We start from the raw sequence: 121,896 nt of genomic DNA on the forward strand, positions 1-121,896 counted from the left end.
CTCTGCAAACTTTAACAATGAAATAGGCATGTACATTTTTGAACAGTAAAATCAAATCATATAGAAGGAGAGTGATGTAACAAGAAAGCAACATTTATAGACGCAAAGGTAATGACTAGAAAATTAGAAAAAGTCGTACAGAAATATTCATTAAAAATAGCAATAACCAAAGCTTGAATACAATTACATCCACAGATGTAACAACTTTTTATCGAACAAAGATTTTTCATTAAAAAATTCACTAATAAATGAATGGTTAATTTAATGTTTGTGTTACTTTGATAATTTAAACTACGGAGAGAATTATTAAAAATCTTCCACATGAGGAAGTTAAGCTAGTTCGTAAGTAACGTAAGTTCTGGAGCGCTAATTAAAAAGCAAAGCTCAATGTCTGTTCGATAAAGCTAACACGTAGAAAGTAAAAGCTGAAGAGAAAGATGAAGAAAGAGGGATAAAGTGAAGGTAAAGGTCCTTTTTAATCTGATCAAGGATATCAATTGAGGTTCACCTTTAGAATTTTCAATTTCAAAATGTATATGAAAACTCTATTTTCCAAATAAAAAATGTTGAACGATTCCAACTAGCATTGGATTCTTCAACTTGACGATAACAGATTAAAAAACAGTGGAGTATTTGTTGTCACCTCTATTTTAGCAAAATCTTTGGTTAAATTTTACAAGTATACGTATTAATATTATCAAAAAATTGTAAGCTATTTTGATTTTGTAAGTTTATTTTTTACGTACATTTTACAGTACATTGTACCCATTTCATTTATTTAATAATGTCATGTTCAATGTTATGATTGTTACACCAGTTGGTCTATTTATTTTGGAGCTGATGAGAAATAACGTATTTTTTATGTTGAAGTCTATTTTTTTTTACTGACTATTATAATATATCACAGAGATTGTTACATACTATGAGGTCCTTCGAGTTTAGTACTACTTACAATATTAAAATTAAATTCCAAGTGATTTTTATTTCCACCATTAGACGAACACTATCATCATTATCCAAAGCATGCTTTGGTTAAGCGCACATTTGAACGATTATACAGCTGCTTGGAACAATTGCACGCAGTACAAAAGATAAAGTACAAAGCATATCAGTTCTTCTACAAGCTGGTTGGAAATAGACTGGAACTACGCACTAACCCAATGATAATACAATGTGCATTTTGCTTAGAGACTAAATTATACACACATGGTATAATATCTCATTTTAAAATGCTCGAATGGTGATGATTCTATTGTAGTGGGTAGTTAAAAAGAATACACTTGTAGCATTGTTGAATTATTCAAACAATAGTATATTAGAAAATAATAAAACAATGATTTTAATGTGGAATCGAAAAATGATAGGTTTCATAGATTTCATACTGAAAGTTTGTTTTGTAATTGAGCTGGTATCTTAATGTCATAACACGTCATAGTAGATTACATCTATTTTTGAATTTTAATTAGTTATTGAATTAACTTCCATAATTGAAAAGCATGTATATTATTAATGCAATTATTTAAAAAATGGGAAAAATTAGGACATAAAAGTGATTTTGAAAAAAAGCATAATGTTTTCCCCGGGTGACAACTTTACAAACTTAATATTATAACCTATAAGGACAAATGACTTTTAGGTTATACATTTATTGTTTTATTGCCCATACAATTTTGCTCACTGCTATAACTGAACGGTGCAAATGTTTCACATGTATATTATCGTACATTATTTTTACTCTTTGTGAAAATTAGTGCTAATTAAGCAGCAAAATTTGTTGTATCAATTTGTCATCTTAGCGTTTATTCCAGGTTTTGAAACCGTACAAAGAATGTATCCTTTGGAATTTTTTTACCACTTTACGGAATTTAATGAAAAAAAAGTCTCTGTTAATTTGTCACAGTACTCCATCTTCGTAAAAAGTTTCGCAGACATTTTGTCTTATTTACAAACTGCACGACTGCCGTCTTAAAACTGGTGTTACGGAGTATTTCATTTGTACTTTACCGCGTGCTAAACTAGTACAAATTGAGGTTGGAAGAAAATTCAGTTTACACACTCTGTAAACCTTATTGAATTAAATCATCTTCGCAATGGGCTCTTTCTACCAGTCAAATAAAAACAACTTTAAGTGTTTACCGTACATTTTTTTTTTTTTTTTTTAGTAAAAGATGCACCGACCATTCAATGTAACTCCATACATCGATCACAAGGCCAATCGACAAAGTGGCTCTGAAGAGAGAACAATCATTTTGTTATGGGCGTGACATGCTCGCAAGAATTGGTATTCACTCTTCAAACGAGTACGGCCAACTTTGAATTGCCCTCTTGGATCAACACTCCCCAATGTAGGCACGAAACAATGCACACTCGTACACAAAAATGAAAAGACGAAACCCCTGGATCAAATGGAGCTTTTGAAAAGCTCATAAAAGCTCGAAGCTTCTTCGTTGATCCATACACCCATACGCGTGGAGAAAACGGCACTGTAAACCTTATTTGATTTTTTTTTATCTCCACACGCATTTGATTGTATTGTCGCGTCATCGATTCAAGCTTATTGGTTGGTACTCCAAAAATATTGAAATCAGATACCAAAACAACGACTGCTACAATCACGGGTCAGTCTATTCTTGTTCCACTTCTACAAGTGTAGAAAAGACAGGGGGATTTGGGGGGAGAGGTGGGTGACCCCAAAGAGATGAGACGCCTTTCGTCTTCTTAGCGGGTCTTACGACTCGACTCGGAGCTCGCAGATCTCGAAACTTTCGAGTGCTCGTGCGAACGTAAGTATACACGTGCTGGGAGGAAAAGTTGATGGCTTTTTTTTTTTTTTTTCACCACTCTGGCCGACGAAGCGTTTTTGTTGACTTACACCTGATGGCTTTTTAACGAAGTGCGTATTTTCTCTTTTTTTTTCTTTTTCATTAGGTTGCTGTGACATTTGATGTATTAATATTACTCCAACCGAGGCGTGACAGGGGATGAGTTTAAAAAAAAAGTTTTCGAAAGGTAAGTCATTCCGTCTCGTCTCGTGTGGTTCTATCTCTCTGTTTGAATCGCACCAGAGTTTACGAGAAAAACTTTTGTTGGCAAAAAAAAAAAAAAATCAACTCGAACAAATACGTGCTACTCGTACGCTCATTATCCTGTAAGCATAACGGTATTTACAGTTAGGCAAGTTTTTTACGGCTCGATTCGAGCTAATGGCTGGCACGCGTGCTCTAGTTGGTTTTTTGATAAGTCGACGGGAGGTCGACGAGAAAAAGAAAAAAGGCAAGCCGAGCTGGCCAGTTCAGTTGTGCATGTAACTGCGGACGATCGGTTTTGAAATTTTTTGATTTTTTTTTTTTTTTTTTTAGTACAGGTTGCCTTGTGGTTGACACGTATGGTTGTAGAGTACCGTGGTTCGTGTAATTTCATAAGTTAAGGTCAGAATGACTTAACTCGTCACGCGTATCCGACTGATATCGTGTCGTAGTAACTTTTGTCCCAAGGAAAAAAAAGTTCCCCCATCGCCAAAGAAAAAAAAAAAAAAAAAAAAAAAAAAAAAAAAAAAAAAAAAAGCAAGATAACAACGTGGTAGTGAACACATCTCTTGAACCCTCCTTGCCTATATCTTTTTTTTCCCCCGTACGAATTACATATCACGAAACTTTCGGTCCTTATTGTCGTTCCGGTCGCAATTTCGCAATTTGACACTCGTACGACATACGTACGATGTAACGAGCCGAGATAAATGAACCGTGACCGATGCCCTTATGAATATTTACGAGAAACATCGAGGAACTGAAAAAGGAAATTTTTGGCTCGTTATTCGTGTCGTGGGGCACCTGCACCGAGAAACTACGAGTCGAAGCTCGATGTTGTTGTTTGTTCTTTTCTAAAGTTAAATAAAAGTGCCGACAGGCGAGTTTTCCGTGGCAAAGTTACCACTCACTTTGGGTGACGCCGAGTAGGTCAAGCAGCCCTCCACCTCCGCTCCACACACAATTTGGAAGCAAAGCATTGATAAAGAATTACAGTGAGTAGAAATAGATTTTTTTTTTTTACGTAACTACAAAAAATCAGTTTCATCAAAGTTGTCGATTTTGTATTTTGTAACCTCAAAGTTGAACGCAAATAATCAACAAAATGATAACCAAACTAGCGCACGATTCACGTAATTTGTACTTTTTCGATTTGCAAGTGTAGCCGTGCGCGGAGAGTAAGCCAGAGGAAACAGGGAGGGAGAAAAAACATGTGCCGAGCACTCGATCGCTGGTGTGCAGACGTCCACGCTTTTCCGTGCGAGAGAAACTTCCTCTCATCTTAGTGCAGGGGGTGGAAGAGGACAAAAAAAAAGAAAAAAAAGAAAAAAAAAAAAAAAAAAAAAAAAAAGACAAAGAAAAAGAAAGAATACACAAGTGCACGGAGAGCAAGAGGTGGAGAGGATCTAAAGAAACCTGAGACAGAGAGGAGGCTACGAGCTGCTCTCGAGGATGGCCTCGATTGCCAGGTTAAATCAGCACGTTGCCGCCTTGCTCGGTAAGAGACTCCCCTTTCTTCGTATGTGTAAGTGTTAACAGCGGTTTTCTTCGGTCCTCTTTAATCTTGGAAAATAACATGTTTACAAAACGTGATTCTAACTAATTTAAAGACACATCGATTGATTTGACTAGTGCCCTCTTTCGACGAAATGTTTTTTTTTTTTTTTTTTTTTTTTGTTACGTCAGTTGTGTGTACGAGTGGTTCTAGGTTATTATTTCATAGGCAAATGCTTAGTGAAATCAACAATCGCTTACAGATCAGCAGGTGGACTTATTGTTACCCAAGCCAAATATATTTATACCTACTTTGGTATATCTAGATAACTCAGTGTATTTCAGCATTCATACAATTTTTTCATTACGAGTTATGCATACAATTAACTTTGATTTCAATGAGTGATACTTATCGGCGAGATTTCATACGTATCAAAACTTGACTTTAAAATCATTGTTTTAGGTTACAATAAAGCAGTTTCGAAGGTTAAAGTTGTTATGTAATTCCTAAAATTTAAAACATAGCCTAGATTTCATATGATTTGGATGTGGTCGAAGAAAAATAAATCAAAGGCTGTTTAGTTTGTTTTCGTTTTTGATGTTTTAAAGATCCCTCTTTGACAGGGTATTTTTTGTTTTTTTTTGTTTTATAGTATTTTTATTGTACGAGGATTTGTACTTTGTGATTAAGATGTACGACTTCTTTGTTATTAGCCTCTTCTGTTTGAAATCATTTATTAGTACGTAACACGAGTAATTTCACGATAAAGTATATTTTTTTATTGAAATTGTAAAGTACTTGCTAACGAAGATACATTCAACTTGAAAATGTTATTCTACTTTTTCAAGAATAGAATAGCGCAGGGATCAAAGAATGTTGTTATTCAGGCATTATTTTCGGTACCTATCATCACAAAATTCCCATTGTTATTTACAGCTTATCCCAGTTTATCACTAGTGATTTATGAACCACAACGTATTGTAAGTTTTGATTTTCAACATAAGATAGCCTCCAGAGTTTTCGGCTCTTTTAATATCCAGACTGACTCCCATGAGTGGTATTGGTGGATCCGAAGTCACCGGCTGAATGTCGATTAAAGGCAATAACGTTTGTCCGGCATCTTTCGATGTAAAGGCAGATGGAGTGAAAAATGTATGTTGATGTAATTCATCGTCCGGTTTGTTGGTGACGTTCAACAAAGTTGGTGAATCGTACGACTCCAAGTACAATTTAGATCTGAAAATTCATTCGCACTAATTAACTTTTTTTTCCATTAAAACTGGACACGATATATATTTAAATATAAGGAGTTATAAGGTACCAAATGTGTACGCAAGTATATTATAATTTAAGTGGTGAGATGTAGTGGTTACGTGTCTTATTATCGCAAAAAAAATTATTGAAAATTTTAATGACAAAATTGATAAAAGCCAATCAAAAAATATTTGATACACATACAATAGAGGTAGAAAAAGTTTTATGGAACTAGATGTTCTTTCCACAGAGACATCTACTGAGATATAATAAAATTCTTGAGATAAAAACCCTTAACTGGATTATTTTAATTGTCCTCTAGATGTTAGAAATGGCGAGGACAATTTTATTTTGACATCTTTTTGTTGGAGGATTAAAAAGTCACATGAAATTGTAATGAAACTTTTTTCTTTTTGGTATCTCATAATTCGATATTTTGAACGGACGCGATGATTGATTCCTTTAGGTACCTTTTTGGTGCTGCAGTAAAACTCGATATCCAAGTGGAATTTTCTGTCATTAATTTACCATTTACAAGGTCAAACGGAGTTGCCTGCAAGTCTAACATAATATTCACATCACCATTCTCCAACGCATCCAAAGCAAATCTGATTCCCGTAACAACGCTGCCTTCTTTCAATTCCAAGTCGTCTAGGTACAAACCACGTCTTCGGTGCCACTCGAGCTTAAATTTTTCCTTTCCCTCAAACGTGTAAAAACTAGAAGATGTAGTATTATGGCTTGGTTGCGATGGACTTTTCTCTTTATTTTTAATAACCCTTTCACCAACTTTATCGGATGCAACGGAAATGTCCTTCCAGCTGACAGAGTTTCTAGATATGAATCCACTTTTCAATAATTTTCCTTGTTGTATCTTAATATAAAGCGTGTGATGAACGAGTTCAAATTTTACCCCAGTGACGATACTGTTGCAACATGCATTGTTAAGTATTCTTGTTCTAAAAATCAAAAGTTCAAAATTTTGTGTCAATGAAAACCAACTCACTAGTTATTCATGCTGTCAGATGTAACTGGTTTCAGACTAATGTAGTGATCCGAGTCTCGTGACTCGTCGCATATACAGTCGCACATGTTACATTCTGCTTCCGAGAAACTCCCGGGATATGATTGTACGAGCTTAAACACTGCTCGGAATTGACCATCGCACGTTTGGTCTCTGTTAAATAACTCCTTACTTGCGTCGTGAACATATTTGTATCTGGAACCGTGTTTTTGATCTTTCTGAGAAAAAAAAAAAAAAAATGTTTTACCTCGTATAATTTGGGTTACAGTGCACTGAGAGAAGGAATTATTAGTAATTAATTTCATATGTTAACTATTAACTTACGTATAATATGTATCCCACGTGTTGCCATCTAACACGGTGTAGGTTAAACTATTAACATGCCGTTGTGTGCAGTTAAAATTTAAAAAGTTATAAAGAACATATTGTAAACTAATTTTCTGTTAACATATTTGTACGTTGATAGTAAACAAATTCTTCTCTCAGTATATGGTATACAGATACAGCCGTGGTTTAGACTAATATTTAAAACTTTGCTCACCGAAACACAAACATTATATTGCTCGTTTTGTATTTGTTTGCACATCACCACGCTGTTGCAGTGGCGTTGGTGCAAAAAACAAATACCTTGGTCACATTTCGGCTCGATAGGTTTACCTTCGCGAATTTCCGGGCACTTGGTCGAAGTGCAAGAAATACTGTTGAAGTCCCACGAAAAGTCTCTTGCGTCGTAAAATATCCGCCGGAAAACATTCTTCAACTCAACATAGGTGTGATCTAGAGGTACAATAAAACAATTACTGTCAAGTGTAGTTTTTTTTTTTTTTTTGTGAACTGCAATGTATACATTAATTCTTACTTTCAACATGTTTTTTTGGATCGCACTTCCAAACACTCTGTTCCGCGCGAGACATGACTTCGTAAAAGGCCGACACGGTGGAATTTATTCTTGTTTGACGAAGACTGAATAAATCTTTGAGTTCTTGGCTTAGAGTTTCTGGAAAATTGCAGTATGACATTATATACAGTGCAACAAAAAAGATTTCTCAGACACGGTGATATGAATCTAAAGAAACTCACTGTTTTCCAGTTGTCTTTTTAAATTGTAGGCATACTCTAGGGTGAAAAAACCTTTTAGTTCGTGGGATACGATGGAGATGAATAGGTTGTAAAAATATTGCTGTCGAGATAATCGTTTTTGACAGTAGGGATCGATGTACTAAACACAAAAAAGAATCCTCGTATATTAAGCAACACTATATATATACTGTGAACACATAGATACAATATTCTCACCTCTATGTACTTGTCTATGACATTAAGAAGACTGTCAGCACGCAAACCAACGATCTGCTCGTGGATGTTGAAAAGCAACTTGGGTACTCCCTCGTTTTCGTTTATCACTTCTTTATAAAAAGCTTCCAAAGTCAAGGTATCATACAGCGATTGATTCTCACTGTACTTGATATACTCTTCGTAACGCTCAGTTATCGCACCCGAGCATATTTGCAAATCATACATCCGTGCCTTCATATTCGTAACATCTGGTTCGTCCAACTGTAATCTTTCTATTTTCAGTTTTAATTCCTCGATACTGTTCATCATGTTCAGATAATGGATTTGTTCAGTTAATTTTTGATTGATTATCGTTGTCCTTATATTGTTATTTTCGTATTGGTATATTTGATACAAAAATTGAACACCTTTGACTGACATCTCCATCACTTGTGGATTGCACGCAGAACACATCATAAACAAGTATACAAAACAATTGCACAAGGTTATGCACCGCATTTCTGTAGTTAAACCTTGAAGCAAAAAATTTTCGTCAATAATGGTACATTATGATTATATTCAAAATATGTACTTTTAAAAAACGTAAAATTGGAAATAGTAGTTTTCGTACCTGGTGGCGCATGACGCCAGAGCAAGCAGGAAGCCCGAGGGACTCCTTGTGCTTGCCCTGGTTGGATGCGTACCAGATGTGAACCCTATTTTTCCTGCCGAGGACACACCCAACCCTTAAAGTAGCCCAAGGTAGGAAAAATTTTTCATTTTATTTTTAGTTAGCACGATATGAATCCCTGTTTTTACTATTTGGAAAAAAAAACTGTCTCTTTATTTTTTAAAAGATTTTAATAGATATACATACGTTAATTAATTACTAAAGTTAAAATTGGTACCGTTTGTAACTGTTATCGTTATCATTAAGTAGGCAAAAAATATACATTATATAAAAAAATCAAGAATAATTCTAGTCCATGTTCGGTACGCAATTAGAATATTATATTTTGCAATTACTCGCCAGTAAGTAAAATTCAACTTGCATTATTGAAATTTATTTAACATTAACCAAATGTAACAAAATAACTGCTGTGACGTGATATTCTTAATTAAAATAAAACAAATAACGACTTACCGTACTTGATTAAAAATGTATATTTTTGTCGATCAAGTCTCGTGCAGTGCCACTTACAAGTTAATAAATTTATTCAAAACAGCTAAGTACATGACAACGAGGAATATCTTGCGACTCCAATTACGCTTCGTGATTTGTTTCCTAAAACCTGATTCTATACATATATTTTTTTATTTTTCGTGGTATTTCACTGACCAGTGGATGTTTAGTTAACATTGATTGGTTTAATTTAATAAAAAGACATTTCGGTTTAAACAAAACTTTTCATTGGTCGATTTAATCGATTTAAGCACATACTGAGTAGAAATTGGGTCTTTTATACTTTGTACAATTACTTTTTGTCTTATCAACAGCAAATTTATTTTAAGCTAGATTTACTTCAGCATTGAAATTAGAAATGCACACGATAAGCTTTTATATTCTCGTCAGCGCTCCAAGTGCTTCGAGCTGCCTTCTAAAATAATCCAAAAGATTAATAATAAATTATAAATTATTCCAGCTAAATGACACTGTCTGATAAAAAAGCACATAGTTTTTGGCGGTGATCCAAAATTTTTGCTATCAAGTTTTTCAGTCAAATAAAAATTAGGTAGGTATCAGAAATCAACATACAGCCCACCCACGTCTTTCTTTAACTTTCTACTGTGTACGTATGGTAAAGGAGTTTTTCTCGTCACGTGGTCACTTAAAAATTAACAGAAACTACGTGACTCGATCAATATGCCTTACTATATTGGTGATGATTCTACTAAAAATGTTGGTGAGTTTACCTTGCAGCCGAACGTACCTCGTTTGAATCGTCACCGAATGACGAGGCCACCTCAGTTCGTTAACATTATCACTTAAATAAAAATCATGCGTTGCTAATTTTGGTATCTCGAGTGATTGTTAAACGCATAAGTTTCTCCTTTAATAAAGTCTAAATTTAATATGGTAGTACTGAAGGTGATCGTAATTACTCCGATCGTCAACCCCTACTCGTCACGATTAGACGCTTGTTTTCAGATAACGTTATACTTGTATTTATAGACTTTGCGTCATAAGTAAACCAAGTCTTGTGTTCTGTGTTATTATATATTCAATCATGTTTATTTAATACGTATTTGCAACATTCCCCATGAGTGTCTCATCTTATTTTTAATACAATTTAAAAAGTCATAATAATCAAATCGCTCCAAAAATGATGTATGTTAATATTACGTTGATTTATGCGTGACAGATGGTAGTAAAAATATAATCTGAGATAAATGAAGTACCCCAAACTTCAAAGTTTTTCATCTTTGACTATGCTTTTTCTGTGACAACTCTGTCTTTGTTGGTATTTTTTTTTCTTTTTTTTTTTTAACGTGTGTGAATTTGTTTTCGTTGGTGACTGTGCCTCAGACTATCTAGCTACATTCTGCTCTTATCCTTCGTTTTTATACTTTCTTTTATCTTACATTCTCTTTAATTTATATATTTTTTTTTGCTACGCCTCTTCCAACTAATTTCTACATTTTATCGGTTTTGATGAATTTCTCGATGATGTTTCTGATTTTCCATCGGTGCACCTTTCTCTTGACACCGTTTTTTCCATTCATCTTTTTTTTTTTTTTTTTTTTTTTAACTTTTAGCAGCTTCAATAGTAAGTATTCCTCCCTTTATTGACAAATCATTTGTGTCGAGAGCTTTGCTTTGTCTTTCTTTGTACGACTTGTGTTACGCTTGTTATTACATGATTGAACGTTTTGTTATAGAGTGTTAAAATCAGCTATTGCAGTACTGTGCGCAACTAAAAAATGTTTTTTAAAATTGAAAGTGCAACCGATCAACCTGATAGAAAAAACTATTATCCTTTATAATACGTAAAAAAAAAATTTGTTCAAACAAACCAAAGTTGTTGGCTATAGACACAGTTGTCAAACACAGTTGAAATCAGTGGGCACGTTGTAATTCACTCGAGCACCATACAATTGTTTTCTTATCCGGTCGCCAAGAAATCAGGGCAGAGCTAATGCATCTTCACCCCCATCTCCAATAGGTAAACTGACAAAGTACTTTGGAGGAAGGAGGTTGGCAGTAATTGACCGAGTAGCGGCAAAATCAAGCCCGAGAAATTATAGTTGCCAACTTCGTACCAGCATTCGGTGTACACGCACGCGTACGTATACAGCCTGAGAAATTGTAGTTGGCTTTTTCTGACCATCTGTGTATAGGCATACGCTACGTGTGTGTAGTTGTACGCATGCGAGTGAGACACGAAGAGGAGGAAAACAAGTCCTTGCAGCTTCGTGGTAAAGGAATAATCTCTTTGCAGGAAGTAAAGTACTAGGGAATGAAAAAAAGGATCAAAGAAGATCTCCATTTCTAAGTTTTTATCGACCGATGTCTCTTTTTATTTTTTGACAATGAGATGAAGGGATGCATTTTTTTTTTTTTACAGTGGTGACGGTAGTCGTTGCTCGGTACGTTTTCAAGGTAGTTGTATAACTTTGTGGGCCAGGGATGGAGATAGTACTTGTACGTATCGAGAGCCATAGAGCTTTGCTTTTGAGTTACACCGTGAAATTGTTAACTGTTACAAAGTTCGGTACACAGTGTACATGTCGTGCAGAGGGCCATTGAAAGGACACTATAGGGTCGAGGATTTAATGTTACGATAGTGGCCAAAGTTTCACGTACACGTACTACGGCAAAAATGGCCCCTACAACTTGTGGTAAAACATAAATATTGAAAAATATTAAACGTACAATATGTTTCTCGAGTTCTGTTTAATGTAAAAAATAGCATGATGTTGCATCAGTCGTGTCAAAATGCACGCATTTCCAACGAAAAACCTTTGTATAACCAGATGACCAGAAGTTAATAAAAACGAATAATCCATCGAAATGTACGGAAAAGACAATGAGAGTTTGTAAAAAAAAAAAAAAAAAAAAAAAAAAAAAAATTGCAGCTTCCACGGCAGGCTTTGCCGCAGGAGTGACGCTCGGCTGGAACTCGCTGGCCGGTCTTGCGCTTCGCACGGCTCTTGGGTGGGATCAGGAGGACGCGGACCTCGTGGTCAGCGTGGTAGCCGTGGGAGCCACCCTCGGAGCTCTATTTCTCGTTCTACTGCCCCAGAAGTGCCGAGCTGGCTCGAGCGGAGCTTTTGTCTGCGCCGCCGTACCACCTCTTGTTCTGGGATGGACGGTCATCTGCTACGGAGACTATTCGGTAGGTGAGGCGTTAATTATTTATGGTTATCTTGCTCCTTTGTTTTATAAGCGTTTCAATGTCCGCACGTGTCCATCACCGAGGGCAATAGATATACCCGAGGGATCTTCTTGATTGCCTGGGTCAAATGGATATGGGCCTTGGGGTGCGTTTAGATGGAGTCTGCCAGACTATGGAATTGGACCCCATGAGAGTGAGAGAGAGGTTCATCACGTGACCACATCCAACCTCTCTCTCACTCTAATGGGCTTTAATTCCATAGTCTAGCAGACTCCAGAGCGCAGGTTTTCCCACTTAGGATGCAGGAAACATTAAAAAACGCTCGAGGTAGGAAAATGTATTAAAATTAATCGCCAGGATAGCCATCTTTATACAGCATTTTTTTAATGGATAATTGATCGTTGTAATTATTGACTTACAGTACAGGGTGAACTGAATAACTGATTTTTAGCATATTGTAGTCCAGCCAAAAGGATAACATTGAGTGCAGCTTATGCAGAAAATACTTGTAAAAGTGTTACTTTTGATTACTCGTGTTATACGACGTAACATAATAATTTGAAACTACATCTTATCTTCCGAATGCTATAAGTAGCTTTAATTTTTCACATTCATTTGTTGACATTTTTTTCATGACTCAAACAACAACATAACAAAACATAAAAAAAAAAAAAAATATGCAGGTCTGTAGTGAAAGAGAGTGGCTCTTCACAAAGCTGGGAAAGTAATTTTTCAGAGTGAGATGAAATTCCATTGGTCGCGTAAAGAGACTCGCTGGAGTCGTCAGAAAGGCACGTTCGGGGTTTTATTTATTTATTTTTATCATTCTTGGCACAAAATTGTCACGACTGCCACAAAGAGAGTACAAGAGTCGAAGAGAAATTCCTCCTCCTCTTTTAGTGTCAAAGGCACCGTAGAGGCTTCTTTTGGTTTATTAAAAAAAATTTTTTTTTGCTCAAGCGAAAGTTTCTGCTCTCCAGTGGCCAAAGTAACACACATCACGGGGACTTTGTGCGTGAGCACACGTTTTTTTCCTCGCAGCTGTTGTAAGCTTGGGTCGAGCTTCCGCGACAACGGGCGTGAGAGAAAGTGCATTCCTCGTGCGGGAGAGACACAATTTTAATGCACGCTTTGATAATTATTTCTTTTGAGGTAGCAGCGGTAGCATGGCACGGGTAAACGAATTAAGAGTTATGTAATACTTTTTTTTTTTTTTTTTCACTTTGATTTTCAATCTGTTTTGCTTTTGAGTTGGGTTAATTGAATGTTTTTTTTCTTTTCCTCGCATTATTACGTGCCATTCATTGTTGTGATTTTGATGAATATCCATTTACGTGATTATCATGAATTGTCTCGATGCATTCAAAAATCAAACAGTTCAATAATTCGCATTAATAGCAAATAATGTTGAATTCACAATTACAGGAATTTGAATATATGCATCAATACGGTAACACGATACCCATATGAAGAGGAAAAGTATGATGGTATTTTAATGCGTATTTTACTAATGCTTTTACCATTAAAATTGCATGTTAAAAATAAAAGTAAAAATTTATGTTTCTTCAACAGTCCATATTTTATTAAAAAAATTATGGTTATGTACACATTATCGTAAATGTTATTGATGAAACATTGTTTTTGTTAAAATCCATAGATTTCCATCAACATTTCACGTACTCGAGTGACATTAAAAAATATTCAAAAGGGCCATAAACATGCCAACATGTATATCTTTTTAGCTTACAAGCAAAAAAAAAAAAAAAAAAAAAAAAAAAAAAAAAAAAAAAAAAAAAAAAAAAAAACAAAGATAAAAGCTCAAAGCTGCGTGACACATGAAACACTATCACGCACCCACGAATTTCAGTACTGGTACCTGCTCTGGGGCCGAATTTTCTGCGGCTTGGGTCTGGGCTCTCTGTGTACTCTCGTGCCCCTGTACATCGGGGAAATCGCGGCTGACGGCAAGCAAAGGGATGCCCTACTCTTCTACTTCCACATGATGGTCAGCGGCGGGTTGGCGTGCTCCTTTGCCCTGGCCTCGGCCATCTTGCTCGAGGACGAGGACGAGCTCCCTCTCAAAAGGTAAACACGAAAATGGGCACAAATAAATGAACGGATGGGGATAAATAGAGAAATGCTCGTATACTCCGACGCCATGGGAAGTTTGTGCACTATTTGCTCTGTGATGCTTACAGAGGACGTTGGTTTCGATTTTATATGATGGTTGCAGTGAAAGCCGCTAATGGCTGATTGAAATTTGAGCTTTCTATATAACTCGAGAGGGCGCAAGGGACAATTTGACTGGCTACAAATGCTGGGGAGTAGGGGAGTCGAGATTTAGGTCAATGTTGTGGATTGCTCTTGAAAAATACCGGAAACGTCTCGGGAAATATAAATATATTGTCTTAAATTTTTCATAATCAATTCTCACGTCGGTAAAATGGCAAAGGGCATTTTAAAACTTACTTGTGTCAACAGTTCCTGTGCAGTTAAATGGGAGCATTAGTCTGTTTCAATTTGTGGTTGTGCTTACCGAGTTTAAAATCATTTAAAAGATGAAGGTATGGTTTTAATTTTTATAAACGAAATGCAATAAACGCAGTTTTAATAATTGTTTTTAATGATGATCAATACCAATGTATTGTGAGAATCATATTCCATTATCTCGAGAATTCGACTCTTCTTATTGTATCGAAAGAAAAGACAACAAAAATTAAGTTAAAAAAAAGTTTTGAATCTCGTACAGCTCCTATATACGTATAGGAAGATGTTGAATGGATGCACATGATACTGTATCGCATTAAAGATTACACTTACAGGTACAGTATGGGCTGTGCAGCTGCTTGCGTTCCTGCGTTGTTGTGCTGTGCTGTACCGGAAAGTCCCCTGCAACGAGTTCACCATCAGGAGAGTCAAGACACCATCAATGCAATGCAAAGTATTGATAGTTCAAGCACCGAAGATGAGCTGATGTACTCACTCGCGCGAGCCTTCGATGAGGTAAGACAAGAACGAAAATAATCAATGCCTCCGTTTCTTTGTACCATCAATACAAGACATATACTTGATAGCATCTTGTTAACTTATTCAACGCTTTTGGAAACCTATACAATAACCCAAACGTGTATGTACGATCGATTTCCCCATCATGTATATCACATGACTGTCGCATTTTAGATGAAATCATACGAAATGCCACTCAATGTTTACCTTGTCACTGTCCTTGCTGTCCATAATTTGATTGTTCTTTTTTCGATTCACTAGTTTTAATGAGAAAATGCGTCAATTGAGGTTCTTAGCGATAAGGATTGTTTATTAGTTTGAAATGTTACATTAAACTTAGCATGTTATAATCTCTATAAAATTTTTTGAGTATCAGCACTATTTTATAGTTGTACTGGAAAGTATTATTGGTAGTAACTATATTAAGATAAAGTGGCTAACAAAAATTTTTTACTGAGAGGTATGTCGTTCTCACATAACATTCTTCACAACTGTTCTGTTTCAAATTTTCCCAGTGCCATGATACCGTTTCAAATCGTTTAGTAGAGTGAAACTATTAAATCTTAAGTGAAGCCGATTAAGTCATACATTATATTCGCTTGAATTTTAGAACTTTATGATGTATGCCATCGTAAATGTCTGTGGTCCCTTCAATCAGTTACTACTAGAAAGTATTATTTGTTCAAACTTTTTTTTTGGCACTCTATTTCATGAATTTTATCTTCTCGTTATCCGTCACCTTTATTTCTACGTTTCATCCTCGTTAGCATACATTCTTACGAGATAACAATGCGATCAACAAGTTAGTCAGCGTGTAAAAAAAAAAAAAAAATCATCATCTTCATTAATTGTAATTATATTTCATCGAGTGATCAAAGAAAATGAAGTATTTACTTGGTACATCGTTTACATACTTCAAGTTCTATTGCCTTTTGCTACTCGAATAAATAACCGAGTCATTATACGACAAACGATTAATGTTTATGGATGCAAATAAAAAAAAGTTAATCCCACGAATCAATATACATGGAGGTAATTGAGAATAGCAAGTGTAAGTTCCTTATCAGTTACCCTAAACGTGATATTCTCCGCAATCCATTTTTCATGACTCTGCTTTGACAAAAGCTCAAGTCAAGTGAGCTTCATTTCCGCCGTCCTTCTTCGTGCTTGGAAAATATATCGTTAAATAACAAAGTTATTCAGATTTCAATCAGCAAGCCGATATTACTTGTAGCTCATTGATGTGTACTGGAATTTTAATTACCCCATCAGACTATGTAATGAAGTCCGAAGATGAAGCGGCTGGAAGGATAAATAAAGCTGCAAAATTGTCCTCTAATCCTCGCCCTTGACGCGCCATTCTCTAAAGGTATCCACTACGCCGTTGTAAATATTGAATTTTTACAGTAGCCGGTATCAGAGCTTACAATCATAGCAGCGAGCCAATTACAACTGTTGTATTAGATTTCAGTATCATGTTTTGGCATCACGAGTGCAATATCATCCTCGCTGTGACAAAATTTTTACCTGTGTTTTGTTGGATGACGACCGTACAAACAAGAAATCTTCCAAACCATCAGATTGCGGCTAATTTGTGTACATAATATACTCGTGTTGTGGACCGAAATACTTTTGGTACTTGAATGAAAGTGTAGACAATGCCATGGAACATAAAATCCCCCGAAATTTTTTTTTTTTTTTTTTTTTTTTTTCATTGATTATAAACAATGTGTAAAGTTTCGAAAGAGCTTGATCGACCATTCGGTTGAACCGTAGAGTTAAACAATCCTCGCTATATATCCTATAGAAAAATGCACGATTGTTTCACTGTATTCCAGAAAAAAGTGAGCGCGCTGAGGAGTTGGAAGTTCTGGCATCGGTTCGGCGCCACCATGATAGTAACGGCTCTGCAGCAGCTAAGCGGCGCCAGCCCTATAATGTTCAACGCCCTCGCCCTGTTCGACCACGCGGGCTCCGGTAAACTAACTTCCGGCCAACTGAACCTGGTCTGCGGTGCGCTCCAGGTCACAGCCTCGATGCTGGCCGTCGTTCTCGTTACCTACCTCGGACGCCGGAGACTACTGATCGGCTCCTCCTTTCTCATGGGCTTGTCGCTCATTCTCTTGGGTGCGTACCTCCACTTTACATTTTATTTCGTTTGCTCGTCCATCTTCCCTTTTTTTGTTCTCCGAGCGGTTTGCCAACTTTTGCGTGACAAACAGCCTGGATTGAAAATTCATCGGTTCGCCGGTTAATCATCGATGACGATCGGGAATCGCGGTTATTCGTTTCGTTGGTGCCAACTGATTTATAATTTATTGAATTCTGATTTTCGCCGTAGTCGAGATATATCCGTATCGATGAGGCATCGGCTAATTGGAAATTAATTTCGCCATCACTTTCACCGATACGCGGACGACAAAAGCTTTTACAACGCGCCTATCTACATCGTGCATAAATGAATATTGGTGGCGCGGGGGGCGTATGGATATACACCACGTTCGATTACTATACGCTCTATTGACTTTTGTGTGGTTTTGAATGGGCGTTGAATTTGATGAAAACTAAAATTCAAAGTGACAGGGAAATTATTTGGATGAGTAGCGAAAATCAAATCATACGGGTATTTTGTTTTTGTATGGAAGAGTTGGAGTTTGATTTCTTGGCTGAAATGTTTTCACCGGCCACGCAAGTTCACTACACACGACTCTCACGCGGCTCACAAAGCAATGAAACTTTGTAAATCGATGGCAAACTCGTGATACTTTTTCCATTAAAAGTATATAACTCGCCAGGATGCTTATGAATCTCACGGGGCTGTTTTTTTTTTTGTTGATTGATGGTTCTGGAATTTACACGGAACAACGTTGAGTAAAACGTAAATTAATTTAGTCCCTGTTTCGGTACTATTTCTTGTAAATTGTACAAGAGCAAATTGAAGAAAACTCGATACTTCAATCTTTTCGTAATTTATTTTTCAATTACTAAAATAAAGTTTTTGTTGAACAGATTCATCGCGAAACGTGAGAGCAAATGCTTAAAGCTTTGATGCTTTGATGAATGCTAGAGACTTGTGCTCTCAAATATATCATAAACATGAAACTCGAGATTTTATAATAAATTCATCCACCCGTCGAACCTTACTACAAAACTCTATTTGACTATCTGGAAGAGAAAGATTTATTACTGATAAAAAATAACATTTTAAGACAACATGCTACGACGCATAAATTTTCTGAACTTCAGAGCTGGAGTCAATTACTCGGGCAAAAATGTCCGTACGTATACGTGTGTGTACATGTAGGTATGTGAGTTAGTTATATCTCAGGATTCCCTCAATTGATTTAGTTTCAGCATAGCTTATTATTATTGTTTTTTTTTTCTTTGTTTTTTTTCCATCATTACCGCTAAATAAGAAAATTTAGTTTTGTCAACTTGCTTTTATTTTACTTTATTGATTTATTTTTTTTCTTTTTAAGTTTATAAGGAAGCTATGTACCAATGAGTTGGCAGTGTTTATTCTATTTTTTTACTTTTTTTGAGACATCCTTCTTTTGATTGACAATCCCCGTGTCATTTTCAAATAATCCATCATAACTTTTTTTACCATCCACAAGACGTGAGAATTTACTTTGAGAGAGGACAAAAAATCAAAATCTACTTTAAACAAATGAAACAAAGTGTGGTCATTGTCTCATTTTTGACTTCGTTGCCACGTAGGCTCGTACATCAGATCGAGAGATTCCAACACCCAGCCAAGCAGTACGTACAACTGGATGCCACCCACGTGGATCGCCCTGTACTTTGGAGCCTACAGTCTCGGAGTCGGTCCCGTATCCTGGGCTTTACTTGCAGATTCCTTTCCCATGCAATTACGCGCACATTCGGCTTCCATCGTATGCAAGTATCTTACGCTTTATGATTCATTATGTGCAAACTAAAAGGATTGGCCACTCCCAAGGACAGTAGAGTATGACCATTAAAGTCTTCCAAAGACATCGAAAGTCATTCAAAGTCTCAATTTAAGAGTAACTCTGGCTCTCTTTGGTTCAAAGCAAACGATTTACATGAAAAAATTTTAATAAAGTACCACACACACTGCACTGAATCTTAAACCATATTTACCTCGTATCCGAGGTCCACGTGGATTTTCCCATGTGGATATTGGCAACGGGGTGAGAAGTACGCTCAGGACCGAAAACTCAATCCAACCCGTTTCTTCCAACAGCTGCTGCGAGTTGGCTGCTCTGCCTGACGCTGAACCATCAGCTGAGGGCGCTGCTGATGAAACTGGGCCTGGCCGAGACTCTGTGGCTGTTTGCCGGATTCTGCTGGCTCGGCGCACTGCTGGGCCACTTTCTCGTCCGAGAAACCAACGCCAAGACCCTGGCCGAATTGCACGCGAACTTCCGCACCAGTTGATACTCCACGAAAGACGAGGAGGCCAGTGCAATGGATCATCCCCAACTCCAAAGCGCTCCGACCGACACAACCAGCTGGATGACCCCCACTGGGCTTTGGGTTGTACTATTTGACGTTGTCCATCGGTTCATTCGGCGAGTTTTTTTGACGTGCGATGAAAATTCATTCTCCTCTTCTCGGTGGCTTTTCCAAGACTTTGAAGTCAGCAAGTACTTTAGATGTCTTTTCAAAGATTTCTTTTTTTTTTAATCCAATGGACGACTTCGAGTGACTACTTTCATGGATGTTCTCACTCACTTGGAGAGCGCACATCACACCCTTCCAGTGGGCTCGTCGCCAAAACGTGGGCCAGCTATACTTATTACCGTTGTTTACACTATTTTGCCATCAATCGCATAGTAATGTAAGAGTGACATTGTTAATCTCGTTGGGAATAAAACAGCACACACACACAATATATATGTATATACGTACAGTCGAGACTACTTTATTTTTTCCGTCATTTCCAACGAAACGAAACAAATTAGAATCGGGCGAATCATCGAGTCCTCACCCATTGCGTCACAATTGTTACTTTAATTCGCAGCGAAGCTGCACAGATCAACGCTTTTCAGAGAGAGATGACGATCGCGGCCCGAGTCAAAGGAAGAGCAACCCCCGCGAAGCGGGTTCTCATTGTTCTTTTGCTATTAGTATTTTTTTTCAATATCCCGGGAAGAGGTGGGCTTCGTGAGAGGGGCAGGAAATTCCGCCTTGGACGAGCATCCTCGCGTAAAAATAATAACACGGCTGTCCCTTTGACTCCGGGGCGCGTGTCCCCCCTCCCCTGGCTTTGGATGAAAATATTTGTACGGAAGAGGATTTCGACGTATTATAACGATAAGACGCGGAAAAGCCCGAGAAGTAGAAGAGGAGGAGGAGGAGGAGGAAAAACACAGAGAGAGAGAGAGAGAGAGTCCGTAACGGCGTAAACTTTTATCGCAAACACGCGCGCAAAAGTAGGTCAAGCGTGATGCGTCGCTGCGTTTACGCGCTCGTACATTGTTATTAAAAGAGTTTGCTCCCCCCCCTCCCCTGGGAGTGGCTTTGGACATTGGCTTTCGATGATAATTAATCTCGAGGAGGTGAGCCCCCCACAACCCAAGTTCTCGAAATCCAACGCATCTCTGGTTATAAACACAGGAGGAGCTTAAGAGCAAAAGGGAGATATTAAGGGTCAGGGGAATGGGGGTGGGGGGTGTACTTATCCACGGGCAAGAGCTAACAGAGCAAAGAAAGCTCGGAAAGCGGAGCAGTGGTGGGTATACAGCAGCAGCAGCAGTAGCTATTGGAAATCAATAGCGGGGAAGCTCGGCGGGTGGCGCGCGCGCTCACACCGTGCGGGCTCACTCGCAAAACCGGGAGGTCCGGGGGGGTTACTGTGGGCCACACACTCTCTCTCTCTCTCTTTATTCTTGCGGAATGAGTATTATTATTCTCCGGAGGTAAAGCCCAAAGGGCCAAGCGAATACCTGTGACGCGCAGCTCGCGACGATGGGTTGAAAACCGAGTGTGTATGCAAACGCGTGTACTTACTATACACGTAATCGATATTTTTGAGGTTAAGGTACGCACATGTGAGCCAAAAATGCTTTGGTTGTATAGGTGCACACTGGTAGAGTGTGTGCGGGGTAAAAAACGAGTGGGGCTTTTCGCTTGGGAATTCTTGGGCAAAAGTCCCTCGTTGGCGGCGAGGGTGCAATTCGACGAACCAACTTTGTGGCTGGTTCAGGGGGGGGGGGCAAGGGTGATTTTGCATCGAGAGAAGAAAGGAGTTTGCCTAATTTTGTAACGGGAAGGTTGTCGAGGCGGGCTATTTGTGTGGGTTACCGTCGAGCTTTGGGCAAATAAGGAGGGTGCAGGCAAATAGAGGATTCAGCCGGGAGAACCCGCATTTCGGACAAACTTGGGGAATTGGATATGAAGTGAGGAGTTGTTGGACATTTTGGGATATTTTTTAGATCACCGGTCGAATCTACTGTTTTCGTAGTCAAATGTGAACCCCATAGTTTTGAAAATTATACCAACGTGTACTTTACTAGGATGAATAGACCCTTATCACCGCAAGAAGTCGCAATTTGTGTCAGATTATCGCACGTGTTGAATTGAATTTTGTCTGTTGGCAAGCAAAAGTGAAAGCAATTATTTCATACAACGTTTTACAGCACGTTAAACTATTTTATCTCAGTTTGTACGAAGTTTTTCATCATCTTACAGCTGCATTCGAATTTCCTTAATCTGCTTGCAGGCACATACTTTACCGGACGGTCCATGTGAGTAAGGTCAGCTCTTTAATTACCCTTATCATTTTTATTAAATATTAACAGCTCGGAATAGTTTATTCAGGGTCATTATAAAATTATTTGTTTCTTCAATTTGCGATTTAATCGACATCAAGTTCGTAAGTTTATTTTAATCCAACCGTTTCGTGCAAACGAAAAATTTTTCTTCAAGCTCTGTTTGATGTCATTTGTATTTTACGTGTAATCAGTTCTATTAGTTTGAAGCCATTTTCGTAAGCATAATAAATAAAATGAAAACAGTCAAGACACTTTATATACATTTGTTACGTTTGTCATGATCCTACTGAATATGTAGTATGTATGTAGAGTTGCAAATTTTTCAACACCTCGTGCTACAAATAATTACGTGCAACTCGTTGATGATTTTCATGCAATAGTCATAAACTTGTCACATGTGATATTTATTTGCAATCAACTCCTAGTTTGGAAGGCTTGTTTTACTCACTGTGCAATTTCGTGCAGAGTTTAACATTTAAAAAATATTTTTTTAGCAAATTTTTACCGTTGACCTGAAAAATTAAAATCACGTGTAAATTACTAAGACTTTGTGCACTGTAAACTAGTACAGTTAAAAATTGATTGGCATTTGTTTGGCTATAGGTCCATTTGCTTGATTATATAATTTTAAAGAAAATAAAGATGTACACATACAATTACAGTAGCTCATGTTAAACGTAATTTTTTATTTCTCAAACATCTGCTATGTTATGTTGTGATCTTTAATTTTATACGCGCACTTCAATTCATTCAAAGAACAATATTCAACAAAATTTTAACTAATTTCAGCAACGTAAAATCGATTGGATCAGTGCATTGATTGATTCTCCTGGTACGTTAAATTTCTGAGACATCCACATCGAAAAAAAAAAAAAAATTCTCAAGGCTTGTTCCAACGAGAACTTTGTAACAAATAATGAAAAGACGAGGGGCATCTTTCAAGCTGATAAAGAAGCGAGCATGCATCACTCGAGCTGATAAATGAAAAATAGACCACAAATAATAATGACAACAGTAGTAGTAGTAGTAGTATTCATCTGTTCTGCGAAGGTTATAGCAGCTTATGCAAAATCACAAGCAGTTCCAATTTTTCCATCCCCCCCTTTGTAGCACACACAGCAAGACAAATATTGTTTCGAGCTCTAAGCCCGTGGAATTACATTTGCTCGAACTGACAAAGTGTGAGGTAAAAAATTAATCAACTTCAAAACTTTGTATCCCCCCGGCAAATGATAAATTTTTTATTGGGGCTCCGCTCGGGAGACGAGCTTCTTCTTTCTTGCAGCGCGCAGTATCAGAACAATGTGGCGCATGTGAGCTTTGGGGTAAAACTGGATGTTTACCTTGAAAGGCAAGAATAAAAAAAAAAGGATATCCAACTCATCCGAACGTGGATTGGCGGGATATTTATTATTTCGGTGCTTCGATATAAAACCCTTGGGGATTCCCCTGCACCTTTAACTTTGAAAATTCTCCCTCCACATCGACCATCCACTGTTCGTTTGACCATAAATCATGAGTTTATAATTACTTTCGTTCAATTTTAAACTTTCAACCCCTTTTTTTTTTATAGATGTGCGAAACCGATACTTTTAAAAGTAACTCTCTTCATGAAACCAACAAACTCGCGAACTTTAGTGGGCGAAGTTTCGCGTTACAAGCCCTTCTGCGTCATCCCAGCTTGTGCACGTCCTTTGTGGAAGTTGTACGTTACGTGTAAACGTAAATAGATAAAAGGGGAGCTGTGCCCAAGGGGCGTGTGATTTTTTTTTTCCTCCGATAAACGAGAAGGGCATTTTGAGCTTGTGAGTGAAGGTTTCGGTTTTCGAAGAGTTGTGGAGGGGAATTTATGAATCCTAATGAGTCAGTCTAGGGAATTTGTTGCAGGTACCATCGATGAGAAAGAAAAGTTGGTTCGTGGGTTTTGAAATATTTTTTGCGACATTGCAACTTGAACTTTTTTGTAGGTTTCCATTTGAAGAGAATAATAGGTTGTATATCTTCAAAAAAACCCTATTAGATGTATTCTTTATTCTACAATGTCATCCCAACACTCTCAACAATCGACTTAAAATAAATAAAGCCACCCATAAGGTTACGTGTGTTGTAATTAAACATTTTCTCTCATGATAAATTTATGAGTTGTTCCTTTTATGTGGAAGTATAGTCAATTTCATGAATTTAACTACTTGTTAACTTTCGTGTCATCGAGAAGATTGTTATTTTAATCCCATTTTTTTTAAATTACACAATTGAAACATTGTTAGCTTAGTGTAAATATAATTGTATCAAAAGAAACTATAAATATCTCTATCTGTATGTGTGTACCACAAGTTTGTAAGATTTAATTCGCATTAGTTATTTCACTTGTGCATTTGTTAGAAATTTCGTAGCTTTAATTGTTCAATAATACAACTAAGTGTAATTAAAGTGGCAGTACTAAGAACAAAAATACAATGTAAGAAATGTTTTTTTTATTTATTTTTTTTTATTTTTCTTATATTGTTGTTTAAATAATCTTTTGGAGTTTTTGAGTAAAGGTCTCTTAATCTCTGTATTAATTTAATAGTAAGAATTCGAAAGTGTTTAGATAATCTAGTGTAGTCTATACCAAATCTGTACATTAGCATGTAAAATTCGTACAAGAGATGTCTGTACAGTTTGTAATGTTTTTGTTTTATTTTCTTAAAATAATCCCTAGATTCCAAAGGCATAAATTAGGCCAAACTACATAAATTTTTTACGCAATCGTATTAAAATTTTTGCTGTACATTTTATTTTTGTACATTTTGATTTAAAAAAAAATTCATCACATTAAACCCTCAAGGTTTCAATCTTGACCACTTTTCTACCATATAGCATAGCCTAATAAATATACATGCCAATAATAGGAAGACCGTCTCATTTTTCTGACACCAACGTAAAAATGTTCCTTGAAAAAAAAAAAAAAAAAAAAAAAAAAAAAAAGAACATGACACATGTACATTGTATGCGTGATGAATTACACTTCGGAAATTTCCTACTTCATCTCGAAAGACGTCCATAAATGTATGGACAAGTATTTGTGATGCTGTAGAAAAGATTTTGGATCCTATTAACAACCAACGATACGACAAGAGTGATAGTTGTGTGTGTGTGACAGGCTCGTGAAAACAATGATGAATAGCATTTTCCCACGGAGCAAAGGATCAGTCGATGCGTAAATGCGAATATGCACAGTGTCGATAATGGCTGGTATTTCGTTGCAGTCGATACTAAGCCATTATGCAAAATAAAATAAGGACCACAAGGTTTTTTCAAATTTTATCACTTGCATAGTTGATGATCAATTTCATTTGTTGACCATAGTGTAAAAACGCAGCAAAATGTAACTACTTCGATGAGAAATTTATTGATCACACGACTTTTCGAGCCATCAATCTTCGTCTCATCTTATGATGGTTATTTGCCAAACAGTCACTAAAGCGATGGCAATAAGGTATCTAATTGTTCCGGGGATCCTTTAACTTCATAGAGATCAAAAGCTTATCCTTGGAAAATATAACATCAAACTGCCCGTAATTCGTTACGCTATTATTTATAAAATATTTATGGTCATTTATCATTACGCGAGTGAACCGGTATAGTTACTCAATAAGAACAAGTGACGAAACTTCCCCGCAGTAGGAAAAGAAAACAAAACAGAAAAGAAACATTAGTGCAATATTGGGTCTCCCAAGTTCCACTGGGAAACATTCTCCTCTCCCCCCCCCCTCTCTCTCTCCTTCCCTTTTATACACAAAGCGGTGAATAGTCTCCTGACGGCAATTTAATGACGACGCTTGTTCCCTTTATTTTGCCGTTTTTCCTCAATGGTAATGGTCGAATAGAACATTATTTCAACGATTTTATAAACAAATTACATCCATTCTCAAGGGACATGGCAATTAGCGCCGATAACTCGGTTTATTCGATTCCAGTTATTACAGATGTGTTGCAAATTCGTGCATAAATCTAAATGTTCTTCATCATTGTCTTACATTACACCACAATTTTCTAGTTGAAGTGTTGTTCATCGTAGAATCAGTATAGTAATAAGGTACACAAATTATGTTTGAAAAGTTTTGTAAGACTCCGATTATAGTCAATAATTATTACATCACAATATTGCCAAAGCAGAGTAAGAATTAAGGGATAAGTTTGTACAAGTACATGAGCAATTCGTTTGTATTAACTTTTTTTTCTTTCAATAATATCCCTTTGGAGTATTGGTTGCTATTCAAAGGGAATAATTAATCGAAGTAAAGTTTTATCATTACACTCTCAAATTTTGTTTTTGTCCCATAAATAACACAAGTACTTATGATCATTTTGATGTATTGTAACGCAGACACACATCTTAAACATATTCTCTGAGGATTTTGTTTTTACTCAAAAGATTTTCACCGGTAAATCACCGGTAAAAAATGAAGAAACAACTGAATATGAGTGAAAAAAAAAAAAAAAAAAAAAAAAAAATTGATTTGCCAGTATTTCTTTTCAACGCTTTAATAGTACAACCAAAGCCCCTCGGTAATACCAAACAACCCGTGCAGGATAAAAGTCCGAGATGTTTATCGAGGCGCAGCCAAGACCACGTACAAGGACTCGCACTTGATGCAGTTCTCAAAGGGTATAATAACACACGCACGCACACACATGGTGCCATTGATTGCTTTGCGGCGGTGCACGTGTCTGTCGGCCACTTTCCCCGCGCTCTTTTTCGCGTAGTCACGCGCTGCCGTGCTCTTTAACTTTACGACACCAGAAATCGTTAACCGACGACTCACTGGCTATTACAGCCCCCCACTCGGGCGTGTTTGCATCGGAAATCATCACGTGTTTTATACGCTTGCCAACTTTATGGGGATCCGATGCGTGTTATTCACGTTTAAGGGTGAATTATTCGTGATAACATTGGTAATCGGTGCTTGGGTGGGGCGATTATGGTTTTATACGGTGCTTTTTGAGGAAAGATGTACACGCACAGTTAACGATTTCTCGAGTGATCGGCATCGTGGGTGTGAACTCGATTTTTGCCGAGGTACACCGTTTGAATACGTCAAAGTGTTGCAACGCACAGTGTTTACAATTTTTTTACTCTCATCAGGGCGTAAATGCAATTGATTTTAATCAAACACAAAAATAATTGTCCTTTTAGAGAAAAATTGGGTTGTTCCCAGATCTGTAATTTTACCGAAAACAGAAAACGTGAAAAGCTACAAGTAAAAAAATAATGAATTTTTTGAAGCTCCGAAGCCTTGGAGCTGACGAGCTTTCTCTCCCCCCCAGTTTGTTGTACGAAAGATAATTACCGTCCACTCGATTCGTGTCCAATTGGATGATTTACGTAAAAATACGTATGCCCCAAAGCACATGGGATGTGGGCATCGTCGTGCCTCGTGAAAAAGTAATAAATTTCTCAAACAACCTTGAACTGTGGCACATTGATCGTAGATGCCCCGCACCTCATCGTTTTCAACATTCATGAAAAATTCATCGATACTCCGAACTTGCGCCCCTAAATACTTTCACGACATTTTACCAGCAGATTACACGAGAACTCGTAACATTCCCAGTTATACCAACAAACTGTCGATCGACCCTTTCCTCCGATCGAACGAACGCACCGGGCGGCAATTAACCACCACCTACAGCAACCACAACAGTCAAAAGCACCCCGAGGGTCCAACAAAAATGTTCCCACCCACTTAATCGCGCGCCCAACAATATGCGCGAAGGCCACTTGTTGTTTTCGCACACACCTTACTCTCAAACGTATATGTATATACGGCGGTGCGCGCCTGAGGTGAAAGTCGCGCGTCGTCGTCTACACGTTCATGCGCGTAATCACGCGGGAAATTACGCGATTCTACAAGCTGTACACTCGCGGCACTCGCTTGACTTGCAACTTTTTCTTTTTTTTTTTTTTTTTTTTTTTTTCGGATTTTTGCTCCACCCCTTTTTTTGCGCCGTGCTAGTTATTCAGCGAGTAAAGGAGTGTTGGGTGATTTTGTACTGATCCAACGATTAAAAAAGAAAAGACTTTGGCCAACGAGAAAATCTTGTGATGTATAGAAACCAACAGGAAAGATTCACAAATGCATTCATTATCGGGAGCTTTTTTCCAAGTCTCGAAGTCGTACTATTACGCAAGTGGATCATTATTAAGTCCAAGCTGGTATTCAATAAATTCAACGAAGCGTTGATTCTCCAGCATCTCGATAAAGCGCATTTTAAAAATGCCTCTACGTAATTCTGCAGTTCACTCATCCATTTATCAAACAGCGCAATGAACAAAAACAACAAAAAAAAACAACAACAACATTGAACCTGTAAATTCAAAGGAACAAAGTCGCTCGTCCGATAATAAATCGATGAAAGACTTGAATAAAGACGTCAGCTTCGCCGACCTTTTCTTGAATTCCCATAAGAATCTTTAGCCCCAACTCTCTTTTGTGACTCCCTCCTTAATACTGTCGTCGTCGGGGACGATGATTATTAAACCCCCGTCAGCGGTGACGGTGACAGAGCTCCTTTGCAACGAAAATACAATGACAACCCGAGGAGAAGAAATACGCATAATGTAATATCGTAATAATGATGTTGACGTCTTTTCTTCTTCTTCTTTTGTTTTTTGTTTTTTTTTCTTTTTACAACCAGAGAGAAAGAGAGAGAGAGGGGGGGGAATGAATGCTCATAAAAAAAAGTTTAAGGATTTGATCGAAAGAGGAGGTCCTATCTGTACCTCTGGATAGCGGAATAATTTGCATTTTATTTATTTCTCAACTATTTGGGGCTTTACGATATCAAGTTGTTTTTTTGTTTTTCTCATAGATAGGTTTGCTAAGTAGTTGCAAGAATGTAAATAAAGAAGACGCGAATGTATACAGGAGGCAGTAAAGCAATTGATTCCCGTTGATAAAAAATTGAAGAATCCGAACAATTGTGTGGGTACAACAGGAAAAGTTGAAGGTAGTTTACGACTAAACGTTATCGATTACTAGGAAAAATTATCGAGACCATGTTGATGTTGAATCTACACTGTAAGACACACTTGATGGCATAATACGCATACGTCGTTCATTATTTGAAATGAGATTGGAAGAAATGGATGGTTATGCAATTATGAGCGCGAGTTAAGACTTTCTCTTACGCGTTTGTGTATTTCTTTTTTCTTCTTTTTTTTTTTTTTTTTTTTTTTTTTTTTTTTTTTTTTTTTTTTTTTTTTTTTACAGAGCACAGTCACGTATCAAGTTAGCGCTCTTTGGTTCCCCTGGATACCATTGCTTGGCTGCATATGAAAATTGGATCCAATTCTCCTTATGGATTATTGACACGGTGAAAGAAGTAATGGTTATGGTTTTTTATTGTATTTTCAAACAGAGCAAACATCGCTGTGTACATCGTTCCGAAATGCAAGTAACGATGATTGATGATGCTTAGTGAAACGTGATGGAATTCTAGTGGTAGAAAATAGTTCTGTTAAACAATAAACGATAAAAACTCGCTTAAAATTGACAGTACGTAGTAGATGTGAGACAAAAATAATTTTGTGAGGTTATTTGAAATAGTCTTTGATTTGTAATTAAAATGTTTGGGTATTTTCAGGAAAATTAATCACGATACTTTGCCGTACTTTGGCATCGTAATCCAAGTAAAAAAGGTGTCTTGGCTAACTTAGCTATGAGCATTTCTCGGACAATTATGAATTTTTATATCTTTCAGGTCCACCAGTGGAAAGAAACATTGGGCGTAGAAGCATTCGTATTTTTCGGTCGAATGACATTCGTTTTTTTTTCTCTGAGTAACTTTTGTATAAAATTCAGCGGACTAACAAGACACCAAAAAAAAGAGATAAAATGTTATTTTTAGATAGTACGCTACAACATGGAAGAACATAATATATCCTGTACGACAGTGTACTTCCAGTTCAGAGCTCTAGTACATTTCTTTCGTTACCATAATGTACACCTCATAGGTATTCGGGTCTGATAAGCACAAAGCCTCTCCACCCTCGTCGAGAAAGACTCATCAGTTTCGACATTTTCTTCCGAACACGTGCAAAGAGCCAAGCTGTGCCGCGCACCATCTGTTTTGTACATAAAACGAAAGAAGGAGGAAGACAGGCAAATAGTGTCGTAATAAGATGATTTCGATCGGGATAAGCTTGGGTTAAGGATACGAAGAACCAAATACACCGAGTAAACGTAATAAGGGTACACACGAAAAATTGAGGCCACGTGTGTTTCGAACACCACGATTTTCTTCTTCTTCTTCTTCTTTTTTTTTTTTTTATGCGTGATATGCTATCTCTTTTACATCTAAAAATTGCGTCTCGAAAGTATAGTTTGAACGTAAAAGAGACAGGGATAGACGCAAACCCACCCGTACGAAGTGGGGTACTGCTTGCGAGTCACATCCTTGCGGTATGATTCGATGTATTAATAATGCAAGTTACCTCGATGTGCAATGTATACCTGTTGATCGATTCTGTTCTCGATGCTTATTTACATCGCATCATGGTAAAAGTTGAAGTTTTTTTTTTACTGTGTCTACATTACGCGGACTCACGTGGATACTTGATTAACTCCTCTTGGTTACGTTTAGTAACAAATAATTTTTAATTAATTATAAAAATTGTTTGTTAGTGTACGTATGTTCCTAGTGAAAAAGAAAAAGTGTCTAGGTTACCAAAAATAAATAGGAGCGTGCACCCTAGTGCGTCTTATGTAGACACAGTCACGGTGATTAAAGATACAGCCCCATTTTATCTTATCCAAGAATATATTGGGCAAATACTTGATCTGATCTCAAAAAAATCTCTATCCGTCACCCTTAAACTTGTAATTAGTTTCATTGTGACCAAATTTACTTTAATTCAATATAACGTACAAAACAGCCCAGCTGAGATGTCAAAAATAATTTTTATCCTACACACAAACATTTCGAATGGAACATGATACTGGACCTTTTAGACTTTTAACAACATATGGAACCCTCAAGCAACCCCATTATTTGCAGCTCGGGTGCTGATTAACGTCTGGATGGTGTACAGGCTCAACTATACGGAGTACGAAAATATTAATCCAAATCCATGATGACCCTTCAAAAACGTCACTAAGAAATCACTGCACACCCTCGACCCTTCGAGAGCAAACTTTTCCAAATGGTAATAATGAAAGCTGTTATCCAGCATGGTTTCGAGAATTCTTTATACATTCGCGTTCGACGAAAGGAAACAGTGGAAGTTAGAAACGAGGAAAGCAGTCTTTTGGGCCACTGTTAAATACTCGTGCCAAAGACCACGTACAAGCCAAGCAAAAGGGGAATAACGAGGTAACGGAGAATGTAAATTTTCCGGAGCGTAAATATTGTACCTGGGGACGCGGAATAACAAATTCCCAGCAACAGCAGCTCGTCGCCTTTTGCTTGCGTATATACATACATGTATATGTTATCCTTGGTGAAAACTTTTTTTTCCCTTATCTGTGCTCGTTATTTACACGGTTTTTCTTTAGCTCACCCTTACCTCCCTCGACACCCTATGTTTACACGTGCGCCCAAGCAAAATTCAAACGTAGGGATCGCTCAGATTGGGTTATTGGGGGGGATGGGGGGATACCCGTTGGGCCGTATCGGTGTGATTTTAGGGAGTAAGTGGAGATTGAGCGGATGGCGTTACGACGCTTCGTTTGTCGAATTGGTGCTGTTTGCATGTTGATTGAATCTGTTCATCGGTACACCAAATATGCAGGAATTAAAATTTTCTATGCTTATTTGCATTTTTATTGCCTTTTCTGATTATTGCTATTTTTTTTTTTTTTTTTCGCATCTTATGGTTTTTACAAACAAAGTTCACCTGGTCAAGTAGTACTTGATACTTTTAATTAGTAAAATGAGGTTCGAGAGTAAGAAGTTTGAGAATTAAAAAGATAAGTGTGACACGTCTATAGACACTCGAAGTTTATAGAATTGGCTTGTATCTACAGTATTTTACGAAAGAATTTTTTTGTCACCTTTTGAAACAAAAGTTTTGTGTGTTATCGGAAAATATATTGCTGTGTCCGTTGTTGCTTTTCCGATTTGAAGAAAAATACAATTACAAGTCTACTATAGGAGTTCACTCAGGCAAGTATCAATAAAAATAATGAAAAATATTTTTTCCTACATCAATAGTACTCGTCATCCTGAGGAGACCGGATTATTAGGACTGTACTTCATATTTTTTACGTAGCGCAATTATAAGTGTAATTGCACTGGGGTAGGTTTACCTGTCAGACGGCCAGATACATGTGAAATGGTACATTAACTTTATTTCTTGTCCTCAAGAAGAAATATTATAATTTATATATTTTTTGAATACTTATACATATATGCTTTTTTTTCTGATGTTAACAACTCAAATCGCAACCTGATGCGTAATTCAACTCACACCCCGGGAATGCCGATAACGAAAGCGCGTACATCAATTTCTCGCTCCACCTTGGAACCCTCCCCTTATCTGTCTCTCCACTCCTTGTTTTTTTTTTTTCCCTCTAACTTCACAGCCCAGCAATCATTTTGTTCACCAGCCATATCTCTCTCGACACGGCTAACCTCATATGTATTCCAAGCATGCGCTTGTCGAGATCGAAATGAGGGCTCACAAAGAGCTAGTCTGGCGAAGAGAAATCGTTCCTTCGCTTTTTTTTTTCATACCTTCAGGATTTCTCTTGAATCGCATACTGCTTTCTTGTAGCACCAGGGACGGCTTACTTTTCGCTTTTCAGCTGCCAAACTGCGACAACTGCCTTGCTCGCTTTTTCAGGTATCGTCGATAAGATCGACCGAGCTCGTGCTTTTTTAACTTTCCCTTTTTTTTGTCGATTGTAGCTTCAAGAGCCAAAGGTCTGGACCGCACTCGATGTTTCTGAAAGTCTGGATGTTTCGTAGACAAAGAGCTGCAGAGGAAGTTTGAGGATTGGTTCATTGAAAGTCATGTTGTTGGCAGTATCAGATCCATTGAACTTGTACTGGATGATGTTGTTCGTCAATTTTGATCGATCGTTTCGAAGAGCTTTAAAAGAGTAAAAAGTTTTCGAGCAGAGTGTCGATTCAAAAAGTATACACGAAATAACTGGATTTCTCAATCAAAGTATTGCTATTTAAAGTACTCTCAGTAGTTTCAAGCTCGTTTCGTGGTAATGCACTTCATGACGATTGTTTTTGCCATTTAGCCACTTTCCAAGGATTTAACTTGTACACCCGAGAAAGAAGTGATTTGGGATTTCCGATGAATATTCCCATCAAAGGCCATCCAAATCAGACTTCGAAGCCACGAATAATTTTTATCGTTCCATCCCACCAGCTCCAAAGGAAGAGCAAAAAAGCCAACATGAAATTGAAAAATATGCTTCTACCGTGAATACTCAAACAAGTTTAGATCTGCATAAAAAAACGCTAGGGTTCTCTCCTGTGGTACACAACTGAGGTTTTAATCATCCACCCCAAATGGAGTGTGTAGAGGGTAAGGTAGAACCAGAGCACCGCACACCTCGTTGCCACCCCATACGTACCCACACACACAACACGTGCGTCCTTTTCCCGGCCCAGGAGCTTTCGTCACTTTCACTTACTCAGATTAATATTCATTGCAATCGGACACACGGGCATATACGCTTACCTTCGTCCTTTTATACACCACCTGGCTTTGCTCGCTGCACCGCCACTGTAGTGTGACCCTGACACGTGCATGGTACTAAAGGGCAGCTCAGTAGTTTGTCACGCGAGGATTTGCTCTGGGCTCCGCGTCCCTTTTACCTTCGCATTTTCCACAAATTCCAGCTGATCTTTATTCTGCGGATAACTACGGGCAAATGGGCTCCTACACAGGTTTTTTAGATTCGACTGAAATTGAGAATGTGTAAGTACGACGTATAATGATTTGGTTGCGGGTGGCTTCGACGCGGATGCAGTTGCATGTGTGGCTTATCTCGGCTATCTCGCGTACGTGGGATACATGTAGGTACTGAAATGTCTATGCGAACCGTCTCTCTATGTGTAGCTGAAAACCGAGATTTTCGTACCACGTGTTGGGCATTTTTGGGGGATGAATCCAAGTTTTGGACCAAAGACATTTCTGAAATTCCGAATATAAACAGCTCATTTCATTGAATTGTGTTTTCTCGTAGTAATAGGTTTTGTGCTTACAATAAGTTTCATTCTATCTTTGGCGTACTTGGTAAATGATAGTTGGAAAAAATTTCAAATTTGATATCAATGATATTGATTTCTTAGTAAAGTATCGAAAGTCTCGTTAGGGGTGTGTTTGAAGCTTCCTTCGAGACCTATGAAAATTACCTTTAAGGCGCATCGAAAGAGAGTCATATGGTTTTTGTGATCACAAGAAGTTAAAAATATCGTTTAACTTTTTCAATAATAAAATAACGGAAGAAAGTTGCGAGCTTCACGAAAATAGTATTTCCCGATTCGAGACCGATGTCGAAGCTGTAAAGACGAGAATTCTCAGTTAACCCAGAATCAAAATAAAAAAAAAAACATTTTAAAAAATCTTCCACTAAGTACAAAAATTATATCTATACTTTTGGATGATATATGAAGTAATATTTCCAAGTCTCGAAAAAACATCGAGCACATCCACATCAAGACTTTCTGCAGCCTTTACATGTATATTCTTCTAGTTAACGTGAAATTCCGGGCACCATCTCTGGAAAAGTGTTTTAACGACGTGTAAATCATTTTTTCTCTATACTCCGTGTCAACGAGAAATATGCCTCGTTGCAAAAAAAAAAAAAAAAAAAGAAAATGGATAAAAATAAGTTCTTGATTTTTTATTTATCGAGGACGCTTTTTGTATCGCTCACGACCGCGTGCCAGATATCTTGATAGAATGGAAGAAAAAAGTAATACTCTGCCTCTACTGATATACGTACACGTACGAAGTGGAAAAGTTTTTTACTGCGATTTTTTTCCCAACCACACTTCAACATAAATTTTCTTCCAAAAGTAACTAATGAGATCCATTTTTTCTCGCAGGACTTGCGACTTGTCGTACATGTATCATCCAGCTTTTTTCATCGAGGTGATCGCTTATTCACCTATCGATACCCACGCGTGAGCGTTATTTACTTCCTGTAGTTGCAATTAAAAATTCATATTTTTTTTCTCGTAGGTACACTTATTGTTAATCATGGCAATACCATTCGTCCTTACTTACTGAGTTTCGAAGACACATTTTCAAACCTTTGTCGATGCAAATGTTGATGCAAATATTAAACTGTTGAAAGCAAAGTGAAACGTGGTAAGTCATGTTATTACTAAAAGGACGAAAAGTCTTATGAAAAAATTTATTCTTATTTTTTCGAAAAAACAAAATTTCAAACAATGACCTTGGGTCAGAGAACGTATGCACAGCGTATGGATATGGTATCAAATACCTTGTCCAATCAAATAAATAATTACGTGCTCATACACACGGTGTAGGCATAAAATATGCATCGATGAATTGTGTGCCGGTGCACGTCAATAATTAATGCCGGGACGTGCTCGCGTTAGACGATGCGATTCTGTGGTCGAAGCAAGTGAACTAGGTATTGTACGTGGGCTACGTGCGTTAGTCGTGATGTTGCAAATGTACGGCTTTTCCCATTGGTCGTGAACCACACGTATATATTCCCTCGCGCAGTGTACTTTTTGGTGTATTCTTAACAACGGAGCGATAGAGCTTCGTGGTGTAATTTTACTCACTCTACCAATAGGTGTACTTGTGACTTTTTTTTTACACAAGTGTTGTGTACACATTTTACTTGTGGTAAAAAAAATTGAAGTAAAAATTACATTGATTGATTGATAGATAAATAGATTCGTTGTTGTATTTATCCACTGGTGAATCAACTTATTGTTTGTTCTGTACACCAAGAGCATGAATTTGTGATGTTAATAGTTTTCTCTTTCCAACAAGTTTGAGTTATTTTAATGATTAAATTAAATTTTTGGCTGGTAATTTTTTATCGTCGTTTTATAGTCACTCGTTACTTATAAAATATATTAACAACGATTGTAAAAAAAATTCGTCCTTAAGCTAAGAATAATGAACTGGAACAAAAATATGAAAATTTTCAGCCTAGGTCTGCAGGTTTTTGTAATAAAAATGTTTATGATGTCATAATTATTTGTTCAAAGGTATTTGAGTCTTAGCGTGTGTAAGTGCATCAATTAGAAATGTTTCCTCTTTGTAAAAGTAGAAACACAAAATTACTCCACTCCAAATAGATCCGCACACTCACACACACTCGCAGAAACGCTTGCGCCAACATTAATCAAAAGGGAAGTACATAATACAACTGCAGCAAGTGTTGAACGATCTCGAGTGGGACTCGGCGTTAGGAGAGGAAATCGTCGTAGTCGTCGCAGTCTCGACCAGAACCGGAAGGTAATACCACTTCTGCTTCGTCTACGAAGTTAGCTGCTATATCGCGCGGATTATAGTCGGCCTGATTCTCACGTGGCCCGAAGAAAAAGACGAAGGAGAAGATAAGAGGGGAAGGAGAAGCGATACGACAGAACGGGAGGAAATTGAGTTTTCTGCCGGCAGGCCGTGATACTTGGTACATATACATATACATACACACATACACATCGGTGTACAGATGAATCTGTGGAGCTGCCCGAGTTTTCGCTGTAATATATATTGACATGTGAGCCGTTTATTTTGCACGGAACAAGACGTCAATTTTATCTCGAGCTTTATTTATCTTGCTTTTTGCCAAAAATAATGGCTATTGATCATTCATATCACGAATCAGGATTGCTAGTCGAGTACCACGAATGTGAGATCGGGGATACTTTTTTTTTAGTTGATACGTACAATATTATTACCAAAATAGAATCTTGTATGTAGGTATGGTACATACAATGTTACTTGAGGTCACCTCTTAGCTTTCACCTGCAGTGATTTTTTTCTATTTTCACCATCACTTTGGAAGACCATCATGGTGTTTATTAATTTTTTTTCGCAAGAAAAAAAAAAAAAATTTGAATCATGCAAACAAAATTGAAACTCATGCGTGTCAGAAAGACAAGAAACATTACTTTTTTCGAATGGAATTTTTTTTCTTCAAAAAATAAACATTGTCTGTGCCAAAAGAAATTATTCAATTAATACTTGCAATTATATATTACAGTAATTAACAACATTTTTTGAAGCGAAAAAAAGTTCTAATATTATTGATAGATAAAAGAAAATTTGACGACAAAAAAAAAATTACGGTATTTTAATACTTGTTTCAGTAATTTATACTTCAAGTACTGCGTTATACAGCCAAAATTGATTGTACGTCAATTTTAAGTATAAGATCTTATTTCGTGTTCTAAAATAGAGAGCAGCACTCCTCCCTTTGTTAGTAAAGGGTACGATTTATCATGATATAAATTCAGTTGATAGAACATAGTTTCAAGTCAAGCGCTAAAAGGAACAGCCGCTCAATTATCTCTCAATTCGGCCAATCAGAGTGGCAAAGTAAATTTTCGAGCTGCTGATTGTCAAATTGATAATGATTGGATTGCAGCTGTGTGCTCGGAGAAGGGCATATGCAAATAAAAAGCTGTTGCAAAGAAGTCTGAAGTTACAGTGCTCCTTTTTTTCCAGCTCACGGCGGTTCTCTTTTTTCACTCGTTTTTACTTTTCAAGTCGCACGATTCGTAGCATTTATAAAAAAGAAAAATGAAGTACAATACAAGGCTTTATTGGACTTGTTAAAAAAAAAAAAAATTTCAACTCTCTCCTCACATCACCTTGATTCATGCATTTCGCAAGTAATTATCCATCCCTCGTGTCCTTGCTTTCGAAATAATAAAAAGAAAACTTAAAGCCAACTATTTTTTTACTCCGAGATTGAAAGCTCCTTCGTAAAAATGATGAATGGTTTCCCTTTCTCTTTCATTTTTTTTTTTCTTTCTTAATAAGAAAAGTGTACCTTTCGATATTGATAATAATCATCTCGTCCATACGTACACACGCACGCGAGTAATTTCGTCAGCAGAGCACGATGAAGTTATAATACGTTGCCCTCTTCAATTAAGCTTTGCTCTTTTTGGCTTCCCTAATAACCGTCTTCTGCTGTCACGTACTTTGAAAGGCAAGGTTCCACCACGAGAAAATTGACACGTTGCTGCTGCGGACCATTTTCCGATTATTACTTTTTTTTTTAACATGTCGATCAAAGTTGGACGTTTTTTTTGTCCACAATCCCCTTCGCTCTCAAAGTTTGTTTCCAGACTGCAATTACATGAAAATTCGTCTATTGTAAATGATAATTCCTGAGTTTAGTTTTTATGAAACATTTAGTGAAATCGCTTAATGGGAAAGTAGAAAAGGATATATCAACATCCAATTGACAGAAAACATGTATGTTTTTTTTTTAATGGTGCCCAAAACTGATTGTTCGAATCGATGATCAAACAAATAGAAAATGAGAAAGTAAAAAGGGCCGAGTATGGGAAGACAATTCAATTGTCGGCATGGTATACTAAAATAATGTACAAGTAGAAAAAGCTGAGTAAGATAAGACACCTAAATCAGTGACGAAAAAGTTAGAGAAAATAAAAGTGTAGAAAGAGACTCATAGGGCAAAACATCAGAATCAATGATATAGGAGCAACAAATTGTAAAGGAGCATCATATAGTTAGACACCTGTGATGCCTGTTATGTAAAAAATATGAAAGTAAAAATAGCTGAGTATGGTAGGGCTGTTTTAACGGTTATATGTATGTAAAAAACAATATGCAAAAGTGGAAGGAGCCTGGTTTGGTAAAACACCAAAATCAGTAGTAGGAAAGTTAGAAACGGTTATAGTAGAAAAAGCCAAGTACGGTAAGCCACTGTGTCAGTTGTGTAGAAAACGTAAGAGTAGATGTAGCTGAGAATTATAAGATAATTTAATCAGTTGTAAGTAATGTGGCAAGTAAGTAGTAGAATAAGTTAAGTACTGTAATGCACCAGAATCTGTGATACAAGAGCTAGTAAATATAGAAGTAGAAAAAGCCAAGTATGGTAAGTCACTGTATTAGTTGTATAGGAAACGTGAGAGTAGAAATAGTTCAGTACTGTAAGACACCAGATCTGAGATATAAGAGCTAGAAAATATAAAAGTAGAAAAAGCCAAGTATGGTGAGCCACTGCATCAGTTGTGCAGGAAACGTGAGAGTAGAAATAGCTCAGTACTGTAAGGCACCAGATCTGAGATATAAGAGCTTGAAAATATAAAAGTAGAAAAAGCCAAGTATGGTGAGCCACTGCACCAGTTGCGTAGGAAACGTGTGAGTAGAAATAGCTCAGTACTGTATGGCACCAGATCTGAGATATAAGAGCTAGAAAATATGAAAGTAGAAAAAGCCAAGTATAGTAAGCCACTGAATCAGTTGTGTAGGAAACGTGAGAGTAGAAATAGCTGAGTACTGTAAGGCACCAAAATCTGCAATATAAGAGCTAGAAAATGTAAAAGTAGAAAAAGCCAAGTATGGTGAGCCACTGCATCATTTGTGCAGGAAACATGAGAGTAGAAATAGCTCAGTACTGTAAGGCACCAGATCTGAGATATAAGAGCTTGAAAATATAAAAGTAGAAAAAGCCAAGTATGGTGAGCCACTGCATCAGTTGTGCAGGAAACGTGAGAGTAGAAATAGCTCAGTACTGTAAGGCACCAGATCTGAGATATAAGAGCTTGAAAATATAAAAGTAGAAAAAGCCAAGTATGGTGAGCCACTGCATCAGTTGTGCAGGAAACGTGAGAGTAGAAATAGCTCAGTACTGTAAGGCACCAGATCTGAGATATAAGAGCTTGAAAATATAAAAGTAAAAAAAGCCAAGTATGGTGAGCCACTGCATCAGTTGTGCAGGAAACGTGAGAGTAGAAATAGCTCAGTACTGTAAGGCACCAGATCTGAGATATAAGAGCTTGAAAATATAAAAGTAGAAAAAGCCAAGTATGGTGAGCCACTGCACCAGTTGCGTAGGAAACGTGTGAGTAGAAATAGCTCAGTACTGTAAGGCACCAGATCTGAGATATAAGAGCTTGAAAATATAAAAGTAGAAAAAGCCAAGTATGGTGAGCCACTGCATCAGTTGTGCAGGAAACGTGAGAGTAGAAATAGCTCAGTACTGTAAGGCACCAGATCTGAGATATAAGAGCTTGAAAATATAAAAGTAGAAAAAGCCAAGTATGGTGAGCCACTGCATCAGTTGTGCAGGAAACGTGAGAGTAGAAATAGCTCAGTACTGTAAGGCACCAGATCTGAGATATAAGAGCTTGAAAATATAAAAGTAGAAAAAGCCAAGTATGGTGAGCCACTGCATCAGTTGTGTAGGAAACGTGAGAGTAGAAATAGCTCAGTACTGTAAGGCACCAGAATCTGCGATATAAGAGCTAGAAAATGTAAAAGTAGAAAAAGCCGAGTATGGTAAGGAATTTCTGTAGGTCTGACAAAAATTTGGATAAAAAAAAGAAACAGAAGAAGCTTAGTATAAGCATGGTATGAAGGAAACAAGTTGTGACGATGACAGCTATTTGTATAGCCAAGTGACGTGTTCGTTAAGTGAGAGCCATATGTGCTGTCGTTAAGTCACATCATTGAATTTAAGCCCACAAACAATAAAACCCCATGTCCGTATATTTATAAATAATAAAACGCAGCACTTGCTTCGCAAAATAACGTTATGAGCGGAAATTAACGAAAGATGTATACTCGTGCCATTAAACCTTGTTTTATTTACTCTATTGGTATGACAAGATACCTGAATCAGTAATGTGAGTAAGGCAATGGAATCGGTGATATGATAATCATGAAAGTTAGAAAAGCTGAGTTAGTATGGTGAAACATCTGAATTATAATAATAGTAAAGAAATACAAAAGTAAAAAAGGGAAACTACGGTAAGACACCTAAATTAGGTAAACTTCATTATGTGTTGTTTAACCATTCAAATAAAACCTTTCATATCACTCGCATTCTAAGTATGAACTCACATAATAACATTTGCCTTCGAAAGCCTTAAGTTTAAACTCGGGTGAGACAGCCAATTTACGTTTATCGAATGGCCAATGTATTTTTAATGACCGTGGTTAACGTTGTTTTCCCACTTTTCGATTCAATCCTCTCGGTAGCGAGCTATTCATTTGTATTCATAAACCTACTTTAAATCAATTAGACGGTGAAGCGAAGAAAAGTTCATAAGACTCGGGAGCGAAAGAGAGACGGACGAGTTTTGCGAATCCCTTATCAGGGCCTGCTTCTTTTTCCCCGTTCGAAATTACTGTAGTTTGAAACAATCAAACTTCCAAAGTTTCCCTCGCTCACAAAGTGAAATAATGGAATATCGTCGCGCAGAGCCAAGTCAGCTTCGAAGCACCATTCAAACATCAAAATCTGAGAGCGGCAAAATCACCTCTCCCACCGTAGAAATTTCAGAACTCCTTCTCTCATGGTTGTCGCGGTCTAATCGGCTTTCGAATATTATTTGTAAGCGCCTTTAATTAGACCCTCGTGTCCACGTAATTGGAAGTTAATTAATTTTCCTGACCCCGGGATATAAAAAAATAAGACCCGTGCGCTTGGGATAGATTCCGGCTTGTTGCTTTTTTTTTTCGTTCTCGAATAATGAATAACTCGACTGTAGGTCAAGTACGTGAAGGATCGATGGATTTTGTTTTCACTCGAAGCGCAACGAGGTACGACGAGCAATGGAATTACCGGGGAGAGATAAAAATGTCTCTTAACTCTGATAGCAAACATATAGAGAAAGAAAAAGGCAGAGAAAAGCTGGAGAAGTGAATGAAACGAGGAGACGAGATGAAACAGGGGATTGCACCGCTGCTGTGCGTTATTTAATAACGTCTGAAAAATCTAAATTTCCCTGGGCGTTTGTTGTACTTTTCTCTTCAATTCATCGTCTCCATTATGATTCACCATTTTTCTTACACATCCTTTTGAGGGTGATCAAATCGTCCTCTTCGTCCCTCCAAACTTGTGACTTCCAACTGTCTCTGTACTCCCACACCTCTAAGCCCGCAAGTCCAAGCTTCGCGTTCAAGTTCCAAGGATCATCTGCATTTTCCAGACCCTACCCCTAATGACAAAGTCACCTCAGCGAACGATAGAGAAACACCGTACAGCTTGGACGGTTCAAGCGCGTCACCTGCAAGCTCTCTCCAGTCAAGGCATCCAGCCGTATCACTGATAAGACAATAAACCAATTACTCGGACGCGTCTCTTTCTCCTCCGTCTCGTCTCGTTCACCGACCGAGTCTAAACTACAGCTCTCGGCTTACTGTGCACGGTACACGTGTGTATACACACACACACACACACGCGCGTGGGTAAGCTTTCATGCTCACCCAAACGCGAGTGCTGATCTTGGCATGTATATACGTATGTACACCCGTGCGAGAATGTATTGCGAGGTGTGAGCAGATACAGGACGAGCGGAGTGAGGATCCGGATGAAGCGTACACGGCAGCTTTGAAGATTGGTTGTCTGGATATGGTTTTGGCTCGAGTTGGATTCTCATTCAAACGCATTTCTTTCACCCTATGAGCCAGGAGTGTCAGTGTCTCAATTACGAGACATGGATACGGTGTTGCAGTTGGGCGTGGAAGTCTCGCACGAGACGAGGATACGATTGCTCCCAATTAACGAGTGTTTGTCGTTTGTATATAGCTGCAGTACACACTCTTGCGTATTAGTTTGACTAGAGAGGAAAAGCCAGGGATATAACAAGTGCTTGCGCTCTTGATGCCTTTGGGCGGATGCGGTAGTTTCAATTTCATACAAGCAACAATAAATGTACTTTTGCGGTACAATTCAAGCTTGGTACGATTGTGAAAAGTACAGGGGGAAAATTTATTACTACATTGTGTAGTTACCGGGTGCGCAAATTGGCGACTGCATCTAGTTTCTGCCTTGGGGTGAACGGGGATGGAGATACACGGGAAGGAAGAGATCAAAGCTCACGCGTATGATATCGTGTCGCAAGAGGGAGGCCAAAGAGCCCTTTCACGGAGGAGGTCGCGTTCGAGTGGACCTGTCTATTTAATTAAGGCTCCTTCCGAGGCACGAGCGAAACCACGCGCATCTGGTCTCTTCCCAAAAAGTATCCAAGGAATGCACTCTTCTTTTCTTTTTCCTCCTTACTCCCACTGAGCTTTTCAATGAATTTTGGTGGTGCTTTGGCAAGACATTCTGAGCACTGCTGACGCCACATCAGTTGATCAGGGCTGGTCCATGGCTGAATTACAAGAGATTCTCACGCGCGTTTGGGTTTGGATAATAGGTTAATGGGGTCGAAATGATTCTATTCAACTTGGCCTGTCACGCGGACAAAACGATAAGCGAGGCGGGATTAAAAAAAAAAAAAAAAATGTAGGTGTGTGCGTTGTACGCGGGTGGTGAAATTTCGTGATCAAAGGGACTCTTTGGACTATGAAAAATTGGATCTCAAAGCAGCACGTTGATCCTGTCGGAGTAATCGAGATGGACAAAAAACTTCTTTTTTTTTTAATTCGTGCTGGACCTGGATAAGAGTTCTCATGCCCGTGAAATTTATACCAAGAGGACTTATTTGTATCTGTTTGAAAGTTTCGTGTACGACTACGTGTTTGGTGCCAGCGGATTTTAACATAACTATATGAGTTTTAATGTACGATGATATTGTTCTTTAAAAAAAATCAAAATTGCTGCTGTTTCTTGTCTCGAGATGAAAAACTCACAGATTTTTTCTGCTGGATTTTTCGGATTTACTTTTATTTTTTTCTCAAGACGGTGCGTGAGCTATGGTTTATTTGTACGTGAACTAGAGTAAGCAGTAATTTTACGCTCGAACATAAAAAAAGAAAGAAAAAAAAAAAAACCATGTAAAGCGTGAAGCCGATACCAACAAGGCATAAAAGGGTATCGTATAAAATCCCAACAGTAAAGCCAGACGTAAAGGGTGAAAACCAATCGACTCGGTCGTAGTAAAATTACCTCTATTTCCAATTCCACGGGCAAAAGAAGCCTTAGCTGAAAGTACAAAATGTCTGTATTTCTCGAATTTCAGCAATAAAAGTAACGTACTACATTGATATGTACATACTTTGATCTATAAAAGAAAAGTCGTGACTTGGAGTGAGTAACGATGCCATTATTTTTTTTTACGGGCTACTGTGATTTGCTGTAAAAGTTATTTCCATCATACGGCGAGTATTACAATTTACTAACTATATGAAGGCTGGTCAACGAAGTAATGGTGTGGGTGTGTCGATGAAGAAATTTCACTTAAACCTACAGCTGAAAAAGAACAACACAAGTGTCGACGTGGCCAACTAGTAATAGTTTTATAAACTTCCGAATGGAAAACAACGGGTGATGAAAGAGGCAACGAGGAAAATGCAAAATTTCCTATCCGGAGGGAAAACATGGGAGCCGACAGGAGAGGAGAGCACGCATCAATCAAAATAGCACTAGCGTGTGAAATACCTGAATGGCGATTGAAATCCTGGTGTCTTTTTCGGCCCGATTGAGCTCACGCACGCGTACACGCGTCACAACAACGATTTGATTCCGTTGGCTGTACTTTTCACTTCCATCTCTATTTATGTATCTATGGATATTTTGGATGGCGTGCTCGCGGCAGTTTGGATTTTTATATCGCTTGGCACGAGTTTCTACGGAATTTCTTTTCGATTGAAATTTTTTTGTTTTCGCGCTCGATCATTCGGAGTGTGAAAAACAGATGAAAAATTCCGTAGGACTCTGGGACGTACCCGTAAACTGTGAGTTGCGATCGGATCTGCCAAATGCTTCAGGAATGTCTGTCCATGCCTTACCTGTAACATAGAAAAAAAAAAAAAAAAAAAACCGTTACTCAAACTGTAACACAAAATTTTTCATTTTTATTATTTACATGTGTTTTAGATTTTATTGCAAGAGAATTCTTAGAGTGACATTGTAATGATTACCAGGCTTGGGTAAAGTCAGCCTTATACATTTGATATTTGGGTACCAATTATAAATGTTTATATAATTATTCATGACAACCGTTTCCGATAATCTTGAAAAAATAATTGTTTTCAAACGTTTGAAACATTTTGAGAAATATTGTTAAATACTCATTTTGTACTAGTTGGACTTCAATAAAATCAAATATTGGGTGTTGCCTTAAAATTGGGCCACCATTTGCAAACAAACAAACATATGGGGCTCCCAGAAGTAATTTTTGATTGGAAAAAGCACGGGACATGTCGAAAGACAACATTTCTTAAAGGTTTTGTGCTTTAAGGAATACTTATTTAAACGCAAGAAACCCAGCCCGATGGATGTACCAAAGTGTATTTGCAAAAAGTTTCAATTCTCCAATAAAATCCAGCGCAGAGAGTCATTTGATTTGGCAAGATTCTCAAACTAAAAGTCAAGAAGCGAAAAGAAAAGAGAAAAAAAGAGAGAGCCTCCCACAAAGAATGGGACCGAGAAAGATACACCGGAGGGGGGGAGGGGGGGAAAAAAAAGAAGAATCGCCGGATAAAGAAGTTGTAGAGGAAAATATATCGCGAGGAGTCCGGAAGAATACTCCAGGAAGCAAGGAGACGCGCGTGCTCCCAAACGTACGTACAAAAGGAAGAAAAAAAAGGAGAAGAAAAAGAACCCTCCCGTGGGAAGGGATTGCCGCGGAATTCAAGTCTCTCTCCTGCTAGCCCCAAGGTAAGCAGCTCCTTGAAATTCAATTCGAAATCGGAGCGCCCGATCTCGTTCGTCAAACACCCATTCAGCCTCACGGGATGTCTATCCTTTCGTACCTACACCCCCACAGACCGACTGGACTGCATGGGTGTACGTCGTCGCACAAAAGTCAGGGGCGAATGAAAGAAATCGCAAATGTAATTTATACGCTGTCTCCGGTGCGTCCCTGAGTTCTAATTTGTCGAAGAAGAGTGGGACTGAGGGAAGGCTTGGGGGGGCGGGGCTGATCGATTTTTTTTACTTTTTATATACGTCGATTTGCTTTGAATTCAAAAAACTAATTAGGTAGCAGGTGTGCGCGTGACAACGGGCCGATCGATAGTTCTGTCGCGTGTATACGGTACACGCGACACGGGCGTGAATGTGAAATCGGCTGTCTATTATTCAGCGCGTGTCGAGAGACTTCCCGCCTCCACCTCGCCCCCTCCCTTCACCCTTGTTCATTTACAGAAGTTGGTGCCTCGATATTAAATTTGAATACCTTTGAAAAATACGTATTGAAATTGAAAGTAAAATGTTCATATATACATATGTGTGTGTGTGTATGCCTATGTACAAACTGATGTCTAAATATAATGAGCGAATAGTGCGGTTAATCAGGAGTTGACTCTTTTTTTTTTTTTTTTTTTTTTCAATTCAGTGCATTTTTCAGCATATTTCATAATTTAGGCCCTGGAGGAAAGTGTGATTGTATACACAGGATGACAAAAAAAATGTAGGTGCACGATCAAAGCAACATGTGTCCACTTGGTATTTTATGGGATGATGAACATAAATTGGAAGCTCAAATTAACCCGTCACTATGTAATCTGTTTGTTTATGTACATAATCTTACACACAATTATTTTATGGATTTTTAGACCCTTTAATAAAAATAAAATGCATTTTTTATTCGCTACTATTTGCGATACAACGTTAAGAAAAAAATTTTTTTTGTCAGATAAAATGAATACGTTCTGTGTATCAAAGTTCATGGTAAAGTATTTTTAATAAAATATTTAAATGCTTCTTTATACTCATGGACTACATTTTTCTTAGGAATTATTATCATTATTATTTTTTTTTTCAAACTGTAATGTATTGCTTTTGTTTGAAACAATTTTTTACATGCAGTAATTTGTAAAAGTTTCTTTAGCAAAAACAATGTGTTACGTTTTACTCAAAAAGTTATATTTAAAAAAAATCAAATTAGTACCTGTGTTCAACTATGGATGTGCAATTTATATATATTAACTAAAAATAAAAATGTATCAAATTGTACGAGTATTACGTTCTAGAATTTTTCATTTAATTTATTATGAAATCGACTCGTTTTAATAAACTTTATCGTTGAATTTTTTAGGCAGAAATTTTTTTTTTTTCAAATGTCTCACAGCTGCAACCCTTAATATTTTTTAATGCAATTACTTGGTAGGACTGCTTTATGTGACATTTAATGAAAAATGGTTGAAAGAGAATTTATATTTCAAAATAAATTTTCCTTACCATTAGTATATTACATTTTTGTGAAACGTTAGAAGAAGACATTTTATTCCTGAAAATCTTAGCCTCTTGTAAATACAACATCCATTAGAGTCTTACGTTAAGTAATGCACATGAGCGCAGTGCATTAAAATGGAGTATAATTTGGACCGAATAATGTAGCCACTAGCTTTGATAAATTACATTTCAACTTCCGTCATGAAGTTGGAAAACATTTTTTTACTCCAAGTAGTCGTTACTTAACAATAAAATACATTTTTTAAACTTATATTTGATGAGTAAAATAATTTTAACTCAAATACTTTTTTATGGCTATGGAAAGGATAAAATATGATTTTTTTCTAGAACCCAATTCTTCACCATTCCTTTAAATAGTAAAATACAAAATATTCTTTTAGATTACAATCAATATCTAACTAACTACATAAACATATTTACCGTAATATACAAAAACTGGATGATGCTTAATACTTAAAACTATTATTATGCCTAGCTCCAAAGCTCTTACTGAAAGCCACGCACAGGGGTGGCTCAATTCAAAAGATTATTTTCAATTATCTAGTTCATTAAATAAAAGCGTATTGAAATTTTTTTTTCATCCAATCCATTTTTCTGAATAAACAATAACATTATCATAATGTAGCTGTTGAATTCTTGAAATGTTTATAAATGTCAAAAAGGTTATAATTCAGCATTTTGTGATTGATACCGCATTGCTTTTAGCATGACGTATCTTACCTTATCCAAACTCTACTTGAATTCTCCATTAAGGGCTTATTTAATTTCATTCTAGTCGTAAAGTTCATTTAAGATAAATAATAAAAGGGTTGTAAAAACAAAGCTCATTGACTAAATCATGTTGGTCAGCAAAATATTGGATTTGGAATGACGTCCCACTAACAAGCATACAGGGCACCAAGTAAAATAAAAACTTGGAACAATATGAATTATCTTTCTCAGATGGTTACTCAAACGTTTAATGTATGTGAAATGGCTGATATACAATTTGAAACATAATATTATGTGGGTACTATTTGCAGTGTCTGGATTGAATAAAAACTACATAAAACCAGTTGACTCGATAAGAAGTAATAAAACAAAAGAGCAGGATAAATGCGTAGTTTAGTTTTTTTTTTTTTTTTTACGTGAGCGTGCATTTGTGTTAGACAAGGGATAGTGGTCGGGATTATCGATATAGTATCAGTACAGCACAAGCACGAAGAGCTAAATCAATATTATTCTCTTTTCAATTTCAATTCATTAGGTTTTAATATTTTCCAATCTTCGTGGGAAACTGAGTTTTTTGTTTGACAATTGCTTGAGTTATGTTGGTTCATTTTAGCATGATTTATTCAATAATATGTCAAAGTAAACATTACTATATATGTGTGTGTCTATCAAGTAACAAAAGTAAGTATGTTCAAAGATTTCACTTTTCAATAATCTCATAATAAACAGATAAACATATCAGTTGATTAAAAAAAGCGAATAAACTATGAATAAATCAAAAAGGCTGCTTGAAAAAAACAAAAAACAGTCAATAAAAAACTGTTATATCTGTCAGGTAGATTATTGAAAAACATTGGACACGCACGAGTTGACTTTCTTCGTGCAAACAAAAAATGATGAAGATATCAAAGTACACAATAGTTTAAGAGTAGAGGCCCGTGACGTCAGAATGATACACGAATTTATGAAGAGAACCAGTATACAACTTCTCATTTTTTTTCGGGTGGAAAACAAAAGAGGAAGAGACTAGTGATTTTCTCATATTTCCAAAAACAATGCGAACAATGAAATTCCGAAAAGAGAAAATAAAAACAACTTTTATCAAGCTACCTTTGTACACGCTTCCTTTCGAATTTTCATCCTCCACAACTGCAATCGATCGACAAGTGAGCAGCCGAATTTTTCACTACCCACGAGCCACCATCTCACCACGACGGAGTCGAATTTCCGCGGCTCGTTGGCCAATTTTGCGTTTCATCCACACGCACATGCCCGAGAGCTTTTAAATACACGCCTGGATACTCTGGCAGGGCAGTAAAAGTTCAGCTCCGGTAACGAATGGAAAAAAACGAGGATTAACGAGCTACCAACGCGTTGATTCCATTGTCAAGGTGTGCAGCCGATTTTTCGTTGTTTACTCTGGATTTTCGACTATCAAGTTTATAAAATATTTGAAGTCTATCCGACGCTAACAACAGCTTGTTCGTGGTTTTCATGGAATTTTCAAGTATAGGATTTATAGGAGTACTAAGTTCAAGTGTAATTATTTACGTGGACAGTAAACTTCTCGAATCCACGAGAGAAAATCCATCGATACTCATTACGGGATTCAAGGTGCCAAAAAAAAGAAAAGTGGAGCGCAACGCCCTTTTTTCGATCGGACTTTGGAAGCGAAGTTTCAAACAAAGCTCAACGAGCGCGGGGTCAGAACTTTACTCCCCCTCCCCTCCGAAGCTAGCAAGGCTTTTTCAATATTAGATTTAAAAATTTTTCAATGCCCACAATCGCGGCCTACCATGCAACTTCAAATATATAATCAGTGTGCCTTACAACATGGCTCGTTAGTCTCTGCCAGACACACTTTCAATTTTGTATTTCTCTTGCATTCATCCCCTCCGACCTTTGGTTTTAATGCTGAATTTCCGTTTTGAAGTAGCTCCAACGTCGTATTACTTTTTTACTGTTTACTCTCGCACAAACGGTGCGACCACGTGGTTTACTAATTGCGGGAAAATCCAAAAGCATGAGTTTGAGAAATAATAGAGATAATTTGAATTTTAGAGCGAAATAAAAATAAAAACATTTATTTTATAAAAATCTAATTGTTAAACCTTCATTGAAAAATAAATAAAATAAAAGTTTAATCAAATACAAGGGGTTGGCGCACGAAGCACTTAGGGGAGCAGAGCCCCCTAGTGACAGAAGCAATTCGTTAAAAAATTAATATTTTTTGTCCTAAGATAAATAATACCGTATAATCTTTAAAATGGAGGCATTTAATACAATTTTTAGCATTTAAATGATTCCAATTGATTTCGGATGGATTTTCCGAATAAGGTCAAAATAATTAAATGAACCTATATTCGGGTCGGTACCAAAGCTGTGTACCTACGGCCCACACTCGCGAGAGACAGCCTATCCCTTCCTCGTACAGCTTCGAGGAAAATCACCCTCCCCTGCTAGCAACATACTCCATCCCCTGGCAATAAAATTCTCATTGGTATCATCATCCAGTCTCTTTCCCGCGTATTCCCCCGAGACAGTGAACACGTCTCTTCCGTACCGATGTGTCTCATTCTTCGACCTCCTTCCTCTTGACAGCAGCAAATTATCCACGTACATGTATATACATTTTATGTGCTGCTTTGAGATTTCATGCTGACACGCATACATACTCATTCACCGTGAACCTACTGCGACAAAGTCCCACTGATTGCCTCGCGTAATGCAACCCCGACGGCTGCGAAGAGACTGCAGTGGTATAGCGCGCACCCTCGGATTGATTCGTGTATTGATTTGTACGGGATCGAGAGACGTTTTCAAAGGCGCGAATTCATTTATACATGGTGCCTTTTTATTCAACGATAAAGGAATTCTTGAGGCTGGAAAGATACAGTTTCAATGACATGCAGCGGAGGGAATGAGTTTCGCGTATTATTCCTTCCTTTCACCGCATGGCTCGTGGCAGGCGAAGGAAGTAACGCGTAAAGGATAAATAAAACGAAGAAAACAAAAAAAAAACTGCGCGATGGAAGAAATTGTGACGAAGAAAAAGAATAAGGGGAAGTAAAAGTCGAGCCAGCCAAAGTACAAGTTACTGCTTTCGTTGACAAGGGTACCGTCGAACGAGAGGGGATACTGTGAAAAAAGTGACGCGCCAGGCTGTTTTTACGATCCAACTCCCCGCATCCTGAGCTTGCAAGCGCAGGTCGTCATCAGCCATAAAACTTCCGCAGTTGAGCTCGTGTATAAACGGCCATTACGACAGCTTTGCGTCTATGTCTTTGCGCGAGACTCGATCGATTGGTACGAAAATACCGATGGCCACTGGAAGGAAGCTGTGCACTGTAAATGAGGTTGGAAGATGCCGGAGCCATCATCTTTAATAAACGCGAGGACGCTGAATGTCACTGTCATCGATTCGGGAGTCGAGAGCAGCCTCGGCGGGCTGTTGGACCGCGTCCAAAAATTAACCTTCATCCGTGGACAGAGGTCGCGTGGTTTTTCGGCCCAAAGGTCGCACCCCATCTTATTCTTTTTTCGATGCACGCGTATCGTGTATATTTGCGCTCACATCCACGCGCTCGAACGAACAATGTTGTATTGTGCTCCCGCATGATTACCTTGGATTAACTTGTACGCGCCAACACAATGGAAACGCAGAGGGAAGAGAAAAAAAAACACCTTTATTACGCCAAAACGGCGAAATTCGGTGTTTGTTAGCCAGTGTACGGCAACTTTTGAAAAACTTTTCTTGCTATGAACTAAAATTTTTGGGCTTAATAGTAATGAAATTACATCACTTCGGATGATCTTTGACCAAACATAGGTCAATGCGAAAGTCACTCGGAACAATTTCCAAAATCGCCTTAGCCCGAAATGAAGCCAAGTTTTATTCAATGCCGATAATCAATTTTGCCTCAATGGAAAGTTACGATCCATCGGTTCCTTTCGATATTCTAACTTTTAGGTAAATATAAATGATGCAAAGAAAAATCGGAGGAAATAAAGAATCAAGCAGGAAAGAGATTTCTCATTATTATCTTGTTATCCTTCCAACATCGATTTCCTCGTCGCCTCGTAAAATAAAATTTCATACAATCATCACCTCTAGCTCGTAGGGGACTTCCTGTTGCATAAATCCCCAATGGCTATGTATTTCATGCGTGGGATGGATGCATGAATGTTCGGTGACATATTAGCTAACAAATGAATCCAACCTAGTGCCAATTGCCAAATAATGTAAAACTTTGTGTGTGTATGTAGAACAAAACAAACAACATTAAACTTGTGGTTTTTTCACTACAGGGTACAAAAGCTTCTGGAGCTTCAGGATGAACTCTAGAATTTGTACTCTTGTTGTCATATTTTAAAATTTCGCATCCATATTGGAAACAAGTTCGATCTTCGTGGTCACGAAGAATAAAGGACCTGTTGGTCTCACGGAAATCCCGCCAGCCAGGCCCAATTATATCGTCATGATCGTGCACCCAACAAAATAACAATACTCCCCATGATGTCATCGGATTAGGTGCTAATTAAAAAAAAAAAAAAAAAAAAAAAAAAAAAAATGGACCAGATAGATACCCGAAAGCACTTAACTTCCGTGTAATGAAGTCATTCGAGATCTCATTTTCCCCTCGACAGCTGCTACCACTGCCGCGGGGCCACTTTTACTTTTCGCACGGCACTCTCGTCCCGTCTCGGTTCACCGCGATAAAACAATCGGCTCCCCTAGAAACTGCCCAGTGTTTCCCTTTCCAAAAGCTATTTACAACCTCTCACGTAAATTTACTCTCTCTTTTCTCTCCCACTTGTTTTCCCTTGTCTCCTTTGTTACAAAACCTTAAACGTATATGGTTTTCTTCTTTCCTCCCCCGAATCGGATGGTCACTTGTACGAGAACTGCTGATTTTCCATTACCAACTGGGAGATACGTGACCAATTTGCTTCAGTTGGGTTTCAGGACTCCGTGAGAGTTTGCAGCTCTGTTTTCTTCGTGGAAAAAGCGCCTCCCGGGCTCTTCAGCCATTTTAAAGCTCACATATATGGAGATACAAAGAGATACACGCATAAAGGAGGAAGGATACAAATCGATCTTCCAACGTATCAGCGTATATGTTCGCGAACTTTCTGCGAGATAGGTGTGTGGGAGGATCTTTTTCTTTCTCTGTAACTTTTTCACTTACATTTCTGGTGGATTTCAATAAAAACAACTGAATATTATGTTCCCGTGACAGTAAGATGCCTTTGCGAAAGATGCGCGTAGACAATAGAGACCCGGTGTCTTTGAATGTCGAGCGATCAAGACGAATCATGTTTATTGACATTTAGCGTCAAATCTAAATTGAAAAGAAAAAAAAAAAAAAAAAAAATTCGAATAAGCTTTCACGAATGTTGTTTGTTCGAGGTTATTGTTTTCCAATTGGTATAGTTGAATCTTCCGTCGTGACCTTTTGCCTTCTCATTTTTCGATTAGAGAGTTTGAATAAAGACACAAAGTCTTATTAGCTTACAGAGTTTGCTGAATCTTTATAATAGAATGATTTATTGCGAAGAAGTATATAATGCGAGACCTATGCATGCTGATGAGCTTTCAGAGCTTATTTACGTGGAGCTTTGCTCAAAACTTTTTGCGTCAAGGTGAGAAGGAAAAATGTCGTCGGCTAGCTTTATCGCTTTTATCAACAGAGTTGCGCTGAAAAACGGGGATCACGTGACCTGGAAAGTACTTAAAAAGTCGATAAAACTTATAATCTTGGCTCATTTTCAGTATTTACATGCAAAAATGCAACAAAAAGTTGTCTGATGGAGAAATCATCTTGCTCGGAAGGAGTCTAGAGAAATGCATGTGAAACGAGGCTTGAGTTTTAATTGATTTGGAGGTTCGTCTTTGGTTTTGGAAATATGAGTTGATTCAATCCACCCATGAGCATGTCTAAAAAAATTGTAAAAAAAAATTTTTATTCATCAGATAAATTATATAGAGTCTAAGTTCATCCATCTAGCATTTTAACAAGAATATGGAAAATTTTTTAATGTTATAAAACGACAACAAACGTGAGAGAGTATGAAAAAATTTTCAAACATAAACTATGAATAAATGGTAATGGGATTTAGCTTGGAATTTAAATGAAGTTTAAAGTGAAGCCAATATTAGTGAGGCATAAATAAAAACTGTAGCTTTCAAGACTCCTTGGAACTTTGATACTCAACTTTCCGAGGATTGAAACGAGAAAGAGTAAATCTTGACTGAGAGAGACGTAGGAGTTTATCGGCTTTCGAGAAGAAAGTTTCTCGATAAATTAATTTTATATTTGTGTTTCCTATTTTCCAAACGTTTAGTGGGCCTGACCACAATATCATGCCAAATTTCATAAAAAGATTTTTTACGTACAGATAAAAGTAACTGCCTACCAATAGTTGTGCATCTGCAGCATTAAAATTTGATCTATTTTACACTACAAAAATCTAAAGTTATAACGGGTAATTACAACTTAATATTTAATTTTTTTAATTAGAGTTTCAGAATGGACTCTTCCGTCTGACCAAACGTCGATCGTACCACTAAAGCAGAGAGATAAATATAACGATAGCATGAGATCGATTAATAGATATTAAGTGTTATAAAAACTACAAATTTTCTTCTGTTTACAGTGACAATCTTTGCAACACTAAAAATAAAAAAATAAGGATGAAAAAAAAGATTGTTGATGAGGAGAATTTAAGGAGCAAGTACATGCATCGACATACAAAAACGCAGACGAACTCTGTCACTAAAAATATATTACTAAATTACTTTGTTACATGATAAATAAATTTTGTGTTGTAGAATTAGCTGCTTCATTTTCAATACTTTACAATGGATGACAGTTATTACTGAAATTATCCAACTATTTACTGATATAAACATGAAATATTAGTTTGAAAATGTAATAAAATAAACGTGAGTCATCTAGTGTTACTCAAACATATTTGAAAGTCTTTTAAATATTATTCATGGCACTAATCACATGATTGGGCACACGATGGTAATTTCATTTTACAAAATATCATTTAAATTCCACAACGTGTCGTAAGTTTTGGTTTTTAACATAAGAAAGCCTCCAGAGTTTTCAGCTCTTTTGATGTCCAGACTGACTCCCATGAGCGGCACTGGTGGATCCGAAGTCACCGGCTGAATGTCGATTAAAGGCAATAGCGTTTGTCCAGCATCTTTTGATGTAAGGGCAGATGGAGCAAATTCGAGGTATTTATGTGGTCTACCATCTGGTTTGTTGAAAACTTTTAATAAAGTTGGCACATCGTAGTCGTTTATTTGTATTTTGTGCCTGAAAATTTGAAGGTACGTCAGAAATAAGATAAAACTTGTTGTAACTTTTTAAATACATCACAAAAACATAAAAATATGCTTTAAATAACATGTACGTTAAAAAACGATTTGAAAATTTGGATGAAAGATTTAATGTTCATACATTTTCACAGAGGAAGAATAATTTTGATAAAAAAATGGAAGTAGGACAAATTTTGATTCCAGATTTATATTACCAATTCACTTGTATATCTGTTATAATATTAAAAAAAAAAAAAAAAACAAAAAAAAACAATATAACCTAATCCGTAATAGATTGACAACAAAATAACTTTCATATCGGTCGAGTGCTTTGAGTTATCTAACTGTCGAGCAAATATTCATAGAAAGCATCTATTGAAAATTCGACTTTTTACTTTAAGGGAGCTGCTTGGTCCCAAAAACCAGAACGGATGAACTCGCACATTTTAGGGTTTATTTATCTCCATGCATCGTGGACATATTTTTATTTTTACGATTCTAGTGCATTTTCAAGGAGACAAGTTGGAAAAATTTTTCTCTGCATTACCGTTTCTTGTATTTTATAAAACCGTATTATTTCTAGGATCTAGTGCTAAATTGATTAAAGTACCTTTTAAATGGATCAAGACCAGTAAGTATCCAATAAGATTTTTCCCCAGCCAATTTACCACTTTTGAAGTTGAACGGAGTCGCCTGTACACTCAGTGCTACGAATGTGCCCTGTTCTTTTGTCTTTTCCAAAACGAATCTGACTCCAGTGACCACTTCACCCTTCTTCACTTCCAAATCGTCCAAGTACAAGCCGCGCTTGTTGTGCCACTCGAGCTTGAAGATTTCTTCCTCGTACATCGGTATAGATGGATTTTCAATCTCGTATTTAGGATTCTTAAACGATGCATTATCCTCCATGAGTCCAATCAAGACAATGTTGACTTCCGGCTGGGTCTTGTCATTAGACGCAGCCACAATGTTTTTCCACTTGGTTGAGCTGCCGTCTATGACTCCATGTGCTAGTAGTTTGGACTGTTGTATCCTAATGTAAATCGTGTGATTGACTAATTCAAGTTTTACTCCGGTAATGACACTATCGTAACGAGAATGGTTATTATTTTAAGATTTTTGTTGTGTAAAAAAAAAAAACAAAAAAAAAAAATTCGAAAGTAAGTAATTGATGGTGAATAACTCACTAATCACGATGAGTGTCAGATGTGACTGGTTTCAGACTAATGTACTGATCAGAGTTATCAGAGTCCAGCGATTCGTCGCATACACAGTCACACACATTACATACGTTCTCCATGATGGCCCCGGGATATGATTGCACAACTGGAAACATTCCTCGAAACTGACCATCACACCTGTCCTGGACACTAAACAAGCTTTCTTTTGAATCTTTGACGTAGGTGTATCTGCGGCCATAATTTTGTTCTTTCTGGTCGGGTAATGAAAAATTCAATCTTTAAACTATCATCCAGACTTGTGGAGTTTCTCAAAACTAGAATAATAACCATGTTTACCGAGACGCATACGTTGTATTCCTCATCTTTTTTAAGTTGTCTGCACGTCACTAAGCCGCTACAGTGTCGCTGCTTCAAGTAACAGTTGTTTTTTAAACATTTGGGTGTCTCGTGTTTATTTACGTGTATCGCTGGGCAAGATTCCGAATTGCAAGTAAGTAAATTGTACCCTTTCGTGATGTCTCTTGCATCGTATAATATCCTTCGAAACACATTTTTTAACTCAACATAAGTTTCATCTTAAAAGAAACGACAAGTAAACAAAGAACAATGAATGATTGATAGTATATTTTTAAATTGTACAGCAAACAAAATTTATAATATCTCACTTTCCACGTGTGCCGTAGGATCGCATCGCCAAACGGTTTTCTCGGCACGAGACATGACGTTTGTAAAAGCCGTGACGATGGAATACACTACTTTTTCACAAAGCTCGTCCAACACTTGCATTTCTTGATTCACGGATTCTGGAAAATTAAAATGACAGGTCGTAAATCACGTGAAACAAATGCAAAGCTTCAATGGGATACGCACTGGTTTCCATGACTCTTTTTAAATCAAAAGCGTACTGCAAAATGAAGAATCCTTTGCTCTGGTGGGACATAATGGACAAGAAAAGGTCATAAAAAAATCGTTGTCGTGATTTTCGGGTTTCACAAGACGGATCCAACTTCTAAGCATCAGGAAAACACGAATCAATAAAATTAGAGTCCGAGTGATACATTTAGCAAAAAAAAAAAAGTAACTCTTACCTCAATGTTTCTTTCAAGAATAGTAATAAGACTACTGTTACCCCGGTCAATGAACCAATCGTACACGGCAAATAGTAAGGGGGTCACACCCTCGAGTTTGTCCAATACCTCTGTATAAAAATTTTTCAAAGTCGAGGGATCGTACAACAATTGGCTCTTGCTGTATCTGATGTACTGTTCGTAGCGTATATTCATTTTATCTGCAATCTGTTGTGCCTCATACAGACGTGCTTCCATATTCTTCATATCTAACTCGTCCGACCGAAACTTTCCGATTTTTCTCCTCAATTCCAAAATTTCATTCTTGAAGCTTAAGGCTTGTTCAGTCATTTTTTTCATACTATTCGCATTGTGCATGCTATCGTGGCAAAAGAAATTCGCACTTTGGGACGGCGTACCCAGGGTGAAGGTATTGCTGAGTTTAAATGCAATACTCAAGGACAATACGCAGATAAATAGATTCCGCATTTTTGCTATCAAGTTACCAGATTCCTAAAAATAAAAAAAAGGAGCATTAACTATTTCTCCCTGAAAATATATACATTTGTGGATGATTTTATAGATGGAAAAAAAATTCTTGCTTCACCGTCAAGATTTTCTTTCAAAGTGAATCGCTTTTAGATAACTCTTAAGAGCATATTATGCGTTTTGATTCTGATCATACAAAAATATTTCCAATGAAAATTCGTACGAATGAAAGAGGTACTAAATTATTACATTAATCAACAATTGGTGGATAGTACAGCAAAAAATAATTATTTTCAAAAGTTTTACGTAAAGTCTATGCATAAACTGTTGTATTATTCCATCATTTTGTATTATGTCATTTATCAAAGAGTTTCATCGTAGGTAATAGCTATTATCTGACAATCGTAAAGTAATACGACTAATTTTTTTTTATACATAATACTTTTTTATGACAATGAACGTTGGTCTGTTTATATTGATTGTAAAAAAGATAACGATTCAAATTAAAGTTCTTCGATGATTCGATAATTTGTGTTTGATCAATTGTGCGATAAGTAAGCCTATGTTTGAACAGAATTGTTGATTAATTTTGTAAAAGTTTTGTAAAAATTTTTACTTCTTACGTTAAAATTTTTGTTAAAAAAAGTTTACCAGGTTAGCGATAAAACTTTTTTACAATAAAATCGGTTATTCACAAATGTCAAAAAATTTTTGTTCAAAAAAAATGTTCTTGAAAAACAAGAAAAAATATAACTCACTGTGACTGAGTCCAACAAGCTAGCTGTTTGCCAAAAATATTTTAATTGAGTCAGCTGGAAATCGGTGGCACGTTTTATTACATTTATAATGATATTCATACGCAGAAATCCAAGACAGCTAAGTACACATCATTAACTGATATTTTTCTATTCCACCCATCTTATTGGTTAAATTTTTTCATTTTTTTTACATTAATAGTTAATATGTTATTATTATTATAGGTGATATATGAATCAGCTGTTTTACCTGGTGAATTCGTTTATAAATTAGTCAATAAATACATCAATTAGTCTTTTAACTTTTTTGTGTCAAAAATCAGTTATTCCACTTCTTAATAGTGTAAGAACAAACTCATACTTTTCCTCTCGTTAAAATTCTAGTAGCCTCGTCGTGGATCAAATAAAAAAGCTCAGTATTTTTCAAAATTTAAGCTACTTGTTATCAAATTTATAAACAAAACACTATTTCGACTTTTGTTGATACACGATTTCAATTCGGGTGAGACAATTAAATTCTGGATTTATGTTTAACTCAACAAGGACAAAAATTTAAATATAGCTAATTTAATGTTTGATCAACCGCTATGAGATTATAAAAAAATTTATTAAACCTTTTTTTTAATTAATATGCTTTAATATAATTTCAGATGATTTCAAAAAGTAAATAAGTAAATTTAAAAAGTAAATAGAGTAAATTTGTGCAATAAACTTCTTTCACCTCCATTTATAAATAATATTTAAGATATTTCAGATCACCGACATATCAGCAAGTCCTCCGAAAGTAAAAGTATAAAACGCATAAACATTGTCCACTGCTTATCTAAAATAATATGGCATTACTAGATATCAACAGTACTAGCACACAGTTCCATATTAAACAGCTGTACATGGCTTTTCACTTTCCCAACTAATTTTAGACGCTCACACAAACTATATAAAATATTAGATGTAAAATGGTAGAACACGTGTACTTTTTTTTATCACATTCTCGGTACAAAGTAAGAATTCTCACTAAATACAAGCTAAACTCCATATGTTACAACCACTGACTTCCGAATATTTAATGATTTTAAAAACGATTAACAAGTATTTATCAAAATACGAAGCTTTATTAGGAAAGTGTTTTGCATACCAAATTAAAATGTAAAAATTTTAAAGATTTTAACGAATACTTGAGTAAGCCTAGATGAAACGTGAAATAATAGCTAATAGTTGCATATTTTTTTTGTCATGAGCCATTTGCTGTAATAATGGTAAAAATAAAATACATCTATTACATTAAAAATGTCTTGATTCCATGAGTCCCATTGATTAAGGATTGAAAGTCGATTTCAGATTTTTAAATACTTTCGTCACAATTGTTGATGTAATTCGTAGGAAAAATCTTCTCAACTGGACATTATAATATTTTTTTAATTAAAAAAAAAAAAAAATTTTTTTTAAAGGTAGCAGGGTATGCGATACATTTCAGAATCCGAGCATGCCACAGCAGCTGGATAAGTCGGCTGATTGAAATGGCGACAATTTTATCTCGATAAGTCAACTACACGTACATGTATTTGGTTGACAAAAAAATTATATACAGGAGCTTTTTTTCTCCTGGCTCAGGATCAATAAACCAGTCAGATGGTTTTCTTCTTTTCAGAAATTGTATGACAGAGATTCTATAGCATGTACACATGTGATATGCATAACCACGGAAAAAAAAAATAAAAAAAAAAAAACAAAAAAAAACGAGGTAAGTGGGAGAGGAGCCGATTGGGGAATATCGCAAAAGGGGATCTTTCCAATTTGGTAAATGCGATTGTGCCCAACTTCCGACCGCCCGATAGAAATCTTTTCTGCTGGCTTTATTTTTTTAGCTCCTTTCATTGAGATTTCTAGAGCACAATTGCTGCGTGCCTAGATGTGTATGGGTATTCACGTGTACGTACATATTTTACATACAAAAGCTGCAGATCAATTGTCAGCCTGGCTGATTTAAAAAAAAAATTTTTTTTATTCGCTTCTATTTACAAAGTACATACATTCCAGGGGTTGGGAACCGTTTTTGAAATAATTTTCGCGTAAAATCCACATCTTCAGTTAGAATCGGTTTATCACTTCGGTGTTCTGAAATATCCAAAGTTGTACTCTAAAAAATATTTTTAGGGCAGTTTTTGAGGTTACGTACAGAATGTACAAGATTTTTTCACTCTCTTCTACTAATTTGTATGACGTAGTACTACTTTTTTTCATAAAAGCAAACACTTAAATAGTGTTTTAGAATATTTAGAACAGTCGTTATAATATCATGTTGTGTTCTGTATACATAACCTCAAAAGTGGCCCAAAAACTTATTCGTACGATTATTTGAGAATTGTACTCTATGGCAAAATAATTATTTGTGCACAACTTAAAATCTTTTACATCCGTACATACGTAAAAAAGACATCACTGTTACAATAGAACGTATTCTAGTCTTTCAATCTACCTGCTTCAATGTCAAAGTTTTTCCAGATGAAACGAGAAGTTGAGAAAAAGAGAAGAACTTCAACAACTAGTAATGCCATAACATGCTGGGTCTGCATTTCGAGATATTATGCTTATTGTTTCGAATAATCGCTTGTTGTCTTTTTTGAGCCTCAGCTGACAACGTATGTACACGTATAATTTTATGGGCACTTCTTCGCTCTGCAGTTTCCATACTTCAGACCGATCGTATCTATTTTTTTCTCGATACAGCATATAAACTTGCGTCCCAATATAATCTGTAAGAAAAAAAAAAAAAAAAAACTCTGGACGGTAAATTTTGTTTGAAGAACGAGAGAGAAAGGACTTGTAATCAACAATTTTAAATATCATTCATGGAAGTAGGTCGTTCCATTGACGTTCCCGACCTTTTTTTTCTGCACGTATTTCAAATGCTGTCCCTCTCCGTGCGGTTTACCTAATTTTTTTTTTTCTTTTTTATTATTTTCTTTTCAAAAGCTCGACAGATAATCCTCTGCCAGGGAGGGATTGAAATAACCGATGTTGACTCTGGTAATGGAAAATTTCTTGTTGTATCAGAATGGGAAATAGCTCGCACACTCTTGTACATAGAACTCAGAGCATCCACTGAGCTATGTGATGGCGTCACGGACAACACTATTTTTTTGACGGTCCACCGATATTTCTACTATTTTGGAATAACATTGAGAAACATTGTCACATTTCTCTTCATTTAACGTACACGCGCGTTTACCAGGATTCCCATGCCCACGTTTAAACTTATCGAAAACAAATCACCCTCCAGACATTTGCCAAGCTCGAAGCAAATAATGAACAGCGCATTTTCCATCCCAAAGGAACACACGATGATCCAACGCGCGAAGGAAGTTCTTCGACGCAGATATATACGTCATTGTGCAAACTTAGGGGGGTTCTAATAATAGATCGGCCCCGAGGACATGCGCAATTAAAATCGTTTCATACCAACCCGGCGCTCCATACCTCCCCGAAATGTGAAAGACAGTTTGGTCGCCGCCACATATCCATGCGCGGGAAAGAATAGATAGGGAGACACGAGCTCCTGCATACCACGGCTGCGCGCGTGCCTTTCCCTCCGGAAATCATTACGCCTACACAAAGTCTGGTCTGGTTATTGTGCACCTGACGCTGTCAGCCAACTATTGCCGACGCTCGATTTTTCCATATAGGGTTATTGTGATTGGAAAATTTCGGGTTTCGGGGAAGAAAGTTTGATTATGAGAGGCATACGCATATATGCACGTTTCGCGCAGGAAAGCTATCCGATTAGAATCGCGAAATTTTTTGTCAATCGATTAAACAATCATGCTTATGAACTTACGAACTACATCAATTCGTACGAAATACCTGTTGCAAGGATATTTGGCCATTGGGCTTAAACACGTTTTTGTTCCGAGTACACGAAAAAAAAGGCTTTCTACTTTTTTGGGGGAAATTTTTACTGTAAGTTTACTATGCAAGTTCGTGTATTTGAATAGTGGCCCATCAGGATGCTCACATAGTTTCACGGTAATGATCCCACTTATATAACTCGACCTTTCTCCGTTTATCAAATTGTGACTTTGTATAATATCTGAGTATCCATCTATTGTTTGTACTCTGTATGCAACGACGACAAGCTGAATTTTGCACACCAAGTGTCGAAAGATATTCAATTCCACTTAACTAATTCAAATAATAGATGTTTAGAATGTGGTTATCTGAAAAAGTACGATGCAAAGTAAATCCTGATTACAATATAAAAATGAATGACAATGTGGTTGGTTGAGCAGGACTATTTAAATAAGGAATAATCCTGCTCAACCAACCACATTGTCATTCATTTTTATATTGAATTTTGGACAACTAAGCAAGTTTGAGGTACTTGGAGATGTTATAACTCATTGTCAATCCTAATTAATTAAAGCGAATTTTATTGTACCAGAGGGTGGGCGCATTGTGCGCTGCACCCGTACAACCAAAAAATATTGCACATTGGTTGCTCGAAAAAAAACAGAACCAGCAGCCAATGACTAGTCGAATTTTGTAATTTTCAAAGCCGAGTTCCAAACTTGTTTGTAATCGGCTTCAACTCCCAACGTCGGGCTCCGACTAACGAACAGTAAATTAGCGCAACTGCAGCGGTTTGCACTTTTCAGCCTCCGGTCGCTGGGCAACTGCAGCGACTTTTTAATTAATGAATTTTCTCGCCTGACTATGCTCGGCCAACGCTCGGCGTATAAAAGTGGAATTACGTCTAATACCCAGACTTAAAGTTGGTGGGTGTTTGTCGCTGGATTTTCTCGTTTTATGAATGAATTAATGTTATTTATCGTAGCATCAAAAACTAAAACGAGAATCAATAAAGATTCACCACAGTGGCCGATACAGCTAACTCAAATCGAGAGGGTGGGTATGTTTTCAGGATTTTTACGAGTCGTACGACTTCATAGATTACTTTTTAAATTATCATCATCATCATTATCACTATCATCATCATTGCTATTATTGTTGTTGTTGTTATTGTTGTTGTTGTTGTTGTTGTTTTTCTTCTTGAAAGGATCAAAGAAAATCCTTTTCCTCCTGTCCACGTTTGCTGGAACTGAGGTCTCGGTGAAAGCCTGCTAGAGGGATAACGATGGTTTTAACTCCAAGATTGGCATTTCATTACGCTCGTGTGGCTAACACCTTTTTGTCCAATTGTGTATCAATTAATCTTCACTGTCCGAGACACACGCGCGAAAATTTCATCGGGAAATTTGTCTCTGCGTTTGTCAAAATAATTTGTTCCGACGGAGGGTAGTCCAGTACGAAACACATTGGTAAAACGGAGTACGAAATTAGCTGTTGAACGTGCGTTGATAAGCTTTGTAGGGCGACGAATTGGCATATGGTAATACGTTGTTCGCAATCAGGTTTTCTTTTGTGGACGTGTTTCAAGCCACTCAGATTTTCTTAACAAAAAGTTAGTAAATCAAAGTAATGATTAATAACCAACCCCATCTTTACGATGATTATGTTTGTATTTCGGCACATGAATTTCGTCAATTAAAAAAGTTGATGCACAAAAAATTGTATTGTAAATCAAGAAATCCAACCACCACCATTTACTTTACCTTCACGAACTTGAATTTGATTATTGAAACGGTCACGTGCGACATTATATTATGCAATGAAAGAAAAAATTGTTTGGAAAAAAAAGTTGGTCGTTGGCAGAAATTGTAATGAAATCAATGCAAAGCGGGAAAAAATCAGCCAGGTTTTTCATTCATGTGACATTTTGCGTCCTCAGTACTGTAGAATTTCAATAGAAAAAAAAAAAAAAAAAAAAAAAAAAGCATGCATTGCATAAGGGTGGAATAGCCAACGAGAGTGAAAAAAGAGGAAAAACGAAGCGTAACAAAAAATCTGCGATATAAAGAAAGGAAAAGAGACAGGTAGGGGAAGAAAAAAAGATGAAGCGAAGCACATCATCCGTAGAAAACTCCACAACGATGGCGCTCTCGTTACCGCTCGGGGTTACATGAATGTGGCGGGAAAAAAGAGAAAAAAGTAAAAAATAGATACTATAACAAAAAAAAAAATAAAAAAAAAAAAGTCCCTGGGCAATGGAGGTACATGGCCGATGAGATTGTAAAGCCAGCGAGCAGAGGGAGCGTTAATGCCGGTCGGAGCTCTACTGGAGCACAAGCGCAGAATGCAAAATTTAATCGACGATAAGCTGTACAGCTGATACTGGGTAACCTTCGTGACTATGAGAAATGAAATGCGATTTGTACTTTTTTTTTTTTTTGCGGTTGGGATAAAGGCGGATTAAGACAAAGACGCTAAACTGTTTCTGGCATCTAATTGACCGGTCATTCTTTTTTACAAAATGAGCGTTAAAGCGATATCACGAAGAAATGAATTATCAAACAATGATATACGTTTGTTAAAAATTGCGTCGTAGTGCAGTGTGGCTGTACATACAGGTAAATACGCGAACAAACCATATGCGGTGAAAGCAGTGAAGGGGAAATGAGGTAAGATCGATTGTATATCGCGAGTAGAGCCACTTCGATTCTGAGGAAAGAAATAGAGTGGAATAAATCGCGTGGGGAGGCGATACACACACAACGCGACTGAGCTTTAGTGTACTTATCTTGGTTTTATTTGTCATCGCGCTGCTTTGTGTCGTTGAAATACGTATATTCCATGCATTTTTTCGAATTTCGACGGAATTTTTCATGTTTCTTTGAGGAATACGCTCCTTTCTCTCTACCCTTGTAAGGGGTACGTCACCGAACACACGCGAACAAAAGATTTTCTCGCAAGGACGCGTATTCGTTGAGCTGGTAATAACGTAAAGACTAGAGAACAGTATTTTTTTGCCACCTTTGAAATGTTTTGAAAAAACCACCCGAATTATTATTATTGTCATTCTAAGGAAGAACACCTGCCATTGTTAATTCCAGCTTGGGAGCCAAATCCCCGCAAATTAAATGCCCGTGGATGTATCCTGGCGGCCAGTGTCAGTCACGGCTCGAAACTACCCTCGTGCTCGAAGTACCGTTTGTAAAATTCACGGCCGAGCTGGAAATGGATCAGCGATTCTCGAGATATTCTCAAAAAAAGCATCGGTTCGTTGCTAGTCTGTGAGCTCAACCTCCGGCTCTTTCGACCAAAGAGAGAGAGGGAGGAAAAAAAAAGAAAAAAAAGAAACATAGTGTAGTCAAAGAAACTCCCCGAGCTTTGGCTAACTTCTCGTGGCCCGTGCACGTCCACCCAACTTTTCCAATCTACCAGCCCATCAAAACACACCGGTAGGTGTAACCATTGTCGCGCGCGTGTGTGGGTGCAAGTTCTTTGCTTACATTTGCAAGTTGGGGATCGCTCGAGGACGAGGACGCAAAATGGCAGAGTAAGAGTATCGATCGAGACGTCAAGGCTGCTGGCAGTGGCTGGCGTCAAGTTGAAGGGTATATGCGTTGTGTTTGACTGACGAGGGCCCCGGTGGTGCTAATCTCCGTCCATGTACTCATAACGCTGGCTCTCGCTTTGTATGCTGTGATCGAGTTGCGTGGAAAACTCGCGCTTCGAGCGCATGTGTGCCACGATTAATTGTTGCTTTTATCCTTGGTAATGGGAAAAGGTAAGCTCAGGTGTTGACTGGGCTTAGGAACATTTTTAAATACTTCTAATTGTGGTGTATTTAATACGTATAAGTACATGGATTATGTTTTGAATTCATTTATTTAGAGCTTTGAAGATTTAAAAAGCTTTGTTTAATTTATTGAAATATTTCTTCAAATCAACTTCAATTTTTTTATTAAAAAAAAAAAAAAAAAAAACTAACAATGGATTGGGTAAAAAAAAAAAAAAAAAAAAAAATATTGAGAAATAGGAAAATTTAATGATGCCGTACGATCTTTTTTATCTTGTAAAGTTAACATATAAAAAGGATATTTGCATATCCTATAAAATAAATATAAACATTAATTCTTCACTAACTGGTTGAGAATCCATTGAAGAACTTGCACAAGGCTTCAAGTAATTACGTGCCGAACTAACGTGTACCCATACAAAAGCAGACTTTGTTACGCGGTTGATAGAAATTATTGATATTTCCACGTAATTTAGAGTTATATTTTGCAATATTAAGGTGTAAGATTTGTATCACTAGCTGTTGTACAATTTAATTTTTTTCCCTAAACTTTTCTCAATATCTTCTATTCTTAACAATATCATGCTTTTGCACTTGAACACTGAGTTTTGAAAAGTAAGATTTGCAACAGTTACGTCTCTTGGACGACAATATCAATTCACACTCGAGCTTAAATTACCTCTTTCTTGCATGTGCTGCGTAATGTACTGTTATTATGATTATTTTTCAGTCATGAACATCTATTCCGTGTAAATCTAAGCTGGAACGACCAATCGCGTGGTTGTACATGTCTGCATGTTCTAGTTTTAAGATTTTGCTGTGATTGCTGGAGTCGTCCTCTTCGTCAAAGCGGCCTCGGCAGCTGTTTTTTGATTAAACTCTCAATATGCTCTGCTGCTTTCCTGCTACAGTATAAGAATATTTGTTTGACCTGTACTCGATGCACGGGCTCCGTGCATGAATGCGATTTTTCATCACAACTCCCTTGTAGATCTAGTCTTGCATTGTTCTCGATAGCAATCTCACTACCTTGGTATATTTCGGTTGATGTAGAAGCCAAAACGAGGGTGTTTTTTTTGTTTTGTTTTGTTTTTCTGTTAGCAATATTTTTACTCTTGTTTCACCGTGGTTACCTTATTATGTTATAGAAGTTAAAAATATAAAGCATATGGTCAAATGATTGACGATTTACCTCAACTACTTCATGGTTTCAGAAATTTTTTTATCATCATTCAATATTTGATACAGTGCAACTACGTACACCACTTGCAAGTGTTTTCCTAATGTTGATGTGTTGTTTAAAAGTTTGTACATACAATGCAAAATTTTCCATAAATGCAGTGTTACTATTTTAATAAATGATTGGTAAATTGATTGTTTTGAAAGTTATATCTTCACTGCTTTATTCTTAGATTTGACGTGATCGCGCAATTTCCTACATTATTACGAACAAGTTAAATTCTTGCTGATGGAAAAAAAACAACATATTTCAACACACGAATCCTTTCACAAAACACCATAATTGTGCAGAACTGGAGATTCTAAGCCGGTTGGACAAACGAAGTCCAACAAATGTATCACGAACTCTCCGGCTCCCCTTTCCACTGCCGAGCGCGCTAGTCTTCTTTTAACGAGACCTCAGGGAAAAATTCAATTTCCAACTATCTCACCTACCCTACTATCACTACTACAATCAGCCAGTCATCACGAACCTCTTCCCTTCTCTCTTTTTCCCATTTCTAGTATTTTCGTCCATTTCTCATCTCTCATTTATTTTTCCACTTGCAATAAAGCTCGTTCCAGATATCATTTCTGATGATTTTGAAGAGCATTACTTTGAAAAAGAATTTCTCTCAGAAATTTCATCAAAAAAAAAAAAATAAATAAAAAAAAAGGGCTAGAAAAAAGTGAGTTGCGATGAAATTTAAATTCACGTTAATGAGTCAAGAAAGGAAAAAATTTCGCAATTACAAGCACTCCCTGACTTGGAAAGGATTCATTTTTTAGAGTTAAAATATTCAAGCTAATCAAAAATTTTTTTTGGGATTAAAAAAACAACGTTGGGTGAATTCAACATAAAATTCTATTTAATACAATTATCGATGAACCATTAAAAATTCTTATACTCACCTACTAAGCCTAGGATTCTCGCTAGGATTAATATAATTCAAAAGAATAGAAAAGTATAACAAACACACATCCCATTCATCGAGTAACCCAATTACCATTACTGAATTGCGTTGAGCCAGTGTACATTTTGTCGCTATTCCTCTGCCTCGTCAGTTCATAAGCGAGTAAAAAAAGGTCCTTGCTTTTACGTACTCGTAGAAACCGCTTGAGGTTAATAGAAGCTCAGCTCCTCCCCAAGCTTCTTATTTCCTCTATCTCTGTACCTCAGCTGCTACTACGCTACTTCTTTCTTCGTGTTTTAATTTTTTTTGTCTTCTCTAACTAATCTTTTTTTTCCTACACAGTCCTTCCTTAATTTTTTTTATTCTTATCATGCCAACCAACGTTAATTATCCTTTTTTTTTTTTTTTTACTCTTGACATTTTTAAACATTTTTTTTAGTAAACAGAGTATATGTCATTAAGATTCTCATTTTGTGAATACTATCTTAATGAGACAAATCTTTCCCAGCAATGGAGAGCCACATTCTTCCTACTACAGCCTTAGATTCCCTGAGGGATGTCATGCAGTGCTTCCTCGATTTGTAAATTAAACAAAGTCCTAATGCTCGGCTTCATAAGAGTATGAGATAACGATGCTGTGGCCAAACAAAAAATGTATGTTTCAATACTTATGTATTTTCACAAATATATATGAGTATTCAAGTGTAGTTCATTCGGTGAGTAACGTTGTATGCAGACTTGCGTTGTGAGAGATGTAAGTTTTACATGTGATTAACAATAATAACCAATATACATAAGATTTCTGGATTCAAATAAAAAGTAACATACTAATATCTTGCGTGATAATAATATTTAAAATAGTTGTAAGAAAAATATGTATTTTAGAAGCATTTGTAATAGCATGTTACGTAAAAGAGTTATCATCTACAAGTTCAAATTTTGTACCATACCAGAGAATGTTTATGAATATACATTTTTTTCATCCAAAGATTCTTGCCTCGTAAATCTCTCACTCGCTTCATATCTCATGAACACAATGAATATACATGAGTTTCACGAAAAAATATTTAATGAAATTTATATTTTCATTTTGTACTATAAGGTACAATATTTAGAGTAGTATATTTGTTTAATGGTGCGTTTTCATGTAACTCTATCCTGTAAATTTAATTCAAAATTTTTTCATACAGGTATATAATAAGTGACAAAATGACTTCACCAAGTTTCAATTTGTTATCTAAGTTTTAATAAACGTTCCAACATTATTATTGAGAGTAAAATCACTCGCAGCTGCGTTCGGTACCGAATTCTCGTACATCTGAGCTATCGGTAAAAGCGATACGTATATCCCTTAATTTTGTTTGCCTTGAATAAAATCGCGCTCATAATACACTATATTAAATGAGAAAATTTTTTCAAGACTTTTTTATGTGCACAATTTATGAAATACAAGCACGTGCGCGTGTTGGCATATGTGGTTCTGGGACTTTATACTACTCTAACTCATCATCATCTTGAGGGATCCAAGTGTGTGGGTACTTAAATAAAACGTGACTTGCAGTAGCATTTGGCACTGCTGTGAGCAGTCGTTTATTTTGTCGTTTGTATGAATTTTCTATACGAGCGCCGCAGTGCGCCATTAAGGTAGATGTACAATAGGGATATGCGGACTTTCTTAATTTTTCGTGGTAGCGTATATTACGGGGAGGGCGTCCTATTTTTCTGATACAAAAAATCGCGTAATCAAGCCTGTTTCAACAAGCATAAATTTTTCTGTAATCGACAGAGCGAAATTTTTTGGACTAGGCGTCGTATAAATTTTAACATAGAGCCATACAGAGAGATTCCCCTTTTTGCCTGCCTCCGTAAAAGCACCTCAACATCCTCAAAGAAAACGAGGGAACATGGTATGTCTTAAGGGCTGATTTTTTTTTCTCTCTTTCAAATCGAAATTGAATGCACGTGGAAATATTATTTTTATATAATTATTTTAAAATTTGAGATGTGTCTTTCCTAGATGGATGATATTTCTGTATGTGTAAAATAGCTCTAAATAAGGTGAAAGTACCAGTGTGATAATGTAATTTTAACTACCAATAACATCAAGACAACACTCAAATGCATGTTTTTATGTCAGAAACAGGCCCTCCATCTGGCGTACATTACTGTGATCATACAATTTAATTATTTAAAGTGATTAAAAATTTCTAAAAAAATTAGAAATGTTAGGCCCATTAATAAATATTGAAGTTTTTAAGATTCGTGTCGATAGTGATTTTATATGAAATTATTCAAACCGTTTACCGTACGTATCTGGTAGTATTAGCTCATCGCAAATCATTTTTAATTAAAAAGATATTTCTAAGTCGTAGAATACAGAATTGCATTTTTAAACTTTCCATTACGTTAAAATAATTAAAAAATAAAGTTCTTTTTTTTTTAAATGTTAATTAATTTTACAATGAATTTTTTTAATATCCTTAAATTTTGAATAAATAAAACCTCTGATACTTGTTTAAATAAAATAAAAAGTATACATGAAAGGCCCCTATAAAACGAAATACAAAAAGAAAAAAAATCATACTTTAATACGTTTGTGTAAAAGTGGAGTAATCCCACTAAATTATTACATGCACTACAAACTGTAGTTCCAACATCTATATGTTGGTGTAGCTGGTAATACGCTATTATACCTACCAAGTATTTGTTGACTAAATACACCCTGTATATTTATTAATTAATCCCTATTAAATAAATAAATAAAACGAAATAAGAATAAATAAAAAAACAAAAAACGATTTCAATGCATCAAACGCAAAACATCGTTGTAAATAATTATTAACAGATTTTTATCATTTTTCCATAGTTAATGATAATTTTTTAATTCCATAATATATAATATATCTTTTTTTCCTCAGAATAAAAAATTTTAAGATACCTTTTTAAATACTATAAAAAAAAATAAATAAAATAAAATTAAAAAAAAAATTTTTTTTTAAATAAAATAAATTGACGTTGAACTTAAAAATACTAGCATATTTTTATATATTTTACAAAAAAATTACATTTCACCAAATAGTCGTGAAAAAAAAAGTCTACACCCCGCGCTTAAGTATTAAATAAAGACTTATAGCCGTGAGGCGTATACTTTTGCACTATAGGTGTGCAGCGAAAGTGAGAATGGGAAAGTGAATTTTTCATGCATCCACGCGTACCGCCGGCAGGTACACTTTAGCTCGCCCCAGTGTTTTCAGTACACGCTATATAGTCCACACGTATATACCGTCAACTCCAGCGTCGCGCAGCTCTCATACATTATTTCGAGTACGACGAAATCCTTTAAAGTTTTCATGTACGTAAATAAGAGTATCTGCAATGGTACCATTGCACATCACAACTATTATGTAAGTGGACTACGTTTTTGTTCTTTTTTTTCCCCCCGTTTAGCTGAACTTTGCTTATTGTATCATCTTTTCACTCTGGATCATCTCAATCTTCTCACGACTGAGATTATTCGGATTTTGGGATTAGCGACAAGCTCACCGAACATATTAAGGGCAGAGAGTTGCTCAAACGTCGGTCACTACTGAATATTTCAGGCAACAATGAAAAAGATTACGGTGAGATCTTTCCTTCCACATATTGTACCTCAAACTCTTCTTTGACTTTGCAGGTAATGAACGTCGTGTGTCGTTGTGCTTAAACTGTTTGCCGGACGTGTTTTAAATTAAATACTTGGCGTGAGAAAAGAAAGGCTATGTGGTCTTGTTTCGAAGGAAATTTTAGTTTCCTCCAGTGCCCACGACGTTTTCTCCAATTTTTTAAAAACATCAAGAACAAATCTTAATGACGGTTTCGAAAAAGTAAAACAAACTTTGGTTAAAAGTTTTAGTGATTTTAAAAGTGTGGCTGTTGCTTTTGTGGTTAAAAATCACTTTAGTACTTTTTCTACATTAGTTTGCGTGTAAATGGTGTGCCATTTTGGTTTTACTTCCCTCAACTGAAAGCCTAAGCCACTTTATAATAGTTTTACTATTATTTAAATGGTTAAAAAATGTACATTACCGTCGCATTCTAAGCCCTTGATTGATTTTTTTTTTTTTTTTTTTGTTGAATTGTTTAAAATTTTTTCTCAACGCATTCAAAAAGTTTTCAAAACATTGGGTTTTAGTAGAAATATCACGCAGTAGGTGTTGGGGTATTTTTTTCTCGCAATAATATTAATTAAAATATATGATAAATCTTAGGGTCGATCTCTCGCACTGTATCGAGTGATGAAAAATTTCAAATTATGAGAAATATCTACTGTTACTGCTTTACATTAGACACTCTGGGATACTAGGTATTTATTTATTCGTAAAAAACCAAAGAATATCGATTACCATCTTGCAAAAGCAAAGCCGATGAAAGTACACCCCAAAAACCAACCAACTCGAGAACAAGATCGAGAAGTATAGATTCACCGCAAAGCCTCGGGCAGAGAGAGAGAGAGATCAGGAGCCTCCACTCGGCCATCCTCCCTGCAGAGTCGTATAATCGCCAAACGCGTACCAGTGGCTCCGACAGCCACCACATGCGACCATCCCTCGCGGAGTTTGCAAGCTCGCTCCCTTGTTTTCGAAAGCTCGATCGGCGCGCACGGAGGGGCTCAGCCCCACGTCCAATACCTGAGATTTGAGGTTTCACCCCCCCCCCTCTCTCTCTAGGGTTCTTTTGAGCCAAGACCCAATTAAATGCGCCCTGTGTGTTTTTGCGCCCAGGGCCGCGTGTGGGTGTGTTATCGATCAAAAGGAGAGCGCGGAAACTGGTTCAGCCTCGGCGCACGCGAGAAATACCATCCGGAGTCGGGCGATGAGCTACAGCATTAATATCCCGCAGGCATGCACGTGCTGTATAACTTTGGCGCTTAGTTTCGGATGAGTTTAGTATTTAGGCTTGGGTTTGGGAGTCATGTATGCACGCGCGCCCGTGTGTTCGGAGACGACTGACTTTGATTTGATTTGTTTCTCGTACCGTGCACTACTTGACTGACTATTCTGTTTTTTTTTTTTTTTTTTTTTTCTTCTTCTTCCCTTGACATTAAAAAAAAAATTTTTATTTTAATCGAAATTCTCTATAAAATGGTATTTACAATTATCGTACTTTGCATAGGGAGTTATCAATGAATTGTATTTGTCTGTACTTCATAAGTACAATAAACCCGAGCCTTGAAGATATCTTACGATTATTTTAAAAACGATTGGATCAATACGTGATTGTTCCTTGGAATTGTGAACAGAACAGAAAGTATGACATAAAACATACCAGGTGATACTAAGTTATTGATAGTATAATTTCATGTACCATCGAGTGTCTGTAGGAGGCTCGTGAATTTTAGTATGAAGTAATCTAAAATCCTGTGAAAAATAAGTCGAAATTCTCCAGAACTCGCGACTATTAGTTCAGAAAATCTTTATTTCAAGCTTTGTTTCAGTTTTACGTAGCATGAGGTGATTCCTACATTATTAGTCAAATAGTTCCTAGAAGTAGTAATGCTCTGGTAATCGGAGTATTAATAATAAAACATAAATATATTTGGATATTAATGGAAATTTAAGAAAAGTATATACACATATAACAGACAAATATAGGCCATTAAGCAGAGACAAAGATTAAGTATTCACATTTAGACAATAGAATAAATATAGTATCAAAGAACGAAATAATGAGTTAAACATTTGGAAAAAGGAAAATAACTATTGGTATGAAAAAAATACTAATTAACAAATTTAATTGCAATGGCAGGGGCTAAGATACGAACACAAATGACGGGATGTAAAGAAAAATTGTAAACAACAAAATATTTACGTGTAAATCGCGTATGAGGGAAAAGTTAATATGGCATGCATAACTATTTTTTACATTTTTATTAATTACTAATTTTCAAAACTTACCCGGTGGCGTATCTCATATTTTTTTTCGTAAGTTCATCATTTAATTAAAAATCGACAAGTATTATTAGCCTAAGCAACCCTGTCTTTACTGTCCATTTGATGGATGAAAGTTTGCATAGTCTTAATCAGCTTAAAACTTTTTTGAAGTCACATATTCTATATACTATACATAATTACAATCTGTACATTTCACTTCGCTCTTAATCATTCAGATGCCACAATGTATTGTAAGTTTTGGTTTTTAACATAAGAAAGCCTCCAGAGTTTTCGGCTCTTTTGATGTCCAGACTGACTCCCATGAGCGGCACTGGTGGATCCGAAGTCACTGGCTGAATGTCGATTAAAGGCAATAGCGTTTGTCCAGCATCTTTTGATGTAAGGGCAGATGGAGCAAATTCGAGGTATTTATGTGGTCTACCATCTGGTTTGTTAACTACATCCAAGAGAATTGGTGTATCACAATTTCTCCTTTCCAGTGGAATCCTACAAATTTTTATTTACATTAATTGATAAATAAATATGTCATCAATGTTTTCTAATGTCATTAAAAAATTTCAGATGGTGAGATACCAAAGAGTAAATTTATATATGGTACTTGAATATTGGAATTTTACACAGATTTCCTTGCATTTTTTATAAACTTTAATTGTTTGCTTATAAAAGTTTAAGAAATTTAATGGTATAATGTTTCTGGTTGTCCAAAAAACTTTTTTCGGATGCTTTGAAACTTTTGCATTATATTTTGAGTCCTGTCATGAAGAAATAAAACTCGAATCCATGTTTATCATTTCATAGTCTATAAAATTTAATGCAAGAGTTTCTTGCCATATTTCGTAAACTGTTGTATTTCATATCATTACAATTTAATCACAAAAATCTAATTTTTACCTAAATTTTATGACTTGAATAGCACATTATACATTAAAGAGTAAAACGTAAGGGTTTTGATAAGAAATAATTTCAAACCCAAGAAAACATACAAAATATATTATTTTGCATCATATGAATAAACAAATATTTATAATGCAGGTGTAATAACTAACAAAAAACTTTAGAGAAATACTGATTGATTAAGGTTAGATGAGATTACTTATGAAAGATCTTCAACTGAATCTACAGGTAGAAAAAAAATAATATAAAAAAAAAACTTAGTGTGTTATTCTTGCACTTGAACGTATATACCATGAAATTCATGCAGATTTATGTATAAAAATTCCACAATGACGTCACGCTATCGTGTAAAATTTTTCTATTATTCAAACAAAAAACTACATATAGAATGAAAGTTAAAGTCCTATAGTTTTTAGAATCTCACTATCAATTTTTTTGAAAGACTAAATTATGATTTACGTTTAAAGTACCTATTGGGTAATGAAGTAAAAGTTGACATCCAATAAGAATTTCCCGTCATCAATTCACCAGTTTGGTAGTTTAATGGAGTAGCCTGTACATCCAACATGACAGAAATTTTATTATTTTCCATGAAATCCAAAGTAAATCGGACCCCAGTGACGATTTCTTTTTTTCTCAATTCAAAATTATCCAAGTACAGGCCACGTCCATTGAACCAATTCAACTTGAATCTTCCTTTACCTCCATACTTGAGAAACTTGGACCATTCAGTTTGGTACGTTGGATATAAATTTTGTTTTTGTTTCCTTGTCTTTTGAAGTAAATTAATACCGATTTCATCCAAGTAGTCTTCAACATCGGTTGCAGCCTCAATATCCTTCCACCTGGTGGAACTGCCATGGATGAACCCAAATGGCAACAATTCTCCCTCTTGTATCTTAATGTAAAGCGTGTGATTTACCACCTGAAATTGCACTCCAGTAACGACACTGTCGCAATAAGAAATTTTAATATTGAGTACTGCCATTCTTCGGAATAGTTGTTAAAAATGGTTAATCAACAATACATTACTCACTAGTTATTGTGAACGTCAGATGTGACCGGTCGGAGGCTGATGTACCGATCAGAGTTTTCCAATTCGTCGCATATACAGTCACATACGTTACATTCCGTATCCACGAGGCTCCCAGGGTACGATTGTATAACCTTATACACTGCTCGGAATTGACCATCACACTTGGGATGGCCCGCAAATATTTCTGAAGTTTCTTTGTTAACGTAACTGTATCGGCGACCGTGATCTTGATTTTTCTGATTACGTGAAAAACTTTAGTTTGAAAAATTTCATTCTACGAACTTTCAAACAATGTGTGTGTATATAATATATATATTTTTTATATTGTACTGGTCTCCCCTCTCCCTTCGCAGGAAGAGAAGAGGGACGGGAGGTCTCCCATTACTGGGAGGAGGGGGGGGGTAGGGAAAATTAGGCAATTTTGCTGCGAGAAGATTGCCCATTCCCTTCTCGAGGAGCATTGCGTGGTGAAAAAGCACATGTGAAAAAACGATATATAAGTACATATTATACCTACCAAAACGCACACGTCGTAAGCTTCATTTTTCAAAAGCTGCCTGCATCTAACTATGTTGCTACAATGACGCTGACGAAAGAAGCAATTATTCCCTTGACAAACAGGTTGGACACGTTTTTTTTTAGTGATTGTTGGACATTGTAGCGAGTCGCAATAAAATGGCGAGAAGTTTGAGTGAAATTCTTGCGCGTCATAAAATACTCGGCGAAAAACATTTCTCAACTCGGCATACGATTTATCTGTAAATAAAAAAAAAAAATAACAATAATAATATCATTTTGCTGATGAATATTGATGATCAAAGTACATCATGTCGCACTTTTGGTGTGTTTTATTGGATCGCATTTCCAAATCACCTGCTCAGAACGAGACATGATTTCTTTGAAGGCCAGAAAAGTAGCGTTGGCTCTTTCATGATAAAGCCTGTGCACATCTTTGAACTCTTGCACCAGAGTTTCTGAAAAAAATAAAAATTTCAAATGACCTTTGATGCAGCGAAAGGTTTTTCCAAAAGAAAATTTGATGAATGTACATCTTACTGTTTTTCAATTCCCTTTTTAACGCGTAGGCATACTCCAAGACCAAAAATCCTTTTGTCTCGTATGACATGATGGAGAGAAAAAGATCATAGAAATATCGCTGTCGGGATTTTGTCTTTTCGCAGTACGGGTCTATGTACTAGGCATTAACACATAATACTTTTTTTCACATTTTAATTCACATAAAAAAAAAATAAAAAAAATTCCCTCTCACCTCTATGTATCTGTCTATTATGTTGAGTAAACTACCATAACCCAAACCAACTACCTGCTCATGGATCTTGAAAAGCAACTTGGGAATTCCATTGTTTTCGTTCATCACTTCTGTATAATAATTTTCCAGCGTTGATTTATCGTACAGTGACTGACTTTTGCTGTACGTGATGTATTCTTTGTAACGCATGTCGATTTCATCCGAGCATACTTGCAAATCATACATCCGTGCCTTCATATTCGTAACATCTGGTTCGTCCAACTGTAATCTTTCTATTTTCAGTTTTAATTCCTCGATACTGTTCATCAGGTTCAGATAATGGATTTGTTCAGTTAATTTTTGATTGATTATCGTTGTCCTCATATTGTTATTTTCGTATTGGTATATTTGATACAAAAATTGAACACCTTTGACTGCTACGTCAAGAAATTGGGTGTTACACGTGGAAAATGTAATGATCAAGCACAATAGGCAGAAATACGTGCGATGCATTTTTATCATAAACCAGCTGAAATTCTATTAATAAAGAAAAAATAATAACTAATGCACAATTTCATCGTAAGTCATTGTCGTTGTGAAAAATGACACTTAGTATCAAAACGAAATAAAATCAAATATTTTTTATACTTGCAATTCAATCAAATTAATTAAGATTATTAACAACCTTTTCTATCGATCCATTAAATATGATGTTTTACTTTACATTATTCACTGTTAATTTATATTATCAGGACAAAATTACAGCGCTACATGGTATAAAGGACATTGTTTGAAAATCTTACACTTAATAGAAGTAATTGGTTTAAAATTAATATAAATTTAACGTAGCTTAGAGCTGGAATCCTAAAGTAAACTAACTGATGTTATTAAACTACAAATTAATTTTAAAAAATGATACGATTTAGAAGTGTGTGTGTGTGTTGTAGTTCTATCAAAGATAAAAATTCAAATTAAGGTTCAACACACATTTAAACAGCTAACTTATACTTCGTATGTCAGACAGTAAACAGCCAAACCGAAACGAATATTTTAATGTACGTTATTTATTCAACGTAATAATAAAACGAATCATATTTAAACATGATAACATTTCAAAAGCTCTAAGACAATTTTTAACTTACCTTGAGTAGTTTAGCAAGCTATCTCGACGCCAAAAGTGATTCAAATGGATACAAACGATGGTACGTTTTATTATATAACTCCAATCACACAGAAAATAATGTACTGAAGACAGCTAAGTAAACATTATTAATTAGTACTTTGCTATACCTCCTACTTTTTACTATTAACTTTTTTTTGGATTGAATAATTAATACTTTTTGAGTAAACTAGTTTTGAAACTAACGAATAAGACAGTATTAAAATTTAATTAAAAACCACAACATTGTATTTAACATCGTAGGTTTCACTAGATACATTTATATTAGAAAGAATATTATTCACATTGTATGTACGAAGTAAAAAAAATTAATGCGTACTGAATCATGTAACGAAATTTTGTGATTCGTAAATCAGTTTGAAACATTCGTTTATACACATTCAAGTATTACAAACATTTTGTTTGACGATATCTTATCAAAAAATTAATTACCATCTGGTCGAAAAAATTAAGAAAACGTTTCACAAATTCTGGATTTTTAATCGATCTGTTCTCGGGTATCTTTGATTGAAGTTTAATTAACACTTATGGACACGTGTTCAAAGTATGCCATCAGCCAACTAGATCTTCATGCATTCTTATATTTGTAATGATAAAGGTGTAAATAGAGTAAGATTATTAACATTGAACCAAAAACTTGGGTCTTGACGGCAGAATCACACGATTAGCTTATCTATTACGTCATAAAACTGTAATCTGCTTATAGTCTCTACCTTTCTTTCTATTTGCCTACTCAATTTTTAAGTCCAAACTTAGCACATGGATGATTCCCAAAATTAGAAATGTACTGTTAATCCTCTGTGTTTCCTGTTCGGTCAACTGGTCACACTTTTCTTACTCAACATCTCTGTGGTGCGAGCATAATTGAATTAAACTGTGCTTACAAGTTGCGCACCATAAATTTGCTCCCCTTCATTTAATATGGTGAACATTATCTCACGTGATATTCTTCTATCCCTCGTTTAATTAAGGATGTTTCATGAGAACCCTTGAATATTACAGTGGTTATCCTGACTCCGGTTTACAGACTTTGAGTTTGTTAATCTAAAATTCACTGCAGTTCAATGTAGAACAGTTAACAAAATTTAGTACTATCTGTAAACTTTTCTTTTCTTTTTATATCCCATTCGTAGTGTCCTCTTACTTGTGTCTATTGGTTTTCTGTATTAAATTTAAGAACAGACGGTGTGTATTCGTTGGCATAACTCGGACTCATCAGTACTTTTTTTTTTTACTCAAATGTCCTCGTAAATGTCTTTTATGCTCCAACTTGACACTTTTGAAAATATTTCTCCATAGTGAATAAATATGCTTCGAAATAATTTTTCCACCAATGGAAAATAAAATTGTACCACCAAATCATCCATACGTAATTTCACGTTTTGTGCTGTAATTTGCACGCGCAGAGTACATGAAAATAAAAGAGTCGATAAAATCAACCTCCTAAAATATCTACCAGAAAATAACCCGGAGAGAGCGAGAATGAGGTCAAGGGTCCGAGAAATTCATCAGTCACGGATTTATTAATTTCAGTGCATTGGACACGAGTGCGCTATTTAAAGCTCATATACATGGAGGACAAGGTCCAATGAGACAAAATCGCGAAAGCGGACTTATCATTTGATTACATGGTGAATTCACAAGAGACGCAAGAGAGAGCGAGAGTGACACACAGTTGGCTTTTCTTCTCTTCCCCCGAGACTTGTCCTGACATTTTCTCCCTCCCTCCTACTCACACACAAGTTTGGATTTCGATGAGCAGATCAATCGCATTTGGAGGTCCTACGTACTCTCTCACGGCAAATTTCATGTTTTGCACATGTGGTACAGCACATGCCAATGGGAATTTGCGTCAATGGGAAACGATGACCAAATTTAGTTATTTAATTTTGTACTGGGCAAATTCATGTACTCCAAATAAACGTTGCAATACTATAGTTCAATTAAATTTTACTGTGTTTACTCCACTACGTTCGTGTTGGGAGATGGGCAGAGGGATGAGCTTTTAATCTAGAAGGATGTGGGTTCATCTCTATGTCCTGTGAGTAAACTGAATAAAAAACAAATTTCTTTAAAATTGTAACCTTACCTTTTTGCCGAAACCTTTCGCAGAACTGTGCAAGTTGAAGTCCTCAGTTTTTGATCCCTCTACAACATATAAACGAAAAAAAATCATGAAAATACTTTCCCATAGCAAAAAAAGTTGAATTATTATAATATCATTGAATCAATCATGTGATGTTTGTCTTTATTACGATTATCAATGTATCAGTTTAAAAAAAGATTATTAAAGCAAAAGGAGAACTGATTTAGAAAATAAGCTAAAAGACACAAGTAATCCTCTTGAAGTTTCACGAGCTCTTGCCAGCAGTACAAAAAAAAAAAAAAAAAAAAAAAGGAAGAGCTTTCGCAAGTGTGTTTTAATTACGAATATCCGTAACGCGTGCAAAGGAAGAGAGCAGCTTTTGCACTGGCTTAATTCGTGCAATCGTGTATCCAAAGCTCTTCGTTTCGACGATTATTTCGTGCTATTAACGAAATAGGAGGAAAAGTGTGTACCTGCGGGCGAATAGGCAAATTCGTCGAGGCGCACAGGATGAAAAGAAAAAAAAAAGCCCGTGAGCTCGTCTGAGAGCAATAATTATAGAAGGGTGCGTTGACATTTTATGTTTACGTGCGTGACGAAAAATCATTTCTTTTTTTTTTTTTGGGGGGGGGGGGGGTTGCAAAGGAAAAAAAAAGTGCAAAAAAAAGTACTAAACACGGCGTGAAATGAAAAAAAAAACTAAAGTTAGATGAGCTTTCCCCCGGTGCTCCTCAAACAATGAGTATTCGCCGAGAAATGGACTTGAAGCTTTATTTTCCTCGGTATTCATAGGCCCGTCACGTGACTGAATTCTAATTATCGTTGGAAAGCGCTGGCTTTGTGTTCGAGGTTCGGTGACATTGCCGTAGAAAGCAAGGGATTTTCGTTCACTTTCTTTGACTTTTATTTATATACCTGGTGTCTGTGTGTTTATTGAGACTTAAGTCGAAAGCTTTCTTGCTTTTTTCTTTTTTCTTTTTTTTTTTTTTTCTTCGTGAATCCAAGACCTGAAGTCGCTGTCTGAGCAAAGGGACAACTCTTTTTCTCTGATTTGAGGGATTTTCTTTTCCTTTTTTTTCTCTCTTCGCCAACTATAAAAGCTTTTATAGCCCTTTTTTGAGAATTTTGGCTTTAATTTAGTGAATTGACGTAGAACTTGAGTGTCTAGATTCTACTGTTTCGAAATTCTCGAAAAGTTAGGCAGTGAGAAATACAACCAAGTTGACGGGTCACAGTCACAATTAATTCTTATAACTAGAATAATCAGTTAATCATAGTGAGGTATATGATTTTCAACGAGTATTATAGAATAATTTTGATAATTTTTCGTAGCAAGAACGTGTCATAAGTTAAAGGGTGTTTCATGCTCTGACGAATCGACGGTGGCTCGTTTTTACTTTCAAAAACGTGAATTTCCAATTTCCTTTCATTGTCCGTGACTTTGGCGTCCAATTTTGAAAAATAAAGTCGAATCAATATATCAAACAAACGTACACACGTAACAAAATGCAACTGGCCTCTGATTTAAGTGCCATTGTGTTGGAAGCCTCACGTGTTACGTCACCGCCCCTAAACGCTCGACGATCCCATATGCACGCTCAGTCGTTTTTTTCTCGCCATTAGTTGGCACTAATACCTGCCGAGTACGTATACGATTGAAAATCGAACCACCGCACTCGGGGCGATTGATAATGTCCATCAAATAATGCACGCGCGCAAATTGCACAAACGAAACGATGGAAAATGAAGCGGCGATGTTTATTTGTTCAAATGATCCTTCAACACTTTACGCTCCCCCCCCCTTCCATTTCGCTGTTGAAACATTTGTACGTTGGTATATATTATGACAAGTGCTCCGTAGTCTGTCAACTAATCCTTCTCCCAATATATATGATTCCAGAGCTACGAGTATGCTAATTTTAAAATTCAATGCAGTCGAGAACCAATTGTATCGAAACGCGAACGCGAGTCAAGCTAATGTCGCGTGGACTATCTGGCATCTACTTCCAGTAAAATGACGGTTTGGCGTTGTGATTTGGTGATAACACGTGTTATGAGTGTATGAATTTTTCACCATTCGCGCAATGATTTTTTAATGCGCTGATGATGAAGCTATCGTTACTCATGATACAAATTTATTTTTTTCAACGGTGAAAATTACCTTGAAAATAGTGAAAAATTTCCCAAGTGGTATCTGTGCGATCGATTTTTCATTCCAAGCGGCAGCTACAACGAAGTGTCTTCAAACATTTTTCTTCAATTTTTCTCAATGCAAGAAAAGGAAGACTTACTTTTTCTCTTAAATTCCAAATGAAACTATCACCTTTCCTTTTGGACTCTTTAACATTCAGTTCACATCAAAACCATCCACTACCCATTTAACACTTCAAAGTTCTCCCCTATACCTCTTATCTCTCTGTTTTGCATTTCATCCACTTTTCTTAACCCAATTAACTTTTTAGTTTAATCTAGTGGTACTACTACACCTTAACCATCTGAATACGAACGAGTTGGAGACAAATTCTCGGGTTTCGAAATAGATAAAATCAGTAGTGTTTGGAACTCACGTACAATTTACACCATGTCCCTTTTGAGAGTATTTTCTTGTTGGATTACCAATACATTTTTCTGTAATTGCATCGTTTGGTACAAGCGTATTATACAAGTAAGATTGGCAAAGTGTAACGAAGCAATTTAGGCCCATGCAATTACTTACAATGGATTCGAACCACATTAACAGTTGCCAATCCTCATTTGTGTATCAGGTTTACACATGCAAGTATATCTAAATGCGTACTTAATACGCAAGCAAGTTGATTCTCGGTGCTCTCAAACAGGTTCGCAGTTGCTTGTGTGCGTGTGTCAGCTAGTCTCGTATAGGCTTTTAAGTGTAACCAAGGAAATTTCATATTTAGAATTAACCTTTGACTAAGTGTGACTTATAAAAGTAATATTTTTTTTTTTTTTTTTTTTTTTAGAAGCCAATTTAGTGAGTAATATATAGTGCTGTAACTTTGCTCATCTTTCGGTATAAACATGTGTCGAAAAAGTTTATTTTTTATATCAGCGAGTAGTACAGTTGGGAAGTTTTATTGATAATTGAGTAATCAGCTAAAATAATTTTTTTATTGAAGAACAGAAGAATATTAGTTAAAGGAAAATTTGTAATTTATAATATATACAAGAATACACATTCAAGTGCATTTGGCTGGTATACGTGCTACGCGGACTTTGGCTGGGAAGTAAGTGTACTTCAATAACTCTTCAAAACTACGATATCTAGAAAACTTTGTGAAAAATCTCAAATTTCGAATAAAGTTTTACATTTTTCTGCGTTTCTAACCACCACAAATACAAGCCATCACTGAGACCTTTGTACTTACTTCATTTCTTTGTTTTATATCTTTTCCATATCTATGCATCCTACCGTCTTTGTTGTCGTGTGTCTTTTACAAAGTTAGAGCAAAGTCATTGCAAACTCTCTCTCTCTCTCTCCATCTCTCTTTTTCTGCCTTGCAAAAGTTTTCTTACTTATTTTGAAGTCTTTCATTTGCATTGCTGGTGTATACGTACATAGTTGCAACATTTTGTTTGAGGTTGCATCAGAGGATATGCTAGAATATAAAACCTACGATTGGATACAAAGTAGATTAACGAAAGATAGCGGTACTATTGGTTTAGTAGTAAATGTTTAATAAATATGTATTTATGTAAAAAAAAACCATGCGATACTTTCTCATTCTTCCATTATTTTTATTGAGAAGTATGAAAATTGTTGTATTATAATTTATTGAAAAACACTAATGTCGAGTGTTTTTTATTCGACAGGAATTAATATGAGTTTGAAATCCATAATTGAAATTCACAAAATAGTATTAGTAAACGATAAGTCTCGTTTCTACGATACAGCTAACACGGTAGTAATGTTAGTATCGTGATAATGATTCAAAATAAATAAATTCCAATGAATGTAGTTCTGGTAAACTGCAAAAGAATAATCGGTCTCTACAACCGATAGCAATATGGATAATGCCACTTTAGAGATCGAAACAAAGTTGTGGCAAAAGCCTCGATATTATTACTATACAATCATGCGACAACTAGACGCCAAGGTCACTGGGATGCGTTATACATTTTCAAGACCATCGCAACAGAAAGGAATGAAAAAGACAACGTCAAATTTCTTCATTCGGTTTTCTGCGAATGCAAGGCCAGAGCGGCCAACGGATAACAGCCGCAATCCTCGAGGAATTTAATTACCGAGAAATGCGTGAGGTCTTACGAGTCTCCCGGACAACGAGGAGGAGACGCTGGAGTTTAGGGGGAACGTCGGTGGTTTCTGTGATGGAATATTCCGATACGTGACACCAAGCCACCAGAAACCAATATACTTTATAGAATATAATACGGCGCAGAGGCGCATGAGCGGTTTACGGAGCGGTAGCCGGAAAGCTGTGGGTGTGCACACAGAAGCGCAGTTGAACCGTGGCTATTTGACAAATTAAATTCATTGTTGACGGATGACATTAATTGTTTTGCATTGATTGGATTTGTTGTTGGGCAAATAAAATCAGAGCTGGTGGCAATTTGTGTACGTATGTGCGCAAGAGCACATTTACATGCACTCGATGGAAAGTTACAATATACGATGGTGTTCGATAAGCATTGGAATTGCCGCTGGATCGATCAATTGTTTCATTTGATGTTGAAAGGGATCGAAGATTACTTTTATTTTTCTCTTGATGGGATGTTTTGAAAAATCTACGTGGAGTAAATATGGATTTGTGCCTTCAGCTCCACATAGTTTATCATATTTTACAAAAACAAGGTGAAATCTATGAATGATTTTCGAAACTAGAGGATGAGACGTCAAGTAAAAACCTGCTTCCAAAAATTCATTTGGCTCCCACTCGACCAATTACGATGAAATACATGCGAGAGCGAAATCACTGACCAAACCCTCAAAAACACATATCAAATAGCCCATTGGTTTTAATGAGATCAAAAAACTGTATCACCATCACACATGTGGTCAACTCCTTCTCTTACTTTCTCGACCTTTACTCGATCGCACACTCGATTACCGAAATTATTGGTTCGCTAAAAGCTCTCAACTGCCCGTCGAAAGTGCATTCCTCCCCCCTCTCTCTTCCACCTTCTTATAGGCTGCAGATTATACAGCAAGCGATAGGTGGCAAGTGCACAGAAGGTATAAATACACACAGCGAGAGTTGGATCGATGACACTGCTCGGGAGGGGGAGGGGGGGGTGGGTTGCGCGCGAGGGAGTGTATAAGGCAGCACCAGCAGAATCGTAGGGAAGGAAAGGGGCTATCTATATGACATCACGAGAAGTAAGAATTGGGTTAGCTCGATTATCGACTCTCCCCGCTGCACCATCACCACCTTCCCTCTCTCTCTCTCTCTCTCTCTCTCTCTCTCTCTCTCTCTTGTTTCGTATATATATATATATATATATATATATATATACGTACACTCTTGTGTGCACAGCTATTTGTGGGTGGTGAGAGTCGGCACGTCTGATACCCTTCTGTCTTCTGCACTCGTTAACTCATTAAAACATAAATCGCTGCACCACTGAATTCCATTACTTATTCGCGTTAACGCGCGCGGTTGACGTTTCTGCTGCTACTTATGCGATTGCTTTTTACTGGATGAAACCTATTGTGTATAAAAGGGTCAAAACTCGCGAGGTGCGCAGAGAAACTTGAATTTGGGTAAGTAGGTATAGTCGTGCAAATTTGGTGGTGTACACGGAACTTTTACGAGAGTTCAGTGAATCTTGGCGGTCAATTGTAACGTACTCACAACTTTTTTTATGATCAAAAAGTGATTGTTTATCATGTAACTTAAATTTAAAGGGTACAGGGTAACGCGTGTTTTCAATTTAGATAGGACAAGTCAAAATAATTGTGATTATGATGATGAAAAAAAAAAAAAAAACGTCCAAAGATCCATCCTCGTACAGCTGTCGGAAACGCCTGCAGTAATAATACTATTAAATATAATATAATAAAATTCTATTAAAAGGCCGAGCTTTCGAAGTAAAAAATTAACCAATCAAAAGCATTCCATTTAGCCCACTATCTCCTCGATGTAGAACGCAAACCAAGTGCCAATACAACCTAAGGGATGAGGAGGAAGAGGGGGGGGAATTGGGGTGTGAAGTGGAGGAGCTTCAAGAGAGGGAGCTCAGCCTTGTGTAGCTGTATGTGAGTGCTTTGGCCATCCTTGAAATGACCATTAGCACGTCTGGAACGTACGTATAGTGCACGCATTGGTTCGCATTGGAAACGTGACTTTTCTCCGTCCGTTCATTATGTGTGGATATAATATCTTGTCAGAATACGGGAGTGTGCAGAGAGTTTTTTTTAGGGGTATTGTCTTCTCTTTGTCTTTATGGAACACGACAGCGGACAAAGTGCCTTTGAAGCATATCACGTAGAGTTAGTTTGACCGTCAAAACGAACGTTTGGTCGATACATTTGCCAGTGGCTTTTTAAGTGGAGCTTCAATTTGAATGAAATTGCAATGTCGCGAGCTTAACTTAAAAATTATAGTTTTTAAAGCTTTGTACTAGACACGAAAAGTCAATTGCCGTTGCTGTCAGGTTGATTTCGGTCATGCGTCCGTTGTATCACCCATTGTAAGGATTTACCTTAACCCTTCCTAAAAAAAATTAAAAGTTTCCTGGTGCTGTATTCAACGAAAACCGAAACTTCACCCTGATCCGTAGAAATTGTTTCTTGCAAATTTTTTTGAAATTTACAACGATTAATATCGTACAATAACACCTGAGGCTGGATAAAAGTGTATAAAACTATTTCAGACAACCTACACTCACTACTTTTATGTGTTGGTAAAGATATTTTAGACGAGCCAAAATATCGTGAAACACGGCGTATTATTAGATTTGATTTGATGTAACCCAATGGTATACATCTAATGAAACTAGTGGGTCTTCTCGAAATGCAACGGTGAATTTGTCACGTACCAGAGAGCCATGTAGAGACCAACTGCGTATAGATGGATAAATAGTTTAGGGGCTGTAAACTTCCTTAGATATGCACCAATACACGGTGTTACCTAACATTGGAATTGTTCTATTTTATTGTACCATTTCGAAGTAAACTTTACCGTGGGATGAATTTGTAAGTATAAACTCTTTGAAAATACCAATGTTACTCGAATATTATTCAATGAAAATGTTTATATTATCCGTGGTGCATGTAGTTAATAGTGCAATTTTTTAACTTGCCAAATTATCCTTACGTAGGTATTCTATTAACAATGTACATTCTGAATTTAATGGACATATATCATCTTCCCTGTGATTCTCTTTTCTAAGGTTGCAAAAGTTTCCAGCAGCAACATGGGAGTGCTTTTCATTGCAGCATTAATCGATGGCTATATTAGAATAAGGTACCGTAACCTGTTCTTGCACTTTATTGTCCTACCAGAAAGCAAATGGCCATAGCTCAAGAGCCCATTGCCTTTATACCATTTTCGTAAATGTATCTCTGTCTTCGGGGCAAAGGGCACTTCTGTTGTTTAAAATTTCCTTTTTTCTCGGTCTTAGTATATTCGTAAAGTCTTTTTAATTCTATTACACAACTTGATGAAACTTTTTTGTTTTCATTGAGTGACACACCAAGATTTGTCCTTAGTCATGAATATCACACTTCATTATTTATTTATTAGAAATGCTACTCATGGTTACGATATATTGGACATGTCGTTTTAAACACTTTTTAAATAAACCAATAGAGACGCTAACCAACGTGTCCAGTTCATTAGAGTATTCCTCTTCATAATGTACGATTGTCGCTAAGGCCAAGGTCGAGTCAAACGAATGTCGCATTTCAACTTAATGAGAGCCTGCGATGTTTCATTTCAAGCTTTGTATCAATCATGCAAATAGAAGCTAAAAACGCACACTGCAAGGATGGGTGGTTTTGAGCTCGTCGATACATGGGTCGCACGAGCATCTTTGATGAGAAATTAATCAATTCGAGTGATTAACGCGGCTCGGAGATGATTAAAACACGACCGGTGCAACTTTTCATTGTTATCGATCATCGGTGGGTGGCACAATTGGGGCTATACGAAGTCGAGGAAAACATTACTTTGTGCTCAAGTCAATGATTTTATCACATGCTATACAATTACACATCCCATCCATTTCTACACAATCAGATTTCACATCACGTTCTTCAATCTACACCAATGATAAATTTTCAGCTTCATATCAACTGACAATCCTGAGCTCACTGGCAGTTACCATCGACCTGAAAAATAGGAGGGATCCAGGAATGACGCTGAAAAGTCATTAAAGGCCTTTAGGATGGATTAGTCCACACGAGTATGTCTCTTAAAATTCCCGAACCCTCGCGTAAGTCACGTTTTCCTTTTACCAGTTAAGAAAGACGAGCTCTGAAGCTTACACGTTCCCTCTAAAGTGCTCATTTCACGGAGCACAGGTGGGTGTTGGAGCCATCTCCTCCACACAGACACCAACAGGCAGTCACATGGAAACGCGATTATGCGCGTACATATACATGTATACGTGCATTAATGTGCAAACGATCGCGTCTATCTATGCCAAAGTAATTGCAGATGCCGCCGGAATTAGGTGAGCAGAGATCGATTGTTCACCCAGTTCAGGGGAAAACGAGAGGGTGGGTGGATGAAGGAGCTTGAAATATCGTTAAAACTCCACGGCAACCCGGTCCCCACCTCTCCTCAGCCCTTTTTGCCACCTCATCCTCTCTCTCACGTTGACTTGGTTCACACGTTGCAGGGCACGCCTGTCATAGAAGCGTATCAATACCAAGGGATTTTGGCTTGATCTGCCATTAACGTTTTGAGTATTATTAACACGTTATACTACGATACTCCGAAGCTCGTATATTATTGTTCATAGATTTGCTGATAAGCCTAAATGTTCGATATCACAGCTCGAACAAGAAGTTGAAGAAACTATAGGTGAACAAAATTTTGGTTTCCACATAAACACTTTTAAACCGCAATATCACGACTCATTCCCGATTCTCATCGTATTCCTAAACATTAATTTTCACATTAATTTATTGTGACCAGACACAAGGAGCCTTAAAAATTCTCTCGTTGCTCAGTCAAAGTACTCCACAACAGTGGCGCGAACGTTAATTCCTCTCGCAATTATTTTTTATTTCAGCAGCTGTCTGCATCCTTCCAGTTAGCTTCACTTTATCCTCTTATATTCTCTCCCTCGATCTCCTCACCGTACTTAAGACGTGCATTATTCCCTTCTCTTTTATTCCTCAGTTGGAGCCACCAAGTAGTCGTCTCCCGGGAACGCTTGGCTGAAAACCTGCATCAATTACCTTTTTTCCTCCCCCCCCCCCCCCAATTGAAGTGCTTCTTTTTTCCCTTACTCTTTCTTCAGCCAAGCTTGTTTTGTCAGCTTTCTCTCTTATCCTCTTTGTCTCTACTTTTACCTCCTATCCTGTTGCTGCTGTTCTCAGTAGAAAATTAATTGCTCATCAGGGAACGTCCTAGTCGTACCTTTGAGCAGTGTAAAAATAATATGTACTTCCACGAGCGCGACGGAGGTCAGTGCTATACGCCAGCCGTGAAATTCGTTTAGTATATTCTCATCGTACAAGCAAGGATCGTTTATTTTCTTGCTCTTCTTTTGAAAGGTGTGCCATTCGCCTTCGTACGGTTTGCCACGTATCACCGAGTAATTTAATGCAAGCACGTGCAAATCTCTAATTACATGACGTGTACGGATACACTCACGGATGCGAGACCCAACTGTGTCAAAGCTGAATATATATGTATATATATATATACGTGATAGGACTGGCTGGGTCATAATACCCAATTGTGACATTATTAGCGTTAATTGTTCCGACGAGTTACTATCATGGAAGGCTGGTAATTACGTTCTCCATGAAAACGTTTGCTCGCTCCGTTGCTACAAGCTGTAGATAGCTCTGAGTGCCATAACTATGTCTCCATTAATACGAGTACTGCGTGTAAAATAATGGGTACGTGGTATAAAACCAAAGCTGACGCTTATGAGCTTTTTGGCTGTACGTTGAAAAGTTTCTCAACAATTATGGCCAACGTATCGAAACTCGATTCGATTGCACACACTTGGTGCAATAGTTTTTATGCTGGATGCAGTGGTCTTTTTTTATCTACCAGTATATGACTTCTCCTGTCGCAACGGCAAGCCATCAAGTTTCCATCTCTTAATCTCTAAGATGAAGTATATAACAAAGGAAATTCAAAGTAGATTGAATTTAAACCACGCCGTCGAGAATCCACCTACTAGCAGAAGTAAACCAACGGACGCGTGGGACAGTGTAACGCGAGCCATTCATTATCCTTCCTCTTCTGTACGCGTAAAATATATACATACATATATATTCTAGCGAAACAAGAGGGTATACATGAGATAGAGAGAGAAAGCCATGACGTGTATATCTATAGGTACACACGGTTATCCTTGGAGGCGTCATGTGCTCGTATCCCCGCGTATTTCCGGGCAGTTGTGCCCACGATGGATGAGTATGTGGACAAGCAAGTGCATACGAACGAGGAGGGTCGAGGGGGGGAAGGGGGGAGGGTTATGTGAAATGGACCTGATTTATCGAGGTGCCCGACCGGACAATATGTTCTCGGCGTGTGTGGCTGTGTGTCTTATCTCGCTTGGTCGGCTGAATACTGGTATATAGATCCTCTATCGCTGATTACGTAAGTGGTGAGAGGAGTAGCCAGGGTAGGTGTGTATATACCTTTACATTTATGTACAAACGCGTGTGGAGAATCGTTTTCGTACGATTTGTTTTATGGACGCTCTATCGACCGTTTGTGTGTGTGTGTGTGTGTGTTGGAGTTTCTCACCCAAGGATGGACGATCAATTTTCGTTGTTGGTATTTCGAAGAGATATGCGTTCGCAAACCGATGAGACAGAGATGGTCAATTTACTGTTGAATAATCGTTTGTTGGCTTGGATTGTTGCTCATCAACGGGAGGGGCGAACAACAATAACGTACATTTACGACGAATCGATTGTTCTTCGAGTATATGAACGAAATTTTCATAGAAAATTTTTAAAATAATAAAAATAAATTCAATTTTTTTATGAAAGATCGATTGTCACGTAACAGATTTCAACGAAGATTAAGGTTATACGTTCTAAAATACGTAAAAAATATGTTCAATATACGGATTTCTAAGTTCTTTGGTAGGCGAGCAGAGGGCAAACCTACTTTCCCTATCTTCAGTTTTTTTTTCTTCAATAAAAACTTTAATTTGGTTGGATAGTTACCAGAGTTACCATGGTTCAACTCTTAAAATCGTGAACCATGTTGCAATCGTGTTACCTTAGATAGTGAAACTTTTTTTTCTATCCCAGACCTTTTTGTCAGAGAACAAAAGTGCTTGAAAACCAGCCTCAAAACTCGGAATGAAAGTGTTTCAAACTTTTTCCAATAAACAGCGCAAACCACTTACAGCAATATCAGAAATGCATCACATGGACCGTGAAAGGACAAAAGGAAGTATCTCTCTCTTTCAATAAAACATTTTTAAAAGATTTTCATTTTTTTTTTTTTTTTATAAAAACTATCTTTCATAAGGTAATGAAGAAAATTTAGTCAACTTTGGCTCCACATAATTTAAAACTGATAAAAAAAAAGTGTAAACTAAAAAAAATTGAGAACATAAAAAAATTAATTCTTTTTACACTGGTGATGGAGTTCATAAAATCAGTTTGGAATATTTGCTAAAACGTATAGTCCGGCGGAAAATAAATAAAAATACTATTAAGGCAGATTGATATATAACTAACTAAAGTTACAATGTAAAAGTATATGTTTTTTAAGTAAACTTGATTACTCCCCAACGTCCTCGTACCTCCCACATGAAATCTCGCATAAAAATAAATAATCCGTTTGATTTTAGGATAATGTACCGTTTAACAAACCGCTTTGTGGCCATCTTTTTAAGGATTGTAAACATAAATTTGAACAACGAGTAAAATGAAATCGTAAAATAAGTGTCGTATTTCAGTGAATAGGGAATCACCACGTTGAGTGATTGCAGGGGCAAAGCTTCACTAGTTTTTATACACCTATATACACTCGATGTGCTCCAAGAGTTCTCAACTGTCAGTAAGGCAAACGATGTACTATTCAGCCACTGTTATCTCGTTCTATAGCTTATAAGCTAACAAGCTTTTCGCTTATCATATTCATTTATCGGATGTGATTGGTTTCTTGGACTGTAATTTTATCGGAAAAGTACTGTAATTTTACCCAATGTTTGTCTCGATTTCCAAAAAATTTCTTACACCTTTGCAAATACCAATATCATACATAATCCTTAAAGAAAAAATTGTAATTTTAATGTACATCCGGTTCTACTGAGCCTCTGTGTTCGATCATGGCTCCTCAAGAACACCAAGGTGTAGCCAACAACTACATTGACACAGTTAATATCGACGCCTCGTACGAGAAAAATCTTTACTGCGACGTTATTTTCAACGCGTGACGTCCCAGTAGAGCTTTCCCTCGCCTGGGGCGTCGATATATCGTTCTCATTTACGCACACATACGCTCGTGTGTGTGTGTGTGTGTGTGTGTTTCTGTGTGTACGCGTATAAATTGTTGGTCGGACGTAGGTACGTCCTGACGTACGCCAACGGATATTGCATGAATGTGGTACATCTGTACCGCAAATACCGCCATCCCACACCAGCCGAACGTATTCCACATTTACATTTTATCTCTCTTGCGTTTCCTTGGAAAAAAAAAAGCTGTCCCTCGCACCCCACGTGCAAATTAAATTTCAAGCTCCCAAAATTCCCCGCCCACGGTATCTCCCCGAGTTTTCTTCTCCTCCTCTGTGGCCCCAGGTAAAAACTCAAGGCATTTTTTCCTCGCTTTCAGTTGCGTTTGCTCGATTTGAATTTCAAAATTGTAATTTTAGATTCATAACTACGGCGACCTCGAGGAAACTTTTAGAGACGCATTTCCAGGAAAAAAAAAAAAAAAAAAACGAACGAGTACCCACACAGTGACCCTCTGGAGTGGTAAAAGCAAAGGTACGAGTGAGTCTCTGTTGGACGAAATCTCGGAAGTGTATCTAATCTTTCATGAACAGCCTGACGTCGAGCTGAGATTGCACTCGTTTCGGATGTGTCTGCATACGTATAAATGTTGAGTTAATGTTTCATCCGTTTACGATACAGGAGGACTTGTTTTTATTTCATTGGGGAAAAATAAAACAAAAGGATCTCGAGGGTGTATTTTAAAAAATACTGCACTGTACAACATTTGGAATAGCTTTGTGTAAGTAAGTAACTCTTCAAAGAATACTTTAGCTTTTACCATTGGACATATACCAGTTGTATATTATAGTGTTGCATTGGCTGTTATAATATTATGTGATTATGCCTAACGTCTTTTATACTTGCACAACTCGCGAGAATTCACACAAATATTACAATAAAACTGTGGTTAAATCCATGCAACGACTAATTCTGTCATACATACGGCACAATCGTCTTAATTGGTAAATTTTTCATCAACAAACGTGTTAACTTTCACGAGGAATGTGTGAAAAAAATGCTAAATTAATTATGTATTATACACTGGCAGAGCCATACTTTTTCCGATATTGAAACTTGTTACCTGATTTATCTAAAAATCGAACTTTCGTGGTTAACAGCTTTATTATTTTTAAATCAGCTAATAACCTATTTTAGACTCATTATGGAGCTGAATAATGTTTGCGCTACAGCCTGAAATTTTTACGGTGCATAAATTCCTGTAAATCATCTGATACAATTAATCTATTAAATAGCGAGGCAAGTGTCTATGTTGTTTACTGAGATTAGTCGGGATCTAGATATTTGTGGTTCTTACCAAAAGTTTTAGTGTGATAATAAAATGTGTGGTAATTAATGGTAAAACGATGAAAAAGATGGAGCACATTATCAATAACGCCATGGAAACCCTTTAACATAGTGAGATGTTTTTTTCTGTAATCAATTGCAATTTTCATTTTGAAAAAAAATAGCGCCTGAAAACTTATGTCGATCAATTTCCAGCGAGTGGCAGCAACGTCCGATGAGGTGCACATTCTCTCTTTCTGAGAAAAGGTAAATGTTGATTTTAAAAACTCCAGACTCTGCTTGCTCCAAGGCTTCTGGATTTTCCAAGCAAACTCGTAGTTCGCTGTCGATTGCTAATTAGCAATTCACTACCTTTGCACCCACCTTCTTTGTTATCAAATTTATTTAGGAGAAAAAGTAAAATTTTTGTCGTTTCTCTTAAGTAACATTTTCATTAGTAATGTAAACATGAATGAAGTTTACTTCAAGTAATGTAACAAGAATTTTGAAAAGTGACTTGGGATGGAGTAATAAGCATTACAACGAAAATTTGATTTTCAACGCTAAAAAACGTCTGCCAATAAATATATGTTTATGAAATAGACAACGGTAAGACAAATAGAAAAAGTACTGAAAATAATAAGGGTTGTTTAAAAAGAGATGATAAAACTTCTACAAAGCCATAAGTCCAAATATGCGTACTGAGATGGCATACATTCAGAAGTGGGAGATCGAAAAAACAAGAGTAGACTAATAAGCTTATAGAAGCACAAAAAGCACATAAACGCAACGACGTTGCAACAAAAACAGACATAAATACGTAGACGAAAATAAAATGAGGATAAAAAAGTGGAGACTGTCAACATTAGATGTTAGCACATATGAACAAACAAAATCGATAAAAAATTGTACAAACAAAGGGGAAACAGTATAAGAAAAAGATCAAATATTGTAACAAAAATGTAGGTATCAAAATTTAGAAAAAAAGACACAATAACACATTTATAAAACAATATAGAGTAACTAATAATAGGATAGGGACATGAAAAAGAAACGCAGCTGGGAACTGACGGAAAAATTCTAGAAAAACAAAGAGACGACGTGAGAATTAAGGACTTGAAGGTGCAGATCTCCTTAAATTCCAAGTATTGAGCAATAAATAATATTAAGCCTCCATAGTGTAACGTGAATATGTATTCTGCCATCAGAAGTTGACATTCATGGACTCGAGGAATAAATTTTTGTTTTTCTTATTGCCAAAGAAATTCGGAATACTGAGTGTTAATTGTCACATTTATTCAAATATGGTATAAAAACATTTATGAAACCTAAATAATCCCCCCTTTCTTTGTTACAGATTTTCGGACACACAAGTCAACATTAGCAATTATTCTGAAAGCATTGTCGATCTTAGCCTTCGGACAGATAAGTACGGTATACTTTAAAACTCCACCGGAGCAACAGCAAGAGTGAGGGATGAAGTACGCAACAGATAATCCTCCCGCGAAACCGCATCGATCTTCATCCGTCCCTCGCACCTCATCCCCCGCTATTCTCCCTTCAGTGGTACACAAGTACTTTAATAATACTGTAGGTATATCAATGCGCTGTGTGTATACCAAAGACAACAAAGACGAAAAAAAAAGAAAAAAAAAAAAAAAAAAAACGAAATAAATCAATCTCTACACTGCACGACGGAACCACGAAAAGTCGATAGCCCTACTCTTCCCTTGCCTCGTGCATGCAATAAACGTGACTTTATCCCTTTTCTGTTTGTCGGATTCTAAAAATAAAGTGGAAAAAATCTCAGCCGAATGAAAAAAAAAAACAAAAAAAAAAAAAAGCAGGAAAAGAGTTATAGCACACTCTTAACATCGCGAAATGAAAAGGACAGAGGGTAAAGAGGAAGGGGGAGGTTTGGTCGTGCCTTCTCTTTCTGTCTTCTTTCCTGGCAATTAATAATTCAAGCTCAGGCACGATTTCTCGCTCTCGTCGTCATCCGCTCTTTTCTTTCCTTTTTTTTTTCGTAATTTTTAAGACGACCTGCTGCTTCCAAAGCCATGCAGCAAAAATAGAATAGCTGGAACGGCGTGTTTGGGTGTGGGTTTTTTTGCGAATCCGGTGACAGACAAGCTTTCTTCCCGCGCCAGTCATCTCTTTTTAGCTTTTCCGGTAGCACTAAACGTCGGAAAAAATCTCTTTCGTCTTGCTTTCTTTTATCTCTCGGCACTAGATGATGAGACTTTTTCCTGAGCAGCTGCTCGGTGATGTTGCCCTGGTCTTGGTGTTTGTTGACTCACATACATGTAACGAATGTTGAAAAAAAAAAATTTTTGTTTCAAGGTCACGTCATATTCATAAATCGCAGTGGTTTTTTTTAAGCACTTTTTTAGAACGGGTCTCGTTTTATTATTTTTTATCGTATTCCATTATGAATGACTTTATTCGCCGTTCAACGCGTTAATTATTAATTGAAAATTCCTTCGGATGTGTATGATGCACATATTCATGAGTGTTGAATGATTTAAAAAATTTTTTTTAATTATGATCATGAGTAAATCATCGAACAATTAAAAGAAATTTATTTTTATGATCATGAGTAAATAATTTGACAGGTACGTGTAAGAAAAACAATGTGTTGCAAAACTTTGACATTATTTATTTCTACATATACTTTTAATTGTCACTTGCATAATTATTTGAATTATGGCCTTTATACGTTTCAGCTGCATTGTATTAGTGATTTCGTACGTTATTTGTTATATTCGTATTGTGATTAATACATTAATGTTTTTATGACACAATAGTCTCCGAAAAATTAATATATTTCGCATTATTTTCAGTACATATTGTATTTTAGATGCACACACTTCATGAGAAAAACGTGGCGAAAATACTTTGTGCGGTGTGACAAAGAATCTCATTTCCTGCAATGTATACAAGGTTTTTTTCACACCCTTTCCCGTACCAGTAAAAATACTTTTTTACATGAGTGTATGCAAGTGAAATTGTACTTTGTCCCGTAACATTAAATACTTTTTTGCTGGTAAATTTTATTTACGACTACGTGCAATCGATGTGGCGTTGAAACCACATTAAACGTACCTGGAACGTATAAAGTAGTAACTCGGAATTTGTAAGTATAGTGTAATTTTTACTGTTTGTACAATAGAAATTACTGTCCAGAATAATGGTAAAAATTAGGTTGGTCAAAGTAAATTGTCCCTAAACGGCGGAATGACACCAGAATACCATTCTAGTAGAGTAATTTGTATTATTTTATTTTTCTCTCAGTGTACGTGAATAACAAACTGTTGGTAATATCAATGAATACATCGAACGTGCGTTGATTCATCAATTTATGAATAAACCTCAACATGAAGTTGTTAAAATTATCCTTTGTACTTGTAATAATGTTGTATCGATTAACAGTCAGTTCATGGCACTGGATAAAACACAAATTGTATCTAGTTCGGGCTAAAAGTTGAAAAAAAATTAATGAATCCGGTCAAAGTCCCGAGCCGAAGTAGCACCGCATCCCTGTCCCACTTCGTAGGAAAAAAAAAAAAACTTAAGAAAAGCCAAGAGCCATTATAATAAACTCCAAAGAGAGAAAAAGCTCTCGCGCATCCATTTTTCACGTGCGCCCTCACCAGACGAACTCTTCTCTAGTACTCGCTCTCTCTCTCTCTCTCTCTCTCTTTCACCGAGTACCACGAAAAAAAAAAAAGACTCTTGCATTCAGCGCTACACTAAAGAGCCCTCTTTTCCATCCCCGACCCTCTCAGCCCAGTGGCCCACTGTTTCTCTCTTTCTTCCTGCACATACCACCCCTCACCGCCACACACGCACTCACACACAGCCCCGGGCTCGGCTCGACTCCCTATTCAGCCTTCCCCGTTCGATTTTCCCCCGCGGCTTGGCCTAGCGCTCATAACCTAGATTTGCGCCCTCTCCCCACAGCCACTGTTATTATACACATGTGTACATGTAATACGTGTAGGTAGCACGGCAACAGTAGTGGCACTGCTTACTGTACATTTCTGTATGCATATGTGTGGGTGGGTGCAACTATTCCTTCCCTTACCCCTTTTTCTCTGGATCGGCGATGAAAGGAGACACAACGCGGATGGGAATTCGTTGTACCTGTTCGTACTTGTTTAAATATGCACACGCACGTGTACGTTCATCAGTGAGAATATATTCACCACTGTACTCCTCCTCTCCTTCTCCTAAAACTAGGTTCCGTGATTTGGGTGTTACGTGGGGTTTGGACGGGCATATTATTTTTTTCGCCCATGTGCGCAGGGACACTCAAATCGTGGGACCTCGTTTCCGGCAGGGATCGTGAACACAGGTGCAGTGGTGGGTCTTTTTTTTTTTTTTATTTCTCCCCGTACAATCGGTACTAGGACCAAGAATTTTTTTTTTTAATTAAAACTTTTGTTATAAATGCATCTCTCATTTTTTTTTTTTTTTTTTCATACATATGCGCACGCAAAAATTAGGTGGATAAAAAAAAGTCTGTGTAACGTAAATGAAAATCTTCAATTAACAAGGAACTTCCTGATATTGTTTTCTTCGTAGAAAAGCCTTTTTTTGTGTTATGGGCAGCTTTTTTACAGGTTTTTCTTTTATTATTATGTGTACTTTTTTCACAAAGCGTGAGTTTATCGGGAACTTATTGTCAAATAAAACTTCAAGAGTTTATTAAAGTCTTTGAAGTATAAATTTTACGAAGAATTTAATCCTACAAAAAGGTGTAAGCGTATAATTACAGCAGTTTAAAGATCACATGAATTTTTCAATACTTTTCAGATGAGTAACCTTTGAAAATACTTTAAGTAATGCTACACGGGCGATTTTTTGTTTAACCATCAACCAACCTGATTGTATTAAAACGAAATACCAGCCTACGATTTCCCTTTACACATGAGGACGCATACTTATCTGCAAGTGCAAATCTCCCGTCTTGCACGCTGTGCCACTACACAAAAGCATTTGGACTTGCAAATTACTTCTTGGCGTTTTCAAATTTCAAACTTTCGACTCTCAACTTTTCTCCAACGGTCCTCTTCATCAAGAAGACCCGTACCCAACTTTGTCTTTTGAAGTATGCATAACATAAAATCTTTTTCTCTTTATACACTTGGTAGTTGTATCTGCACGACCCTCAAAATTTGTATGGAAGAAATTCGATGTGTTTTCTTACTGCCCTACAAATTCCTCCAAAAATACTTGCGCAGTTCCTGAGATACGAGTTAACGTGTAGGGGAGAAACTTCTACAATTTTGATGATAAGAGATGTAGGCTTCGACTACAAACATGTGAATTTTACAGAAATAGAGGCAAAAATGTTAGTGTGATTTTTTTAAATAATATAATCAATAATTAAAATTTACATCATGCAATATGTTTATTGTTTTCAATGTACTTATGGCCCCAATAAATTTTATGATTTCCTATTTGACTTTCTCATGGCACTAATAACGTAATCTGCTTATCCTGTAATCGACGTACCTACTACACATGTATGAGTGCTATTCGTTACAAATTTATATTAATTTAGTTATGTCATATAAATTATAACACACAACACAATTTTTTTGGAAAAAATTTATCTTTCTAAAACATTTTTCATACGACCATTGGTGTGAATATTTCACATAACTAAATAATCAAGTGGGTGCATTTAATTTGAGTTATGTCATGATAACAGTTTAGCATTAGATAAAAAAACTGAACAAAGTGCCACAGTAATAACAAATAGTTCTCTCAAGGAAATCCAATCCATCAGACATACTTAGAGAACAAAATACTTTTAAGTAGTAATAAACGAATTTGGTCAGACTTAACGAACTGCGTAGTAAATTATAACGTTGGGAGCAATTATGTCATTCAAAATGATGAAAAATAAAAACTAATTATCCATAAATAACTTTTTGTGTTACCATACGAATGAGTAAATCATGGGAACTTCACTAATTTCGTAGTTTACTACGCATACCGTTGTGTCTGACCATACTCGTATATTACTACTTGGAAGTACTATACAGTCTATAAGTTAGTTTTCATCAACTTTTTTTTTTAATATATTGTACCCATCCTAAAGTACGTACGACTATTTAATAAATAATTGAACCCTCGGTAGTTTTACAACAAAAAAAAAAAAATGCTCGCAGCACATTCTCATTTACGCATTCCTATACAAGTACAAAAGTGAAAAGGAAGGCTCACACAGGCAGCATCATTATTTTAGTCGGTCTCGAGGAGATTAGATGAAAATAAAAAGGTCTTCATCGCTTTCAATTACTCTTCATTCTTTTTCCCCGTCTCCTTCCCCCGACAGACTCGCAATCTCCCCCCGTACCCCAATGGATACCTCTTCTTTCTTTTGTTTCTTTCATCCAACTTGTTCATTTTCTCTCGGTCTATTTGCCACACAATATCCACTTGGTATGGTTTATCGTTCTTGCTACTTCTCGTTGTACCCTCGGTCCTCTTATTTTATTTCGATCAATGCTTTTTTCTTTTCCTATCGTCAGTTGATTAATTTCGAAACACGAACATAATACGTCAAAATATATGGGATTAAAAATTTGTCGGGCGTCTTAGTTTTCCGCTCTTCAATGATGATCCCCGCATTTTGTAGAGTAAGTACTCTCAGGAGTATCGTTGACTCTTTGCTCGTACACTGCAGAGAAAAGGAAGAAGAAAAAAAGACGTGCGCCTCTTGCTCGATCTCGGATATTCCTTCCTCCTTCGCGACCCTCGACTTATTTATATGAGATTTGGGTTTTACTCGTACCTTTTTCATTTGGCTCGAAGAAAGTCAAATCGTCGCTGAAGCTGTAGACGGTCTAAAGATCTTGAAGATTCGGGTTAAGTAGCGAGTCGGCCGATTAGGGATGGAAGGGGAAGAAAAAAATCAAGAAGGAAAAGAAACGTGTACATGTAATTTTTTTCTCGAGTGTGATTAAACCGCTGATGTATTCGGAGTATTTAAACAGGTATTCTGAAATAAATTTGGCGAATCAATAGTTACAAATGTTTAAAAAGATTTGTTAAACTCAAACCTCGATGCGTTTTTTAAATTTTTAATTAAACTGAATCAGAAATTTCAAGCAAACGTAATAGTCCAGGGTCGTACTGCTGGGTCAACTCAACTATTTCTTGGCCATAAGATAAGATCCTCACAAATACACGGATTAACCATCAAATTGCTAGATTCACCGCTAAACGCCAGGCACTCTTAACGACGTCTTTCGCTGTCTCTTTTTCTTCTTCGACTTCGAGTGGAAAAAATCAATACGTCAGTCAGTTAATTGAGAAGTAGTATTTGAGAACTCGGCCTTTGACCATCAAAAGCTTGGCCCCACCTTCCACTCCATTTTCTCATTGGAAAAAAATTTTTCACTCGCTCGACCGCCGGGTTGGGCACCCCTTCGTCAGCGTTTAAAAGAAATATCAGGAGCCATTTGAATACAAGCGCCCATCGGACTTTACGGCGTGAATATTGAGTTGAAAAAAGCCGGAGAAAAGCTCTTTTTTCCGATCGACTTTATTTCAATTAAATCACGACTGTCAGCAATTTTTTCCCTACTACTACCATACCAAATTCTTATTTTTGGCTTCCTCTATCTCTCTCTTTGCCACGGAATACTTTACGTGACCTATACATTTTTTTTTGCGTGATACATATTTGAAAAAACATTTACGTCTCGCGATTTTTTCTTCATTGTTGCCTCTTCTTTTGAGCATTACTTGTCGGAGAAAGATATTTAACGAGGCAATGTATTTACGTGTTTACGCATCAAAAAATATATAAAGATTACCGTGGACATCAAGTGCAGATATGTTGATTACATTGTGAAATTCATAAAGCTGGATTAATGTCTTTGTGATCGTTATCCACCTCCTCTTCTCTCCCTATCTCTCTAAAGTCTAACTTGGAAATCTTTTTTTTTTTTTTTTTTTTTTTTTTCATACCCAAGCTGTTATTTAGGTCAGCGACGGTTTTCAGCTCGCCGGTCTCTTTTATCTTCGATCTCGGCGTTTTTAGGCGTGTCTGAAGCAGGGATGACGGTAATGATAATGATGTAACGTGAAAGAGATTACCACTACCACTATCGCACTAACTATCAGAATAGTTTACCGGAGGCTTTTCACAGTGATAATGGCTGATATCACTGTTATTCTAGTACAATTAGTAAATTGCGAGTTGTGCAACTAAGAGGAATTTGGTGGACAAATGTTATGAGACAATTACTTATAGAAGCGAAAAAAGGAGATTAATGAAAAAACATTAACTTATCACAACCTTACTACTTGATGAATAATTTTTCTGAATAATGTGGTTGTTAAACAAGATAAGTTGTTTTGGATAAATAAAATACAATTGAAGTATTTTACTTCAGAATCAAAACAGAAAAACAAAGTATAAAAAACCAAATAATAAATTTTGAATCTTGCTCAGAGGCTTGCTATTGAAAAACACTATTAAGAGGTAACAACTTTGTTTAAGATTGACAAAAATGAGATTCATTACTTTACCCAAAAGATTACTTGGCTCAAATTTATTGGTGAGAAAAGTTTCGATGACGTGTAGCAAATTTTACATTCACAACCGAAATTTGATTAAAAGTAAATATATCAAGGCTGTGGAGTTAAAATTTTAGTTTATTATTGGCGGATATGATAAAAAATGTGAAATTTTGATTATACCTTGTAGCGCTTATGCAGTATGAAACTGGACGTATATTTGAAATTTAATTTTCGTGTATAGATACTTCAAAATTTTATAAATTCCACCATTACTCATCGGGAATGACCTACATTTTGATTATAAATGTATTTTTATTTTCAAATGAACTTTTTTTTTTCTTTCTAAATGTATGTAGAAGAAATGTGATTAATTTGAATTCTCATCAGTATTTTCAAATAATAATAATAATAATAACTTAGAAATGTATATCATAAGATTTTACTGAGAAACTTTGCTACTCGACACCAATGCCAATACGAGTGAAAAATAAAAATTTCAACAGTAAGTATTATAGGCATGGAAAAAAAAAGGTCTCTATGTCTAGTCTGCCTCACTTAACAGCAGTTCCTCTTTACTCTCACCCACTTTTTGCGCTTCGCTACCACAAGGCTGAGGTATGGAGCACAAGCGATCAGTTAAGTGGAAGCTCCTCGCACTGACCTTTGTATCCCACCCCACGCGCAGGATAAAATGGCTAGAAATAGAATGTACAGCTTGAGAAAGACTTGAACAACATGTTGTAGCGAGATGAAAAAAAAAAAAAAATGATTTCCAAGATAAATGCGATAGGTCATGCTGAAAAATGAGTAATAAGGAGGAAGAAAAAAGCAGGTGATTAAAACTGATTAGCGGCTCGGAGCGCAGCTCAAACAAAAGAAAAGGCGCCTGGGTGAGAGAAAAAGCGGCAACGCTACTAATCGAATGGGTTTTCCATTATTCTTGGATATAGATGGGGAAAGCGAGGAAATGCTGGATTTCGCGTGAATTTATCGTTCTACTTATATTTTCTTTAGATCGGAAAACCGATGATGGAAACATTTTTCAGAGGTTCGTGAGAATTCGCTCGAAGGGAAAAAAATTAACGAATTGGAATTATTTTCATTGTATCTCTACTACTTTTTGGCTCAACGAAGGAGACAAAACATACCAGGGGGAGGCCTTGTAAGGGTGAAATAAGGCCCTTAAAAATTAATGCAGCTCAAAGATCAATATTAGTTAAATAATTTGTGGTTGAACATCAGGTACGTAAGGAAAAATATTGTTACGCATCAGTCTATATGTACGTATCTAATTATACGAAAAATTAAAATCCTTGGAAGGAAAAGTTAAATCAAGTAGTTGTTGTGATGGAATGTAAATTAAATTGTAAAAATGTTGATGACGAGGATGATGATAATAATAATGTTAATCGATTTTACGAATTTGACGATGAATTCGCTTGGTGGTGAATGGCATAGATCGGTGAAAGGCGTAACTTGGAAAATTAATTGAAAGCCCGCAGAAACAGCTTTGGCTATGCGAAGAGGAGAATGAGAAAGAGAAGATAATCGAAGCTCCCCGCTCGCACGAATTATTCCGTCAGTGTATCGTAGTATAACGTTCACCACACCGATGGCTATGACTATGCGCACGATGTGCGTAATAGCAAGTATTAGCAAAATGTGAGATCGAGAGAGACAAAAAACACATACTGAAATGAGTCAGATAGGATACCAAAAAATTAGTATCTGATTTTTAAGACGATTAGTTAATTTTTTCGGATGTGGACACCCAGCAATTTCCTTTCGAGGATAGCCAACACACCCTTTTGCCAGTTAAATTGGTACAAGTAAGGTTGCTGACAGTTTTCAAATATCAGTACAACAAAACCGGATGAAGAGTTGTTCCACTTCTTATTGAAACGAAAATCGTGCAACTTCCCCCCTAAGTCGGATTGGACATCAAAAGTTCATCATTGGGTCAAAGGGTGTAGTTGTCCCGTATGAGACACAATTAGATCAAACCAGTTCCCTGGTATATGTACATTAGCAGTTGTGCACTTTTTGTCTGAAATAGTTATAACATTGCAGACAAGTACACTTTAAATAATTTCAAAATTACGAGAGAATATCTCCCTCGCAAAATCTACCTCGTCGTAACAATACTGAAAACTGTGACTTACAAACTGATGTTATTGGATGGATATCCTCGAAGGAGATTTTCAGACGTCATCCGGAAAGATAAATCAAACTAGCAGCTAACTAATCCCTGAACCTCTTGATAGTCTTTTGGAATAGGAATCCAAGCGACCGAAATCAATAAATAAACGAAATGTTAAAGAGTGTAAAAATCAAAAACAGTACTCAAAAAAAACGATAATCCAAGGATCATATATGGTTAAATGGAAGTCACTTTGATTTTCTGATCCTATTTTCCATGCACCCAACCTTTTGTAGCAAAATCAGATTATCGTATTCCATGAAACTCAACTTGTTTCAAACAACAGGAGAACCCGAGTGAGTCCCAACCCAAGAGAAGATTATAATTTGTTTACGGTCCAGAGAGAGGGAGGAAGAATTGCATCCTGAAACTTGATTGGGGGGCATTTTGTGATAAAAAACCGTCCATATGTCGCTCGCTGATGGAAGATGGAGGGATAAAGGACCATTGCAAACGCTCCAACTGTTCGCACATTTCGCGACCCACTTGGTGTGGTAAATACCCTCGTGCGAGAACTGACTGTGAATTCTTGGCCATTATGACATGACAGGTACGTGTGTTGTCGAGGTAATTAACGTGTCGCGGTTCTGTGCACATGGATAATCAACAATTATGGAGTTCTTCTTTCGCATCGTGGCACTTGCCATCTGATGTGGAATGTATGACAATTACGAGCTTTTATATATGTATAACGTGAGTTTTAATTTGTTATTTTCAATGCCACGAGTTTCCAAATGATGAACGTAAATACCTACCGGTTAATCGAGGGGGGTGGACTTTTAAACGAGCTAATTAAAATGATGATACGATAGGTAAGTAAATCCACAAAAAATATTCCAAATTGGCAATGTCATGTACTTATTGGGAAAAATTGTGAGCACGGATTTTAGTGGATTTCCTCGTACATATCCAGAATGAACCAACCCCCTTTCGGTTAATCAATTTACGTTCGATTGCAAATAGTGAAATTTACAAGTAAACACAGTAGTGGGGGGGGGGAAACACCCGAGATACATGGTACCGCTCGATCAAACATTTGAGCGCGTCGAGAGAGGGAAACACAGGAGAGAGGAGAGAGACGAAAAAAAGTTCCCGAGAACGTGCTAATCCATTTGTACCTCCTTACAAACAGTCCGGTATCATTACAACTCGTACGAAGTCCACGTGTATTACCCGTACACGTGTACAAAGTTCTCTGCGAGCGCTTCTGCTTTTTGTCTTTGTTTTCGGAACTACGTAGGGAATGCACTGAAAAACAAAGATTACAAACCACTATTTGCGATTATCACATATTCGTGGATAGTTGAGTCTTTTGTACACAGATACATCGTAAAACCAAGACGACTCGCAGCCCGTGCTTCCTGCCCTCGTTTATACATGTATTTTCCCAAGTGTGGAGATAAGGTATAACGCAATGCGCAAAAAAGCGCCGTCGTTTGAAAAAAGTGAAACGACACGTATACCTGCGATGGCAAAAGAAAAAAGAAAGAAATTCAAGAGAAAAAGACGGACGTATGGGCCTCGGCTGGTTTGAAGCTACTCGTGCGAGAAGCCGATTGAACGCGGCACGGAAAAAAAGTCGAATAATAGCACTCGTCCGTCCGTACGTCTGTGTATGCATGTATCTATATCCAAGAGAGAGGGAGGAAGCAAAAAGGTCTGTACTGCCGGGGAGGGTGAAAAGCCTGCATTTGGATCGATCTCTACTGCTGCACGTTGGCCCACTGCTCACCGCGTACACACACACACCCTCGCGAGCGTATGTTTATATACACATATATATATATTTGCAACCATCGAAAATTTTGATTGGCCAACGCGATGTGCCGTAGTCCTCCCACTATACGGCAAACTCGTGCGTTTGAAAATTCGTGTGATGGTGCACTGACCTACTCTGCGATACGGGAAAGTGACTGTAGTCGTTAATTAAATAGTATAAACTCTCGAAACACGTAGGCGTATACGTTGCAAGGGTGGGTTATACGATGGTACAAGCACATTAACCAACGCGTTTGTATGTAGGTACGCGTTATTTCATCCAATGAGGTTGCGAATGGTACACGTGTGTGGCGTTTGAGGTGTCTCGTCTAGTTTTCACTCGGATGCCGTGGATTTTTAAAGGCATCGCACTACTCTCCGGATTTGTGGATCACGTGTTGGTCAAGGGGTGGAAAAATCATGGGACGATGAATTATCGGAAACAATTGCTAATGGAAACTTTTCAGCAGCTATTCCAAAAACACCGTACACACGATGATTGGAAGTCTATGATGATACATCTCAGCTTTAAGGACACAAGAGGCCATTTGAAATGTCTCGCATATCTATGGCAAATGTTTTACTCAAAGCGAAACTTCGCGACTATAAAGGGTAGCGTCTGAAACGAAATACGTGCTTAGTGACATTTTCTCCATTATCAATTGATATACTTGAAACTGTTTCGTCAAATTGTACATGGTACATCTGTAACTCGTAAAGTACTTTTTGTTCAAACGGATGTTAAACACTTGAATCCCGATTGAGAATTTTTTGCAGATGGAGTTTGGTAATTTCTGAATTTTTTTCGCGATAAAAACCCCAAGTCGAAGCTTAATCCAATTGCGTTATCAATCCAACCTTTGTAATTGTACTCACGCACAAAAAATTTTACACGAATCATCAGAGTAATTAAGTGTACTGCATCACGAGAGGATGAAAACAACCTAATTTCTTAGCAAAACGTTATTTCATAGCTTAAACACGCCCACTGATATACTATTGTTTCTAGATTCGGTCAGAAATTTTTAAGAAATACCATGGTACACTTCAATAAAAATCAATGTAGAAATTCAAATGGCAAGTGAACCAATTGCTCCTTGAAAATCATTATTGAAAAAAAAAAAGGATGTCGCCAAAGTTCTCCATTCCAGGGGGAATTTCACTAGAGCACTTGGGGAAAAAATGTCGGGGAGAAAGTGAGGATACAGGTATGGGAAGAAGAAGAAAAAAAAAAAAAAAAGAAAAGAGGCGGAATTCAATCGACGGCAGCCGGCGCGCGACTAATCGACCCGCGAGCGATTTTCATCTTTTTCCACGGGAATACCTCTTTCACGCTTCAACGAGCCAGTTTCTCCCTCTTCTGCTCCGACGCGTCTAAACACATGCACGGAAAACGCGTGTTTACTTCATCACCTGCTGTGAGCCACGATGATGGATTGCACGCGGCAATGGGGAGTTGCCCTGCGTGAGAGCTGGACGGAAAATTCGCGCAGAGAGTGACGACGTCGACACCAGCCCGGAAAAGACGCGAGAGAAGCGAGGGGAGATGATTCGATTTTTCATTTTCGCGCGTGAATATGTCGTGCGCTACTCGAGCGCCCTTTCAGCTGAAAACGTGTGTCGCACTTTTTCGGCTACAAGTAGTTCTATACTTTGCTCTGACAATATAAGGTCTAGAGTTTTAAGGACTTCTTTGTATAAATATATGACATTCATCATTCTCCAAAGGCTTCATTTTGGATTAATTGGTCCAACAGTTTTACAGAAGGGCATTTAAAAAATGTGGATTATAAGTATCATCAGATAATATATCTCTTTGTCTCTTCAAAAAGCTTCCCCTTAAAAAAATTGTTTTTCCATAGATGAGCGATCGTTTCCAGTTTCTCTTATTTCTCAGCAGGATCATCGTCAGATTCTCGATTACAAAGAACATCTCGTTCGTAAGCGAGTGAAATCGAACGATCCTTCGGCTACCACAGTTGTATGATGTTTCCAACTAAATTCAAATTCAAACAAGGCTGAGCTTGCACCGACGAGCAAACAAAATAAATGAAGAACAAAAAAATCCTCCAATCTCGTGCAAATAAATTATCCTCTTCGAGAGTCAGTCAGACAATGTACATTTTGATGAAACATTTCGAGGGAGCTTATTTCTAATTCTACATTGTGAGAACTCCATCTCACGGGTCCTAGCTTTCGAGGTGTGGCATATGTTTACAATGATATTTTACGTGTGCATGTGTATATATGTATATCCTCACATTTTATAGGGATAGCGAAAATTTCCACATTTACATGAAAACGATGTGTTTTCAGAGATTCCGAAAAGCAATGCCATGGATACAGAGACGCAAAGATACGTAAAAGACAAAGAGATATGATTTCTTGTAGAATAACTTTTAGTGATTGATATGGGACGCGAGGTAGAAAACAATTCTCGTTTGAAACCCATAGTGGATAAGCTTATAGCGGGAAAAAGAATTGATAGACAAGTAAGAGGAAACGTGACGAGTCAAAAAAGAAAACACTGATATCGAAGTTTTTTATTTTTTATTTTTCTTGATTATTCTTCACGTGATTAAAAGTTATCTTCCATTCCTGTAACCCTTTTTTAACGAACGACGAGCCATATACTTTGGACAAACTTCAGCTTACCACAACACCTTCTCGCACCAAAGCGATCTGCACTCACGCAATTTTCGATCTCGTATATCAATACCAATTAAACGCAACCTAGTTTTCTTCCTCTATTTCGTAATTCCGTCAGCAGAGCACTTCTGACTCGCTCAACAACTCGTTCCATTACGCAAAAAGGGAAGTAATTTTCCAGATCGACATTTGCACAGCCCCGCCCCTTTGATCGGAGGCATACACGCATCACCTGTCACGCTTTTTCACACATATAGGAGAAAAATTTCCAACTTATATAATTTAATTTCCAGCTGCCACTCATCGTGCACACCTGGCAAACCATCACCCACACGTATAGATTACCGAATCCCCCCAATCCGATCACGACCACAAATCCCGAGCGACCTGTATACGTATGTACCCTAATAGGGCACTAATAACTCCACCACAGATCAGAAAAGGGGTTGAATCAGAAGGGAAACAATGTAATAAATTCTCGGGGGAGGGGGGGGGTAGTTGGGTTCTCATGACGCAGATAGTACTTCCGCTGAGGGTGTTGCGAGGAGGTAAGAAGCTCAGGGAGTAGCCGGGCATTTTCAAGAACTCACCGTGCCGGGCACCGAGCTGCAAATAAGTGTAAGCTCCTTAAGTGAATTGAGCGTGCGTCCGCAGAGCCAATAGGACTGGGCAACTGCACGTGAGCAGGGGGTACATTACACGGACCGTTTTACCATGGACATAGACCCAACGGCATTGCTGACGGAGATCGGATCAGGTATATATTTATTTGTAAACAGCTTTGGCTACCTTTTTCACATAGCATTTCTATCAAAGCTTCCTTTCCTCCCGGGGGTGGTGAATTTTCTTTATTCTCGGAAAAAGAAGGGAAAGGGTTGTTTGTATGAAAACGATTCGTGACGAATGCATGAGCGTTTACCAAAACTCGTTGGCTCGAGTATTGCTTCAGTGTTTAACTCACATTTCCGAGTTCCGGGGGTGGATAGAAAAAAACAGTGATTTATGTTCCGCTGATGAGATATAAATGTATGAACCGAACTAAAAATACATTTGTAACTCGGGCTAACATGTGCTTCCTCGACTTACGGAATAATTTTAAAATGTTCGTGTTTTTGTTTCAAAAATTTCACGATGTGACCGATTTACTCGTGATGGAGAAAAAATTACCAGGTAAGTCATGGAAAAATATCAACGAACGCATTTTGACCTCTTTCTCCTAAGGGTGCATTGATTTTTTTTTTTAATTTTTTTTTTTTTTTTTTTCATTTATCGTTGAGTACAAATCTCTACTAAACTTTGTGCAAAGTAACTTGGAAGAATTTGTAAATGTAAAAATCGTATCTTCTGGAAGCTTTCTTCTCTTGATCGACAGTCTCACAAAAAGTCAGGCAATACATTTACATTGTTCAGAAATATTTACATGCACATATTTTTTCATTCATCAGCAGTACTAATATTTATTTTAATTGCACTTAAAAATGTCACTTGTATTTATTTTTAGAAGGTTAAAAATAGCTCCAGTGTGCCTGACCTAGCGTAGTCACTGCCAGAAACAATATCGACTTACACGAACGTAATAGTCATCAGTTCAAGTTGGCGTTAAAGAACGCGCGTATGTATATGGGCCCTTCTATAGATGACCTCGACGGAGTCGCTCGTTTTATCTCTCTTTACATGCATGTATGGTCGCTTACCTATATACGTACACATGCACACAAAAGAAACGCGAAGGTTAAGCTACTAAAGCATGCCAAGTGCGAAAAAAAAGCAGAAGCAAAAAAAATTTTTTCCTCTCGCATGTGTGCCCTCTTTCTCTCTCTCTTCCTTTATTTGTGTGTACATGCGGCTCATTGTTCCCCCGCGAACTCGGCTCTTGGCTTTGTAGCTAGCAGTTGTTTTTTTCTTTCTTTTTATTCGAGAATCCACTGATTGCAAGTCCTACATTCAGTCTTTTTTTCGTCTCGCGAATGTGGATCAAGTTTAAATTCTCGTTTCGCGTTTAATAACTTTTTTTTTTTTTTTTTTTTTTTTTTTTGTAAGATTGACGGAACACTTACCATTTCTTTTTCATCCCTTGATAGTCCATAGTTAAGACTTAGAAATTAACTTATTAATATTTAAAAAATAGACCAGCTAAACACGTGTGCGTCAATTATCCTCAAACAAATCGACACGGAGAGCTATAATACAAAATAAAAAAAAAAAAACAAGTAAAAAAAAGTAAGTGTCGATAAAGTTCTGTAATATAGATATTTCGTAACATTAAAATCCAAGGTAAAATAAAAAATAGGTCAACGGGAAACAAACCCATCTCGTCATTTCATGCCATCCAGACTATGTCCATTTTTTTTCTTCAATGAACAAAAATAAAGTGAACAGTAATTGAAAAAAAAAAAAAAAAAAAGTTTAATTTTTTTAGCTTGCCTGTGCACATTAAATTCTATATCCTCCCGGACCCCTCAGCTGGCGTTTTTGAAGCACCCTTGCGCGCTCGCGGGATGAAAAGAGGAAAAAATGAAAGACAGAACGGGGCGACACCAACACTTCCCGGTGGAAGGAAAAAGCAAGACGAGAGACATTTCGGGCAGGGACTCGTGGAGTTGAAGGGGTGGTTTGGGGTGGCGAGGCTCGACAAATTTTCATTTTCTCTTCGTTTCGCCGACAACTGGCGGGAGTTTCGCTGAGAACAAAAGAGCGCGCCACGTGTGCCACACGACTTGCCCTCCACCCATTTCTTCCCCTCTGTGTGTGTGTCTCCCACCTGCGTGTGTGTACGTAAGTTTGGGTTGTGTGTGAGTGCTTGAGACAAGAGAGAGAGCGAGAAAGTAGTGCAAGTACGGGGGCGGAGCTTTCCAAACCAAGAGAGGCTGCAGTGCATCGACGCGTCGATGGGATTGTTTAAGGCGACAGTTTCTTTCTCGGGGGGTGAATCACCAAGTGAAAGACCCGCGTTCAAAAACTCATTGGAGTACGGTTCAATCAAAATCAGTTGGATACGTGGTAGCAATGCGTGACAAATTATTTCAATCGTCTCACCATTAATTAGAGTACTTTGCTGAGGTATGATGCTTTTTTCCAACAAATGTTGGTATCGACAAGGGTAACTACAAGGAAGAATAACGAGGGAGTCGATCGCTTGGTTCGCTGATTCGGGTGAAATTCGCGAGCTGTGTGGCATTGAGTGAAAAAAAAATAGATCCGTGTCAATCAAAACGTGATAGTCCAGGTCAAACTTCCTCGTTACTCGTTCCGTACACCTCCAACTGTCTATATATCGTGTTTGGTTACCTTGTCGCACACTAGAGCCTATAGAGCCGTACAATCGATCACTCGTACCTGCACACATGTGCACGAATAACAACCAGATGAACAACATTTCGTCTCCGGCATGATGAATTCTTTCAAAAAAAAAAAAATGTATAATTTTTTAATGAAAAGGAGCGTGTCCTGATGCTTGTGAAATGATTAGTATACCTTGTACGATCAATGACAATGCTTGAAGCATCAACTATACTGAATCTTTGGAAAGTGTATCAAGTATCAAATGTTAATTATTTTAATGATGATTGACAATAATTATTAAATCTTGGACTCGCATCAGGAATGTACTGGTCGCTGCGTACTTTCGATAAAACTCAATTTTGAGGCACCTTGAGATTTTGAGGAATTTACTATACTCATTTACAAATACTTGATCTGTAACGTGATTTTCGGTAAATTAAATTTGTGGCCCTTGACTGCCGAAAAAATTAAACGAGCTGTACATCTATACACGTGTGTGTCCATCGCATGCTGACTCCCTCTCAACTTACTTCTGCAAGTACTTCGGCGCTCACATCGATAATTTTTAGACTGTTTGTATGTGTACAAGGAAAGTTGGCCTACTTTGTTCCCTATTCGTGGAACTCGTATGTTCTGAGCGTGGGGTTAGTTTGAATTTACCTGCTAAACTGAAAATACGAAAAGACGTAGATACAGTGTCGTAAAACATTTAGTCTGAGAGACGCAGACATATAGAGATTAAGGTTGTTTAAAACTTTTTCAAGCAAAGCAAGAGTCGCTGCGACACTTTGGCAATCTCAAGATGTTACTTCCTCAAATTTATCAAAAACTCAAGTTAAGAAGCTTTTGGTCAAGCATTACAAGTATGGGCGTTTTTATTCGGACGCACAGGAGAGCGAAGTATTTTTTATGCCACACAGATAAAAATTGTACTATTTACTAATAGACATCTTTTTTGAGACTAAGATTTTTTTTAAATCGAAATACAATCGTACGTTCGAGATATGTACTGAATATCGTTTAAGTCTTCGTGTTTAGTAAAATTATACGGTTGCAAAAAGAGTTTGCAATCTTGTGGTGGAAACAACTAGACATTTATCGAAAAATTTGCAAGTAATACACACGCAAACATATATATGTGTGTGGAAATGTGGTATTCGACATGATTTGCATGTTTATATGAAAATTCAGAATATTCCGAGGCTTTTTATTTTCCAGCGAATACATTGCAAGGAATTTAATACGAACATTTTCTTCGTAAAATTTCATCATACAAAAAGTCTAGCAATAACGCTGTTCTGATGTAATTCAAATGACCTGAAAAAAACACCTTATCGTGAGAAACTACAAAAGCAATCTCACAACATGTTCATAATGAAACATTAACCTCGAGAACCACGAATACGTAAATTACGCGTTTACCTGACGTTACTCATCCCCCATCACTAATTAGAAGATTGAGAGGAAAAAAAAGAAAGTGGGCACTTGTGTGTGTGCCTCGATTGACCTGATTCATCGAACCCCGCAACGAACGAGTCAGAGAGCCTAGGCCATATACATTATACGAGCGATGCAACCCTCCCCCTCCCACCCTCTAAAAACACACACACATATATATGAACCGTCTCGTCCATTGTCGGCGCACTTGCTCCCACTCCGTATCGCAGGTGGACTTTACTAAGCAGAATGGCCCGTTGCCTCTTTTTTCTTGCTACTATCGTTTTAGGGTCCAGTTCTTAAACTTTCGTTACGAATTACGAGTTGAGTCGAGTATATTTCATTATATTCAATGGTTAGTAGTGATTAAACAACTAGCGATCACTAGCCATTATATTATCACTTTGATTCTAAATGTTCTAGTTGAAAGAGAATGAATTAAAAAAGTTTTTCAATGAGATAATACTGCACTTCTGATGTTATAAAAAGAAATATTTTGCAATTTTTAACGGTTTAGGGTTCTGAAATTATTGTAGTCTTTGATGTTAATGTATAGACTCGTAAATCGTCTAGCTGTCGGCTTACATTTTTATGTTGTTATAAATACAAGTAAATTGATGAATGAAATTTTGTACTCGATTCGACTCGTGATTCGTAACGAAAATTGGAAAATCGGACCCACCTCTCTCGTTGTCCATGCGCCACAATTGCTCTTCGTTTTGTGAAAAATCGGGGAATTTTTCTTCAGAGTATCGGTCCTTTTTATCTTTACTATGTAGCGTACTAGCCGATTGATACATCGCCAAATAATTACTCGACGGTTCACAAAAGTGAAGCTTCTCGTCGGAGTATCGCAGGCCGTCCGCTTCACTTCCTTCTCTTCGTGTCCGATATCAAATTTCCCCCCGCCCCCCCCCATACAGAATTTCCTCTATCCTTCATCCATCTCGGTCGGCAAAACTTTTTCCCATTCCCATTGAGCTCATTTCCCCGGATCTTCTTTCTTTCTTCCCCGTTTGCCGCTCACCCTTCGTCGATCACATAACAAGCGAGTTAACCTTTTTCAATGAAGTTTATTGAAATATCACGAGGTGGAACCAACCACCGGTGCAGTACGGGATCGGCATGTTTTCCCCAGATTCGGCATTCCCCTCACGAGGTGCCGAACAACCACGTTACCACGCGAAACTTCTCGGATCAATCGCACGCGCAAGACCGACGTCTGACCATACGTTGATCTATACTACTGGACTCTTAATATATTTCACACGCCCATCCGACCAACGAACGTGTGCACGAGTTGGTCAGTGTGTGTATCTGGACTACGGGCCGTCGTTTGCTATATGTAAATCGCTTAAGCTGCGGCGCCCGGAGAACGTGAATAACGACTCCCTCCAGACCCGAGCGACCCAAGAGAAGCCTACTTTTCTCACTGGCACAGCTACGTTTCTCTATACATTTGTACGCGCATAGAGGCTATCCTTTTACAGGCGTTTCCTCTCCTCGCGCGTGTGTGTATGTCTATTTCGCTCGATGTATGTATACATGTATATATAAATGTGTGTATGAGTTGAAGCACCGCCAGACTTTTTCTTACCCTCTGCTGATCCGAGACTTGTCGACTACTGCACTTTTATAGGAGTGAAACAGAAATGTCACGTTTCGTTATTTCAAATTCAGCTACTATGAGTGAAGAACAATGGAATATATTTTATTTTTCAACTTTATACGTACATCCGATGCAGTGGTCCGTACTGTCGTAGTTTTTTTTTCTTCTTTTTTTCTTTTTTTCCAACCACCGCTAGTTTTAGCGTAAAATAATAATTGTCATGTTTTCGTGAATATTTCAACGCTGTACGTGAAATAAAATTTATTTAGAGCTCCAAGAACTGAATTATGCATATCTACTGCATAAAAAAAAAAATTATGTCTGGCAAAAAACGTCGCTCTACCATTCGAAAAAAATTAGAAAACCAAGTTCTACGAATTACGTAAGTCATCCGTCGTCTTGAACCGAAGGATGAACTGCATCAATTTTACGGAGCAAGTTTTGACGAGTGTAGTAGTAAAAATACTTTTTTTTTTTTTTTTCTCGAATACGACGCACTGATTGAATCCAGCAACATTTCACTGTAATAACTGTCCTCTACCGGCTGTGTACTGCAAAAAACAGGGGAATGAACGAAAAATTCAGATGTGGAAATGAAACTTTGGTGGTAAAGAAAAATGCGACCCGCAATCGCTCATCATCGTAAAATATGCTAAAATATCTTAAAATAAGCTTCATATACGCCGGAAGACGCACTGCCGAGCGTGTATACATTACATGGCCGGGCGTTTAATTAAGAGGATGAAAAAGCAGCTCTTTCAAATGTAAACGCCAGAGTCGATCTAATGAAACGCGCATTGTGTTGCCGAGGCCCCCACGCGAGGGAGGGTAAGATTAAATTGCGCTGAGATAAAATTTATACCATCGTTGCCCATCCAACTTGCGCAGCTGTTATCTCTCTCTTGCTCTATACCACTTGAGCCTGCAGGGCAATTCTCTTTCCGTTGGTTCTTACAGCGCTTAAACTGAATTTCGCCGACTTGGTAACGGCGCGATGAATAAATAAATTATTTGCAGTAATGATGATGCAGGTTGTTGCTCTTTAATTTTTGAATTTATTTCAATGTACAAACATCAATCAGTTTATTAATGCAAATAAAAGGCAAAACTGGAGTGTACGTTCGTTTCATTGAACGTATTGACCATAATTTTCAATAAAACTAATGTACACTCCAGTTTTGCCTTTTATTTGCATTAATTCAATACGCAATGGAAACGTTGTTTGTTGAATTTTTATCAATAAAGGAGGACTAGTAATAAAAAATTTCTGCACTTCAGAAAATCTCAAGTTATAACGTATACTCGTAGTCTCTAAGATTTTGTTATAATGTTCAGAGTTATCGTTTTTCAAAAAATATCTTTCTCCATAAAGTTCGGGCAGAGGCTGCAAACTTTGAAAAATTTTTGCCATAAATTACGCATGGACTGGCTTCCAGGTCAGACCTATTTTAATAAAGAAAATCCAATATCTCTTGGGAGGGGTAGGACTCTTTTTTTTTTTTTTTTTTTTTTTTACTCAATATTGTAATTAATTTTTTATATTTACTACAAAAAATTACTTCTCATACATTTACGTACCGTTTCGTTTATTCACGTTTCTATACCACATCGACTGTACATTTTTCGTTGATATGCATTAACTGAAATTAAACGTGATTGTAATGTCACTTTAAACGAAAAAATAAAAATGAAAGACATAAACAAACTTTACCTCCATAAATTGAAATTGAATTCAGTGAGAGAGAGAAAGAGAAAGCAAGTGAAAAAAAAGATGAACGAGAAAAGTGTATGGGTCTCATTTCAGTCCCTGCACTCTGCAAGTAAGAAATTTAATATTTCCAGTTACCACCTGTATCTACTTCTTTTTTTTTCTGTCCCTCTTGCATTGCCCTTCACCAAAAGGGAAGAACCGCAATGCATCTGAATTTTATTTCCAGGAGGTACAATTTCATTTGTTGCTTCATTTCAACTGAATAAAGTCTTGAATAACTTGAAGGTTTCATCCGATAAAAACGATGGATTGTGGATTCTGTGAAAAATGTACTAAAGGCTGAAAAATGAGAAATCGTTTGATAACATTTCTAGGGAAAAAATTTCATTTACAGAATCAGGAATGATCAGGAGTATCTTTTAAACCACGTATATCTTAATTAATACATCTGCAATGTTTCATCAACTATTCAATCGTCTCCAATGCTACAAGTATATTTACATACGTTTTCATGACAAATATAATTTTTTAAAGAATTGATTAATAACTTTTTATATTGATAAATGCTTATGATACACGTATACGTGCGTTTACGCAAAATCATTATATAGGAGATAAAAATGAAGATTACTTGTTTGTAATATTTTTACTTGGAAGCACTATATTTATATAAATACGACTCATGTACTTGATTACATATTAAATTAACGATTCTTTTTTGATCAACTGATTTATTCAATTTATAGCTTCTTCGTATTTTATGCCTCACATTATCAACTACTCGTTGGGAAACGTACATTCAATTGTTAACTATCAAAACCTTCAATAACTCTCATTATTTCCCAAACAAGTGGCATCACATGAAAAACCCTGGAGCAAATTTTTTTTCTCCCCCAAACTCGCCAAACTCATCTATTGTTGACACGCGTATGTTGAGGTGCAGAATGAAGGACAAACAAGACAGGCTTCTGCCCCACTGCAACTTTTCGTTCGTGCCAACGACGGTCGCTCAGCATCGGGTAATGTCATAAAACAAACTGCGAGAAAGCGCCACGAGCTTATAAAACAAACAAACTGCGAGTGACAAAGCCGTGCTCGTCATTGTTGCCACACGTGCAGCGATTGTGTGAAAAAAACAGCAGCTAAGATTTATTTTGTAATACAAATTGATGGACGTAATTTTTGCACTTGTGTTTGCGAGGTACCTAAATATGTGGTGGTTTTGCGCTTGGGAATATTTTCTTTATCTATATTTAAGTATGTTTAATACGCTTGTGGAGGTTTATTAATTGTTCATTGGCATAGAAGGACGTGAAACGAAAGTAGGAAAATTATTTTAGTAAGTGTGAACCATTTCTGTCGCAAGTAATGTAGGACAGTTTATTGAAAATAACCTTTGGTAACACGTATAAAAACTAAAAGGAAATATCATTGAAAATTTGGATTTTTATTGACGGGTGTCCCTTTTATTACATAAACAGGTGGTGAAAGATACGTAAAACACACGTGATAAAAAGAATTTCGCTCAACACTGAGCTTGACTTTAATATGTAATTCTATGTAAGCTCAAGTAAGTTGCAAGATAGATAGAATATATTCAATAACACAATGCCATTATTTTACTTGTAGATATCTGTCCATGTAATAACTAGAAATATTTAAGTACCTGTTCATTACTTTGACTATATTTGTTTGTAAATTGTTTTTCCTTAAGAATTGTAATGCGCCGTATTTCTTTCAATAAATTTTGTTAAATACCGTGTTAGCATTCGTGCCCAAGTCAGGCTTTACCTGTGTTTTATGCTTATTACCGCAGCTAATAAATTTGACTTTGAAAAACGTTCAAACAAAACAATACACTTTAATAGACGTTTACACTAACTAATTATAACTCATGACCACGTAAAACGTCATCGAGTCTATGAAAACAGGAAATTTTAAGTACACCGTACGAATCGCTGCACTGACGCAATATTAGCGAGTTATCCAATCGTAAGATTTACATTGCGTGTAAATAACATCGGTGGCTCATCGCCCAATGACTACTCATTGCGGTGATTTCGGTAACATCAGCTGGAATCATTGCGTCTTTTCGAGCTCGTACCCCGAACCCACAATCACACGAGCAATTCTGCAGGAACGTCAAAATCGTCATCTTTCGCTTTCAAACAATTTTCCTCGCACCTCATTTGTCACGGTTATAAATATTACGATAGCCTATTCTAATGACATGGGGTGGCAATACTGATTAATATGATTAACTTTTTTTTTGCAAAACGCCCAAGATTCCCACTTAAATCTACATAAAATTTCCAATTTCATCGAATGTATTGGTTTATAGTTTTTGTTACGTAACAATTGCGTAACGCAATTGATAGCCAAACGGATTTCCCACCCCACATCCCTATCCAAGTTCAGCGATGCACAAATAATAACGTGCTGATAGAGGACGTAGTATCGTATTATTCTCGTGTGTCTAAGTCGCAAATGATAATCTCATCACGTTACAAAAAAAAAAAAAAAAAAAAAAAAAAAAAAAAAGGTGATCATTATCATCATTATTGCCCTTTATCTTCGGACAAAGTGGCAATCATAAGGATTCCCCCGGTGTATTATCACATCCTAATTCCAAGATGAGAACGAGGAAGGAAACGAAAAACACAACCCACCTCAACAGATTCCGACAGCAGCCGGGAAAATCCACACAAAGCAGCCACGTAGAAAGATCAACGGGAGGTTGTATACAGAGCACAAATTCCGATGCAGCGTCCCATCAGCTCCGGTAACGACATCGAAAAGAAAAACGGATGATAATCCTTCGGACGGTGATCCCTGCCTAAATCACCCGCCAACGTGTACACGTACACAACGACACACACTTGTACGCATCAGCTGCACGTCAGCCGATCACAATCATCGTAGTTGCTCGTGCCCTACAATCGAGCGCCTAATCGGTGCACGTGGGCGCACGACCACCCACCCGTATATGCACGCGTTGTACCGAGGATCCAATGGGGATGCGATCGCAGACCTTTGCCCCCGCGTGACAACCGGGAGGGCGGTGCGTACGGTATGGGGATGAGGCTCGACAGCATCGTTTTGCAAACAGCCTCGAAAAAATCCTCGGGAAAATTGAGTTCTGGGGCTATTCTTGCCTTCGTGGACCCCCGAGATTATTCGGCGAATCGGCTGAAACCCATTGACCGCGTGCCGATCTAGGGCCAAAAATACTCGCTGTATAGTCCACTTTGACGCTCGACTGACAGTGATCGCACTCGCGCCACGACAACAACACACGCGCGCGCATAAGCCTCGGGAATAGGAGGTATACAGGATACAATGTAGCCAGCAGGAGGGGTGAAACGCGCGCGGCCGCGGTGAGAGTCGCGTTGCCACTGTCATCGAGCTGCAGCTTCCACTCGCGACCGAGTCCCATTCCCGGTGGCAGCCATTCGTCCCCTCCCTGCACCGCCCCCGGTAGCTTCGTTCCCCTACTACCCTGCTGTGCACCTCGCTCGTCGTGTACGTGTGTGCACGGATCGATGGGGGGGGGAGGGGGTGGTCGTGGCAGAGTTGCAGCCCCGGCTGGTTCCACCCCGAGCTTCGCTCACCCACACCACGGGCCATGGTGCGCGGCACGTATAGTAA

The 121,896-nt window shown here is 37.1% G+C and overlaps 1 protein-coding gene and 1 long non-coding RNA gene across 2 annotated transcripts; one reads left to right on the plus strand and one right to left on the minus strand.

Moving 5' to 3' along the window:
• The first annotated feature begins 4,478 nt into the window (after window positions 1-4,478).
• LOC106638460 (solute carrier family 2, facilitated glucose transporter member 8) lies at window positions 4,479-19,890 on the plus strand. The gene is made up of 7 exons (XM_014351615.2): window positions 4,479-4,524; window positions 12,152-12,411; window positions 14,279-14,496; window positions 15,234-15,414; window positions 17,256-17,544; window positions 19,138-19,317; window positions 19,646-19,890. Exons 1-7 carry the CDS (start codon window positions 4,479-4,481, stop codon window positions 19,837-19,839), a joined length of 1,368 nt encoding a protein of 455 aa, XP_014207101.2. The 3' UTR covers window positions 19,840-19,890.
• Window positions 19,891-55,487: 35,597 nt separating this feature from the next.
• Window positions 55,488-121,624, minus strand: LOC149375094 (uncharacterized). Its single transcript, XR_016292925.1, has 3 exons — window positions 120,918-121,624; window positions 81,150-81,208; window positions 55,488-55,509 (listed from the first exon to the last, which is right to left on the minus strand). It is a non-coding gene; the product is annotated as an uncharacterized LOC149375094 (long non-coding RNA).
• Between the last annotated feature and the right edge of the window lie 272 nt (window positions 121,625-121,896).

This window comes from Copidosoma floridanum, unplaced genomic scaffold, assembly GCF_036245765.1.
Source record: "Copidosoma floridanum isolate Cflo_tuat_1 unplaced genomic scaffold, Cflo_Japanese_pri ptg000012l, whole genome shotgun sequence".
NCBI lineage: Eukaryota > Metazoa > Arthropoda > Insecta > Hymenoptera > Encyrtidae > Copidosoma > Copidosoma floridanum.

What these genes read in the sequence shown, in the direction of transcription:
- LOC106638460 (XM_014351615.2), top strand. Translation starts at nt 4,479, where the DNA reads ATGGCCTCGATTGCCAGGTTAAATCAGCACGTTGCCGCCTTGCTCG. An exon ending in CTTGTCGCTCATTCTCTTGG is followed by an intron (nt 17,545 to 19,137) that starts GTGCGTACCTCC and finishes GTTGCCACGTAG; the next exon opens with GCTCGTACATCAGATCGAGA. An exon ending in ACATTCGGCTTCCATCGTAT is followed by an intron (nt 19,318 to 19,645) that starts GCAAGTATCTTA and finishes TTCTTCCAACAG; the next exon opens with CTGCTGCGAGTTGGCTGCTC.